The 124563-nt window shown below is 46.5% G+C and overlaps 2 protein-coding genes across 2 annotated transcripts; one reads left to right on the forward strand and one right to left on the reverse strand.

Annotated features, from left to right (window-relative positions):
- The first annotated feature begins 12586 nt into the window (after positions 1–12586).
- LOC124095573 (deleted in malignant brain tumors 1 protein-like) lies at positions 12587–101319 on the forward strand. Its single transcript, XM_058580777.1, has 35 exons — positions 12587–12830; positions 27058–27111; positions 28296–28361; positions 29835–29963; positions 30984–32322; positions 40419–40441; positions 40533–40736; positions 42031–42069; positions 43298–43445; positions 45393–45583; positions 48251–48568; positions 50017–50046; positions 50560–50877; positions 56593–56746; positions 58571–58788; positions 60413–60730; positions 63103–63131; positions 64054–64123; positions 64566–64719; positions 67057–67274; positions 67967–68278; positions 69596–69622; positions 70511–70664; positions 71464–71681; positions 72397–72708; positions 73843–73893; positions 75535–75850; positions 78108–78466; positions 79557–79568; positions 80306–80656; positions 91442–91753; positions 93286–93318; positions 94296–94471; positions 96813–97195; positions 99432–101319. The coding sequence occupies exons 1-35, from the start codon at positions 12587–12589 to the stop codon at positions 99721–99723; spliced, it is 7572 nt and encodes a 2523-aa protein (XP_058436760.1). The 3' UTR covers positions 99724–101319.
- A 3094-nt stretch (positions 101320–104413) lies between these two features.
- Cuzd1 (CUB and zona pellucida like domains 1) lies at positions 104414–114960 on the reverse strand. The gene is made up of 9 exons (XM_046448896.2): positions 114827–114960; positions 113575–113725; positions 111637–111851; positions 110119–110269; positions 109571–109788; positions 108945–109117; positions 107161–107552; positions 106133–106401; positions 104414–104695 (listed from the first exon to the last, which is right to left on the reverse strand). The coding sequence occupies exons 1-9, from the start codon at positions 114906–114908 to the stop codon at positions 104523–104525; spliced, it is 1824 nt and encodes a 607-aa protein (XP_046304852.1). The 5' UTR covers positions 114909–114960; the 3' UTR covers positions 104414–104522.
- Positions 114961–124563: the final 9603 nt, after the last annotated feature.

The raw sequence follows: 124563 nt of genomic DNA on the forward strand, positions 1-124563 counted from the left end.
TTTTGTTGTTGTTATTTTAAAAATGAGTTTTTTTGGTTTTGCTTTGTTTTTTAAGAGCAAGCCATCCAAGTTCATCTTTTTATCACCAGAGAATTAAAATTGCTAATTTGTTATTGAAAAAAAAGTAGGTATAGAGCCATCCTTTATACAGCTGGCCCAGAGACAGAGTTGACATCTCCCTCGTCATGCAGGCAGGCCTAGGACGTGGGCTAGCGGCTGGGTTGGCGGAGCCCTGTAACGAGACCCCACTCTGTCCTCTTCCTGACCTAACTTCCCAAATGACGAGCGAAATTTTGCAAGTTGGGCACAAACCTAGTGGGATCAATGGGGCTTTGGCCTGAAATAGGAACCCACGAAACTAATATTTTCTTTTGCACATTTATGAAGAACAGGAAATCTTGATTTCTATAAAATTAACATAATGCAACCAACTGCATTTTACTCCAATGAAAGAACTGATTGTTTCTGTATACGGTAAATCAGAAACTAGGGGTTTCCTGTTCATTCTTATCACTTTGCGGGAGGCTTCTCCTCCACTGACCCTTCCTCCACCCTTCATCAGCACGTAATGCAACCTCTTCCTGGAGCCACTGGCCCCAGCAGAGACTGGAGAAGGTAGAAGGAGAAGGAGATGAGCAGGAATCTGCAGTCCAGGGCCCGGGGCAGACAGAAGATGCCATGAGCAATTTGAAAACAATTTGCTGACAAACTCTTGTTTTAAATCGCATCTAATTTAGCCACCTGTTGGAAACAGGGATGACAGCCAACAAGAGGAGGAGAGGGGGACACCCTGATTTTCAGAATCAAATCATATAATTTTAAACTGGAAACTTGTGACATAACGAAAAGCTAAAAAAAAAAGCAGAAAGTGATATACACAACCACACCACCCTATGAAGTGTGCGAACTCAAAATTGGGGATGAGATAGTTAACAACAATGAAGGAAGCATGTGCATGCCTCAAAAAACAGCTGTAGAGGAGGTGCACTATTAACACATATCTTGGGAGTACTGGCTTTATTTTCTTCAGTATATTTTTTTTTCTGGTACTGGCGATTGAACCCCCAGGGGTGCTTAACCACTGAGCCACATCCCCAATCCTTTTTTATATTTTATTTATAGACAAGGTCTTTTTGAGTTGCTCGGGGCCTCACTAATTTGCTGAGGCTGGCTTTGAACCAGCAATCCTCCTCCCTCGACCTCCCTAGCTGCTTGGATTACAGACGTACACCACCGTGCCTGGCTGTTTGGTAAATTTTTATATACTTCAGACAGTTTTTCTTTAGCGAACATGTATTATTTTGATCCTGCTAACAAATAAAAGTTACGAAGTAAATTTTCACCTATTGATGGACTTCAACCCGCATTTCCTTTTTTTCTTTCTCTTAACCTGTGTCTCATTACAACATTTCACAGTGTCATGAAAAAGGACCCTGAAGAGGTCCCCTTCCTGAGGGTTCCCTTCCTGCCTCAGGAAGATACGATATTATTGTCCCCTTTTTTCAAAAGGGGCCATGAGCTGAGCAAGGTGAGGTCCTGTGCCGACGTCTGTGGGGAATCAGTCTCGGGGTGGTGCGGCCTCAGGCTCCCTTACTCTGGGAATGTGCCTGTTAAAGTCAGCCCTCCCCACAGCTTAGGCAATAAAGTGTTCTCCCTGAGTTAGCACAATATCTAAGATGACAACATTGTTAGTTCTTCAACATCCTATTAAAATCAGCATTTCATTTTCAGTATCAGAGAGAATGCTAGAACCTGCCGTGGCGATGGGCAAAGGTACAACTTATGCAGTCGACGGGAGAAATAAATAATGTCCACGCACTTCTGTCCTCATCAATGTTTCATTCACTAAAATCACTCAATACAATTAACTCAATAGGGTCTGAATCAAGAAAATGACAATCCTTAATGCTGGGCACTGCAATAGACATAATCAATTCAAAGCAAACAATTCTAAGTTAACTCTAAGCACTGCAAACACACTTAATCCTGACAGACTCATTACAGACATTCTCTCTGAAGGCTAAACTAGAGTCTCAAGCCTTAGGCCTTAAGTCCAGCAGATGCACACTCACTCAGACCAGGTCAGGAACTGATAGAGGCTTTTCCTGCTGTGGAGTTGACGGCCGGTTGAAGAGGCGGTTGTAAGGAGAAGTTGCTGTTCTCACCAGGGTCAAGAGGCTGCTGTAGAGTTTGAGAGTGGTGAGGATGATACAGAGGGTCAGGCAGATGATGAGAAAAGATGGGATGTCAGTCCAGGTCCTCATCAGGCTCTCCAGCATGTGGGCATCAGTGTCGGCTGGCTGAATGTGGATCCATTTGCTCCATCATTTATACTAAATTTTGGGGGCTTCTGACTGTCCTTTGGGTCCCTATGAGCTGTTACCAGGGTTCTCAGTGTTGTCTTACATTATAGAGTCAGGACATATGGTTTAGTGATTTCTGCCCTGATCTTACACCTCTGATTCTTATCAGGGTGAAGGCAAATGACATGTGACTTCACCCTAACTCTTATCAGGGTTGTGGAAAGTGGTTTGTCTTTATCAGGCTATGCCTGATTGACATAGTGGAGTGCTCTGTAGGCTGCTGCCTGGTGGGACTGCAGGTTTATATAAAATGGAGTTGCTGAGGCTAAGGTCATCCTTACACCTGCCCCTTCAGATCCCTGGAGGCCTGCTGGGGCCATTTCCAGATCCAGGAGCCCAGGCTGGTGCAGTGGCATCCCAGGTCCCAGCCAGACCTGGCCCCAGGTGTGATCAGAGCACTGGCACCCAGGTTCAGGCCAATTCTGTGGGATTCTGCCCCCTCCAGCCCAGAGGCACACCCATTCACCAGATCCAAATGTGTCTGCTCAAAAGTCGCCTGCTCAGGGAGGCCTCCCCTGGGGCCCTTGCTTCTGGCAGCTTCCTCCTGCCCACATTTCGTCCCCTCTCCCCTGGCTTATTGTGCTCCAGGGCCCTTCCCACCAATGAAATGCTGTGTGCCCATTTGTATTATCTGTCCCCAACCAGAAAGCATGTTCTGTTCACTGATGTGTCCCCAGGGCCTGGGACAGGGGTTGGCATGTGGCAGGTGACAGTAGGCATTTAGTGAAGAGAAGAAAGGAGGGAGGGAGCCTGAAGATCCTGCCTTCCCAGAGCTGCTGCCAGGGACTGTGGCGCCTTCCCAGATGGCCACACGTGTCCTTCCTGCACTCCCCTAAGCCCCTGCTTCTCTGTCCTTCCTGCAGTGTCCTCAGTCCCTGTGTGGCACACAACAAACAGCAGTGCCAGGTGAAGATGCAGACACCTAAATGCCACCTTGGGAGGCAGCTGCCTTCCTTCCATGGTGACCCAGGAGGAACCAGGTCTCAGTCAAATGCCCAGACGGTTCACGCAACGTGGCGTGAGAATGTTCAGGGGTGGGAATGGGTTGCCACAATAAGATTTTTGCTCTGACCCAATTTTCCCAAAACACTACTATTTATGGTAGGAATATCTAAGATGCTGAGCAGCTTATTTTGTGTAAAATTTAACTTCTCAACAATTATTGTAAGAAAAATATTATAACATTTTTATAACATTGAATAGCGAAGGAGCTGGAGACTCCAAAGTGTGTGTGTCTGGGTGGGGTAGTCAGGGCCAGAGCTGCTGAAGAAAGCATTGATAAGCTAGGACCGCACCAGGACACGGACACTGCAGCAAGCACAGTGTGAAGGACCACGGAGTCCGAGGACAGGACAGACTGGCCCTGAATCTCGTGGATGGCAGAGTGAACAACAGGATCTAGGTAGCAGGGTCACAAGGGCCACAGCCTGCCTCCTGCTCCCAGGGACTTATCAGAAGGGAGGGAAAACCTGGGTTTTGAAGTGGATGAGCTATTCAGACTTCTTTTGACTTAATTCCATGAATCTCTCTGCGGGGAGTGAGGTCTCCAAGGAGACCTCATAGGAACGTAGAGATTCATTTTCGGTCTGTAAAGTGTATTAGCTTTAGTTATTTTCGACTGTGTAATATTCCTTTCTCTTGATGTCTATTATTTTTCAGCTGTGGCCAAATTTGACTAACTTTATTCTATGACTTAATTGCATTGAAGACCGTCAGGAAAACTCAAAGTCTCTCTATAAGGCCATCTATGGAGGGATAGAAATCTTCCTGCTTAAATAATGCACACGTCTCATGTATGTCTAATTGACCCTCCCAGCAGCCCTCCAAACTAAGCAGGGCAGATGGTGTTCACTTTTTTAGACAAGGAAACTAAGTCTCAGTGAAGCTAAGTGAATTGCCCCAAATCACAGTGTAGGGAGCAAGTCCCAGCTCCCACCTGCTTCCACCCACAGCCTGATGTTTGTCGTCATGACCAGGTGTGGACCCGGCTGGTCTGGGGCACTCCACATACAATAGTAGCCCAGAAGCCATTCCTATTGGACATGGTGACCAACACACCACAGTGGTCTCAATAAGTAAGCATATTCAGATTGAAAAAGGCTTTCTTGCAACCCCTTCTCACAGCCCCTGACCTGGCGTCCACTAGGTCATCTCATCCTTTTCCCTGTTTCATCCTCAGGATATGGAGCTAGACATATGCTCTCGTAGGGGCATCCTCTCTCCAATTTCTGTTATACACAAGACTCAGAGCAGAGAGCAATTCCTTGAGATAATGGAATAATTTGTACTACAAGCCAATGATCCAGTAGAGAGAACGCTCCTGTTAGGGGAGCACTAATTTTACAAACATCAGCTATCCCTAGGTATGGCACAATGGGATTCACAAACATTTAAGTAGAAGGCAACATGCTGAGCACGTTATACGTAAGCATTATTTAAGTGAGATCATGAACTATCTAAAGAGAAATCAGGCCCTCAGGAACTTCATAAGCTAATGACGGACTCCTAACGATACTAGAGACGCAATCGAGGCAGGATGGATGGAGTGCTATGAAGAGGCATCCCAGGGCGAGTGTGGGAATTAGAAAATGGGGCAAATCTGCAGTTGAGGAATAAGGGGAAATTTTCAAAAAGAGGAGAGGCAGGGTGTGGGCATTGAAAGAGGAATAGAATCTCAGCAGCTTCTTCCCCCTGGGAGCAGCTACATGCTGAAGGAAATGATGCCCTCAGCGGGATTTAGGGATGCTGGTGGCCTCTCTCCCCGAGAGGGCTCGAGGGTCCCACCTGCCCAGCCGGCCACCAGCACACTGTCGACCTTTTCTTCTGCTTTCAACTCCCAACTGTTCCATGAAATGCCTCCAGCAGGCAGAATCCCCCTTTCTCCCCATAGCAAATACCCACGGAATGCCAAAGCTAGTAAGTTGGCCCCTGCTCTGAACACCTGCCAGTCCAAGACAGAAGAGCACCAAGTTGCCCAGCCAGCCCCACCCCCGCCAGGGAGTCTGGAGAGTATATAAAGCCAAAGCTTCAGGATTCCAGCAGCCGAAAGCCCTCCCACCATGGGCACTCTCACCTTCCTCCTTTGGCTGCTGCTCTTCCAAGCCGTTATTCTACCTGGAGCAGGTACTGCAGATAAGGCGCCAGGTACTTTTGTTCCTGCCTTGTTACAAGCGGGACGTCCAGACACAGGGAGCTTTTGCTCTGTTTAATGCCACCCAGCCACTGATAAGATGTTGCTGCAGCGATGACCCATTGTCATAATCAATTTTAGGGAGTTGGGTCAGATATTTTCTGTAAGTTTTGCTTTCTGTGAGCAAGTGTTTGCTGGCTTATGGCTCTTGTAAAATGGGCTTATTGCTCTTGTAAAAATGCCCTATTACAAGAGCAATAAGGATTCTGGGGGAAAGTATATAATGAAGGAATACTTGGCTGTGGGACAATCCAGCATGGGTTTTACAAGTGTCCTTTGGCTTCTGTATTGATATTTGACCCAAGGGGTATTGCAATCATGACTTCTTATTGTTGCTGAATGGAGATGGAAATGTAAAGTAAAAAAAAAAAAAAATCTTAGCTTGAAACACTGACATTTCGTAAAATTATTTGGAGTTGATTTATGCAGGCTTCTAATCTGAAAATCTGTACCTTCTCTTAAAACTAGATTAGTTAATTTAATATTCTTGACTTTAATGTATATTTCTCATCTAGTTCTCTAAAGGAAATATTAATTTAATTTGGAACTAATTTAAAATATCTGCACAATTCTGATTATTTCATTATTATTTTGTGGTTTCATGGGGGGACAAAAAAAAAAAGAAATATTCTTGACCAAAAAATAGCTTGAATATAATTCTTACTATTTGTAAAGAAGAAATATAACTCACCAGTCATAGAACAATGTTTGGGCCTAAAGTTTATATTAAAACCCTTTTTTTATTCTGCAAGTAATTGCGTGGATATATTTATGTTTAATATTCCAATATATTTATTAATTTATACCAGGGTGTTAAGAAGGATTTAAGTGATGTCTTAAACCTTTTGGGCCTCCTTTCTCATTTGGATGTTTTGGGAGTGCTGAACCCAGGGATATGGGCTGGGCCCTAATTGGGCCCCTTCTGGTCCCATGAACTTGGATAAGTTTGCAAGCTCTCTATGTTGAATATTCTCCCATGAAAAAAAGGTCTGATACCTGGGATTGTAAAAGGGACTTAATGAAATAATGTCTGTAAAATACTTGGAAGAGTGCTTCAGACATAGAAAACGCTCAGTCGACGTAACTGTTACTATAGACATTGTATATGACAAACTGAGTATCTTAAACCAAGACAAGATAAAAATAGGGACTCTCAGCTTCAGAGAATAACATTTAACCATAATGTCTCCATTCCCCCTTTGAAACCAAGAAATTTTCCCCTTTCAGTATTTCAGTAATAAGTTTCAAGCAATAGATTCGATTTTAAAAACAAAGAGCAGGAGGGAATTTTTTTTTTTCTCAGTGAATCTACACATGCAGGTAAGTACTCTGGGGACATCTGTCCTATACCAAGTGTGCCTAGAAACCAGTGGGGCTTGCTGGAGTATGACAGCTTGTGGAAATTTCTGAAAGAATTCAAAATTCACATTCATTGTATTTGTTAACTTGTGGCAAAGACGACGCTGAGTGCTCCAAGTGACCAAGTGTTGGCTGTAGGGGAGCTGCTCGGGGCGTGGTATATGTGTCTCGGTCCAATCCAGAAGGAGTCCCAGTGAACTCCGCCCCCACAGCTGCCCTGAGCTGCTCTTGCAAAGTGGAACTGGACAGTGGCTTAGTCTGTTTGGGATCAATGACCAGAGGGTTTAGGATAGATGTCACAGTAGGAAATGGAGAGAATTTCAAGTCTGGATGAGTTCAATGATTTCTGGAAGCTCTGAAAAAAGTGGCCCCAAATTCAGGGATTCTCCTGAGGCTGCCTCGGACAGCTACCTGATAATGTATCAGAAGTGGCAGAGAGTGGGCCCCTGGGACCAAGGATCAGCCTCAATGCCAGGCCCTCAGCCCCCACCTCCCATCACACCAAAATGCCAAGTTCCAATGGAAAAATCAGCCCCAGTGAAGGCTGCATGGCCTGAGCGGGCACTTGGCATCCAGTTACACTAATGTTCACTTCTTCTCATCCCTGCCTTATTCTGCTTTCCCTGAAACTCGCCAGCTTTCTGCCAGCAGCATGCGAGGGCACCACTGTTCTGCTGAGACCAGTCCTCCGGACCGTCCCCTGCACAGTAAAGGGCTCTGCACCCACAGCTGAAGTAAATGAATGGAAAAGCAATGAGCAAGCGTGTCACACCCTTGACTGGTCTCTGCCCATGAGACCCTTTCAAAGAACAGGAGCGGGGATTATGAGCTTGTGAGTTGGTTTCCAGAGCTGCTGCAGATCTTCGGATATTTGAGAGGCTCAGCTGATCTTGTAGACATCATTTGCAAGTCTCCGTTCTCAATGGGGCCATTTTCTCCCTGGTTCTTGGGTGCCTCCTTTATCTCGGCCCCTTTGCCACCTCCCATCCATGCCACACTCTCCCCACAGCTCTCCCCAGGAGGTGTCAGTCACCCTGTGGGTTTCTGGTGGGGGTAATCTTGAGTTTCCGGGAGTTCAGGATTAGTGACATGATATGGCCCAATAGGCTTTGTCAGGCTCCTGGTGCCAATTGCATAAGAGCCTCGCAGATAATGAGGCCAGTGTGACCTTCCAGGGACAGCCACCCCAGGGACACGCTGCAGGTCCCTGCAGGTCCCACAATACTGGAAGGGATTGGAGGAATTTGCAGCTTGGTTGATATTAGCACAATTCACATGAAAACTGGGGACAAAGGGCAACTTGTTGATCACTGTAGAAACAAAGGCTGTTTCTCAGAATGTGATTGCAGACTGGGGCAGCATTTATTGATCAACGAAATCCAAGTTAAATTGCTAAACAGTCTAAAACCCCATTAGCCAGCCACGCTCCATGGTGGGGCTGCCTCCTGCCCCCACGCCCACACCCACATACCTCTCTGCCCTGCCTGTGCTCCCTCAGACCCGCCTTCCAGCCCTGCCGCCAAGGTCAGACGGCTACTCCTGGGTGTGCTCAGCTGTGTCCCATGTATCTCTGTCACTCACTCAGTGGGAGTCCCACCGCCCTGCCCTGCTGACAGCACTGAGGACCAGCACTCACACATACGCATGTACTCACACACTCACACATACACTCACACATGCACTCACACACTCACACATATACTGACACACTCGCACAAACTCCCATATAAATCACACTCTCACCACACACACTTTTGCACTCACTCTCGCAAGCACACTCTCACTCTACACATTCATCACACTCACACTCACACACTCCCCAAACAGGTCCAACTTGTTTCATCCATTCTTTCCCCCTCCTTCAGGTCCCAAAAGAAGCACTGTTGTTATCCCCTGTCCCCAATGCCACCCTCCTCGTGGAGTTATCAGTTAGTCTTAAACCTTTCAGGGCTCTCACCTCACACTTACAATTAGCACCCCCAGGCCCACAAAACCAAACACGCAGGACAACGTATTCCCATCCCCAGGCCGCCTGGCCTTCCTGCGCAGGAGGGGCTGGGCAGCCCTGGGGGTGTGGGGGCTTCAGGCTGGGGTGCAGGGTGCTTGTGCCCTGCTGTGCCCTTCTTAAGATTGGGGGAATATTGACTTTCCACATCGGAGGCCGCACTCGGCTCTGAGCCCCTGGCCAGCCCTCCCCTGTCCACAGCCAGACGCTGGCCTGCTTTCCCTTCCTCTCCTCTTCATGCCATGCCTTATCCGCGTCCTTCAGATTTAGCCAACCCAGTTTTCAAGGCCTTCTGACATCCCGTGCCATTAATTCACTCTCTGACCATGAGAGAGTGTCCGATTCCATCCAGGTCCTGCGCTGGGAGGACAGTCCCCTCTGTCCATCCAAGGCCCTCCACCTGGGCTGCGGAGACAAGACACAAGCTCGCTGGTGGGTACCACGTCTTGATCTCCCAAGACGTGGATCATGTCTTGACTCTTGAGTTATCAAGACACCACCTAGCACTTGGCACCAATGTGCTCAGCCACGTTGGTTAAACAAACTGGACGTTACGATTTGGGGAGGTGGGGCTTTCACTAGGGAGAATTCTTGGAAAATGCTACAGAGGTTTCTGAGTTGAGATTCATCCTGTCTGGATGGCCAGGATGCCATGTCTGTGTGCAGGGTTATGACATTCCTGGGAATTTTAGTAGCTCTAGAGGGGTCCCGGAGCTGGGAAGGGCAAGCTTCCTTCTGAGGGAGAGAGAGCAGTCTGCCCATGAGAGCAGCTGGAAAGGAAGCAGGGAGCTGATTTTGGAGGGTTCTGGAATCCAGGATAAGAACTCTGGTCTTCTCCCACCACGATAGCAGCAAAATGACATTACGAAGGCTGTTTCAGATGAGTAGGCGGGTGGCCTGGAGGAGGTGGGGAGAGACTGCATTAGTGAAACTGGCCAAAAGAGTGGCAGGGGTAGTCCAGGCACAAAATTTTTAAAAATCCTAGCTCAGGGCGGCTAGGGTGGGTTTCGGCAAAGCAATACAGATTCAGATTTTTTTTTTTTTGAGTGACATTCTGCAATCTAAGTCACCTTGCTAGGCCTGAGCAGCACACGCCAGGTTTCTCTGATAATCTAATGAGACAAAGGGTTTGGAAGGGCTTTGAAAATGCTGAGGCTCAATGTAGACATGGGATCTAATGTTGTTCATGCAAAGGAATGGGTCAAAGCGACACTGGACAGAATCGCTCTGACATGCTGGCAGGATGTGAGAGGTGTGGAAGGAGAAGAATCAGAGACGCTGTCCTGAGGGGAATGGGGCAGGAGAGCACGTGAGAGTCAGACGGCTCAGTGGCCCAGTGTCTAGAGCCTGGAACCAAATCCCAGCCTGGTCTCTTGCCAGCTGCGTGTCTGGGAGAGCTACTGTCTGTCCCCTGCTTGCAGCCCAGACCAGGCATCTGGCCAGACAGACATGTGAGCTGAAGGGCAAATGGATTCGTGTTACAAACCCACCAAAGGGCCATTTTTGGAGGATAGTACTTACTTGTAGGTAATGACAATGTTATATGGCAGCTATCGCACCCTCCAGGAAGAGTCAGGAACCAGTTTAAAAAAAAAAAAAGACTGCTGTGTTTATGTGATGTTGAGTATAAATACCTCCTCTCTTACCAAGGATAACATAAAATTAATTAACTAAGGTTAAATAGCCTCTGAAAAGAAAAAAAAAGTGTGTAATGAAAATACAAAAATAATAGCCATAAAAATTGTTGTGCAAAGATAAACCCAGGGAGATATTAGAAAACATAGGAATTTAACTAAAAAGCATGGCTGAATTTCTGTGTAAATCCTAGCTTATTAAAGAAAATGCTTTAAGATTAACCATGGATCGCTGAAGCTGCATAATAAAGTGCACTACTGGCAAATAGTTGGCATAACTTACCTGATTAAAGCAAGAGATGTAGGACAAGAATCCTCCAAGGCGAGGGCTTAAGGTAAAGCAACAGCGGAACATGGGTTCCACACTTGGCCGTACAGAACAACCTCTTGGATTGTTGAAAATTCAGATTTCCGGGCCCCGGTCTGCTGAGCCTGAGTGTCCGTGGGTTTGCAGCTGGGCCCAGGAAGCTGCTTTTGGGGCAGGCTGCGGTCAGCATCCCTGCTGGGTCTTAATGAGGCTGGTACATCTCAGTTTGCTACAGGAGGGACACCAGAGGATCTGGAGGAAGGCTGGGGAAGGGACACCCTAAGGGAAACCCCATCAAAGGCACGTCTGTGGAGCAGCAAGGTGAGTCCCAGCCAGACAGCCCCCTAGGCCTGCAGGAGGACAGAATGAGGGTGGGCAGGATCTTTAGGACGGATACTATGAAAGCCTTTGGAGAGTGATGGTTCCTGCTGAGCAGAAGTAAGAACAGCTCAGTTTTATTTCTGCTTAATAAGACAGGATGCTATCAGATCTTTATCTACCTTCATGATTTTAATAGCTTAAGCCTGTCTTAAGGGTCTCTATTTTAGGCGTTCTTATATGAGGGGGGTGTGTGGACATCACCCCCAGGTCTTACTGAACGTGCAGAATCCTGGTCCCAGCTCTGAGATGTGGGCACCCTCCAGATTCTGCATGTTTACAAGCCTCCCCAAGATGTGCACGACAGGGGCCATGTGAGGGTCACACGTTGAAAGCACTGTCCTGTGGCCACAGGAAAGAGGAGAGACAGCAGGGACCCAACCAGGGCTCTGTAGCAGTGAGCCTTGGGAATTGGTAACTGTCCCTTGATGGATCTAATTACCAGTTTGTAAAATTGTCAGCTCCAAAGTGCTCCCTCAGTGCCAGGCACTTTACTGTATTTGCCTCACGAATCCCCTGTGAGGCAGGTGCCCTTCTTATTTACAGATGGGGGAAAGAGCTCAGGTGGCCCACAAATCACATAGTTACTGGCCGAGCTGAGAAGCAAACTTGGGTGCCTGTGACCACCACGTGGGAGCCCCACCCTTGGCACCTTGCTATCCACTAGCCCAGCAGGCCTTGCCTGCCCCTGAGGTCCCTGAGGGAACCAGGAAAATATGCCCAGCAAAGACCTCCGAGAGGTGAAATGTAGGTCCAGGCGGCAGGCGAGGGCAGCAGTGTCTTTGGGAATAATGCACGGCACCCTTGATGTGAGGCTGATGATAGCAAAGCCAGAGCGAGCCCAGATCCACGAGACAGGTCCCAGGCTAAACCATCAAGGGCCCAGAGCTGGTATTCTTGTCAGAGCAGGCGGGAGGTTCCAGCATGAAGTGCTTCTGAAAAGAACAGAGCAAGGTCCTGTGACATCTCACCATGCCGTGGTCTCAAATGGTCCATGGACAATGCCACCCAAACAGGGGGACCCTATGGAGCTCTCATGGGGTCCCTTGCTGCCCCTCACTAACAGTGAGACTCCAGGAGGCTGATGCCATTGTCACCTTGTTTCTTCCCATGGTAAAAACGGGGACAATAATGCCCACAGGCAGTTATGAAATTTAAGAAGATGTCCGTTGTCAAGGGCATAATCTAGCCAGAGCCAGCAGTGGCGGGGAAGGTGGTGGGGAAGATGACTTCATTCACAAACACTGAGGTGGGGGCGGGGACTGCCTTTCTCCCAAAGACTGGCTTGTTGTGCAGCTCGTGGAAGGTTCTGGAAGGTGCTCTGGCCGAGTGGAGGTGTACTTCGAAGGCATGTGGGGCACAGTGTGCGATGACCTGTGGGATGAGAAGGCAGCGCAGGTGGTGTGCCAGCAGCTGGGCTGTGGGATGGCCGTCTCCGCCCCTGGAGGGGCCTACTTCAGCCAGGGCTCTGGCCCCATTCTTCTGGACGATGTGCAGTGTTCTGGGACCGAAGCCCACCTGGGGCAGTGCTCCCATGCCGGCTGGTTTACCCACAACTGTGGGCACGGGGAGGACACTGGTGTCATCTGCTCCGGTAAATTGCTTTCCATCTTTCCTGAGAGTTGATTTTTTCTCTTTGTCCAATATCATTCCCTGAGTCTCCTCCTTTCTCCCCAACACAAGAGAAGGACTTTGTGACTCACCACGTCTGCTTGAGACCTCAGCTAGCTTCCCAAGAAAGCCGCTCCCAGGAAGCTTCCCTCTGTGGTGTTCAGGAAGCAGCTGGCCACCCTGTGTCACCCCAGTCCTTTTCTGTCTGCTTGAGAAGCCAATTGCAGTTACTTTCGAGAAAACGCTAGATTTGAAATGAGAAGTCCCAGGTCAGGCACACGACAGGCTACATAGTCTGTGGGTCCCAGTGCAAGACGAAAAAGAGGGTTCCCTTGTTCAAGAATTATGAAGAATCTCAGGACAGTGACAGGGGAGCATTAACGGCAGGGCCCTTCCAATCGCAGACTCGGTGGGGCCACCCCCATGGGTATCCCTCTGGGACCCTCCCCTAACCCCTCTTTTCCTTGCCTTAATGTGGCTCTTTGCAAATCACTCAGCCCTTTTCTAACCAAGAGGGAATGATTGTCACAACGATAATCACATTGCCTTCCCCAGGCTGCCATGAGGCCGAGTACAGCTAATTCTGGTCCATTAACCTGTCAGTCCACAGCCTGAGAGCAGGCTGCCAGTGACACTGTACCTGCACCTTCTGCTTTTTGAGGTAATCAACCTCCTAGAGACGGCACAGCTGTATCTCTGATTAGCTGACTTTGGATGAAGGCGCAGGGGCAGAGTCAGGAGGAAGAGGAGGGGGTAAAGGAGGAAGGCCCCTCTTTGCTCCCCAGCTGCTAACTCCTGTTGAGAGCCTTCTTCTTGAGCCTCTCAAATTCAGCATATAGGGAAGCAGGATCTGAGGCATCAGCCAGTGGCCAAGACCTAAATACTCAACCAGTATGTATTTCAGAAGGCTTTGAGATCCAGCAGTGAGCAAAATGACCCTGCTCTGGGCTTACAGCCCCTCCACGTGCCAGCTCCCATCCCAAGCAGCAGACTCCCATCTTGGTGACTTCGGGGTCAGGAGCCCTGCCTGGCTGGGCCCTTTCCTACTGAAGACAGCACAGTTGTAGGAGCAGGTCCAGGGGGTGGAGGAGCCCTGCGGTCCATGAACCCTGCCTTCCCAAGGCCTCTCACCGTCTTGCACCTTCAGCCCCTCCAGCCTCCTGGACCCCAGGCCCTGCCTTAGAGTTTGACTGTGCCAGATACTTCCCAAAGCCCCTCCTGTGAGTCCTCAGCCTTGCCTCACCTGGCTAAAGGTGCCCCAAGCAGCCTGGGCGGGCAGAAGGAGGATCTGCCACCCTCCCAGCATCTTCCTGGGCCAGGCTCCCTGGAAGGAAACAGTCCAGTTGGCAAATTATAAATACATGTCTGACTTCAGAGGATGTAAGAGTATGTTTTGAGTATATTCTTGCAGTTAATAGATTAATCAGTTCTGGTATTTCTCAAATAGATGCCCCAAACAGCAGAGCCCAAGTTTGCTTGCCCTAAGCAGAGACTGTCTTTGAAATCCTATTATCTATAAAAGTCCCTTCAGAGTTTCTCTTTCAAATTGTAATAAAACCACCTTTATTTTAATATGAAAACAATGCTTTAGGTACTCACATCAAGTAGCATTAGCCCTTTAGGAAAACACCTGCTTAGCCTGTGGGGCTTTCAGAATTATTATTCCTCATCGATTCAAGTTACATTCCACTTTTTTTTTTCTTTTTCGTAGAATATGAACATGAAACTTTGGAAGATTTTGGTAAGAGTCACACTTTAGTATGTCTTCAGCAGAGCATCCACACATGCCCCAGTGCTCTGTGTTAACCAATGTAACCCACTGCAGGAGGCAGGGGAGGGGCAGGAGACAAACAATTGGATGTGATCAAAGGGACATGACAAATGAAAGGAAGAGAAGGTGGATCCCCTGCCTTTAACCATGCAGTAAATATTTTCTCTCCCAACTTGTTTGTTCCTGTCCAACTGTATTTTAGAAAATTGCGAAGTGAGGATATGAATGTGGTTTAGTAAATTAACATTCAGAGATGTCATCGAACTTGGATTAGACTAAAGAAAATCCTGACTTCAGATAATGTGTTGGAAAGGCGGTGAGCGTGGCCTCAGGACACAACATTCCTGTCTGTCCCTTTGGCAGATTCAGAGATTAATGGAGCAAAGTGTGTCCTTTTGTCACCAGAGTCCCAGGCCAGAGGCTTGATTCTGAGAGTCCCAACAAATTAGGTCTGGCCATTGGCCCCCAAAACCAAAAGGAAGAAGTACGGTGAAGAGCAGGAAGGGAACTTTAATCAGTATGGCTGTCCTGGAAGGCAAATTCAGATCAAGCATCTCAGCCCTGACTTCATGGCACTGGTATGAGCTTCAGGTTTACATAGAGGAAGAATTGGGGTGGGGTGAGAGATCTGAAAAACTGAGCAGTCTTAGTCTGTGTCAATATCTCAGTTCAGGTTCTGCAAGGTGGCTCCAGAGAAGTCCTCATCTGCACCCCTGAGGATGTAATCTCCCTTTGCTGCTCAGTGTGTTGAGCTATGAGACCTGTGATCCTGAAGGGGACAGTTTAGTTCCTATGAGATGACTGCTCCTGCTTTGGAAGACAGTCTTATCCTGAGATGAACTGCCTGAAAGCCTGCGCTGTTCCTGGAAGGTGCAGGGCACTGACCAGGCACCACCCAGGAGTCTAGAAGAGAAGGCTAAAGAGCTGGCAGTTGAATGTCTCTACAAATCTTGAAAATGCCTCAGTTACTCTTATCTTGGTGTCCTCAGTCTTGAAGGGGCATGAGATAGGCTAGGTGAATTTAGGGCAATGGACCTTGTAACACCAGTGTTTACACGAACGCGCCTTAAATGAATAGCATGCCTGCGAGCAAAGTCAACAAGAATCCGGCTCCAGCACATGGCAAAGGGCCAGATACAGAACGCAGGCAGAGTTGCCAGGCCACCACCCTTCCTTGAGTTACCTACTGGCATCTGCAGGCCCCAACGAAGAGTCAGTACTTTAGGAGAAACAGCTTCCGATCCTCTCGTGTGCTTTCTTACTAACCTGAGTCCTCCAGTATACTCCAAAATTCTCCTTTCTTGAAGGCCCTCTGTGAGTGCCACAGGAGTACAATTCCATTAGCACTGGACCCTTTTGCCTTTCTGGCAGAAGGGACATTTGCACAAATAACCCAGTTCTAAAAAGCAAGCTGTAAATGACTCCAAGCTGCCTAAGCATAATAAGTTTCTCACCTGATGAAAACCTACTGAATATACTTCCCAAAGCACGTTGTTAGCACAACATCGATTCCACCACACACATGCTGATACTCGCCCAGCAAACTTGTGTGCACTATCCTGCCGGCCAACGATACCTTATTTATTTCTCTTTGCTCTTAGATGCTGAAATCTTAACACCGTTCCCTGGTGGTGAGTCAAGGTTTTCTGCCCCCATCCTTGTGTGATGTGGCTTGGTGGATCACATGCTTCTAAGTGGCGGTAGACTCCAATTGTGCAAATACTGCCAAACAGAATGATTTCACTGAGGGTCCCTGTGAATTCAGCTCTTCATACAACTCTGTGGGCTTTGATTTGTTTTGTTTAATGCACTGAGGAAGACTGTCCCCTTGGTGTCCTCAGTCTTGAAGGTGCATGAGATAGGCTAGGTAAATTTAGGGCAATGGAATTTGTCCCCTTAACTCTTTCCTATCCCTCTCAAGGCCCTGGACCCATGGTCACCTCTTAGTAAGATATCCCCCCACACCCCACTATGGACATCCTTAAAACACAATGGATATCCTCCCTCCTTTGCTTCCTGGAGCTTGATGTAGTTGCAAATCTCCACTTAATTTTAGATTAACGTGTCAATCACCTCCAGACTCTCAAACTAGATTTTGATCTCTTTGACAGCGAGGACCAGGCTTCTTCTCTTAAACACAGGGTCCACAGTGCTATGCACTGTGACTCAGCATAGGCACACTAAATGCACATGGGTTCATGCAGAATATGTTCCTTCTCCTAAAATGCAATATTTTTGCATCTTCAAAAGACTGGCCACAGTTGCAACTCATGAATGGATCAGGCAGATGCTCTGGGAGACTGGAAGTTTTCTACCATGGACAGTGGGGCAGGGTCTGCGATGACCGGTGGGACCTCAATGAAGCCCAAGTGGTGTGCCAGCAGCTGAGCTGCGGACCCGCCCTTGCAGCCCCCATTGAGGCACAATTTGGTGAAGGCAAAGGCGAGTTTCTGCTGGATGATGTGGACTGTACCGGAAAAGAGAGTTTTCTGGGACAGTGTCCACATGCTGGCTGGCATCTGCATAACTGTGGCCCTGGAGAAGACGCCAGTGTCATCTGCACAGGTAATGGCACCTTTGCCTCCAAAGTGCACATCTCATTATCTGGCTGCACCTTCACTACCCCAGTGGTAATCATGCACCCATGTGACCATGGACCAGCCAGGGACCAGCCTACTGTGTTGTGGGCCACCAGGAGATGTTGGTTATTTTGCACTTTGATGTGAGCTCAGAAAAATATTAGCCACAAGATGTTGAAATTGATTTTATGCAGAGAAAAATAATGAAAGCGATTGGGGATTCCGTTATAAGGACTAGATTTGATAACCTCTGGTGAAAAGACAGTCTACATCAAAAGGGAGGTAAATCACTAACCGAGTGTGTTCTCCCTTTTGCCAGGACACCACAGTGAGCAAGAGATAGGGGTTTTTGTTTGTTTGTTTGTTTGTTTTCTGGTTCTGGAGGTTGGACCCAGGACCCCACACATGCTGCCTAGGAGCTCTACCACTGAGCCCACATCCTGAGCCCTGAGATAAAGGCTTTTCCTCCTAAAGGTTTTCAGTCTAATAAAGGTGAAGCATATGTAAATTAGAATAGTTCTTAGTGTGTCCTATTGATTGTGAGCTTATACCAGTTATTGTCAGTCATGAGTCTTTGACCAAAGAATAATCATCAAGTCTGTCTTGACCAGGGTCTCAGCCTCAGCACTATGCACACTGGGGCCAGGGCATCCTCTGTGGTGGGTGGGCTTTCCTGTGCATTCCTCACCGCTGCCCACCAAATGACATAGTGCTCTCATTCCAGTGGGATACCCCAAAGTGTCTTCCTACATTTCCAAATGTTCCTTTGGGGAGCAATTGCCCCCAACCCAGAACTGCTGATCTAGAGATAACAAACACATCTCCATCAGCATGTGGCTGATTTTCAGCACAATACCATTGCTCAAGACGCACATCTGTGTGCCAACGCAGGAGAGGAAGGCGATTATTGTGTCTAGAGCAGTGAATGCAGTCACTTGCCACAATTTCCAATTTCCAATTGCATTCAACCAGAAAGACTGCTCCTATATTGATACTCAAGTAATAAATTAGCTTCTGAGTCAATACAAATACTGGTGTGTGTGTGTGTGTGTGTGTGTGTGCGTGTGTGTGTGCTGGTTTGTTTTTCATTTAGTTTTTGTCCCCTGCTTTGATTTTTAAAATTTTAGTTGGAGTATTATTTAGAATTCCATCAAGGCAGCATATTCTGCAAGGTCACTAGGTTCCACTGAACTGTTTTACAGGTGAATAGGGCATTTGCCTCTTTTGGGGGGCAATTGAGTTAGCCCAGTAGATATCGTGCAGCCACAATTGGTCCAACACACACCATTAGAAACACTGTGCTAATAACCATTTATACATTCAATGTTTAATTAAAGTCACCTGAATTAAGGCAGAGAGAGTCAACAATTTATTTTGGAGAGTTATATTTTTCATTTCAAAATTAATTTTTAATTGAAATATTTCTAAAAATAACTACCCTTTTCTAAAGTAGATCTGTTTTTTTTTTCCTATTCAACAGAGACTGACTATATAGAGCCTACCTCAGGTGAGTTCGTGTGATTGCTTTACGGGCCCACAGTTTCCATTACGTTAGTTGCCCAGGCAGGCAGGGAGAAGATAATAAAGGCATAAGTGGTGAGAAGGAGCAGATGGCCACACTAGGATGGTCATTGTTCACCATTTCTGATTTCCTGGGCCATTAAGATGATTCTACCATTAAGTCAAGAATGCTGTTGGGTCACCCTTTTCCTCCCAAGTAATTAGCTTCATTTTTATTTCAATCAGGAGAGTTCCAGCCATTCCCTAGTATTGCTATTACGCTGCTAAAAGCATAATTCCCACCACTATGTTAGGGGAAATCGTGGTAAATTGTTCACATTTAGCCACGTTCTTTCTCGCTCTGTGGAACTCGGGTGGCAGGGGGAGGGATGCCACCTGACTCCGGGTAGCTTGTTGCTGTCCTAACCATGACGGAATTCTCAATGCCTCTTTCTTCAGAGCATGCCGAGGAACCACTGCCAATGCCCCAAGGTAGGAAGTGTTTTATGATGAATCGCCTTTATACATCCTTCTTCTGTACAAAATTTCCCTTTGGTTTAAAACCAAAAGGGATGATGATGATGATGATGATGATGATGATGATGATCAAACCAAAATTGGAAGGGAGAATATATTATATACTTTGTACATAATGACTTCTGTTTCCTGGTGTATTAGAAAGCCAGTGAGTCCTGCAGTTAGCAGCCCAGTGGGGACATGTTCAAGACAGGCCTGAGTACCAGCCAAGGCCAAGCTTTGGGGTGAGGGAAAAATGAAAGACTTGGCAGTAAAAGGCCAGAATTTGAGTTTCATTTCTGCCACTTATTGAGTGTGACCACAGGCAAGTCATTACGCTCTTTTTTAAAGAGAGAGATAAAAACACCACTTCAAGGAGGCCCATCTGGGTTGAATGAGATCACAGATGTGGAAGGATGACAAGAGTCAGACTTATTGATGTCTTTATCTTCCAGGTATCAACCTGAGAACTTTACTGCACAGCTACTAGTTGTTTAATTCTCTAATTCAGGGTACAGAAAACCTCTTCCGTTAAAAGCCACATAATAAATAGTTTGGGCGCAGGGGTCAGCTGGTGCATGGCTTTGGGCAGAGCCTTTGGGCATGATAGTAGCCATAGCAATTCATAACTCATGGGCTTGTCTGTGTCCCGTAAGATTTCCCTACAAAGATGGGCACTGAGTTACCCTTGAACCACAGGCCTTAATGTCCTGAACTCAACCCTTGTGAATTAATTCTAAACACTTGGCATGCATGGCTTTTAAAATTTTCACAAGACCCTTGTGGAGTAGGCACTTTTATAATCCCCATTTCACGGATGACAAAATGGAATCTCACACACACAAAAAAATCCACCTGCTTGCCCCAAACCGTGCAGATAGCCTGGATGCAGCAGCTGGTCTGCTACATGCTCAGTACCCTCATGCTTACAGACCTGATTCTAAAGAAGAGCAGATTCCTCCTGTTCAGTCAGTGTCTCAAGCCAGAAGAAACTAGAGCCACCCTTGTTCCTCCTCCTCCCTCACTCCACACAAACAATGCGTCAGGAAATTCTCTGTCCCTACTTTCTCAATATATGCTAACCCCTTAGCATCTCCCCACCCCACGTCACTGCCATCACCCAAAGCCCTCTCATCCTTCATCTGGATGATGGCAACGATTTTCTAAATGGTCATTCTGTTCTAGACCTGGCTGGTGAACTGTAAATCAGATCATCCGCCCTCACTCAAACCCCTTCCTCTTCATTGTGTTTAGAGCGGTGTCCAGTCAGTTACCGTGGACCCTCTGTCCTCGTGTGACCTGACCCTGTGCACATCTCTGACCTCTGGGAAACGCCTCGTCTTGCACAGGGCCTTCCTCTGATCATTTTTGCAGCCTTTGAAAAAAAAGTACTTTGCCTTGGGCCCGTGTAGGGGCTCTTCCCTCTGTTCAAAATGTGTATCTTCTCTCCCAGATTTTTTCTGGGAGTGGGGGGGTGCTCCTCTTCATCAAGTCTCAGCTAAAATGCCCCTCCCTCAGAGAGGATTCCCTGAGGGTGCAGCCAGCCCTTTCCCGTCTGGTCACCCTGCTGGTTTGCTCTTCTGTCTGACCCTGGCTTTGAATTTTCCTTCGTTCCCTGGCTCATCCCGGATCCCCTTGGCCTTCTCTCCAGGGTGTGGGTTTAGTGAGAGCAGGAACCATGCAGAGCTTTTCACCTCAGAGCCAAGGGCAGTGCTTGGTATTTAATGTGTTTAAAGTACATATTTACTGAATTTAAAAGTAGACATTTGTACAGTGTGGCTGTTCGAAACAATGTACTAGTCATTGAAGACTCAGTGGTCCTCCTTCAACAAAGGCTAACGCTTCCTTCAGGAAGATGGTGCTCACCAGGCAAGGAGGGTTCATTATACTGTAGGGTGTGGGGGGGTTCCCTCCCTTCAAATTCTAGTAATTAGCAAAGGGTTTTGTTGGTCAGTTGGTCATTTTTCTGCTTATTTCCATTTCATTCATACACTCACTACTCTTATGTAACTATCATATGTTAAAATACATTATATGCAACATGATTATAATAATATACATACTTATGATGGTTCGACATGATCTTTTTACTTTGTATTGTACAAAAGTAATATGCATTGGATAGAGACTGCTTTGAATTTTGAATTTGATCTTTCCCTGGTGAGCTGCAGCTCCCAGTCACACTGGGATCACAAGGGGAAGCACCGGGCACTTTCAATAAATCTTTAATATGACACTCTACAGTGTACTGAGTGGCTAACTATGAAGTTCAATAGATTAGGTGTATTAGTGCATTATATTTTGAACTTGATGTTTTCCATATTTATTGCCATTGTGATTGTACACGATGGTGGGATCTGTCTTTACATATCCACACATGCACACCACAGAACCATATGATTTGGCCCATACTGTTCCCCGGTATTTCCCCTTTGCCTCCTCTTTTCCCTCCCTCTGGTCCCTTTTCTCCGCTGTACCATCATCCTTTGATTTTCATGAGATTCCCTCCCCATACACATCTTTCTTTTCCATTTTCCTCTCTAGCCTCCACATGACCCTTGACCTGAGTCTGGCAAATTTTGCTGAACATGATGGTCTCTAGTTCCATCCATTTTCCTGCAAATGACATGATTTCATTTTTCTTTATGGTTGACTAAGACTCCATGGGAATATATACCTCATTTTCTTTAGCCATTCTTTTGTTGGTGGACATCTAGGCCATTCCACAGTTTGGTCATTGTGTTCCTATGGTGCGTGGCTTGTTCTCAGCTGCCTGCATTAAAAGAGCTGGTATCATGTGTTCAGGTTTTATCCCTACAGTGTCTTCAAATCAATCAACTCGGCAAATATTTCTGAGAGCTTGTTAAGTTCAGAGCCATGTTTCACCAGGAATTGACTGTATTTTACATTTTGTACTTTAAACCTGACATATTAAAGATTTATTGAAAGCCATTATGTAGATAAAGTAAAAGTTATTCAACTCCATTAAATAACTTATGTTTCAATTAATTTGCACCAATAGGTGATGGAAATTCAGCAACTGTATTATCAGGTAAGAGAAATATTTTTTGTGCTGTTTTCCCTGTGAATGTGTCTGTTTCACCATCTAAATACAGAAAGGAGAAGAAAGAGTGGCTGTAGAACACTGTTACTGAATGACTCATCAGAACCTCCCTCTTATAATCAGGAATTATTTTCAGGGTATCATTCTGGTAGAGTCACTAATGTCCTTCAAAAACATAAAGATGATAGCTTTTAGGCGGGTGGATAGGTAAATCAGTAAAGCAATATGGGTTGAGTCCTTTCTTTCAATATAATTGCAGGAAAAATTTCCCATGACTCTTGGTTTAGGTTGTTCTTAAAATGTTTCCATTCCATTAATTATATCCATCAGGAAGACCGCAGGATTAGAAAGATGATGGAAATATTTGGTTTATCATTTATTTACCATTCTTAATATTTGTTCAAAGACATGATTTAAATTGTAGAATTAACTATCAACTGTAAAAAATAGAGATAATAATACTTGTTTTAAAATACTGGAAATTATTTGGAACATAAGTTTTATAATTATCTTTAAGCATGAATATGACCAACTGCTCTGAGAAACTCTCTCATTTTTTATAAATGACATGTTTTAATTTGTCTCCAAAGGAAGAATTATTTGATTGCATTTATGTTTGATTATTGGATGAGCTTTCCATTGCTGCTAGAACAAATTGCCCAAACTCGATGGTTAAACAACACATGCTTTATTGTCTTGTTTTAGATGTCAGAAATCCAAAATGGGTCTTAATTATCTAAGCAATGAGCAAGTTGTCGCAGACTGTGCTCATTATGGAATCTCTGGAAAGGAGGAGTACATTCCCTGACTTTTCCAGTTTTTACCAGCCCTTACATTCCTTGGCAAAATCTTTCATCATCAAAGCAAGAATCTTAGTGCCTTCCAATCTCTCTCTCCTGCCTCCCGCTTCTGAAGGGCCTTGTTACATTAAGCCCCCTGGGTAATCAGGATCATCTTCCCGATTTAAGGCACTGATGAGCAGCCTTATTCATCTGTAACCGAAATGCCCTTTGTCCTGTAACCTGGTGTATTCACAGCTTCTGGGATTAGGATGTGGACATGCTTGGGGGAGGGGTGACATTTTGCTTGCTACATTTTTATATGAAAAATAGTCTTGTAGTTGGTATGGCTCAGAAATGGACACATCACTAAAGTCACCCATTGAAATATGATGGCCCAAACAGCAAGTAGAGAGAAGAAATGTGTGGGACAATACCGCCAGCTAACCGAGCTGGTGACCTGAGCTGGGTTCACAAGAGCTGGCTGCACCAATAACTTAAGAAAATGGTGAAAGAAACACTCAACACACAGAAATACCTTTTGCTTATAGGAATCAGGGACGGCTCTCAACCTTGAGGGTCTGCTGGAAAGAAAGAGAAGCCACCTGAAAATCCTCTATTTATTGGGGAAAAAGTTCAACCCAAATAAGGCAAGGGATTGGGTTTCGGGGGGGTTGCTTGGCGATGTCCTGCAGTCAGCAGATTTGACCGGACATCTCAGAAAGCCACGCCCATCTTAGGTGCTGTGTGGGATCAAAGGCAGAGGGATCAAAAAGTCCAGTCAGATCAGCAACGTCAGTCCAGTCCCCTCGTGCGCTCCAGTGCTCACGGCTCACACACACAGCCCCTGGCTGGCTCGCGACAGTGCAAGAAAGGGAGCAGGTGCCCAAGTCAACACAAAGATAAGCAGAGAGCCATTGCTGTCATTTCTTTCCTCTGTCAAGGTTCCTTACAGGGAGTGTAAGTAACTCCCATGGCCAGATATGTCATGGGGACAGTCTGGAGCACAGGAGAGAAGGCAGAGCACCTGCCAACAGTGCACCACCTACAAACCCCGGGATGCCTGCACACAGTGCCCTACCTACCAACTGCACTCCTCCCACAACTGCACCCCATGTACAAAATAGTGCAACAACCATAATCAGTTCATCACCTACATCCATGAAAGAGTAAAACACCTACAACAATTCAACACTTAGAAACTGGTGCAACACCTACAAACTGGAACAGCAATTGCAAATAGTACTACACCTACAAACAGAGCAACACCTACTAATCAGAAACGTCAGTGATGCAACAGGCGCAGAAGTCAAATAAGCAGAACAAGCAGCTAGAAGGGTCAGGGGACCCTGAAGGCCGGGACCATCAGGCTGACAGTCAGGGAGAATATTAATACCCAAAGCACCTGATCTTTACCACAAAGCACTGAATACCTGCCCTTGGATTCCATGTCTGGCAGAGACGGGATGGAGAATACTGAGTCCAGTGGCTAAGAGGTGGCTTGGCATTTCCATTGCTTATGTGTGGTCACTTTGGAGTGGAGACCAACTACATCTAGTGAAGTCACCGGGAGCCCTGGGTGCCACACCTCCCTCCAGTGGCTGTAAGCAGTAACTTACTGTTAATAGGTGTTTCTTTCTTCCAGTTCTACCTGTTGCCCTCTCAACGCAGCTTCCTCCTATAACTGCTGCAAGTCCAACATCACCAGGTAGGACCCTCCCACCCTGCCATTTCCATTTCTACCATAGCTCCTCAGCTGCAGGTAGTGGTTTTGCCACTGTCACTCGGTACCTGTAATGCTTCATTCAAGATTGGGAGACTTGAGAAAAAAGGGATGAGATGATCTGCATTTCACTGTCCAGATTCACCTTATAATTGATTATCTATAATTTTACTGTCAGAGAACATGGTAACTCAAGGTTTCTCCTTTCACATGCTTTCACAAATGCAAAGGGTAAGAAGGAAAGAGGTTGGTGTATATGTAGAAAAAGGGAATTGACTTAGTTATTTTGAACTTAAGAAACAAAGTAGAGCCTCCGCCTAATGTCTGGGAAACGTCCAACATGGTAAGATTTAGTTATTTTCCCAAACTGGCGAGAGAAGTGGAGAAGGCACAGCCCTTCCTGGTCACGGTGAGCAGTGGTCACCATTACAGTCCATGTTCACTTTACCCTTGTGCTAGTTAATGCTGTCTCCACTCCTCCCCCATCTGTAACAGCTGACAGTTCAACTAAACCATTGTATAATCCACAGTCTGACCACGCCAATGACAATCTTCAGTAAGCCTGCTGCCTGCAGCATTCATGTGGCTTCTGAGCACAAGTGGGAACTGAGATGTGCTGCGTGGGTCAGATACACATGGGATCTTTCAAATACTGAGGGCAGTGGGCAGCTGCTGCTCAATGGCATGAAGCTTCAGCCATGCAAGATGAATAAGTGCTAGAGATCTGCAGTCAATAGTGCCCACAGCCTATCTATCTCCTGCACTTAGAGATTTGCTAAGGGGGTAGATCCCAGTGAGTGCTCTTACTACACACACAGAAGAAATACATGGAAACTTGGAAGAGAAGGGTATGTGTATTTCCTTGATTATGGTGACGGCACCACCTTTATATACCTATGTCCAGAGTCATCCAATTGTATACATTAAACATCTGTAGGGTTTTGTTATATCAATTACACCTCAGTAAGGTTGTTTTTTTTTTTTTTAAAAAAAAACTTAGTACTATAAAAAGAATGTGAAATTGTTCATTGACATTTTTATATTGATTACATATTGAAATGATAATTTTTTGGTATATTGAATTAAGATGTATTATTAAAACTAATTTCACTCGTTTCTTTTCCCTTTTTAAAAGGTAGTTACCAGAAAACTTTAAACTACATACAAAACTCTGGCTTAATTTCCATTAAAAACCTTTGCGTTATGCCACTATAATCACTGTGTTAAATGCAGCGTGTTGATTTGTTATCTAATTCTTCCAACAGCAGATGAGGGTAATCTCCATTTCTAAATAGAGAGAATCCTGCTCAACTAGGTTAGGTATTGTCCCTAAGGTTGATGGACAATAACACAAACCATGGGACTTGAGAGTCCTAGAGCCCAGTCGCTAAAGTTTCCTAAACTCCCTGAACCACGTTAAAATCCTGTTACCTACTGAGCAGGTGACGAGGCATGTTCCCTATTCAGAAACCAAGAGGACCCACGTGTGTCGAGGAAAGCTGAGTGGGCGGTTGTGTGGCCGGAGCCTGTGTTTCCCTTTCTCACTCTTGCACTTCCTTCTCCCAGACGCTTGTGTGGTTGCACAGAAGGTGGCACAGCTCTGAGCTGACCTCGCTTTTAACTCTTGTTCCTGTCTCAGACAGTCACATAGGATCTGTCGTTTCTGCAAAGACTGTTGTCAGCTTCTTGCGGCAGAATCCATCTTTCTCACCTTTGACTTTGTCCCCAGCCCCAGACACACACACACACACACACACACGCACACACGCACACACACCAGGCATCCGGAGTCCCAAGAACAGTGTGTGTCTGCTCCCTGAGGGGCATTCAATGCTTATTAAATGAATAATCACACAGATGCGAATCCACCTTATACACATGGCGGAGAGCCTGCAGCGCCGTCTGTGCTAAGCGGGGGAGTCTTCGGCCCCCTGGTGCGTCCTGTGCAATGGGCTTCTGCTCCCAGGCTGCAGAGCAGGTGAAGAGACATGGTGCTGCTGCTCCTCCCACTCGTCCCCCAGATGAGCAGTCACCAGCCTGCTTTCTCTCTCTGTGTTTTTACCTATTCTGAATATTTCATAAATCTGGAATCAATATGTGACGATGCTTTGACACCTGGCACGTTTTCACAGCTGCTGGTTCCTTTTAAAGTTCTCCATTTTGCTTGTAAAGAGGGAATCGAACTCTCCCGGGGACGTGAGGCCGATGAAGAGGGCCCTCGTCTTTCTCTTCAACCCTGAATTCCAGGAGCCACTTTCCCCGTGTTCTTTCTCAACAGCTGTGTCAGCCTCCTCTGTCCCAGAAGATGTGGACCACCCAGCCACGTCATCAGGTAGGTCAGTGAGCTACGAGTTCCCAAAAGCTGGTGTGATGTATTGTCAATGCCACATGCAGCAGGCCAAGCCCCTAAAAGGAAGAGCTGATTCTCACTGCCAAGGGATCAGGGAGAACGTGTGACACCCAGTGTCACCTGCAGCTCCAGACTTTGACCCAGGGGGCGAGCGTGCCACCTGTCCTGCTCATCACTGTATCTTTGGCACCTGCCACAGCACTGGGCACATTCTAGGCACTGAACAAATGATGTGTGTGCACTGGGCATGTGACTCCTCTCAGAGCAGCTTTGCTCTTGGCCAAAGGTATCGCAGATGCCTGCACTTGAGAGACACAGGCTTCGCTCTGAACAATGCCAGTAGCCCCATCTGTACGACTCTCTCTCCTCAGAGGAAAGTGTTGGTATTTCACACATGAGCAAACTCACAAAGCCAGATGCCTCTGACAAATATATATTTTTTATGTTTCCCTCTGAGCAGACAATGGAAAGCTGCCAATTGTCTTATCAGGTGAGAGCAGTGACCCCACGGTGGGTCTTGCTGTGGCTCAGCCACATCATCCAGGTGGATGTGCAGGCAAATGGATCACTGGGATGTACAACAGCCTCTGGGGGCTCATCAAGGACAATCAGCTTCCTTGTGAATATTATGAATTTTACAACTTCTGCCCAATTCCTTTTTTTTTTGGTACTGAGGATTGAACTCAGAGGCATTCAATCACTGAGCTGCATCCCCACCCTATTTTGTATTTTATTTTGAGACAGGGTCTCTCTGAGTTGCTTTGTGCCTCACCATTGCTGAGGCTGGCTTTGAAGTCATGATCCTCCTGCCTCACCCTCCTGAGCTGTTGGGATTACAGAAGTGTGCCACCATGCCCAGCTATTCTGCCAAATTCTTCAGTGACTTATCTTGCTACTGCCAAGCACCCTCTTGCAGAACCTATTGCTGATGCAGGGCTAATGGGGTGAAGGCACTGAGCAGCAGGTTCTGGCTTAGGAGCTCTCTGTCAGCTCCCTGACCTTAGCTCCAGCTCATCAGAAATCTGGCCAGTGCAGATATTTGAGTTAAGGTGTAGCCCAGCGGGCTCTTCCCCAGTTGCTAGTTGAGTCCTTTTCTGATGTATCCTGTGTCTGTCTCGGGAAAAGGACTTTGGTCCTCACTAACCGCCATTTCCACATAATTCCAGTTCTACCTGTGGCCGACCCAGCCCCTGCTGATCGCAGAGCCAATATACCAGCGCTAGGTCCCCCAGGTAAGCAGCCTTCCCCAGGGACCAGCCACTGCTCTTGTGAACTACAGAGAGGGGTCATAACCAGGAAGGAGCCTGGGGAGTGGTCAGCTGGAGGCCACTGAGGGTGCAGGGAGAGCTCTGTAGGGATGGGAGGAGGGCCACCAACCTCCAGACCTGGGCTGATGAGTTGGTCCTGCCCACAGCTTTGGCATCTGCTCATCTCCGCATTCCTGCTACACCAGGGAAACATCAAAAAACAAGGGCAGGTAACCATAGCGCCTTTACCTAGCAGGACCAAAGCTTACGTTTTGTCATGCTGGTTTTCCATTCGTATCAAGAAAGGAAACAATACAAACTCCCCCAGGTGCTTGTCCAGCATGTGCAAGGCCCAGGTTCTATTCCAGCACTGAAAAAGTAACAATTTTTAAAGATTAAAAAAGGTACTTTGGATTAGGCAGAGGGGAGTGAAGGGAGGGGAGAGGGTATGGGGGTAGACGGGGTTAGAGAATGAATCAGACATTATTACCCTATGTGCATATATGATTACACAACCAGTGTGATTCACATCATGTACAACCAGACGAATGAGAAGTTCTACTTCATTTATGTATGATGTGTCAAAATGCATTCTGTTGTCATGTATGACTAATTGGAACAAATAAAACAATTTAAAAAAATATGGAACTCTCAATATCTGCAATCTGCCTCTCCTCTCTCCTTCCTCATAGACAAATGCTGTCTTGCATTTTGCATAGATCCTTCTTTTTAAAATCTCACAAATATGAATTAATGCTTTCCATATATGTTATTTTGTGTTTTTTCTTTCACACAAATTATATTAGTCTCTCTATATCATGCATTATATTTTTTAGGTGAATCCTTTTGTTGTTTGTGGTGTGTGTGTGTGTGTGTGTGTGTGTGAGAGAGAGAGAGAGAGAGAGAGAGAGAGAGAGAGAGAGAGAGAGAGACTGCTCTTGACTGCTCCAGAATATTTCATTTTTTTGGAATATACCATTTAATTTAATTCATTGAAGAGAAAAAACATTTTCCTAAATTTTCCTGTCCCCCCCCGGCTGACGTCAAGTTGCGAAGCCCCATGCAGGAGAAGATGCTGTCTGCCACTTGATCTGCTTTGTTTAGTGACTGATAGCACCTTGTGTTGTGGCGTGATTGTCAAATCTTCTGTCCAGCCGTGGCCTGCACACCTAGGATGACTGAAGGGCTCGACTTGATTTGTAAGCCAAGCAAACAAGGTGAGTTCAAAAGGTAAGTTTCCAACACTTACTCTTATTTTCGTCTCCACAGAAGACTGGCCTAAGCTGAGGCTGGTTAACGGCACAGGAAGATGCTCTGGACGGGTAGAGGTTTCCTACCAGGGCACCTGGGGGACGGTCTGTGACGAAGGCTGGGGCTTGCCGGAAGCGCAGGTGGTGTGCAGACAGCTTGGGTGCGGCCAGGCCGTATCTGCCCCTCTCGGCTCCCATTTTGGCCCAGGCTTTGGAAAGATCCTGCTGGACAATGTGCGCTGCATTGGCACGGAGAGCCGCCTGGCCCTGTGTACCCACAACAGCTGGTTCACGCACGACTGTGGCCATGAGAAGGACGCCGGGGCCATCTGCTCTGGTGAGGACTTCTTCCTTCTAAATAGTTCGTGGGCAGAACAGGTTCGTGGCTTTTTCTGGGAAGACCCCTCCCCTCTCCCCACACTAACAGGTCTAGACCAAAGGGCAGGCCCCTCCCTCCAGGGCAGACTTTCCCCTGGGTCCCGTCCCACATCTGTTTAGCACTGAGTATCTGTGTGGTGGAAACGGGGGGAAATGAGCCCGTGGGGTGGAGCTTTAAGCGGTTGCAGAGATGATGGGTGGTCCACCCCCACCTGAAGCCTAGAGGTGACTCCCCAACAGGTAGACTCAGAACCCAGCTCAGCACGGAGCTTGCTGTCTGTGGGGCCTCCTTCTCAAGATACCTGCTAATCCTGGCCTGAATGCCCCTCCTGGGCAGCTGCCCCGGGTAGATCCTGGTCATAATTGGGGTGAGGCTCCTCAGAAAGCTCCACACTGAAGGGGACATCAGTGAAGAGGAAGTGGGGGACTCTAGCTCTCAGTGCCCAGTCCCCAGGCACAGAACCTTCCCCAAGCAGAATGTGGTCATCAGGCAGCTGCCAGCAAGACTGGCCTGTGGTCATTCAAGGACTGCGACTGAGAGTCCTCGCTCAGGGTACACTCTGTGGTGACTAAGCCCATCACCCGTCACTAAGCACCTACTTGAGGGAAGGTCGCCATCTATTTTCCGGAGTGGCTAGGTCAGAAAGCCATCCCTCTGGTGCCTGTAGAAGCTGACCCTTCCTAACTGACAAAGGAATGGCAGCAGTTGAAGAGTTCAGACGTGTGACTGCAGAGGAGCTCTGCCCCTCGGGAATACCATGGGTCCATTTCAGCCCTTCTTTCGTATCCTGCAGCAGTGTTTTGAACCTGTGTTTTGCACCAAAATTACCTACGGGTTTATTGAAACAGACTGCTGGGCCCACCCCTCAGGGGTTGGAGTCAGTCCTTCTAGGATGGGGTACGGGAATTTGCACTTCTGACAAGTCTAAGATGCTTATGGGGTGGTCCAGGGACCACTCTGAGAATCGCTGTCATAAAGCACGATTTAAGAGGAACATTTTTATCGTAATAAATAGATGCAGAATTAGCACAGTCGTCGTCTTCATCACCGCCCTCCTCCTCATCTTCACCATCACGGTCCTCACCACCACAGTCATCGTCCTCAGCTTCACCATCGCTGTCCTCACTGCTACGGTCATCGTCCTCGTCTGCACCATCACTGTCTTCACCACCACGGACATCATCCTCGTCTTCACCTTCATCCTCACCCTCCTCCTCATCTTCACCATCACTGTCCTCACTGCCACAGTCATCATCCTTGTCTTCACCTTCATCACCGCCCTCCTCCTCATCTTCACCATCGCTGTCCTCACCACCACAGTCATCGTCCTCAGCTTCACGATCATTGTCCTCACTGCCACGATCATCATCCTCAGCTTCCCCTTCATCCTCACCCTCCTCCTCATCTTCACCATCACTGTCCTCACCACCACAGTCATCATCCTCATCTTCACCTTCATCCTCGCCCTCCTCATCTTCACTACTGGTGTCCTCACCGCCACAGTCATCGTCCTGGTCTTCACCTTTATCGTTGCCCTCCTTGTCTTCATTATCATTGTCCTCATCGCCACGGTCATGGTCCTCAGCGTCACCATCGCTGTCCTCACTGCTACGGTCATCGTCCTCGTCTGCACCATCACTGTCCTCACCACCACGGACATCATCCTTGTCTTCACCTTCATCCTCGCCCTCCTCATCTTCACTACTGGTGTCCTCACTGCTACGGTCATCATCCTGGTCTTTACCTTCATCCTTACCCTCCTCCTCATCTTCACCATCACTGTCCTCACTGCTACGGTCATCATCCTGGTCTTTACCTTCATCACCGCCCTCCTCCTCATCTTCACCATCACGGTCCTCACCACCACAGTCATCGTCCTCAGCTTCACGATCATTGTCCTCACTGCCACGATCATCATCCTCAGCTTCCCCTTCATCCTCACCCTCCTCCTCATCTTCACCATCACTGTCCTCACCACCACGGACATCATCCTCATCTTCACCTTCATCCTCGCCCTCCTCATCTTCACTACTGGTGTCCTCACCGCCACGGTCATCGTCCTGGTCTTCACCTTTATCGTTGCCCTCCTTGTCTTCATTATCATTGTCCTCATCGCCACGGTCATTGTCCTGGTCTTCACCTTCATCATCACCTTCCTCCTCATCTTCACCATCATCGTCCTCAGCTTCACCATCGTTGTCCTCACCGCTGCGGTCACCAGCCTCGTCTTCACGTCCATCTTCGATGCCGTCGCTGTCCTCGTCACCATCACCAGCACCTTCACCAGCTCCGTTATCATCAAACTCCAGTCTCCAGAGTAAGTCACATTTTGTGAGTTGCTTCCCTAGTTGTCTTCAGTTTATGTGTTTTACATACATGAACTTATTATGTTTTAATTGTTTACATGTTTATTATTTATATACAGAGCTTCACGTCCAAGCAGGGATATTTAAGTAAATTATTAAAATATCTTCAGGGGCTGGGGTTGTGGCTCAGTGGCAGAATGCTTGCCTCACATGTGTGAAGCACTGGGTTCAATTCTCAGCACCACACATAAATAAATGAATAAAATAAAGGTCCATCAACACTAAAAAATATTTTTTAAAAATAAAATACCTTCAACCCTCTGGATATCTAGTCCTATTCAAATAGGTCTCTGTGGAGGAATTTATTCTCCATTTATAGCTGGGGACCCAGGGGCGCCTTCCTGGCCTCCTCTTCCCCTGACAGTCACCCACCTGACCCAGGCTTTCATCTCCCCTTTCTTTCTGAGTGACCACAGATGTCTACCTGGTTTCTGTGCCTGTGTGTCCCCAATGTTCTAAGCCTTTGTTTATGTGCAGAGTTAATTTTTAATTGAAAGTCAGGCTTATTGAAGTACAATTTACCTACAGTAAAAACTACCGTGTAGTTCAAAGCATCGTAACGGTTACAACTGTGAAGCTGTTGCCCCCATCAGGACACAGAGCCCTTCCACTGCCTTATAGAGTTCCCTTTGCTCCTTTGTAGTTAAATGTCGCCTAAGCCCCAACCCTGTCAACACCAGTATGGTGTCTGGCTCTCTAGGTTTGCCTTTCCTGGAATCGTGCCTAACACCCCCAGAGCATTCTGTGCGGGGACTTTTTTTTTCTTTCTTTCTTTTTTTTTAGTTGTCAATGGACCTTTAGTTTATTTATTTATATGTGGTGCTGAGAATCCAACTCAGTGCCTCACACATGCTAATGCTCTCCCACTGAGCCACAACCCCAGCCCTGCACTGGGATATTTTTATTTGGCCTAATGCTTATGAGAGTCATCCATGTAATTCCACCTATCAGACATTTGTTCTTTTCTTTTTTTATTGCTAACTATGGATATATCAAAATTTGTTTCTCCATGCTTTATCTGATGGACATTGAAATTATTTCTAATGTTTACTATTACAAATACAGCTATCATAAATATTGATGTACAGCCTGCAAGCTGTTTTCCAAAGTAGCAGTGCCATTTTGTACTTCCAATAGCAACATAAGAAAGTTACATTTTCTCTACATTCTTGTCAACATTTAGGATTATCTGTTTTTTAAGCTGGGCTATTATGGTATCTCTACTATAATGAGCTAATAGTGATACACTTTTGTGATTTTTGGTTGTATTTCTCTAAAGATTAGTGATATGGAGGATTTTTTCATTTGCCTATTCTTATCTCTTTGCTGAAGTGACCAAATCTTTTATCCTTAAAAAAAAAAAAAAGTTGCCAGGCATGATGGCACCCACCTGTAATCCCAGCTGTTGGGAGGTCGAGGCAGGAGGATCACAAGTTGGAGGGCAGCCTCAGCAATTTAGGGAGGCTCTAAGCAAGTTAGCAAGATCCTGTCTCAAAATAAAACATAAAAAGGGCTGGGAATGTGGCTCTGTGGTTAAGCTCCCCTGGGTTCAATCCCTGAAACCAAAAAAAAAAAAAAAAGGGGGGGGGAGGGATACTTTTTCCAAAAATATTTTTTCCAAAAGTATTTCTTGAATTAGGGATATTAATTTTTGATGTATGAACCTCTTTCCTATCCATTAGCTCATCTGATCCCCAGTTTTACAGATCAGGAAACTGAAGTCTGTCTATAGTATGAGATAGAATAGGACTTAGACCTCAGGTTGAAAGTCGTATCTTTGGACTTGAAGCTCGGTAGGCCCCTTAGAACCAGTTTCTCATGTTAGATTTCCACAAGGAAACCATGACGCTGGCCTGGGGCATCCAGCTGCCTTCCCTTTGCTTAGCCTCGGCCTGTCCCTGGGTGCTCTTCATTACTGATTGGTGTTCTCTGCTCTCGGTAGCTGTGGACATAACAATCGAATCCATCACTTCTGTGGAGGAGCCAACACCAACAGGTACATTAAAAATGCGTCTTTGGGGTTTACATTGAATCTTATATCCTGTGTATTTATTAAGAACTATAAGAGACTGTGTTTTTCTAGAAATATTCCTTGCCAAGTTCCTGAGATAGTGAAATAAAGGTGTTTCTGAGAAATGTGCTTCTAGTAACTCCAGCTCAGCAGGGAGTTCAGGTCAGTGGTGCACACACCCACACACACTCACCCTCACTCACACACATGGGTTCTCAGGTCCTTGTGAGTGTAGGAAACACTGCATTCACACAGGAAATGGGCTTCTTTCCTCCCAGATGTCAAGGAGTCTCTAACATACAATCAGCCCTGAGAAGTCCCCACTAACAGTCACTCACAGGATGCCATGCTTGTGAAGACAGGTGACCCAAAACTCCATTGTCTTCCTGGGTCATGTCTCTGGAAGTCTTCTGCATGATGTAAGAAAAAAAATGCTGGAATCCAGGTGTTTGGAGTTAATGCCTAGGCCACCAAGGTGTTCTAGTCATATTAAGTGCATACACCCTTAGTTTCTTAGTATCCAAAATTGGTGGCTGACCTGTGACTCCCAGCTGCCTGCAGGGAGGCCTTTCTTTCCCTTCCATGGCCTCCGTGCCCATTTATGCGTGTGGCTTCTTGCTCTGGTCTCCGTAAGGACACTCATCCTCTGCGTTTGGACCCTTCTCACTGACCCGCCTCGAAATCCACCTGACATTACAGGCCTTTGACGCCTGTTCTAGCTTCTGACGAGAGGAGTTATGGCCTCTTCAGTGAAGGCTCTCCGTCTTGCCTTCAGTCAATGATGGCCCACGGCATTACTGAGACCTCTTTGATTCTCTTGGGTTTTGTAAGTGTGAGATCTTTAGATTCATCTTGTATTTTTCAAAGCTGACCATGAACACATAATGGGTGAACAAAAAGTTAATCTTGTTTAGTGGGGGCGATAATGACTGACTTAGATGAGTCAAAAGAAGACAAAGCCACAAGTTGGAGACGGGATTGGGTCTTAGGTTGAGCCCTTTCTGCAGTGTTCACTTAATTCTCTGCATGCAACTGACAGTAGTTTACGTGAGCTGTGGCTTTTTCTTGACCTCCTCTCAGGGCCGTCAGTGACCACAGCCCCCCGAGGCTTCAACTCCTCCACCTGCCGGGCTGGGAAGTAGGTCCTGAGAAATGAAGGGCTGATGGATGGCGTTGAGAGAGGGGGACCCACAAGTGGAAAACAACCCGCTCATAAGCTGTGGGATTTAGGGCAAATTTCTTAGCCCTGTCAAGTCTCAGTTTCTTTGTCTGCAAAATGGAAAGCCCACGCCTGTTGTAAAAATTAAGAGAGAAACATGTAAGTTAGTGGTTCTTGGGAGCTCCTGCTTTTCACTCACAAACAACAAATGCCACAATATAGCCACACAAAAAGATTTTTATGAGACAAAGGGGCCTCTTTGCTCCAGGACAAAGTAGTTGTGGCTGAGGAGGTGTCTATGTGACCTGCTAGGTGATATTTCACTGGATATTTTGACATCTCTCATGTCTATTCCCGTCCACAGCTGGGGAATCATATAAGAATGACATATTCCTGTTAGGAGTTTTAGAAGTTCCTTAAAGAGGCGTTCATCTTTTGGAAGAGAGGAAGTAGCAAAGCCCAATTTTCACATGAAGTTGGAGATGATTCTGGCTATTGCTCGTGTGTGGGTGCATGAGAACTATGGGATCTTACATGTATGTGAAAGGAGGACATGGCCACCTGGGGATTTAAAGGGAAAAAAACCTTCTAGAGACTGGAGGCATGTCACACAGTGTCCCTCCTCTTTGTGCTCCCTGCTCCAGGAGCCTGGACAGAGGTGAGGCTCCGAGTGCCACAGGGAGGGGCTCAGGCTGCATGGAAGCCTCATTCAGGGCATGTGGGGGACAGTGTGTGGTGACCTCTAGGACCTGGTTGAGGCCACTGTCATGTGCCGCCAGCTGCAGTGTGGCCAGGTGGGGGCAGCTCCCACGGGGGCCCACTTTGGGGCAGACTCTGGGAAGACCCAGCAGGATGGCATGCAGGATGTGGCAGCAAGAGCCACCTGGGGCAGCATGGCACAGGGGCCAGGGTGGGCACAACTGTGGGCACCTGGAGGGTGCAGGTGAGGGGCTGGCTGTCAGCATTGGAGGGGACTCCTAGCTCCCCCTCCAGTCCTCCCCTCCTGCACCCCCCCACACACACATGCACACACACACTCACCCCGCAACACACACACACACACAGACACACACACGCCACAGTTCAGTCCAGGAACACAGCAGATCTAGGTAGGTCACCAAAGCTGCCTATGTTTCCTCCATGTTTGGCATCAGCCTAACCAGCCCCTTGACTGCCCAGAGGGCCAAGTATAGCTCGCAGACTGATCCAGGCCCAGTAGTGGGCTATCTAGTTTGAAAATTCAGGCTAAACTTGAATCTAAAAATCACAACATTCATCACAACAACAGTAAAAATTCTTAATCTAGTGAAAGAAATGAAAATAGCGAAGGTACAAAATAGCAAGTTCTTTTATTATACCAACTGGCCAGATCCGAGAGGCTGCCCCTCTGGACCCAGAACAACTCTCCATTCACCTGGTCCCTTTACTCGGACCTCATACTTACCTGTATGGGCCCACAGACTTTACAGTTTGTGACCTCTGGGTGACAGGCCAAATTTGTCAGCTGATGCCCAAGGCCCTCCCCATTCTGAGCCTACTGACCTTCCCAAGGCCATCTGTCCCTCTAGCTGGCTCTCTACCTCACTGCGCTTCCCAGTCTTTCCTGGTTCTCTCCCACTTGCTCCTGCAGTAGCTTCTCTGCAAACCACTGGCTCCACAGGTTGCACCCAATCAGTCCCAAGCTGCCTCTCTCCATGGGACACAGGGCTTCCTCACGGTGGATTGTGGTGATGGTGTGTGACCTCCATGGTAAAGACACTCAGTAAGATTTCCAGGTGCCATTTCAGAGCTGACCCCCTTCCCTGACAGATCTGCTGTGTGACTGACCATCCTTGCCTCCTTCAGGGGAGGTCAGAGGGCAGCAGACGTGGGCAGAGGGCAGCAAAGGGAGACGGTGGACAGATGATGGCCTCTCCTACCGCAGGTCACGTGGGAACAGTTCCCCATGAGTTTTGCTTTCTCCGCAGCCGTGTGGCCAACAAGCAGCAGTGCCCTGGCCTACTCTCAGGAGAGACCTTGGGGCTATGAGGTCCCTGGCCTTGGAACCCTGTGGCATCTTTTTTCCTACTGAGTCCTGGCAGGAGGCAGGCACCCCCTTGGAGAAACTGTCTCTTCTCCCATGATGCAACTCTGCTCTGACGACTGTCCTTCCTTCCCCATCCCTAGCCCATGAGAACCTGCTGCCCACGTCTTCAGTGATGCCAGCAACTCAGCACCCACCTTCCTCTGCACTGGCAGGTAGGGCTGTGTCATTCTGTGTTACAGCTTTTGGACAACTCTGCTCCTTTGACAATGAAGTGAACGCATGTCACTGGGGACCTGTAGAGCATTGAATGAAGGAGGCCCTGGTGTGGGCTGAGTGGGTGGGGTGGTACCGTGGAGTAGTGAACACTGTGATGGGGTGTTGGGGTGCCTGGAAGAGGGTCACCATCCAGACCTGAGGGTCAGGCAGGACACAGTACCTCATGCAGGGCCTGGAGGGTGAGAGGGCAGTGGGACTGTACCATACAGGAAAGTCCCAGACGGAGTCTCCATGGGCCATGGAGCAGGAGACGGCTACTTTCCAGAACAGGACTTAGAGCAGCCAATAACCACACAGTCACTGACAAGGGAGGAGGCTCAGGCCCTCTGAGATGTTTTTGTTTGTTTTTAATGTGGTCAGGGATAAGTAATATTTAGGGGAATTCAGATTAAGTTGGGCCTTGGATTTTTATAAGCTAGGTCCAGCCTGAGGCTAGATAAGACAGGAGTGAAATATTCAACCTGATTACTCCCTTGATCTGTTGGTACTGCCAAAAGATTTGGGAGGACTGAGAAGAGCCACCACCACTATCCTGGACTGAAAGTATTCTGGGTGAGATACTGCCCAGCAGGCCTACTGATCATGGCCTTGAGAAGATGGCAACGGCGCCATTGATGGTTTTGTGACTTTCAAGTCTTTGAATTCACATTCCATCTTCCCCCGCCCCATTCGTTTATTGACTTTCCACCCTGCGTGCCCACCATGCACTGAACCAGGTCCTGCATTGGATAATGTGTGAATGACTCCCACAGTCCCTGTTCTCAGGGACCATGTCGTTTAGTAAGGAGACAAGTCTTGTACACAGAAAACTATAGCTCAACTAGCATGTGGAGGGAGGTGGTCTGTGAGAGGCCCTGCCATGCTCCCCCTGCATCCTCAGAGCATGGCTGGTGCTGTTCTGTGACCCCTGGGGAGTGCTTTCTGCACACACTTCTACAACACTCATGACCACACCCACTGTTTTCACACCCATCTCACCCCAGACATGTGAGATCTGGACCCCTCTCGGCATCCCCAGCCACCTACCAAGCAAGAACACGCCTTGACAAGCCCTCTTCCAAGTGCGCTTCCTCTCTTCCGCCTCATGACAGCTTGTGATTCCCCTTCTCCTCAAGGCCACAGAGCTAGTCAGGGATGCTGGGCTTCAGACCCATTCACCCTGACCCGACATCCACGTCTCTGTCCACTCAACCTCCCGGTTATCACCTGCTCAGGGAGAGAACACGTGTGCATTGTTGGCTCTACACATGATGGTCCCAGGAGAACCACAGCAAGTGGCTGAGAATCAAAAATGTCAGTCCTGGTCTGGGTGATCACAGACCTCATCAAATGGAGCCACTGGGGATGGAATCTGAAGGACGGGGGGATTTCAGTGGGCAGGAATGGGTACCTTAAGCCCAGTAAATGGAAATAGGGGGGCATTTGCTAATGGATGAGCATTTGGTTTCATGGTACAAATCCCCATTCAGGAAAGATTAATTGAAGGGAGTATATGGTGGGACATAGATGGGTCTTGGAGAGCCCAGCCCAGGGGATACAAACCATAGAGTCATCCCCCCACTCTCGGGACCTCCCTTCTTCCTCTGTCCCCCTCGTGAGTCATTTTGAGCAGTTTATCTGTTCACTTATCTGCTCATGTATGACTATCATGGTTGCCCCCAACGGAAGCGTCATCCCCCCGAGTCCTCCAGCTCTCTTCCCAATTCCAGATACCCAGCAGAGAGACCCTGCACAGTCCAGCACCTGGACTGGTTTCCCTGGGGTCAGATGTGCACTCCACATCAGATCAGGTAGACTTCCCCTGGGGATTATGGCTTTGGCCCTATGTCTCATCCTGACTATGGAAGGAGCAGGTTATCTAAAAAGAGAATATGGACAAAGATGTATGTAAGTTATCTATTGCCACATGAAACCATCCCAGAACGCTGTGGCTTAAAACAACCTCCATTGATAACTACTCACAAGTAGTCAGCTGGGCAGTCTGTGGATTCAGGATAGGTTCAGATGAACTTGGCTGGATTTGCTCATGCATCTGTGGTCAAAGACTATCTGTCCCAGGATGGCCTCCCTCACATGTCTGGGAATTCTATAGTTGTCACCTGAAGTGACAGAGGTGACAAACTTGCATGTCCTTCATCACTCAGCTCAAGCTTATTCACATGATGCTCCCGAGTGCCCAGAGGGTGAGCTGCAGCCTGGGAGGCCTCTCATGCCCTCAAAGCACAATGCTCCCTTGGCCAAGGGGAGCCAAAGGCCCCCAGCCCAGTGTCAAGGAGTGAAGAAAGAGCCCAAATTCCAAATGGGAGAGGTCACGCGGCACATTGTAAAGAGTGAGGATATAGGGAAGAGAAGAACTGGACCCACTTCTAGAAATAATCCCCACAGGCAAGCGGTCCTAAAGTAGGGTGCAGATAAGGGATGTCACAGGCTGGAGCCCACATGTCTGGTGAGTGGCATGGACTCACTCAGAGCAGCCCAAAGAAGATTAGGACCGAGAGTCTGTCATGTAGACAATAGTCCTGTCACCAGTGAGCCGGGGGCAGCTCTCACTACTTGAGCCTTTGTCCTTCCCCAGGAGGCTGGGCACCTGTGTGGCTGGTAGGCACCCCTGAGAGGTGTGCCGGCCGTGTGGAGGTTTTCTATCAAGGAGTCTGGGGGACAGTGTGCGATGACCTCTGGGACCTTTCAGAAGCAAACATCGTCTGCAGGCAGCTCGAGTGTGGCCGGGCCATTTCAGCCCCGGGTGAGGCCCACTTTGGGGAAGGTTCTGGGAAGATCCTCCTTGACGATGTGCACTGCGGAGGACACGAGCGGCACCTTGGGGAATGTTCCCATGCCGGCTGGTTCTCCCACAACTGTGGTCACCAGGAAGATGCCAGCGTGATCTGTTCAGGTAACCCCTGTGCCCCTCCAGATGGGGCCCAGACTAGCTCTTTCCAAGAGTGTGCTTTATACAGTTGGACTTGAATCCGTGTCATTCACTCACGGCAGATGTCGTCCTCTCCCCTGCCTACAGGTGCTGAACAGTCAACTGTCTCACCACCAGGTAAGGAGGGTGCTGTTCAAGTGGGCAGCTCATCAGCACCTTGGAGAACAGGTTCTGCTGGAAATTGGATGTCTTGTCCTCTAAGCCTGTGGAGGGGGTTGAGAGATGTCCAGGGGAGAGGTGGATATACCTCAGCAGTCACCTAGCGGCGCCTCACTGGCTACCTCTCTATTTACTCACCATGAATTTCACATACAGGAGGTGGATTTCTCAATATCTCCGACTTCTGAAGAGCACTGTGGGTGCTTCTGTTCTGAGGTTTTACATAGGTGCAATGAGCTATGATTGGGTGGGAGGTGGTGAGGATACAGGTGATGGTGAGGGTGCTTCCTGCCCAGGGATGAATGGCCACTGGGACAGATCTGGAGAAAGCCAAGCTGAGCCAATCTCAGTTCCACCCCTCTTGCCTCTGCCTTGTTCCTGGTGCATCTCTGCCCCCCACCCCCAGAGCCCCTGCTGTTGGCTCCCCACACACTCTCGGCCTCGACACCTAGATTCCCATGCCCATTCTCTATTCCTCACCAGGGTTCTTCTACTGGCAGTCACCTCTCAGTCAGAGTTATGAATGAACATGGTTTGATAAGGTCTGGTAAGCATTCACACCCCTCCTGTGTAGTCAACTCTACCAGACGGAAATAAAGTGATCCAGGAAGAGAATCCAGGGAGGTGCTGAGCTGAGTGTTTCTGGTGGGGAGATATTGGGGACCTGGAGGAGAGCCCACACTTTCTTTGGGTCCTGACTCAGCACCTCTGAGAAGCACTGGGTCAAGGCATCTGCCTCTGTGCTCCTTCCTGTTCCCACAGCATAAGCTCATAACTCCCAGCCTTTGGGTCACCAGAAGAGGCCTAGGGGCCAGTATTTCAAGTCTTTAGTTTTCCTAAATCCTCTTATTATAAAACATCTCATTTTCACGTTTGAGGAAAGAATATGCATCAAAGTCTGGGAAGAATTCAGATCAGTGCCTCTTACCTCTTGCACATTAAAGGTGCACACTCAGGCCTCCCCCAGAGACTCGTTCAGTGGTTCTGGGAGGAGCGGAGACAGTAGGTGTGTTAAAAGCTCCTCAGGATTTTCATGTGCAGACAGTGTGTGGATATCAGTTCCAGATGCTGGTTCACGTGTCCTTTTTGTGTTTCACAGGTCACCAGTTGACTACGCTGGCAGAGACAGTGGCTACAGGTGAGAACGTGTGTCCCTGGAGCCCTGTTCAATGTCTTATAGCTCAATCTTTGAAATGATTCTTCAAGGAAAATGTGCCCAGATACTATCTTCCAAGAGAAGAACCTAATAACAATGGCCAGTGGAATGAGGGTTCACTCCATTTCTCGTCAGTCAAAGAAGGAAATCCAAACAACCAAGTGATGCCAGCCCTGATGGCCGGCCTTCCAGCAAGCCCGCCATGAATGGAGGGAAAACCTGCAGCTGTTACCATAGTGATGCCACCAGGGTGCTGCCCAGGGCCATGCTTTTAGAGCGTGTCCACCATAATGGGCAGTTTTCTCCTCCACGCTTTCCCTTTCTCTGAAAATTCTCTGTCCTCCTTTTCTACACTTTCTTTCTCATCTGCCATTTCCCCCCGCCCCGTTTTGCCTGTGCTTTGGGTTCCAGAAGCTCCACTGTACTTAGCACTACTTGGGGATAAAGAGTTAAAATACTAATGTTGGAGAAGTGGGTGGTCCTTCTAGAGAAGAGCCACAATTAGATGACCAGGGCCAACTGAGTGTAGGTCCAGATAATCTGAAGGAGAAAAGCCAGCTGTTTCCATTGTCACCGTGTCACCTTTAATTTTGAACTGAATGTTGGATGGCCAGATAAATAAGACAAGCAGACGAAGAACCAAACAGATGGGTGGACAGGGGGACAGAAAATGATATCGGCATTAGGGCTATTGCAGGGGTGGATAGCTCAGGGCAACTTCTTTTATTAAATAATAGATTTTAAGAATGTAATTTTAAGAAATTACGGCTGACAGTAATGGGGTCCTGCCATCATCGTATCCACCGAGAGTCTACATTGCCTTGGCCTTAACTGACCAAACTGAAGGAGAACTTTACTCATAACCACAGGTGGGCTGACAAAATTCAAAGTTATAGCCCATGACTAGGGAGTAACCAAGGGGAAGGGTTGGGCCAATGTAGGGCACCAGCTCTTTCCAGCAAGGCCATGTCCATGGTAGGATTCCCAAAAGAGAGAAAAGATGTTTCTAGCTTCAGACACATTCATGCTCTAGTTTCCCAAGTTTGCAATACCTTTTAGACTGGTTTATACCTCTACTCTATCCTAAGACACCACAAAATGATAACCCATGAAAGATTTTTGGGAAAGTGTGTGGGAGAGTGTGAATTAGAAAATTTCTTGACTGAACAATGAAATAAACTGAAATTCTAAAATCTCTCTCTTTATTTAGAAAATTCTCAGTGTGGTGGCATTGTTAGTCACTCATCTGGAAGCATTAGAAATCCTCCAAAGTATGAAATGCACGACAACATAACCTGCATGTGGGAGATCACGGCAAACACGTCTCACCGTATATGGCTGGCATTTCCGTGTCTCGAGTGAGTGCCAAGTGCATTACCTCAGTTCACTGTGCAGTTTAAAAATCCCAATTACTTTTTTTCCTTAATGGATATTTTAAGCAAAAGTGTCCTTTGTGCATTTTTTTTTTCTTTTGAAATAGCCACAGATGCATAGGAAAGTAATGCTGAGTCCGGCAGACCCCTCACCAAACTTCCACCAATGGTGGCGTCACGTGCACAACTGTAGAACAATGTTGAAGCCAGGAAGTTGGCGTTGGTTGTGATACTGTGTGCTGGACTACAGATCTCATTCAATTCCCACTAATCTTACATGTACTTGTGTGTGTGTGTGTGTGTCTGTGTGTGTGTGTAGTTGCATGCATTTTTATCCCATGTCACATAACTAGCACCATATTCCAGATATAAAACTGCTCTGTTACCACAAGGGAACCATCCTTTCACCCTTTGCATTCACAAACTGCCCCTCTTTCTGCCCCCTAAAAACAATCTGTTACCTCTACAGTAGGTCATGTTGAGGATGTTATATGATGGAAGCCTACAGTAGCACTGGGGTTGGCTTTTCCATTCAGCACAGTTCCCTGAAGAGTTCCTGAAGATGCATTCAGGTTTCTTTAATCCTCTCTTCCTTGGAGAACATCTTTGCTGTTTCCATCTTTAGGTATTACACAGAAAGCTTCTATGGACATTCACATGCAGGTTTTTGTGAAAACATTAGTTATTTTTCGAGGAAATAACTAATGCCCAAGAGTGTGATTGCTGGACTGTGTAGTGTGTACATGTTTAAATTCTGAGAACATATTAAACTGTTTTCTAGAGTAACTTCCATGTCACATGTCACCAGCAACACCTGAGAGCTTGTTTCTCCACATCCTAGGGAGCATCTGGTATTATTTTTTTAATGTTAGCTGGGGTTGTTTGTTTGTTTAGGCAGATCTTTTATGTGTCTTGTTAGATTATATTTAGGCATTTCTATCTTTCTTTCTTGTTGTTGTTGGAGCAATTGTAAACAACACCACTTTCAGTTTGGGTTTCCAGGCATTTGCTCATATGTAGAAATATGACTGATTTTTGTATATTTCCATGAATTTTTAATTAAAATAAAAATCATCTATGAGCTTTGGATAGATTGTGTGTGTGTGTGTGTATGTGTGTGTGTGTGTGAGAAAGGGATGTAGGGATAGACAGAAAGACAGAAGAAAGACAGAGTATGTGTCCTAACCAGCTGGCTAAAGAGGCAGTCTAAGAAAACCGTACACCTCTTAAGTCAGGAAATTTTAGGTTTTAAAATCATAAATATGCAAGATTGATGTCATTCATAGATGAATGCCCCATGGAAATGAAGCCCTAGGAACAATGTAAATTTCTTATTACGCCTGGATTTTGCCTAATGGAAGGATGGCTTGGAACAATGGCTCTCAGGTGGTGACCTGGAAATGGTCTCTGGTGGTAGTTGGACAGAAGTTCACAGAGAACAACTTTGGACAAGATCAGATGATCTCCAGAAAGCAAGCTGGGTAGAACTGTGGCCTGCTTCCCTCTAAGCAGGTTGGCTGCCAGAAGTTTGTAAATGGGTTGTTGGGAACTGGAGCTGCTCCCACTGCGGGCCCACATGGAGCCCAGCAGCCTGTGCACCTTGGGCCCTCCCTACCCAGGTGGCTGTGTGGTGGGATGACCTTGGATAGCCTTGGCCTGCCCTTCCCGGCTGGGAGGTCCCGCAGCCTCAGCTGTCCCAGCCCTGAGCAGGGTAATCTAGAGCCAGCTCCTCCTTCTCTCGCAGCTACAATTCCCTTCCCTACAGATAGTGGCACCAGGGAGAAGAAGCAGGCTGAAAAGACCCATTCCATCTCTACATGACTTTGAACTTGTCCCCGGCCTCTGTAGCCACACACAAGCTTGTCACATACCTCACCTTCCAGACCTTCTGAGGAGGAGACTGAGAGACCCCGTGGCTGTTTCTCTCCCCAGCCTCGACTGCGCCAATGAATATGTTGAGATCCTGGACGGTCCCCCAGCTTCAGCAAAGTCCCTGGGGAGGAGCTGCTCTGGCTCCCACCTCACCTACACGTCCTCCTCCAGCTCGGTGACCCTTGTGTACTTCCGAAGCTCCAACAACATAGGCAAACACTTCACTGCTTATTATTATTCTGCAAACAAAGGTAAGAATGGTGGCCTGGAGCCGCAATTCTGGACTGACTGCCTGGGGACCATCACTTGCTCTGTGACTTTGGGCAAATGGCTTGGCACTCCTGCTCTGTTGTGGGGAAAGCAGGAGGACCTTACTCCTGAGTGAGGGCTGTTGCCAGCTACGCATGTTGTGATGCGCAGTGCGCTCAGCAGAGCGACGTCACATCCCGGATGCAGCGGCTGGCTGCTCTGTCCTGGGTGCGTTTCCACCGTCAGCTCCTTGGGAAGTCATTTCCGACATTACTCTGAATCTGGTTTGAGGTGGGCATTTTAGGACCTGCAGAAGATGTGATCTTAGCCTAAGGAAAGCTGAACACAACCTCAAGGAAGTAAGACAAATACACATGATGTAGCTGGACAGATAGAATACCCTGGACCAAGGCAAACCCGTAGAACAGAGAGAACGTACTAGAACATACTAAATCGACACATGCATGCATCTTGGAGAAAGATATTGGGAACAAGAAAGAGCAGCACAGGCAGAGGCTATGCGTAGTGTTGAAAACCAGGGAACCAGCCTCCTTTGGATTTGGCTTTGAAACTGGCAAGGCTGCTAGCAGGGAAGTGGGGAGAGGCACGCGAGGAGAGAGAACAGTGAGCACCCAGGGACAGGGCTTTCAAGGTGTGCGGGAAGGCGGGCAGAAGCCAAGCCAAGGGTTTCTCCTGAAGCACAGCCCAGTCCAGTCAGCAAAACAAATCAGTAACAACAACAAAGATCCAAATAGTCAAAGTAATAGCTAGTGCTTATTGTCTATTATAATTACGCAGCACATTTCAAATTTGCTGCCACGTGTTACCCTTACATAAAACCATGGTTCATCCCCTTCTACATTTGGGGGAACCAAGGTTTCCAGGGTTCCATAATTATCTGAGGTCCTGCACTACTTACTGCCAAGAGGAAACAGGCAAAGCCAATAGAACTGCAAGTGCCTCACGTCTACCTTGTCCAAGATGGGGCTCAGAACAGTCTCCAGTGGCTCTCGCAAGTGCCAGGGTGACTCAGGAACCTCTTGGGGAAACACGCTGTAGAGCAGAGGAGATGTTCTGCAGCACAAAGTGGATCAGGGAAAATCACCATGATTGGCATCAAGCAGCCCTGATGATGTCTCTTGTATTTGCAGAGGCTGTGTTACAGACCCCACATCTAATCAGTGAGTCCTTCTTTGTTTTGTTACTAATCTACAGGCCTAGTTTGTGTTTCTTGCTTGTCCTCCCTCCCAGGGCTTTTACAAACATGTTTTCCAATTCCATGTATAAACCTACGGTGGTGGAGAGATTCTGTCTGCATGATGTCTGCCTATTCACAAGTTGTGCCTATCAGTAATCAGGTTCCTATATAAAGATAATTGTCTATTTGATTTCCTAGTCTCTTGTTTCTGTCAAAGACGTTGAAACCACCTAATTAGATACTCCATGTCGAGGGAAAGTTGACCAAGCAGAAGCAAGCAAGAAGGACAGCAGTTTTCCCCAGAAGGACACTGGGTGTGAATGTTGGTATTTTAGCACAGAATGGCCCACTCGAAGTATTGTACATTTTCAGCGACTGGGTAGAAGGGAATATTATTTCAATTGGCCCAAATGTACATTAGAAATAAGACCCATGAGAAACGAGTGATTTGGAAGGTCATTACCATACAGAAGGCAGAGAAAGAATCAGCCAGAAGCTGGGCACATAACTGCTCTCAGAATGTCACCTCTTGACTTGCCCCCGTCCTCCTTTTTGATTCAAGGGCGTCTCCTTGTATCCACAGCCATCCCCACATCAATACCCAAGTCTGGAACGGCAAGACCAGGTAAGCCCCGCACGCCCCCTCCCCTGACCGTGTCCCCTCCTCTCGGAGTCTGCGTTGGTCTGTGCTTCTGTGTCTGCTCCATGTAGGGAAACGAAGCCAACTGCACACAGTTCATCCACCTACAAATGAGCCAGCTGGCTCTGCGCAGGCTGCAGGGCCATTCCAGACTTTCAGATCTGCCTCTGGCACCCCACCATGAGCAGATTCCTTTTCTTTCTTTCTTTCTTTCTTTTTTGTCTTGTTTTGGGGGGCGGGGGCTCGGTGTCCTCAAAGCCTGAGCAGTTTGCAAATACCTCCCAGCAGGATGGTCTTTTTGTCCTGGTGCCAGTCATGATCAAGGTCAGCCTCGTGTTGGCACCACAAATGGGCTTTTCCGGAGTGAGTGGAGTGCCAGAGCCAATCCAGAGTCAGCAGATAGAGGGGCAGAGAAACCAAGGTGAACCCTGGAGGCGGGGACCTCAGTATAGGTCTGCTGCTTACGGATTCTCCAACGTCCAGCTTCCTCATTGTATACCTGAGGTGCATCAGTACTCTTGTAGTGTCACCTGGAGTTATTATAAAGGTGAACACGCACATGAAAGTGCTTCACAAAATCACAAATCCTCATGCAAACTATTTGTAATGTTTTTCTGCATTTACCCCAAACCGACTGGCACATACCTCTGGCAAAATAGATAGTTAATGGATTTTTTTTTTAAGCTAAAAGTTGTTGGCAGTCCCATGACTAATCAAACTCCAGTTGTGGGCTCCCAGGTTCTCTGTCTCTAACGCTGGTGTGAGGGGCGGAGCTCAATGGAAGGACACCCCACTCCCAGAGGACAGCAGTCAGTGGGTCTTCATCTGCAGGGAACTGGCCAGAGCTGCGGCTGGTGGGCGGCTCTGGACGCTGCTCAGGACGCGTGGAGGTCTTCCATCAGGGGGCCTGGGGCACCGTGTGCGATGACCTGTGGGACCTGAATGAAGCCGAGGTCGTGTGCCGCCAGCTGGCGTGTGGGCAGGCCATGTCTGCCCTGGGGAAGGCCCACTTTGGCCCAGGCTCAGGAGACATCTTCCTGGACAACCTCCAATGTGCCGGGGTGGAGCGTCACTTGGGCCAGTGTGCCCACTCGGGCTGGCTGGAGCACAACTGCGGCCACCATGAAGATGCCAGTGTCATCTGCTCAGGTAACCTCTCTCTCTCAGATGGGCACTGCCAGCACCAGAGTGTTCCAAGACCACGCCACCTGCCAGCACTCAGAGGTAGTCAGGGAGAAAGACAGGATCCTCAAAACTCACCGCATTTGATTTTTGCTCTTCCTCTTCCAACTTGGCTAATTATACAATGTTTTAACTACCAGGCTCCAGAATCAAACATTTTGATTTTCTCATTTGGTGGTGAGCATTAGCAAAGGAAAGTGTGCTTCGCTGAAAGTACACAGCATGTGCGCTGTGGGGATCCTTCCAGGGGCTTCTGTAAAAGAGCTCAATCAAAGAGGCCACAGGAGGCAGTGGAGCTGGGGAGGCCGAGCTGGCTCTCAGAGCTGGTGTGAACACCCAGACTGTATCTGGGTGGCCCTTAAACCCTCTGAGCCTCTGTTTCTTCATCTATAAAATTAGTTACTTTCGGGGCTGGGGTTGTGGCTCAGCGGTAGAGTACTCACCTGGTACGTGTGAGACCCTGGTTCGATCCTCAGCACCACATACAAAAATAAACAAGTAAATAAAAGTGTTGTGTCCAACTACAACTAAAAAAAATAAATATTAAAAAAAAATTAGTTGCTTTCTTGCAGGACTGCCAATAGGAACAGAGATGTCTTTGACAAAGCCCTGGCATAGCGGCTGGCAAAGAGGCTGCACATTTGACCCCTCTTCCTGCCATGTCCCCACTCAATTGTAACAGAGGAAATCTGTGTACTGAAGTAACCAATTTTAGTTTCTTTGTGACAATTTTTTTTTAAAACCTTGTATTTACTCATTGGGAACCTTTAGTAGGAAGCAAATTAGTCACCTCTGGAGTGACTATTAATAGCCCTCTCTGCAATGGGACAAAATACAGCCATAATCCCTGATGTGACTTGAAAGAATCAGCAATCACAACTCGAATCAATGCTCGCTCCATGGAGCGGCCCGTGTGAGCAGAAGCTCCACTGTATGCCCAGCCCACTCCCTGTGACTTTTAACCTAAGGCACACATTTAAAAGCATTGTCCTATGTGTTGTTTGTTCACCTGTTTGTGGCATCTAACTGTGTGGAGCACCCTCTAACTTAGTTATAGACTTGTGGGCTCCTGTTATCCCCAAATTTCAATGTTCTAGAAGATGATTATCTAATCTGAGGCGCCCCCAGAGACCCCAAAAGTGAAACTCATCTGCTACAAAAGCAACAGCTTGTCAGTTTATCCTAAATGTACCTTTCACACCTGGTCATTTTCCCATAGCACTAGCAAAGCCACACAGAAACTTACATTTGTCTATAGATGAATCTGTTTCTTCTAATACTATGTTATTTACTGGGTCTAACTTTCTCATGTTGCATTAATAAACATGTAGAAGGATATAATTAAAGCTTCATCCTCAGTTATTGAAGTCAGGATTCCCCCAAAATGCTGATGTATTTATCTTTCCTCTCTACAGATGCTGCAGAATCTCTGTTGAACAGTCCAGGTGAGTTGTCTTCAGAGCTGCAGAAGTGAAGCCATCTCTTGGTCTTTCTACACGTGCTAGTCCCACTGGCTCGGGGGACCTTCCCCAGCTCTTCCCCTGACTGGCGCCTTCTCACTTTTTAGGAGGTGCCTCCCAGCCACCACCTCTCTGTCACTCTTCATAGCACCCCATTCTTTCCCTTGATGCCTGTCACAGGGTAGAATAGTGCATCGTGCTGCGGTCTGTGCTTCACTAGTAAATGGACTGTGGGATCCTTGAGGGCAGAAACCCTACCTCAGGTTTATGGCTGCACCACACCACCTTGCAGGGAAGACAGTCAGGAAATACTGTTGAAATGAGATGAAATTTAATAAAGACCTCACGGCCTGCAGCTCAGGAAACCATGAGACGTGTGAGGAACAAGGCCCCAGGCTTGAGGCTAGGGGTGCCCCTCCCAGCCCATCTCTGGGCCTAGTGCTGCTGGACCCCAGGCAGAGCTTTGAGGGGACTCGCACACCACATTTCTGTCTGCAGGGGAATGGCCAGGGCTGCGGCTGGTGGGCGGCTCCGGACGGTGCTCAGGACGCGTGGAGATCCTCCACCAGGGGACCTGGGGCACTGTGTGTGATGACCTGTGGGACCTGAATGAAGCCAAGGTCGTGTGCCGTCAGCTGGAGTGTGGACAGGCCATTTCTGGCCCTGGCGGGGCCTACTTTGGCCCAGGCTCAGGAGACATCTTCTTGGACAACCTGCAGTGCTCTGGAGTGGAGCGCCACCTGGGCCAGTGCGCCCACTTGGGCTGGTCAGAGCACAACTGTGACCACCACGAGGATGCCAGTGTCATCTGCTCAGGTACACTCTCCCTCTCAAGAAAATGCTTCTGGTAGTGTGATTGAAGACGTTCTAAAGCTATCTTCCTGGATGGAATTTTCCATCCCTCCATCTGCCCATTCCTTGAGCACCACTTGAGGCCAGCACTGGGCTTGGACAATGCCCCTGTGTGGGTGGCTCCAGGGTCGCACAGAGGAGGTCTTAGGTGACAGTGGACAGCAGCCCCACCTGGGCAGTGCAGTGCAGGTTCCAGTGCCCTGTCCCCAAGACGGTGACCAAGTTAATCCAAGCCTGGCCGCCATGAGGCAGAGTTGACCCAGCTGCTGAGCCCCAGTCCTCCGGCCAAAGACCTTGCCACATGGGGGCTGAAGGTGCCCGGGGACCGCTCTAGTATTCAGGGCTCATATTCCTTGAAAGGCCGTGGTCCTTCCTCCTCCATCCACTAAGGACACCCTTGTCACCCCACCTCCTCCACACTGTGGACTCATTCAAGAGGGTGACCTATTACCTTTCTTTGTGCAGCAGATTCAGCAGACCTGCCTCCGCCCACACCTCCAGGTATGTCCATATTTTTTCCTGATTCAGGCAACTTTCCAATAATAATAATAACACCAATAATAATAAAAGCAGCAAATACTTAAGGGCCAGGCGTTGTTCTGAGCCCTTCACATACAGACAGACGCTCCTCCACTTACGATGCGGTTAGGTCCCGATAAACTCGTTGCAAGTTGGAAAACATCCTAAGTCGAAGGAGGCACTTCCTAGCCTAACCTGCCCAAGCTCAGAGCTTAGCTACAGGGCTGAGCACTCCCCTGATGCCTGGTGGACTAGGAGTGCAGCTTGCTGCAGAGGGCGGTACCCACTGGTGACTGCTAGCCTGGGGAAAGATCAAAATTCACAGTCTGAAGCACAGTCTCTACTGAGTGAGTACTGTTTTCACACTTCTGGAAAGTCTAAAAACTGTAAGTTGAAACTTCATAATTCAGGGATTATCTGTAACTCATATCATGCTCCAAGTAACCCCTTGAGGTAGGTACTTCAATTATTTACACTTTCAATATAAAAAATATAAACTGAGACATAGTAAATTAGCAAGGTTCACAGGGCAGGCCTGTGGGTAATCAGTGCCCTTGACCACCCATCTTAGTCTCCATACCATGCATTGGCCCTGGATACACAAAAACCAGGCAAAACTAGAGCCAAGATAGGGGATGTTTTGATCAGATTATTGCTAATCAGCAAAGCACTCCTGCAAAAAGGAACTATATGTTATTTTACAAATGAGAAATGTGAGACACAGAAAGGTTGAGTAACTTTCTCAAGATCACTCAGCAAGTTAATGGTAGAACCACATTTTGACACTGACCAATCTGACCCTAAAGTTGAAGCTCTTGGGGATCGCATGACTTTTTCCTGCTTGCACAGCTCTTATGACTTAATGATTGAATGATATCCATCTGTGATAAAACCAGAAATTAGAAAACAGCAGACCAACACACGCTCAGTGAATTCCGATGTGACACTGGTGTTTCCTTTCATTGTGACAATACTTCCAAGCACCTGTTCAACACAGGTGTGGTGCAAGGGTTTCCAGATAAATTACTTTATTTATTCTTAAAATGAAAGGATTAGGGAGATCCCAAAGCCTGCCCAAGATAACTTGATTGAAAAGAGGCAGCACTGGGTGTTTGTAGGCCGTCCCTTGCCCTTTGATGCACCTGGATGCACCTGGATGCACCCACCCAGCTGCAGAGAAGCCACAAGCCCTGGGAGAAGCTTCTCTCCTGCGTCTGCCTGGAGGGGCCCTGGATGTGCTCTGGGTGTTCTGGGGGAAGGCCAGCCCTACGTGGGGGGCTGTGAGTGAGAAGGAGGGCTGTCTAAAGCTCGAGGGCCACGGTTAGGGGCGAGAGCCCTGGGTATTCAAACTGTAGTTTTCTCAGTTCAGGTAAATTGCGGGGACAGTGGGGAAAGGAGAACAAGGCAAGTGAGAGGAGCCATCTGGTTGCCAGTTGCTGCCGGAAAGCTTAGAGGCTGAAGCAGCCACCATTTAGATACAGGTCATGGGTTTGTGGGCGGGGAATGTGGGCTGGGGTCAGTGGGGGATCCTGCTCCACTGGGCTCAAGCAGGGTCACTCCATGGTGTTCTCTGGTGGCTGACTCCCATGCTTGGTGTGCCTGGATGTGGGCTGCTGGAAGGATGGGCTCCTGTCCACGTGGTCTCAGGGGCTCCTAACAGGGTCCCTCCTGCAGGGCAGTCAGAGGTCTTAAAAGTTGGTGTCATGCTGGATCCAGTAGCACAGTGCTTGTAATCCCAGCAGCTCAGGAGGCTGAGGCAGGAGGATCTCGAGTTCAAAGCCAGCCTCAGCAACTTAGTGAGGCCTTGAGCAACTCAGAGACCCCATCTCTTAAAAAAAAAAAAAAAAAGTATACACACACACACACACACACACACGGGCTGGAAATGTGGCTCAGTAGTTAAGCACTCCTAGATTCAATCCCCAGTGCCAAAAACAAAAAGATGGTGTAGGGCCACAGGAGCAAGCCAGTGTTCTGAGACAGGAAATAGAAGCCGCCAGTCCCTTAAAGGCACATCACCACCCCTTCTGCCATGATCTGTTGGTCAAAGCAGTCCCAGAGCCCAGGCAGTTCGAGGAAGGGAAACTAGACCCCATCTCTTGACACGAAGCATGTGACCTGACCAAGAAAGTGTGACCTGCTCTCGCTGGCCACAGGCCCCCGAGGACATTCACTTGCACCACCAACTCTTCTTGATTTACACTAAAGTCCTTGACATTTCCAGGAAAAGCCTTTCTGCTTCTCTAACTTGTAGATGAGAATAAACATTTTCCCCCAGATGTCATTATTTTCTCCTCTTTTTCTCTTCCAGGTCCTTCTGTACCTTCTCAGGATCACATAGCAGGTAATCACTTCTTGTAAGTGGAAATGATTCCCTGTCAAGAGACCCTCAGAGCAGACTGGAGGCTGCTGCTCAGGATGTAGCTCAAAGAGACACTGGCAAGGGGGCCAGCTTCTCTGCTGCAACTCTAAAAGCTGAACTTTTAAAAATTCCTTTTGTTCTTTTTAGATATATATGACAATAGAATGTATTTTGACATGTTTATACATATATGGAGTACAGCTTATTCTAATTAGGCTCTCATTCTTTTGGTTGAACATGACGTGGAGTTACACCAGTCTTGTATTCATATATGAACATAGGAAAGTTATATCTAACTCATTCTACTATCTTTTCTATTCCCATCACTCCCTTCCCTTCATTCCCCTTTGTCTAATCCAAAGAACTTGTATTCCTCCCTCCACCTCTTATTGTGTGTTAGCATAAGCATATCAGAGACAACATTCACCCTTTGGTTTTGGGGGATTGAATTATTTCACTTAGCATGATAGTCTCGGGTTCCATCCATTTACCAGTAAATGTCATAATTTCATTCTTTTTTATGGCTGAGAAATATTTCATTGTGTATATACACCACATTTTCTTTATCAATTCATCTGTTGAAGGGCACCTAGGTTGGTTCCATAGCTTAGCTATTATGAATTGAGCTGCTATAAACATTGATGTGGCTGTGTCCCTGTGGAATGCCGATTTTAAGTTCTTTGGGTATAGACTGAGGAGTGGGACAGCTGGGTCAAATGGTTGTTCCCTTCCAAGTTTTCTGAGGAACCCCCTTAATACTTTCCAAAGTGATTGCACCAATTTGCAGTCCCACCAGCAATGTATGAGTATTCTTGATAATTGCCATTCTGACTGGAGGGAAATAGAATTGCAGTGTGGTTTTAATTTGCATTTCTCCACTTGCTAGAGATGTTGAACATTTTCTTATATATTTGCTGACCATTTGTATTTCTTCTTCTATGAAGTGATTGTTCAGTTCTTTTGCCCATTTATCAATCAGGTTATTTCATTTTTCAGGGTTAAGTTTTTTGAGTTCTTTATATATCCTGGAGATTAATGCTGTATCTGTGGTGCAGATGGTAAAGATTTTCTCCCATTCTGTGGGCTCTCTCTTTACATTCTTGATTGTCTCCTTTGCTGTGAAAAAGCTTTTTAGTTTGATATCATCCCATTTGATTCTTGATTTTACTTCTTGCACTTTAGGAATCTTATTGAGGAAGTTGGTTCCTAAGCCAACATGATGAAGATTTGGACCTACATTTTCTTCTAGTAGGTGCAAACTCCTCTGGTCTAAACCTAGGTCCTTGATCCACTTTGAGTTGGATTTTGTGCAGGATGAGAGATAGAGGTTCAATTTCATTCTGCTACATATAGATTCCCAGTATTCCCAGCATTATTTGATGAAAAGGCTATATTTTCTAAAATGTATGTTTATGATGCCTTTGTCTAGGAGACAAATGTACTTGTGTGTGTTTGTCTCTGTGTCTTCTGTCTTTTTCATTGGTCTTCATGTCTGTCTTGGTGTCAATACCATGTGGTTCTGTTATGATAGCTCTGTAGTATATTTAAGGCCAGGTATTGTGATGCCTGCTCCTTCACTTTTCTCACTAAGGATGGCTTTGGCTATTCTGGACCTCTTATTTTTCCAAATGAATTTCATGACTGCTTTTTCTATTTATATGAAGAACATCACTGGAATTTTAATACGAGTTGCATTACATCTGTATATAAATGCTGAACTTTTAATGATAGGAGCAGGTCAGAGTAGGCAGGAGGCTGACGAGAGATGTGAGAATGTGGCTCCTGAGCCCATCAGGCCCGGGCTCAGCCTGCCTTCTTTGGGAACAGTCCTGTAGAGAGGAGGCAGCAGCCCACCATCCCCTGCCACATGTGTGGAGAGAGTACAGGGAGTTCCGTTCTTGGGGGCTTCAGTGTCAGGCTGACCTGGCTCTGTCATTGTGACCTACAGATGTGATTAGTGATAAAACTCTAGGACAACCAGGAGCGCTACCTCTTCCCAACATCCATCTCAGGAAGGACGAGCAATCTGCAGGACTGTGATAGGACTGCAAATTGGCCAGAGGAGCAGAAAGAAGAAAACTTAAGCAACTTTACAATATGTAGGGACAAGGTCAATAAAGCTGGTTGTGTTTTCAAGCTTCCTCCAAGATCATTTGGTATTCTAAGTCTCTGCTTCCTTACGTGTCATGCTGCTTTAAATGTACCCATGTGTGTACACTGTTATCTTGTTTACCCTTATAAGTCCAAAAAACTACAAGTTCCAGTGTGAGTACAACTGAATTAAAGGAAACACAATCTACCAGGGAAAAGTTATGAAAAAGTACTTCGAGGGAGTCCCAGTCACAGCCTCCCTAAGCAGTGCTCCATGTCCCTTTCCCTTCATCTCGGACTCATCAGACCCCAGAGTTGTTCTAGTGCCTCTTGCTCCCCAGACCCCCCAGTCTCTCCCCTACATGGGTGCACAACCTCTTTGTCTCTCCTTCCCAACCTCTCAGTCAGTAGATCTGCTCAGCCTCTCTCCCAGCATGCAAAACCCCAGGGAAGGAGGCAGTAGGCAGAGAGGACAAAGGTCACACTTCTCTATCAGGTGGTAATGAGGAGGGAAAGACAAGGAACTTTCATGAATGGTTAACACTTTTGACCCATCAGAATCATATTGAATGCACTCTCCTTCCTAAGAGAAATGAAGGCTAAAGACGGCTCAGATGGCTCTGTGTGTCCAGCCAGACAAGGCTACTGGACTTCACTGGATCACTGGGTGACACCATCCTGACATCTTTTCTTTCCTGTTGTTTCAGGAGGAAGTAACTCTTGTGGAGGGGTCATTTCTAGTCTCTCTGGCTCATTTTCTAGTCCACGATATCCAGAAAACTACCCAACAGACATCCAATGTGTTTGGGAAATTCATGTGGATAAAAAATTCCGCATAGAGCTCACGATTCCAAGTTTGAAGTAAGAAAACTTTTAAATATTCACATAACAATATCAGTTGTAAAATTATGATGAAGATATCTCTTTTAGTGGGAAACAGTTAAGGGTGGACCCAGAAGAACACAAAACTCTACCATCTTTCCAAGTCAAATTTGGCTTACATTCATAATGTTATGCACTGAGTCACTTCTAGCTTAAAAAACTCAGTAAGTAGCTTATTAACCCACTTTGCTCATTTACCAGGTATGAAACACCTGTAAAAAATTAAAATGAGTACCTTATGGTAACTTTGAAATAATTATCATGTTTTATGGGTCTAATCCTTTGAGAAAAATAATAGGTGAATGATTAGAGGTACATATCCACCTCCCATATGCATATGAAAATATTTATGAGGGATACAAAGTCTATATTATGATTTTTTAACCCATTTTAATGTGTCTTTATCAATCTCATTGAAATATTTACAGAATTATAAGCTTGAGACTTTGTTGGTGAACATATTCACTTGACCTTCCCTGGATAGTTTCTCTTTTGATTTTTTTTCCCCTAAAATTATCACAAAATACTCAACACATTTTCCCTTGTAATACACTGAGTGCCAATAGTTTTCTTCTTAAAATTTATTTTTTAAATTTAAATTTTAAACAAACAGTAGGAGACTTTCCTTATGCACACATTGGCCCACTACTCCAGTCCAGGGACGTGTATCTTCTGAGTGTTCCACAAAGTGAAAGGAGACAGAAAAGACATGGTCTCATCCTGACATGAAGAGAACAGGTGTAGTCCTTAGTCACTGCCATATTTTTGTCTCAGTGACATAATAGCTGACTTTTTAAAGGATGACTGTGTGCCCACACTGTCCTGTACACCTTTATGCTTTGGGGGTTAATACAGCTCCCAAATAGATGTCGTTGTCATTCCCGTTAGAGGTGAGGAAACTGACTCCCAGGGGACAATACATTTCCCAAGGCCAACCCATGTATGTCTGTCAGACACGGAACTCAGCTCTTCACTGATCGGTGATCCCTCAAGCAGAGTCTGCACAGGACCTTTCTTGTACACGACACCTGCGATGCACACGCTGACAAGGCTGTGGATCCCTGATAACCCAGCCTCGGCCAGGCTCTGAACTGTTGATCAGTCATGACTACACCAAGCCATGGATGCAGACGGTCCAACAAAACAAACAAAATAATAAAGTCCTAAGCCACGTTACCTTTGTTGGCTGAAGCCACAGGGACGTAATTATCCCACAGTGAAGGGGGAGCCTGAATGTCCACCTCCCCGGCCTATCATGATGTGGGCTGTGTATTTCCTCAGCATCACTCTTCATCATATCCCCCATAAGTAAATGGCCAAAGTGCAAATACCCTTCTATATGCTGCTATTGCTTTCATTTTAAAATCAAGTTTTTTCCTCCTAAGAATTTGGATGTTATGGAAGATACTGTGAATCGTAGAGGTAGGGAGATCTGGTTGTGACACCCATTACATGCTGATCATCAGGTGATCTGACTGTTGATTTAGCTGCAGTATTATTACAGTAATAACAAATATTGTTTTTATTTGTTAATGTCTTATGCAGGTTGGGACTGGCCAATTAAGATTTTAAAACTTCTGTCATAAATATGTTGCACACATTCCTCAGGGAAAGAAAAAGGAGTTCTGAGAAAGCATCTGAAAAAATTAATCAATATTTCTATGTTAGTGTGAAACTTAAGCTCTGATCCACATATTCGAGCTCTATATTGTCACACTTGGAGCATTAACATCTAGGAAGCTTCTAACCTGCCACTACCTTCCACTTCTAACCTGCCACTACCTTCCACTTCTCTTCCCGCAGGCTGGAAGATATCCTAGGCTGTCCCTATGACTCGGTGGAGATCTTCGATGGCCCCAGGATTGCCTCGCTCTCCATGGGGAAGTTCTGTGCCCCAGCAGCTGTGCTATTTTTCTCCTCCTCAGACATCATGACGGTGGTGTTCCGCAGCGATTCGATGATAACCAACACCGGCTTTCATGCTCTGTTCAATGCGATTGCACAGGGTGAAAGGGAGTCAGGTGGGAAGCCTTTTGATGTAGCTTTTGATGTTGTGAATAACTGAGCAGTTTCTCACTTGAGAGGCTCCCCTATGACAGAGGTTTGGGATTCTGTTTTCAAAGATCCTCACTCTTCGCTCCATCCGCCCTGCTCAGTACCTGCTAGATTTTCCCACAGAGGGCCATGTGGCAAGCTACAGTAAAGTAGTGATGTGTATCCAGAGTGTAAATGGCCAGGCAGCAACCATCCTGGGGACAGCTGTAAGCTATGCAGTGTCTTCCGGCTGAATCTGCTATTGTCAGCACCTCGGGAACTGTCCAGAGTGCTGAAACATGGGAGCCTTAGAGGTGGCGCTTTTCTCTACCACCTGTCCATTTCATACTTCCACACACGGTGCCTGGTCTCATCCAAGGAGAGGCTTAGGACCACTGTTATCCATGGCCCTATAAGCAGCCATTCCAGCATTAGCCCAATTTTCAATCTGAAAGCACGCTGCCTTCCAGTTAGGGACTTGGGTGCTCAGAGAGTCCAGGGGGAGTCTTGGTAATTCTTTTAGGCCTTCAGAAAGCCAAGTAATAAGTCCCCAGCTGCAGTTTGAGTTTGTGTGATTTTTGTGAAGGGAATTTCTCTTATCTGACCTTCAAAGGCGGGTTTGAGACCCTGCCCTGGGGTAAGGAACCCCCAGCATTTGCAATCAAGACCACTCTTTGACTCATGACCACAATTCACTCATTAAATAATAGCCAGGCAGGTTCTTCATGCTCAAGGCTTGTTGGAAGTGTGTGGCACAGAACTGGCTCCCTGCCCTGTGTTCCAGTGTGGGTGCCAGAAAGAGGAGAGGCTCAAGACAAGAGAAGCAAGTAAATAGACAGGAGGAGTTGGGGATAGGGATGACAAAAGGTGCAGATAAGGGCTGGGAAGAAAGGGCAGGTGGCCTAGTAGAGAGTGCCTGAGGGAAGGGGTACCCCTGAGGAGGTGACATGTGAGGAATGATAGGCAGAGAGAGCAGCAGATGCAAAGGCCTCCAGGGGAGAGCTGGACATATTGGAGCAGAGTGGAGGAGCCTTATTGTGGGCACAGTAAGAAGAGGCTGTCCTTAGGGTAGCGCCAGGAGGCAGCAGGTAATTCCAACTGGCCACCGCCCTTTGACCCAGAAATTGCCATTGCCATTTGATTCAATGAAGTCACAGCCAGACTAAACCTATACTTATCCAAGTAACACCAAAGAAGAGCAGCTGGGAATCTGCTTCCCCAGTAGCTAGGCATTTTGATACAGAGAACCACATGGAAAGATCTGCTGTGACCATGTTGCCGGGGCTGAGCTGTGTCCTTCATGTGGACATCCTGGTTGATTTATCCCTGCAGCCCTCTGAGGTAGGTGCTGCTGGACCTCCCATGTTACAGATGAGGAAACCGAAGCTCAGAGAGACAAAACAATTTGTCAAAGTTACGCAACTAGAGAGCAGTAGAACTGGGATTCAAACCCGATTTCTGTCTCACTCTAAGCCCTTCTGCCTATTATGAAACCAAGACAGCTTTAAGGTTTGGCTCTTGTGTTGTCTGCCTTGGCCATGGCATGGGAGTTAGAAGCCACTTCCTACATTAAACTTTCAAAATTCAAAAATAAAATCCTCCTCTGTTTAGAAGATGGACCAGTGCTGCGGCTGGTGGGCGGCTCCGGAAGGTGCTCAGGACGCGTGGAGGTCCTCCACCAGGGGTCCTGGGGCACCGTGTGTGATGACCTGTGGGACCTGAAGGAAGCTGAGGTTGTGTGCAGACAGCTGGAGTGCGGACAGGCCATTGCTGCTCCTGGAAAGGCCCACTTTGGCCCAGGCTCTGGAGACATCCTCCTGGACAACATCCAGTGTTCAGGAAGTGAGAGCCACCTTGGCCAATGCCCCAGCTCTGGCTGGTCAGACCACAACTGTGGCCATCATGAGGATGCTGGTGTTGTCTGCTCAGGTACCCTCCCCTCTCACAGTGGGTTCTTTTTATGAGGGGTCTTAGTGATAGATGGAGACCATGCATAGATAGAGTAGGGCCAGGGAATCTTAGGACAGTGGCCATCAGATGAACATCCCTTCAGCCAGGTAGCCAGAGATTGCTGAGGGGCTCACTGTTCTGAGGATAAGCACACCAGACCACTCAACTGGCTGGTCCTCTTCTCTGCACATTTCCTAGGTGTCTTTCCTAAGAAAGCCGCATCCTTGTGCTTACTTAGGTAACATGAGGCCTGCCTGCTTCAGACCTGCCCACCCTAGAAAGCCATTTCTTTGTCTTCATAGAATTTAAGTTAGATCACTAAATTTGCTTATTTTCCATACATGCAGGTGCTGGGAACTGGGCTACAGATGTGACTCCTACACCCAGAGGTAGGTCCAACACTGGGAATTTCCATTTCTGCAAAATTAAAGAGGAATCTGACCGGTGTCCTGACCAAGACCCTGGTGAACAGTGACCAGATCACTGAATTCCAATTACAGTTGCACACTGCCGCCATCCAAGGAGCTTCTGAAATTCCCTGTGTCCTGACTGTACCCAGGACCAGTCAAATCCAGAACCTCTGGGGTGACTCCCACTCATCACTAATACTTAAATCTCCCCATGTGATGCAATGTGCGGCTCAGGTTGAGAGCCAGTAGCTCAGACGAGGGACTAAGAGTCATGTTTCCCAAATGGAATTACTTTCAAAACTCGCCCTGTCTAGTGGCAGGGCAAGGAGGCACAGGAGGAGAGAGAAGAAGAATGGTTCAATCACTGTGACTGAGGAGAGGGTCAGCCTGGAGAGGAGAGAAGGTAGAAAGGTTTGCATCTCAGGGACGTGGGTTAGAAAATGAAAGTGTGCAGAGAAACAAACAGAAACAAAGGTGCATTCAATGGCAAACTCTGTTCCCGATGCTCAGTAACAGACCTCTGGTAAATAAACCATTTGGGCAGGTGCAGTGGTTCATACCTGTGATCCTAACTTGGGAGGTTGAGGCAAGAGGATCACAAGTTCAAAGTCAGGCTCAGCAACTTACTAAGACCCTGTCTCAAAATAAAAAATAAAAAGGACTGGGGATATAGCTCAGTGGTAGGGCATCCCTGAATTCAATATCCAGCACCAAAGAGAGAGAGGGGGCGGGGGGAGAGAGAGAAGGAAACAAACCATCTGGGGGCTCTGCCTTGGATTCCTTGGCTTATCCAACACAACAGAGTAGAACTTCTCGTAACCTACTCAAAGTCACGAGCTGCAATGACCTTCTCCCAAACTCACAATTCCATATAGACTCAGCTCACGTGTGGCCCTGCCTCTTCCCTCTGCTTCTAAGACAGGTTCTCAGCTGCCTTCTTCCCTGACCCCAGCTCCCAGGGCTTGGCCTAGGTCCTCTCTGTCTCTGCCATTGACTGTTGCCACTGGGGGCTGGGCACTGGATGGTGCCAGGATTGAGGGTGCATCCTATGGTGTTTCAGGGCCCCCAGGATGGCTGGAAGTTGTCCCTACCCGGCTGACAGCACCATGGCACATCTGTGGAAACTTAGTGGAGGTCTCTTACCCACTTCAATCCAGGGCCTGTGTGCACCACAGGACAGACATCACCATCCCTTGAGGGCTTCACATTCACTGTGGATGGAGCAGTGGTCCTGTGGAAAGAGGAGAGTGATCTCTCCATCCCTGACTGAGGCCCCACATTTTCATTTCACAAGGGGACCCACAATTTTATAGCAGCCCTGGAGGGAAGACAGAGCATACAGGATCCCTTCTCAGGGTCTTACGAATAGCTGAGCCCCTTTGATTCCTCCTGGCTTTCCTCTTCTTCCCTGGTAAGGAATCTGTTGTAGCCTGGGTCAGGGAGGAGGAGGCCTGGATAGGAGAAGGGAGGGTGAGGCTTTCAGTGCTTCTGCTGATTCTGCACCCGAGTCCTCCTGGAGCCCAGGGTTTCAAACCTCAGGGGCCTTTCTTTTTTCCCTGTACTCCAAGATCCCTTTTTATGAAGCATAGAGGCCTCGATGACTGGAGAAGAGAATGGGCCATGGGAATAAAGAAACTGGGGGTGGGGGGTGGGAACAGGACCATTTGTGCGTAAATAGTGTCCATCTGTGAGCATTGATCCAGCAAACCACTTACTGATAGAGTATGAGACCTCTATCTAGGCACAAAAATATAATACTTTTGCCATTTAATTTGCTGAGAGAAATACTGTATATCAAGCATTTAACAAAAGAAAATTGCTTCTGAGACGCTGAAGGTTGGAACAAAAATCATTCTGTTGATCCCCAAACCTGTCCTGGGCAAAGGACAAAGGACAGGAAAGTGGACAGCATCCCTCACTTCACTGTTCTGCCCCTTGCAGCAGAGCTGGCTGCAGAGCAAGATGACAGGGTAAAGGAATTCTCAACCCTCTGCCTGAGTGCTTCAGACTCCCTCCCACCAAGCCTTCCTGTAAACTCAGGCAGGTGGCACATCCCAAAGGACATGCTTTCAAAAATCCCTTGCCCTCAGCCAGCCTTGTGGGGAGAGGACCGAGAATACGGGATATTGAGTGTTGAAATACGTGCTACATAGAAATCAAAGCCAACAGGATGCATGAAAGGAGAAAGAAGGGACCTTAAACAGCCCTGAAGCCCACCTTCCTTCACAGGACCCTCCAGCCTACCCCTCCCGCCCCTGGCTCTAGGATTCTGGTTTTTCTCCTCTTGGATTCTGGCACTTGATCAATTTTTACAGACACAGTGGCATGGTCAACAAGCCCAGTGATGTTACTGTGGGTCATTCACAGTGACCAATCAGTCTCAGGACAGCCCTTGGGTTTGGTGGACCAAGCACAGAAGAGAAAAGATGTCACGCCGCTGGACACTGTCTGTGATTATCTGGTGAATCCATCAAAAGAAATGGACCAGCTCCACCCTAGATCAGGGAGAAAAGAGAGAGGGTCCACACTACTTAGTAAAACCCAAGAGTAGTAACATGTTCATTCATTTGCTCTTAATTAAGTGTGATTTTTAAAAAATCTTTTATTTTTTAAGTTTTTAGTTGCACATGACAGTAGAATGTATTTTGGCAGGATATACATACACACAGTATAACTTATTCTATGAGGTTCCCACTCTGTGGTCAAACACAATGAGGAGTTACCTTGGTCATGTGGACAAATACAAGGCTAGGAAAGTTATTTCTACTGTCTTTCCTAGTCCCCTCCCCACTAGTCCAATCTATTTCCATTATTCCCTCCCCAGCCTCCTTTGTTTTGCAAGTGTGATTTTATGATGCTCAGCTCTCTCCTGGTTTTCTCTGTATTTTGCAGCTGCTGTTGCTCAAGTGCCTATACCAAAAGGTAACCCTCTTCATTGAAATCATGGCCTATAAAGCATCAAGTGAGATCATTTGGATAATTCATAAAAGCAGAATGGACTTCTAACTGTCCAGTCTGCCATGAGGGGGAGGAATGGGTGGGATCGAGCCCTCACAGAGGGGTGGGCTGTCCACACCTGAGTTGAGCTGGATTGTGTGACAGGAACCTGGGGAGAGCATTAAAGAAGTACAGCCTGGACACACCCACATGTCACCTGCATGTGTCCAGTCCTTTTCCAGTCTCACCCACAGTTGATTGTAAGGTCCCACTTTCATCCTCCCACATGCCCCCTGAGAGGTGTACCACCCACACCAGCCAAGCCACAGCCATGCCCAGACCAGCATAGTCCCTCCCCTTTTTGTGATTCTGCTTTTGAGCTTGATGGAATTCTGGTTCCTGCATCTGAGAAAATGCAGGGTGCATGCCTATAGAGGCCAACCACGGTCTCCCTTCTGCTCTCACAGAGGGAAGTAACTCTTGCGGGGGAGTCCTTTCGAGCCTCTCAGGCTCCTTCTCCAGTCCTTGGTATCCTACAAACTACCCCACCGACGTGGAGTGCATCTGGGTGATACATGTGGCTGAGAAGTTCCACATACAGCTGACCATCCCAAGCCTTAGGTGAGTGGCCTCGCCTCTCTCTACTTCAAAAGCCAGGTGGAATATGACCCGGGGTCTCATCAGAGAGGCAGCCTTTCTGTGGCTCAAATCCTTTCACATTTAGGTGAGAACTGGTCTGATCACCTGGGCTGTGAGGGTCTTTCAGTCATTTAGCTCAACTTCCTTTGCAATGAGAGAATAACCCATGAACAGCGGGCCCTGGAGCCCCTGCGGGGTGGCCACCCCCAAACACCTCACCCCTCCACCTCAGCCAGATCACCAAAGACACAGGCTGCTTCCCCCTGCTGAATCCAGATCTGCTTTGCTCTTCCCCGCTGCCCCATCTTTGTTCCCTTTGATGCACCCAAGGCAAATCTGGTTTCTCTTCCCTCCATGAATTTCTACCACATCTCTTCTACAAATTGAGCAGCTCATTTATTCCTCCATTTATGAACCTCACACTTCCTACTTCTTTCTCCAATCACTACCCATTTTAAAGGAATTTATCCTATTTTGATGTATTTTTATATGTCCCTGTATACATTTGACCATCAGTATCCACAGGGGATTGGTTTTGGGTCCCCCACCTACCCTTAGCTACCAGGCCCACAGATGCTCAAATCCTCTAATAAATCAGAACCCACACATCCTCCTGTGTACCCCAAATCACCTTGGATGACTGACCAACCTGATTCAAAGTCAATGCTATGCAAGCAGCTGGGACTCTGTAATGTTAGGGAATCAAGATAAGAAAAAAGTCTGGAGTTTTAGGACTGATTTAGTACAGAGGCGTTTTTTTTTTTTTCAAGTATTTGTGATCCACGTTGATTTGCATCCTCAGGTGCAGAACCCACAGGTGTGCAGGGCCAGTTGGAGATATATATATATATATATATATATATTCACTCATACACCATACACATGAGTAACTTTCTAAAAAAAAATCACCTTCCCACCTGTCTACACTGGTTGTATCTGGGTTATTCTCTCTTCTTGACTTTGTCCTGCAGTGTGTCTCAGATCTCTGCTGCTTCTTCCTGCCTGCGATCATCAGCCACAGCAGCACAGGGTCTGAACGGCTAACTGCTGTCTTCAGAAGCATAAAAAGGGCAGGCAGTAGAACAAAGGGTGGAGTCCACTGGTGTCTCCTGGCTGATAAATTCATTTTGGTTAGAGAGGACATAAATGAACATCAGGGGTTACACATGATGAGCAATCTATGTTCATCATCCATTCATTCAATATGCATTTATTTGTAGAAAACCATGTGAGGAGATTTGGTATCACATATTTCAAATATATGAAATTTGAAGTTCTAATGGTTTATTAAGACACAGCATCTCATTTTATCACTTCTGGAAAATAGTTATTCCAAACAACTGTAATGGCTCACATCCCCTCTAATGAAAAGGTCGCTGTTACGACGTAAAGTTCCTACTACAGTTCTGAAGCACACAATCAAGAAAGCATTTAATGTGTTGCCTAGAATCAGAGCACAGTTGCTAATTTGGGAGGGTTTCTATGTTTTTAAGTCTAGATTTATCAATATTTGCTTTTTGTTTCTCAAGACATAAAATTAGTTATGATTCACAATGAGGTTCTGAACTTGAAGAGATTTTACCACTTATAGGACTTATGTGTATTGAGCCCCACTCTGTGGGGGCCTGGTCTAGGAGTGGGCTTATCACACCAAACAAGACAGACAAGCCCTCTTCCATCCTGTTTGCATCCTAGAGGGAAAGACAGTGCTCAAATAAACCAAAAACTAAGTGGACAATCTCAGCAATAAGTTGACAAGTGCTGTGAAGAAAAATGCACACGTCTACAGTTGTGGGCGAGAGGGTGAGGAGGGGGAAGCAGTGGAGGGGACGGTCAAGAAGCCTCTGGTCATCCAGGTGGGATGGAACCTGGGTGAAAGCGTTTGGTTTGGACTAGGCAGTTTGGGGCACTGGGGGGAAGAGTCCACCCAACGAGGCCTGGAGCTCTCTACAGCTCTCATTATTTCTCCACCCTCAGGAGTCTTCCTGATTATGACTCAGGAGCCCCTGATGAACATTGACCACCACCCAGGGAGTGGCAGGATTTAAATGAAAGAGTCAGGGGACATTAAGGAGACACTCAAGGTAGAGAGAAAAGGGGTGGGGGAAGCTGAGAGCCAGGATTCCAGGTGGGAGATCACTAAAATGGACCAGGTGAGAGATGGGAGTCGGATAACTGGGTGGTCCCAGGAGGGAAGGATGGGAGGCAGATTCAGGCTGCTCCTTCAAAGGTCATGTGGTTAGCAGGGGCCGGTTAGGAGAAGATGGCAGGATGCCTGCCCAGATCTCCTGGGAGTCTAACGTTGCCTTCCTGTCCTAGACTAGAGGACATCTATGGATGTCCCTATGACTTTGTGGAAGTGTTTGATGGACGGCAAGCTGCCTCGCTCTCCATGGGCAGATTTTGTGCTGGGGAAGAGCTCACATTCCTCTCGTCTTCGAATATCATGACCGTAGAGTTCAGAAGTGATGCCATGATCACCAGCACGGGGTTTTATGCTCTGTACAACACCATTCCGCAAGATGAAAGGGAGAGTGGTGAGTATCTTGACGTGAACCTCACAGGAATTATGTCTAACTCGCATCCTGTCCCTTTAAGAGAGGAGGCACTTTCTGAATCTAATCTGAGGAATCACCCCCACTGCTGACAACCTTAGTGACATCCACACAAGCCCCAGACACCGTCCTTACCCCTGCTCTGCCACCCAGTGTCACCCGCACTGAAGAAACAGATGGCCGGGGTCTCCTATCTTGTACTGGCTATGTGTGTTGGTAAAGGACCCAAATGAGAGCCTCCTTCTCCAAGGGAAGGAAAATCAATCTGGACCAAAACTGTGGGAAACTGCAACTAGCAGCCCACCTGCTCCCAGCTGAATTCAGTACAAAACCATTCAGATCATTTCCAGTTCTTTGAGGTCCTCCCACAAGGCATAGGGAACACGCCACTGCACTCGGGTGGCTCACACCTGGGGGCTGTGTAAGTTGTCCAGCTGGGATACTTTTATGAGTTTAAAAGAGGTTCTAAAATAATTAGCAGGCATTGATTGATCTTCCCCCTTCATGGCCAAGACTATTCCAGGTAAATCAGGACACAGGGACACACTTCCTAGGGGCTCAGAGCCCAGCAGGGGAACCCGTGCCCACGTGCCAGAAAACGCTTTCTACCTGCAGAAGGTCCTAGGGTTGTGGACAGCACCACAGCTCAGAAGCCCCCGTTTTCCTGTCCCCAGAGATGTCCCTGCGACTGGTGAATGGCAGCCACAGGTGTGAGGGCCGGGTGGAGGTCTTCTACAACGGCACCTGGGGCACGGTGTGCGATGACAGCTGGGACCTGAACGACGCCAGGGTGGTGTGCCAGCAGCTCGGCTGTGGCGAGGCCCTGTCAGCCCCAGCTCAGAGCTACTTTGACGGGGGCACTGGTCACATCATGCTGGATGACGTGCGGTGCACAGGGAACGAGGCCAAGGTGTGGCAGTGCACACACAACGGGTGGCTCTCCCACAACTGTGGGCACCACGAGGACGCCAGCGCCATCTGCTCCGGTGAGCACCTGTGAGCACACTGCACACCTCAGAGGGGATGTCACCCATGGTAGCCTCTGGGAAGGGACATGTCAACAGCAGCAGGCAATGAGTCCAGGCAAGCGCTGGGCGTCAGGCCAGCTCCTTAAGTCAATTTGCTTAAGAGTTAGTTCCTTCTTCGACTGCGGCACCTGTAAAATGTTAACGGCTCCCCGTAGAAAGTTGAGGTGACTCAATAGAGGGTTAGTCTCAGCAGATGTCCTATTCCTGGAGGGACCTCCAGGGCATCAGTGATTACTGCTCTCCCGAGTAGGAAGAGGAGTCAGTGCCCATCGAGTGCTTAGCCATGCCAACCTCTTGTGGCAACCTGTGCCCTCACACTCCCATTCAATCTTCCCAGCCTCTAATGGAGACTACAGGCATCTGCCCTTGACAAGGCAGCACAGGCCTGTCCAAGATCACACGCGGGTCTTATGTCTCGCCAAGGCCCTGTGCTCAGGACAGATCACCCCGTCAGGAAAGCCCAGTCAACCCAGAAACTTGTCAAAAGCAAACATGTAGCATCTGAGTCCCCAAGAGCAAAGTGTGCTCCCTCACCAGGAGGCACTGATCTTTTAACCAACTCTAATGAGTTTCGACACCATGTCACCAACTGCCCAGAATAGAATATGCTTGATCCTGAACAAAGTGCTCGATTTTTTTCATGAATTGTGTGAACACCTTACTCAATCCTCTCTCATTCTCTCACCTACTTCTGAATAGGTATTGGTGGCAATCCAAAGGGAGGACCAACAGGTACTGTTTTTCCATATGGTTCGACCAGTTGCCAGGTCCCTGGTGTATGTGAATCCTGGCTACTGTTTAATCCTGAGGTTGGGGCACAGTCCAGTGGAGTGCTCCGTGGCTAATTAACAAGAGCAGTGCAGTCCATTAGGACTGACAAAATGGTGGGGCCGAGGGGCTGCAGAAGGTGGGAAGAAAGGCAAGAGGGAGGGAAGGAGCAGATTCACCAGAGATACGACCTGTCAGCCACCGGGACTCTGAGCCAGTACCTGCTGCGAAGAGAAGGCTGACTGCTTGCAGCCATGGCCGTGTGTGAGATGCTGGAGGGAGCGAGACTATGAGAACCCCAGGCCAGCCCTGGACAAGCTGTATGGGTGACACCCATCCGCACACTTGGTGTTCGAAGGTCCAAGCTCTTGAGAAGCCAGAGTCATCTCTGTCCACTGGGGGACAGAGAAATCCTAGTATTGGAGGCCAGTGCTCTGAGTATTTTAAAGGAGTGTTCTGGACAGAGACCCTCACTCATGGTGTTACTCTTGTTCTGTATTTTCACAGGTGTCACTGATGACAGTCCCTTTACAGGTACTTCAGCTCATGCAAGCTCCCCATGTGGTCCCGTGTGTGTTTCACTTCAGTGTCAACTCTTCCTGTAACTGGACAAATGTCCTTTCTTCCTTTTGTATTTGAGAAGTAGCTGGACAGAGCCCTTTAACCACTTCCATACCAAGGCCAATATTGCAGCCATACACTGGATGCTTTATGTAACCTTGATCTTCATGTCAACTAGGATTTGTATATAATTATCAAAAGATAATTTTGATATCTTAAAATTTTATAAGAATTTATTTGAACAGAGAGCCATTTTGAATTGAACATCTCCTAACCGGAGTGGTTCAGGGGCTCCACTGAGGGGCAGACTTTGATAGGGTGAACCCAGAAGCAAAGCAAAGAAAATATTGGATTGGGAATTGGGCAGTGGCCTTCTTTAGATCATTTCAGCGGGAAGTGCCTAGTTAGGGTTCAGTGAATAGTCTCTGATCGACAAAGACCATTCATAATGAGCTGAGTTTTGGTGTGCTTGTAGGAATCCAGGGCACTTGATCAGTTTCGTGTCCTCCCAATTCATTACTTTAACAAATACCACAAGGGATTGTCTCATACAAGCTGTTGTATAACATGCTATACTGAGAAAGGCTACTCTGGTTTGCCCCATCTGTGCACAAGGTCCGTAAAGCCCGTCCAACCCTGTGTACAATCATCCTCTCCTCACAAGAACACCGGAATGGTCTTCCTCGGCCCAGGAGGACAGTGTTGGGAGCTTAGGGAGGGTCTGCAAAGCTGACTTTTCTGCAGAAGCAGCCCTAGACCGTGTTTTCCTGCTTCTGTTCTCATCACGTCCCCCTGGAGTGGCTCAAAACTCCAGCAAAAGTCAGTGCCCTCCTAATGGGGCTTCTTCACTGTTTCTCACAGATGACAACTCCCACTGTGGTGGTTTGCTCACAAATAACTCAGGCTCCTTCTCCAGTCCTTGGTATCCTAAAAAATACCCCACTAATGTGGTATGTGCCTGGGACATACAGGTGGACACCAGGGCGCACATCAAACTGACATTTGAAGTAGTCAAGTAAGTAAATGTTCTCTACTTTCACTAATGTTGTCACGCAGTTATGTACAGCAGTTTATCTTTTCTCTTCCATCCATTCCTCCCCAAAATAAACAAACAAAAACTCCCATATTTAATCCTCAAAGGTGAACTCCACCTGAATTTTTAAAGTCAAAATTTTAAATGTACAGATCTTTTAACCCAGAAATTCCAGCCCCAGGAATTAGGTCTACAGAGAGTCTCATGTGCACTGAAAATAATCATGGCAACTTGCACATAGTAGTAACAGATTGGAAACAGTCTACCGTCCATCAGTAGGGGATCATTAAGTAGATTTCCATGTATCCACATGTTGCTGTCATGCACATAGTGGGTCTTGATATAAAATGGGCTGCAAGAAACCACAGACCATTAAATAGTCTGTGCATGGGCAGTCTCTGGAAGGAAATAAAAAGAAGCCATTCACTGGAACTGCTTCTGGGAAGGAGAAAGAAGTGAGGGGGGGGGGGCTAGTCAGGGGCAGCAGGAGATTTTCACTTTTCACCATAAGTCATCAGCACCACTTAAATTCTGTTCCCTGTGCTTGTGATGTATAAGGAACAAACGCTATTGAGTTATAACTTTAAAAATTTAAAGATATTTGAAGCAGGAAGGTCCCTCTTGCCCATGTCAGTAGGGTCAGTAGGGAAGGTTCCAACCTATGTGAAGAGCGGTCGGTTTCAGGTAGCTTTCCCAACCCCTCCTGAGCTGACCTGGGTCACTGCCGACTGGGTGAAAAGTCCCTATGGATGGAATTTGAATGCCACTTTTCACTTCACAGAATGGAAAATTTCTACGGCTGTCCCTACGACTTCATCGAAGTCTTCGATGGCCCACAAAGTGAATCTTTTTCCCTGGGGAGGTTCTGTTCAGGGACAACCCCAGTATTTACCTCCTCCTCCAATCGCTTGACCGTGGTGTTCCACAGCGACGCAATCGTCACCGACATGGGCTTCTACGCATCTTATGAGTCCCTAGTTTACAACGAGAATGACACGGGTAAGTCCTTCTGTCATTTCAGCACCTGGCCCTGCTTGACAATGACAGTGAAGTTGGATGCCCTCCTCGGGGGACTGGGCACCAGGGATTTAAAAGAGTTTCCCAAGGCCTCTGGGAGTCACATCTCCCAAGAAGTGGCTTGAGAAACTGGCCGAGCACCCACAGTCCCCTGCACTAAGGCACCGCATGTGTCTTCTGATGTCAGGGTCAGGCTGCTCAGCCCTGCTTGGAGTCTCCTTAGTCAAAACTGTGTCTGAGAACACGATTCTCCCTGGGAGCAGCCACAGTGCTGGTGGACCTGATGATTTTCACTTTACAGAAGGACTTCAGGGCCCTTTGTGACCTCTGTGAAGTAGGCAATCCAATCTGGGGAATAAAGCTTTTAAAAATACGCATCCCACCCCTTGGGCTGGGGCTGTAGCTCAGTGGTAGAGCACTTGCCTCACATGTGGGAGGCACTAGGTTGTATCCTCAGCCCCACATAAAAATAAACTAATAAAGATATTGTATCCATCTACAAATAAAAAAAAAAATATTCCCCCTGGAAAAAAAAGTCGACATGAGAGATCAAACCTAAAGTGCTTTTGCAGCCAGCTTTAACCCACAAGTGTCTCCTCTCCATGCACGAGGACTAGAGGAAGTGTCCTCATTACCCTCTGGCCCAACATCCAAGGGCAGCCCCAGGGTGGTGACCGAGCACATCTCCCTTTCTCAGATGTGGTCCTGAGGCTGACCGATGGCAGCCACCCGTGCGAGGGCCGGGTGGAGCTGCACTACAACGGCAGCTGGGGCACCGTGTGTGACGACAGCTGGGACCTACTTGACGTCCAGGTGGTGTGCAAGCAGCTGGGCTGTGGCGAGGCCCTTGCAGCCCCTGGGCGGGCACATTTCAAGCGAGGTGTGGGCCCCATCGCCCTGGATGATGTGGAGTGCGTGGGGACAGAAGCCAGGCTGTGGCAGTGCCTGCACAGTGGCTGGTTCACCCACAACTGTGGCCACCATGAGGATGCTGGTGCCATCTGCTCAGGTGGGTTTTGGACTTGTGTGCATGGAGTGGAGAGAGTGGCATTCCTGCTCCAAGCCTTGTGCCAACCACGCACAGAGCAGCCAGGAATCCCGGACTGTCCCCAGGCCACTGTTCCCTGTGGCAGCCACTTGGATCTCCAGTGTACCCACTTGCTACCCACTCTGTAGTTTTTAAAACCCTTTCCTTTCAACTGACTCTTCAATTTTTACTTACATGAATTCCTTGTATACAGAAACTTCACATCACCACCGTAAATTGAAGAGCTAAGATCTTTCCTGGCAGCCAGCAGCCCAGGTCCTAATCCAGGGCTCTGATTCCTTTTCCAACCATTCAAATTTCTGCAGATTAATCCAGCAGTTGGAGTCAAAAGTCCCCACCCATCTCTTCATCCTTCTGGGTTTGGCTGGGGAGAGGCAAACTGGCCAATCAGCTACAGAGGGTAGGAGGAAGGGGGTGGCGTGCTGGACGGTGCTGTGGGGAGAGGAGAGAAGCCAAGGAATAGAATCAGTGTTCTGAGGGGAGCAGAAGCTGAAGCCACACACTGAGTGGGACATCAGAGGACAGGGCTGGGGGCTTGAAGAGCCGGGAGGTTTGGAGCCGGGCTTTTAGCTGCCTGGGGTGAGTCAGAGGTGCCTGAAGGAGCATCTTTCTCCTCTGTCCCTACCCTGGAGCTCCTGGCCAGCTCCATGGTCCACAAGCCTTTCCTGTCCCGCCCTGCACAGAGGGTGCCAGTGTGCGTCCTGGAGACAAATGTGACGTCACTCTTTACAGCTGACATTTACTCTGGGAGGCAAGACAGCCCCCCCATCCCCACCACACACACACACACACACACACACACACACAGGAAAAATCACAACACCAAAGCAGCTGGAGAGGTGCTCCACACATGGCAACCATCACTGTGGCCAACTTACCAAAAGAAAGAAAAGAAAATGACAGTGCAGGGTCTAGCCGCAGGGCAGAAATGGACCCAGAGATCCAGGACACCTGGAGTTTGTAACCATGGTAACTCAGGGCCATTCTCAGAGGCCTGGGTGGGGTGCATCTGGTCTGGGTTCTCCCCAGGTCTACTCTGGGGTTTAAGGAGGGTGACGGAGGATGACCAGCTTGCACTTCCTATGTCTTTCGTAGCCTCTCGGCCTAGCCCAACACCAGCAGCTGCTGTGCACTACACAACTTCAGGTAATTTCAGTTGTTTTTAATGAATTGGCTGCCACTTGCCTTAGTATAGTCGCCCTGGGTAGAATGGTAGTGGTTTAGGGGTCAAACGCCCTTTCTTCATCATTAGCCAGCTGTGAGGCCTCTAGCCAATCTCCAAACTGCTTCCTGCCTCCGTTTCCTCCCCTGGATGAGGTTGAGAAGGACGGTAGCATTTGTCCGTGGGCTCTGCTGGAATTCACTGGCTTTCTCAGCACAGTGGTGAGGACAGTGCTTGCCAAGAGGCAGGGCCAACATAAGTCATCAGTCATGGTCTGCTCAGCACTTCCAAGGCCAGGGCACTGCAAGGATTCATCTTTGTACACTCCCTTCTGCTTAAGAGAAGTGTTAATAATTAAGAAGCTGAAAGCATCACTTTTTAGTTTGCTCCTAGCTGTTTACACATTTCAAATTTATTCAGCTATTCTTCCCAGGCTGATCTTTAAGTGCAAAGTCCAATATAGGGAAGAGTTGGGGAAAAGCAGTGACCTCAAACCCTCAGAGGAAGCTCTGGGGAGGTCATTTCTGGACACACACACACCTGCTGGAGTACTGTCTGCAGAGAAAGGCCCAGCTGGGGAGTCTCATTTAGAATCAGAAATTGCCCACAGATAAGGCAGAAGGTGGAGAGCCCGCTGGCAGCTGACTAAGTTAAATGTTAGACATTGGACTAAGATGTTATATATTTTTTTCCTTTTGTTTTCTCTCTGTCCTTAGCATCTTTTCCAAAGCCAACAGAGATGCCCATATCAACAGGTAATCAATCCTTTCTCCTCTCTTCAGTTGCTTTCCCTTCATAGAGTTTCAGCTCAGAAAGACTCCAGCAGTACTGTGGGAAGAAGGATCCCCGGTGGACACACTGTCCACTTCCAACTTCCTCCCTGGCCTCAGGCTGGCCCTATAAATGGCAGCTGCTGGAGGGTGGGCTGATAATCTCTGGGTTCACTAGAAAATCTGTGATTAGAAGGGAGAGGGAGGAAACAGATGTGAGATGCAACAAACACCGGCTTGTGAGATGGTTTGGAAGTTGCCAACTAGAAAGGCTCAGAGCATCTTGCTGACCCCAAATCTCCTCCCAGCCCCCACCCAGGAACTCACCTTGGCTGTGTTCTGAACACACCCAGTTTTTTAATCCCTTTCATAACACTGCCCTTTGAAAATGGGTGGCACCTGCAGTGGCTGCCCTTCAAAATCCCTTTACATACTGGTCACGCTTGATCCTGGGGACAACATAGATGACAGCTATTGTCATTGTCACTTGGTCAACATGTGCAAGGGTGCACACACACGCATGCACACACACACACACATACACACACACAAGTTAGTGTGTGTTTGGTTACTTCTTGTGAAAAATCCAACAAACTCTTTGTCAGGAACCACAACTCCACAACCCACAGTGAAAGGAGGGCTACAGAGTGGGGCAGCTCACAGTCCAGTTGGCCAGGGAGCAGCATGGAAGGCACACGGTGTGGTCCCCAAGACAAAAGTAAAGGAGATGAAGTGAAGGGGAGAAGGGACTCGTTATCCTTTACTGTCAGCGCACACCCCAGGAAATGGCTGGTTTTTCTGGTGGCCCTTCTGGATGGGCCCTTATGAAGGGTGTTCTTTGGATTGTCCACCTAGATCTGGGCCTACGGCTGGCAAATGGGTCAAGCAGGTGCGAGGGCCGCGTCGAGGTCTTCCACAGCAACACCTGGGGCACTGTGTGTGATGACAGCTGGTCCATCGAGGATGCCCATGTGGTTTGCAGACAGCTTGGCTGTGGCCTGGCTTTATCTGCCCTCCCAGGGGCCAGCTTCAGCCCTGGGTCAGGCCGCATCCTCCTTGATGATGTCCACTGCACAGGAAGTGAGGCCTCCCTGGAACAGTGCCCCCACGGCAGCTGGTTCGCCCACAACTGTGGGCACCATGAAGATGCTGGCGTCATCTGCTCAGGTGAGTGGTGGCTCAGAGTACCTTGCTGACCCCAAATCTCCTCCCAGTGACGCCTCTTGGCCAGTGTCACAGGTGCCCAGGCCAGGTAGAATATGCAAACGACTTCATGCCTTCAGCCTACCCCATATCCTTGACAAGGAATTTCTGTTCCAACTCTGAAAAATATATCAGCTGTTTAGCACATGGGGTGGCCTGGTCCACTTGAGCGTCTATGAAGGTGACTCGGTTGTAAAATAAAGACAACAATAGTACTCATGTCATAGATTTGTTGGAAGGATTAAATGAGACAATACACATAGAACATTTACTTGAGCATCTGACAAACCACTGATAATACAAAAGTATTGCTACGTTGCAGATGCGTCATTTTAGTTACTGAGGGAAATTCTATCAGAATCACTGCTGCAGAGATTTTAGCCAGGTGAGAACTCACACCGGAGGGGACAGCCCTGATGCTCAAGGATTGGTTACGCTCCACTTCCTCCAGTCATGTTAAACAGAGAAAATGACCTTCAAACCTCCGCACCATCTGGTTTCTAATGTCACACTGCTCGGTGTCTCCTTTATCTCTGCAGGTTCTGAAGCTGCTGAGCATCCAGGTATATGTGACTTGGTGTCTGTTATTTGCTGACTGGTGACTCTTGTCTAATGCAGGGTTCTACAATGGGTTTCCCTTTCAAGCTTTAAAGGGCCTTGACAGTGCCCTGAGCACAGACTCTTCTGTAAGGACCCAGGGTTGTTTCCCATTCTCCTGGGACCCTGCTCTGTGCCTAGAGGAAAAGGTGTTCTGGATCTTAACAGCCCAGTGTGTTGTCTGTTCTGCATTTGAAAGCTGCTTTTAACCCAAAAGCTCTTGACCTAAAATGGTAGTTCATGCAAAGGCCTTGGCAGACCAGAGAAGTCGGGAGGGCCTGGGGATGTGGGGGGGGGGAGGGCTGGGAATAGGGAGGTTTGGGGAAGGAGGGCCTAAGGACAGGAGCTGTTTCTCCACCTGCAGCCCTACCTGGGACCTGGGATGCAGCGGCTGAACTCTGGTTCTGCTGAGGCAGCCCTGGGTATGGGGTCGTAGCTTCAAAATCCCAACATGAGTTTTAGTTTTTATTTTCTTTTTTTTAATATTTACTTTTTAGTTTTAGTGGACACAATATCTTTATTTTACATTTATGTAGTGCTGAAGATGGAACCCAGTGCCTCATGCATGCCAGGAGAGCACTCTACCACTGAGCCACAACCCCAGCCCCATAGTTTTTATTTTCTTAATAAAAATAATGTGCATATTCATTCATGAGCTGCCATTACATTTTAAATAGTAACTATGTGATCAGAGACTCAATGGGGTTCTTTAAAGGTGAAATGCCTATGACTTAGACGGTATTTGAAATGAATATGAAATTTCATTGTTTTTTTTTCTTAAATGTACTTACGGAGGCTACTTTTCTTTTGTACCTGTACAGTTTCTTCAGCTCATCAGGATCATCCACACATTTTCCATCAAATAGGTACTGTTTCTATTCTTGCATTTGATAACAGTTTTTCTGAAGCTGGAGTCCCACCATTTGACCAGCAGAGAGTTAGTGAATACTATTCCCACCTCTGTATGGGAAAGGAGCTGTGCTCCCTGGAGGACTCTCCTAGTATAGGATTCTCTTCCCGGAGAGAGCCAGCTCCCCCACCCACCTCAGCAGCAGCATCCAAAGGCCTGCACAGAGGCCCACTCCACACTCTGCTTAAGGGATTCCAGGAACCAGTCCTGCTCACAAAGGTCTAGACTTTGAGAATCAATTTCACTTGCTTTGGGTTCAAAGGGTCTGTTTTACTTAGTCAATAATTCGCTTTCTTGCAGCTGGGACTCCACATCTTCCTCTGATTTTCCAACCTCTGTCCACCTGTGTCATCCCAAATAAGTACTTTACAGCTCTCTAAATTCAAGTAAAGCAAAACTAATTTTGCTCTGATAATCTCATCATGTTTGGGGAAATCTGGCTTAGAAATGCAAAACCTGGGCTCCAAGCATGCAGCTGCCTTGTTTTTAATGTTTAGGAACACAACACAGTAAACAAGGGTGAAAGCAGAATGTCTTCCACAAAGCCCGGCAGAGCCACTGTGGAGTCTGCTAAATTGTAGGTAGACAGCAGGCATCTCTGCTCCTCTGTTTTCTAAGGCTCCGCATTAGCACAGCCCCACCTGCATGATAGATGCTCTCCCCCAGCAGGCTGCACCCCAGGGCCAGAGTCTCCAGCCAGATGTGCTGTCCCGTCGAGCACTGAAGGAGGCTCCTCAAGCCCACTAGCTCTTGCTCCTGCAGATCTGCCGGGGGTGAGGCTGGCCGACGGGAAGCACCCGTGCGAGGGCCGAGTGGAGATCTACCACAACGGCACCTGGGGGACCGTGTGCGACGACCTCTGGAGCCTGCCCGCTGCCCAGGTGGTGTGCCAGCAGTTGGGCTGTGGGGCAGCCCTGGCAGCTCCCAGGAGCAGTCTGTTTGGCGACGGTTCCGGCCCCATCTTCCTAGACAACGTGAGGTGTACAGGCAACGAGACCAACCTGGGACAGTGCCACCACCTCGGACTGTCTGTGCATAACTGTGGGCACCATGAGGACGCCGGGGCTGTCTGCTCAGGTACCTGAACTCTGCTGAGCCCGGTTTCCCTCCCAAGCAGGACAGTCATCTCTGACAGGCAGATACCCGAGTGGCCTGGGGTCCCAGGTGGGTCAAGAACTTGCCCTGCTTTGCCTGGAATGTCCTGGCTTTAGCACTGAGAAGTCACATGTCCTCTTTGAACTCCAACAAGCCAGGACCTTGGTCACTCTAATGTCAGGAGAGTAGTATCCCCTGCCATGCACCACAGCCAGTCCCCCTGGCCCTGAGAAGAAATCCCATGAGCCAAAACATACACAGAAACAGAAGTCGAGCCTCGCCCTGGAGTGATTCTTAACTTCTGGGAATGGTTCTCCCAGGTGTGTCCAACTTGTGGGTTTCTCTGGAAGATATTTCTCAGAGAGAGCCATGCTCTCTGAATACTCTCCTGATTGCTGACTGCCTAAGTTGGGACTTTCTTGCCATGAGGGGTAATTTTAGGCAACTTTTCAAAACAGCTGAATGAACATGCTAAATCCCTGTTTTTTGGCTTTTGTTACTAATTAATTGCATGCGACAGATATCTGTGACTCCCCACTCCATTGTGGGGTCTCACCATAGCCCAGCATCACCCCAGTCTCCTCAGGGCTGGGCAGAGATGAGGTCCCCAGATGGGCTGAAGATGAGGCAGAGGAGACGGCATTTCTACTCCCCTCTGTTGGCTGGTGGTATTTTAATCTGAAGACTTAGTGTTTCATGGGGTCTAGGGATAAGCACTCTGAGTTAAATCGGCATCAAATGTCCACCATCCTGTTCTCTAGCCTCACATCTCCAGAGCCACTATAGGTGACTCCTCCCCGGTGGAGTTCAGAGAGATGCTTCCAGGTTCCCGCCCAGGCCAGGCCGAGATGGTTCACAGCGGCTGTCCCGATGAGCCAGACCTCTGGACACTGGCCTCCCCTCAGCACTGCTGCATTTGCTGGGAAGCTCTGACCGCACCCCCCACACACACACTGGCACCCATGGGACTCACGTGCCCGCTTAGCTGGTGGCGTTTTGTCAGACTTCACCTCCCCTGATGTGAATGCCTCTTCTCTTTCAGCTGAAGTGGCCCCAGCTCTGGCAAGCCCAGCTCCTGCAGTTGGTAATCCTCTCATTGTTTCTCCTGCAACTTCCTGGTTATTGGGTTTTTCTGGGGGTCGATGGGGTCACAGCCAGTGATGTCAGTGCCCTCCTGGATCCATGCCTCCCTGGGACTGGGGAAAATACAGACCTGAAACAGAGGCACAGGCTACAAGCAAAGCCTCATTGCATCTACTCTCTGGTTCTACTGAGATGTTTTTAACTTTGAACCTGAGCCAATGGGAAAGTTTGGCTTAAAGAAAACCAGAAGTTGGGTGTGATATCTATCAATGTCAATGACAATGACAATGAGTTTGCCTATCAATCTGATGGCCTGGTTCCAAAATAGATTTTTTTTTTCTTGTGGTGGGGGGTGGTACTGTGGACTGAACTCAGGGGCACTCAACCTCTGAGCCACATCCCCAGCCCTATTTTGTATTTTATTTAGAGACAGGGTCTCACTAGGTTGCTTAACACATACTTCTGCTGAGGCTGGCTTTGAACTCACCATCCTCCTGTCTCAACCTCCCCAGCCACTGGGATTACAGATGTGTACCACTGTCTCCAGCTCCAAAATAGATATTTATTTTTATCCTTTTGTAAACCTTTTGCCCAACCCAAAGATAAGAATGATAGAGTAAAACAGTGGAAATCAGAAATAGCCCAGGAAAGCAGGCTCTGCATTTGTAAGCACTACTCTTAGTCCTGTGAGGCTCTAGAATCCAAGGTGTTTGATATAGAACTAAGGAAAAGTCCTAGTAGAAGTCCCAGTAATAACCTCTGAGTCTTCCCCAGACCTGTCCATCATCAGGTTGGTGGGTGGGAGGAGCCGGTGTGAAGGCCGTGTTGAAGTCCACCACAATGGCACCTGGGGCACCGTGTGTGACGACCTGTGGAGCATCGATGCCGCCCACGTGGTGTGCTGGCAGCTGGGCTGCGGAGAGGGCATCAGCGCCCTGGGGAGCGGCTACTTCGGGAAGGGTGTGGGGAGCATCCTTCTGGATGACGTGCAGTGCCAGGGCACTGAGACCTCGCTAGGCCGATGCCAGCATCTGGGTTTGTCCGTCCACAACTGTGGCCATCACGAGGACGCCGGCGTCATCTGCTCAGGTACTCACTCTCAACTGTCTCCTGAAACCGGCAGAGCTGTGACTCTTGGCAGGGATCTGGGAACTGACATGGGAATGTCTGGGTCCCCTTGGGAAGCTCCAAACACAATCGGAGGTCCATTCTCAGCACTGGGCAGCCAATAAATAATGGGGCATCATTTAACCTGGATCATCCCAAGTCCCTCAGTCCCACAGCCTACCTGGCCTTGGTTCCGGGTGGCCTCTCCGTCGTTTATAACCTTCTTTCTAAGCTGCTTCAGCGTAGAGCCCTCCGTCTCTGCAGTCTTCAGGGACCCCCCCAGACTGCCTGTCAGCCACCATGGGGTCAGGCACTTCCTAGTCTTTGTCCTCAAATTGTCTGTTTTGAGCTTTGAAGATGACACTGTGGCACTGCTGATGAGAATTCCATGACCCAAACCCGAGTTCTCAACAGTATTTCAACACTTCAACACTATTTCCTTCTCCCTCTGTGGTTGGAGTGGTCCCCTCTTGTTTGTTCTGCTTTGTTTAATTCAGCAGTTTGTGCATTATTTTTTTTTCTTCTTTCTCTTGCCAAAAATCGTATAATAGAAAAGGAAATCAGATTAAATGAAAATACCTACTGCCCAGCTTATCTTAATTCTATAGCCCACAGGTTAGAATAATAATTTGAGTATCAACTAAGAAACTTTTCTTATTCTTGGTTTCACACTTCAGAAGTTGTTTTGTTCCTAACTTAATGTATCTGAGGTATCAATTTTTTAAACAAAAATGTATCTTCTAAGTTCCTGATTGTTTTGCCATTTCAGCATCAGCCACAGAATTGACCGCTTTACCGGGTAATTTTATTTTCTCTCTTGCTTTCTATAAATCAGAGAAGTAGATTGTCTTACATATGATGAGGGTCGCAGTTTTTATCTCATATGAAACTAAATATCAAGCTCATATCAAACTAATGTAAGCTGCTTACATATTCATTAATCAGAACAATAAAAGGAACAGATTGGGTGCCTTTGTACCAAGGTACAGGATTCCAGTGTGTTCCTTCCCTCTTTGGTGCCACAATTGGTCTCTGAGATCAAATTCTAGTGACCCTGCTTCACTCCCATGTTCATTAGTGTCAGCACATGGGGTAATCCGTGAGTGTTTTTTCTGTAATTTTTGAACTTACAAGACTTCAGACATCTCAGGCAAAACCTGAATCCATATTTTCAGAAAATAATGGAGCAATTTGTCTCCTGAGCATGTTTCAGAGTACAGTCCCTTCATCCAGTGTTATGCAAATTTCTGAGAATGATTTGCATAGCTACATAATTTGGGGAAATACCATATCTTCTCTTGATGATTCAGTCTATTAGCACTTTCAAGTCTCTAATGAGTCCTGCAGGGAGAGATCTCTTTTTAATTTGGTGTAACCCAATGTTTTCCAAACTTCTCATCACTTTCAGATGGTGATGCAGCGTGGCCCTATTTGGCACCAGAGCATAACCTTGGGTTCTCTGGCTCCAGTGTTAACCAGTGGGAAATGGTGGGCAAGTCCCCAGACCTCTTAGGCTTCTGTTTCTTTACCTGTAGAACAGAAGGATGGACACAATTCTGAAAGCCTTGTCCTGGGGACTGAGTGGTCTACACTTGTGTAGGGCACCATGGTGGGAGCTTCCAGTCACCCTTCTAGGGACATACATGCTGCTGCAGGCCAAGACTTAGCTTGACTCTCCAAAGCAAGCGACTTAAGTGTCCTTTTGTAAAAGTCCTTCTACACACCAGGGATTGTCCTAGGGCTTGAGTTGGTCATTGTGCAGCTCAATAAGTTGGAGAAATACCACCTCAACACAAAGCAGCTCAACTCACATTTTCTTTGAACTGTAAACAGTTATGAGAGTGGCCCATAGTCTGTATTTCCAAAATCTCAAAAGCCTTCTGCCAGGCTTGGTAGACTAACCTCTAAGGGAAATTATGATGAAACACAATTCGCTTTTGTGACTACAGCTATGAGAATTGCCCACAAAGTCTTTTAGGCAAGGACAAGTTAAATATGGGACCATCACAATGTAACAATTCCTGAGAGTTGGAAGAACCCTTAGAGATTGCTCAGATCAGAAGTCACAAATGGGCAGCCCTGGACAAGTTTTGACCCACAAATGAATTTAGATTCAGACAACCCAGCATTGCCAATGCATGTTTAAATTATTTTTAATCCCACATTTTGAAAACAAAAGTTGTTGGTGGTGGTAATGTTGTTGCTGTTGTTGTTGTTTTAAGAATCTATATTTCAGACTTTCTTCCTTTTCTTTTTTCTTTTTATGATGTTAGGGATTTAATCCAGGATCTCACGCATGCCGGGCAAGTGCCCTATCACTGAGCTGCATTTCCAGCCCAAGATTTCCAGCTTTGATTGGAAAATCTGAGAGTGGGAACTAGTATTACACACCTCACGAGCAATAATTGCCTGGGACTGAGCAGGGCAGGGTGGCCCCTTCACATGGCACCTGACCTCTCATATTCTCCTGGCCTGCAGCATCTCCATTTGCAAGCTCAGTGCTTCTTAGAGTTGAATATGCACATAACTCACTTGGGAATTTCTTAAAATGCACATTTGGATTCAATGCAGCCCAAGAGTCTGCATTTCCAACAATAGGATACTGATGCTACTAGTCCTTGGATTGGTCCTTCAGATGCTGCAGGACCTGAAGTTTAGAGATGCAAAAGGACTTATACAAGGTCAATTGCTCCATTACACAAACACTAGAGACCACAACCAGTCACTCAGGTCCAAGACTCATACACCACCACCCTCGTTATTTGTTTCCTTTATCTTGATTACACAGGCTAGGAGAATCAAATAGGAACAAAGCATAATCAACTGTGCTGAGACACATTTATAAATAGGGTCATTCTTGTGAAAATTTTTTACCAATGAACTTGATCAACAAAGATGTTATTTAAATACAATTTATCTTTTGCTTGTTTTGACAGTTCCTACTTCAACTTCAGTCACAGATTTGATCCTCATGACTGGTAACAAGTTTCCTGTGACTTGTCCCCCTTCTGCCTATCTCAGGGATAGTTATTTGTTGAAATTCTACCAAGATAATGCAATTATCCCTCTATTTGTTGGGGAGTCGCTTGGCTAAATTAATCCCTTAGAAAATAGTCTAGAATCCAGAAGCAGACAAAGAGGGCCTCTAGGCAGCCACAGTGAGATCCCAACATTCAATCCTAAATAAAGTACTTGGGTACTCATGGAAGGATATGTATGGTGTATGAGCTGCTCTCTCAGAGCCAGTCATTCCTCCTTTCTACACACTCCAGTAGCTGGCTACCAGGCCTCCCTACTGGCTGCATGTTAGGAAAGAAAAATGTTTGGAGGTAGAGTACACAGGATGGGAGGGGTAACCCTCATAGAAGAGCCACATTGACAATCCAGGAAATGCTAGCAGGTGCTCCAACAGCTACAGAAATGCTCAGAAAAGCCATTTAATGTCACCAGACTTTCTAACTGCAACAATATGGAACCAAAACGTCATTTACTTACCTTGATGTCCCTTTGAGATGCTTCTGTGTTCCCTCCCTAAACAACAATGGCATTCTTCCCAAGGACTCTGAATCAGGCAGATGGGAACACCATCAGTGTCTTTTGTTCAAAAGGACTAAAATCTTATAAAGGGAATCAAATAATATGTATGTTCTTGTGCCCGACACAAATATAAACTTTCATCATATCAGGATTTAATTTATACTATCACAGTGCATGTGTTTTAACTTGGATACTTAAATTCTTATTTGGGAAGACAGGAAATAATTAGTCCCTGTTTTTCCAAGAACTCAGATTAGTACATGAGACCCCAGTAAAGGCAGACTTGGGCCTTTCTGCAAAACTTCCTGATGGAATGACGCACATCTCTATGTTTCACATCCAGGCACAACTCTCACTCCAGAGGAAGAGACTCCTTCGCCTGGTAATGCCTCTGCCCCTACACTGCACATGTTGGCAGCACGAGGGTCTGCCACTCCAGGCCTGGGAGTGGGCTAGTGTCAGGTTGTCACTGTCTTTGAGCAGAGCACCTCATCCAGGACGGACCTGTGCCAGGCAGAAGGGCATGGGAGGGGAGCTCCCTGGCCAGGTCAGCTCACCTGTTAGAACCTGTTAGAGGTTCTTGGGCCATCTGTGTTTCTCATTTCATGGCAAAAGTCATCCATTTGCTTGTGTGTCTTTTCATCTTCTCTGTCTATCCATGAGTTGGTCCTCTTTTTGAGGGCAGCAACTATATGTAGTTTTATTGACTCTTTTGCTCCAGAACCAGCCCAGTGCCTGACACGGGGGAATGGGCAATCAAGATGTGTGAATCAATTAAATGAAAGTTAGGTGTTTTAGTCAGCTTTTTCGCTGCTGTGACTAAAGGATCTGACCAGCACAATCATAGAGGAGGAAATGTTTATTTGAGGGCTCAGAGTCCATAGAAGGCCAGCTCCATTCCTTGGGCCTCGAGGTGATGCTGAACATCATGAGGGAGAGGGCGGCAGAGGGAAGCAGCTCACATCACGGTGATCAGAAAGCAGAGAGAGACTCGACTCTACAGATACAAAATATATATACTCCAAAGCCACGCCCCAATTCCCACCTCCAGCCACACCCCACACTTCAGTTACCTCTCAGTTAATCCCACCAGGGATTAATTCACTGATTGGGTTAAGACTCTCACAACCCAATCAATTCTCCTCTGAACCTTCTTGCATTGTCTCACATGTTAGCTTTTGGGGGACACCTTGCATCCAAACCATAATATCAGGTTTCTGTGCTCCAGGGACAAAGAGAAGAAAACAAGTTAACTATAAAGCAGTATTTGCTTACCCTTTGGTAGATTTTAACCAATTATCGTTTCTTATTTCCAGGATCTTTGGATATTGCTATAACCACTCCAACAGGTAATTTAAATGTTATTTTGGATTTCATCTTGTTTGCTACAATTTTTTTTTAATTTCCAGCGAATTCATTAAATAACCATTTATGTCTTGACCAAATTCTTGGATTCTTTAGTAATCTTTTGAGTTTTTTAACATGCTTATATTGACCTGGCTCATAAAAACCATCTCCCCTGATGGGTGAAGGAATTTTCTTTTTCACAGGGAAAAATTCATTCAGCTAGTTAGCCAGGTCAAGTCCGTGAAAATGTACACTGGCACAAGTGGTCTAACACAATCGCTCACTCGAGTTCATGGAGGGAGTTTCTCCTGGAGCCCAGCCACCAAGTGGTGTTGCTGGAACAGGGAGATGTCCAGCCATTAATCCTCCTTGACACTCCCCCGGCGTTCAGTGAGGATGGCCACGTGCTGGCTCTGCCCAGGCAGCGGGGAGGCAGAGTGCAATCGATTTTGAGTGAATCTGGTTGGATTGTGTGGGAAGTTCCTAATGCGACTTTAGGATCAAGAACCACAAATAGTGTAGAGCGCTTCAGGGGACGCAATAAAGAGGAGACTTTCCCTATCGTAGGTGCTGAAGCAATTGAGAAATAAAATATCAGTGTCAGCACCAAAATCTGGCCTTTACTACTGATAACACGGGTGGGAGGGCAGCACTAGTACAAAGGACAAGTGGACCTACTGCCCTCCCCCTGCCCCTCGCCCCGTGTCTTGGGACAGTGCACCTAGAAAAAGTTCAGATCTTCAGAGCTGACCCTCTCCTGGGTCACTGCCTCCCTGCTCCATGGGAAAGGAGGGGAAGGCTGGGTGGGAAAGCAAGTCCCCACACAGAATCTTTGTTAGACTAACCTCCTGGAGTTGAGAAACTTAGCCAATGGCTGTTGCCCTCCAAACGGGTCATCTCCAGCTCCACGGGAAGAAGGGAAGAGTGGGCCTCAGGAATGGAGACCCTAGGCTTGGGGACATGGCTTGCAAGCAGTGGATGGCCTGCTGCACACTGTCTGGAAAATCAGGAGGACAGGCCTGGCCAGTAATGCAGATCTAAGGCACCACCGCGATGTTCCTGTATCTTCTGGAACCACGGCCCCTGGCATGACTAATCACCTCCTTGCTGTTTCTGTTTGTCTGCAGCTTCCATCCCAACTGCTGTGACCTCTTCACCAGGTACAATCTGCCTGTCATCCCTTCAAGTGCCTCTTCTTAGAGGTCTGTTTATCACACTAGTTGGCTTCATGAAAACTTTGCCCCAATGCAACCTCAGTAAGAACAGAAGCCTGGTGTGCCCCCAAAGGTACTTAAGTCCCTTCTCCCCTTTATCTACAGATGTTTCTTCAACCCCAGAAGATGCAACCTCTCTAACTGGTAAAGTCTCCCACTATGCTTTTCAAATCCATGAGCTTTGCTTCTTATTTGTTGCACCCTGTTTAGAAAATGAAGCAACCACAGGTGCACTAAGCTTAGGTGGAAATGGCTGTAACCACACAAATGAATAGTTCATAGGGTGGGGGGATCCCAAGCAGATCTTGAGAACCCACAACACAGAAGTCACAGCACTGGCTGGGGCTGGGGCTGGGGCTCAGTGGTAGAGCACTTGCCTAGCATGCATGAGGCACTGGGTTTGATCCTCAGCACCACATATAAATAAATAAAATAAAGACATTGTGGAAAAAATCTAAAAAAGAAGTCATGAGGCCACCTCCTGCTTGGGACAGCCCACTCCACATCCTCTGGAGTACTTGCATTTCTCTAAATAAACCCTTCATGTTTATTCGAAAAAAAGAAAAGAGAGAGAGGGAGATTAAGGAGGGAGGGAGGAAAAGAGGGAGGGGCAGGGAGGGAGGGTTGGAGAAAAAAGAAAAGGAAAGGAGCCTACTAATGACCACGTGGACCACAACGTGAAGCGCAAGGAAATGACACCCAGCACTGCCACACTCAGTTCCCAGTGTCCTGTTCTCTTGGTTTATACACAGATGCAACTTCAGCCTCAACAGAAGTGGACGCTTTCTCTGGTAATGTTCCTCCCTGTCACATTTCCTGAGTTAAACATGATCAACTTTTTCTCTGGCAATGAACACATGCATCGATGCTCACTCCGTGGCCCAAGACCCGTGCACAGAGAGCCCAGCATCCTCCTCAGAGAGGGAGCGCCACGCCCCTTGGCTCAGCCATAGACACAGAAGAGGCGCCTCCAGCAGGAACACTCTCTGCCTGCTGCCCTGGTCTTGATCAGACACGCCCGGGGGAGGACAGGACTGGGGTCCACACCTTGCCCGCTCGGCCGCGTGTGCTATGGTGGAGGCCATGCTGCCAGCCAGCCAGCACACCCCAGCACCCGCACAGAGAGCCGGGTTGTGAGGGTGTTGATTCTGCTCATTTGCTCTTCAATTTTCAGACTCTGTGGGTCAAATCAAAACATTCTTCTCCATTCACAGACACAATTCCCACTCCCCCGCCTTCAGGAGAAGCTCCTTCTTCACCAGGTATGCTCTCTGCTCTTTGCAGTCCCTGTGAGTGACTTCCTGAGCATCCTCAGCCCAGCAAGAATTATTACACCTAGAATAGACACTTCCTGTTTCCTTAGGCAAGGTCAGGGGAGGCTAGTCAAGTCCAGAGGGTTCCAGACCATTCCCCATCACTGGTTATGAAACTGAACATTGAAGGCAGGTGCTGGGCAGATTGAACAGGACAAAAGAACCTCAAATGTCGAGCCCAGAGGAGCCCTTAGAGCTGACCTAGACCAGCGATTCTCCAACGAGATTCTCATGTGCATGTGAACCTCCTGCAGAACTTGTTCAAGCGCAGATCCAGTGGCTCCTGATAGAGCCTGGACTCCGCATTTCTAACAGGTTCCCCTGTGAAGCAAGTGCTGCTGGTTATGGACCCCGTTGGAGGTGTAAAGAACTGAACCACCACCTTCATTTTGAAGGAAAATGTGCCTGAGGTCACAGAGTTGGGTCAGGCAAATCCAGATCCCAACTCCCATCCAATGTCCTTTCAGCTCCCAGGCTTTGCTAATGAATCCATTTGTGGGACCCCCCCTGTCCCCGCAAAGCGACATCTTCAGTGATGAGGCTCTGCTGAGCTTCTGTTTCCTTTCTTTTTTCCTTTGTCAAGCCCTGGTTCCTTTGGCCATACAGGGGGTAAAGCTCAGTGAAGCCGAGGGTTAGTCCTTCCTTTTCCCTTGCGGATGACATGGCTTCCTTCACTCCTCCCCTCCCGCCCTCCATTTCGCATTTCCTCACCACCTTCCTTTCTGGCCTTCACCAGGTCTCCATTTACATCAGACAATCCCCTCCCTGGTGGTCCCCACTGGCTCTCGACAGGACAAGAGGCAGGCTTTCTTTGTGGCTGTCAACTGGGTGCAGATCAGGTGGCACTTCTGGAAAGCTTGACAGCCCAAATCTCTTCCTGTTGCTACAGGAGACCTTCCTCAGAGTGAGGACCGGAGTGGTGGCCGCAGACCCTCCTCCTCCCTGAGTCACCTGAGCCCGGTGTGAACAACTCCCAGATCCTAAGCTCAGGAAAAGCAGAGTGCTGAGAATCTGTGCTCTGTGGCCCTACAGGTTTGAACTGTGCATGACCTTGTCATGTTATACAGTCCCTCTGAGCCTCCTTTCTAAAATCAGAAAACACACTCCTGGGTTGGTCATCATGAGCTTTAGAGACATAGATTACCTGACAGGTTGTGGATGCTGCAAATGAGAATCATTCTTGCTCCATCTTACAAAATGCCAACTTCTCATACACGATCATTTCATCCTGAATGGGTAAATCCACAAAATAAGTGCATACCCCTCAGGAGAACAGGCTTGTTTTCATAAACTTGTAGTCTACAGTGTAAAATCACAATGAGGCTAAATTTTAATGCTTCCTTTTCAACTGTAATTTTTTTTTTGGCAGCTACAGATTCAATTTCAGCAAAAGTGACTCCATCACCTGGTAATGATCAAAATTCAGTATATTTATATATCTTTTATGACCATTGAATAAATTATTTTTTTCTGAAGACTAAACAGCATGTAAGACCACTTATTATATTTTGACGCCAAGAAAATAAAACTTACTGGACAGTATTTCTACATTTAAACAAAAGTAGAAGCTTAAACAAAAGTATGGCTGTCCAGAATTAGAGAATACATTTGATTCCTCTTCCACTTTGACTATAAATATGTGACTTTGAGGGGACTCATTTTAAGGATTTCATTTTTTTACAGTTACAATTTCAGTTGAAGAAGAAATGGTCCCTTTACCTGGTAAGTTTTGTTTGTTTCAGAGCGCTAATAATACTGTTTGGATCTTCTTTCTTTTGCACTTAATTTTGTTATGAGCTAGTTCTTTGTATATGTACAGACACACACACTGTGGGTCATGGGTCCACCCAAAACTCACCTCCCAAGACCTCACTCAAGATGTGTACTCACACTCATACCTCTGACCCCATGCTGGGAATCAAACCCAGGTCCCTAGCATGCCCAGCAAGTGCTCTACCACTGAGCTACACCCCGGCCCCCATAGTCCCAGTTAAAACAAGCCTGGGTATCATTTTTCCAATATTGCAGCAGCCAGGTAAGCCAGGGGAGAGCAGTCATCCTGGACTGGCATACTGCCACCAGAAAAACTGATGAGTGGGATTTATTAATACTCCTTAAGCTTCTTCCATATGGCAAACAGTGCAGAAAATTAAAAATACAGCCACTACAAGCCAATTCATGCAAAAAAAAATTTAGACATCGGTGGGTATGGCACATGAACATAATACAGTCATGTGCCCCATAACAATATCTCAGTCAATGGTGATCCTATATGTGACTGTGGTCCCATATGATTATATGGCCTTGAGATACCATAGCTATCTTCCTCTGTAAGTACACTCTATGATGTTATTCAACAAAGTTACCTAACAACATGTTTCTCAGAAGGTATCCTCATTGTTAAGCAATACACAACTACAAGTTTTTCTTTTGATTGTTTTTACTCTTTAAATCACTTATATACAATTACACACATCTGCAAGTTTTGTCTAATGTAACTGCCACCATGAGCAAAACATAGAATATTAAAAAAGACACAGAATATTTCCATCACCCCGGGGAAATTCCCTCATGCCCCTGGGCATTAAGACTCTCACTCCTTCACTAGGTAACATCTGGTCTGCTTTCTAGCTTTGTAATTTGGGTTTTTTCCCTAGAATCTTATGGAATGAAACCAAATAATATGAAACCCTGTTGTGTCTTAATTTATTTAAATTTTTTCTGAGATTCATCCCATGTGTTGTAATGGATCCTTTTCTTTATTTAGTAATATTCCATAATGTGCATCCACAATCTATTCATTCTCCTATGCCTGGGTACTTGGGTTGTTTCCAGTTTGAGGCTAATATGCATGGAAAATTCTACTATGTATAAATCTTTTTGTGGACACATGTTTTCATGCATCTTAAGTAAACATGGAGGAGTGGAATAGCTAGGTTATATGATATTGTTTTTATAGTTAAAATATAAGCTCTTACTCATCAACAGTAAAAGTAATTTCATAGGACATATTTTGTTGGATGAGTTAGGACAGAGCTTTAATTTAGAATAACCTTTTTGTAAAGACTGGGAGGAGAGTTGTTTGATTTTTACCTGATAGTACTATTATTTTTCTTTTTGCGTTTTGTGTTTTTGTTACAAGATTAAATTCTAAGTGTCTGGGAAACTAGGCTTGCCCATAAAGGACACTCCTTGAGGGTAATTTAACTTGACTTTGAAGGAGAGAGAGAACTAGGAACAGCAAAACCGTAAATAGAACTGTTCCTGCGTCATATCTCCTGCTGCAAGTGACAAACCTGAGAGGTGTGCAGGGTGGACGCCCAGGTGCAGCTTCTGACCTTGTCTCTTGCCCGCAGACCGTGCGCTGCGCCTGGCGGGCGGACGGGGTCGCTGCGAGGGCCGGCTGGAGGTGCGGCACGAGGGCGTGTGGGGCACGGTGTGCGACGACCACTGGAACATCAGGAACGCCCGCGTCGTGTGCCGCCTTCTGGGCTGCGGCCGAGCGCTGGGCGCCCCGGGCCGCGGCCGATTCGGCCCTGGCATCGGGCCCATTCTGATGGACGACGTGCGCTGCACGGGCCACGAGGACGCACTGGAGCGCTGTGCCCACGCGGGCTGGGCGCGACACAACTGCAGGCACAGCGAGGACGCAAGCGTGCTCTGCGCAGGTACCGGCTCCTCGGCGTCCTGGGCCTGGGAGTGTCCCAAGGCTCTGCCCAGCACCACCCCTGAGCACGCCCAGGTCCAAACTCAGCATCCCAGGAACGGCAGGATACCTAGGTGGTCAGTGTTTTAACCATCAGGCTTAGGAGTTGACTTCTCAGTTTTATTTAATTCCAACTCAGTGCCATATTTGTTCTGAAATATAGCTAAAAGTTTGAGTTAAAGTCATAAAATGATGAAGGGCGTAGATCCTGCTTCTGTCCGACTGCAGTTGGTCCCCTTCCTTTTTCAGTCTCTGAGGAGGCCTCCAAGGGCGCAATTTTGGGGCAACTTGGCATCCTGACCTAACCCTCAGAAGTCGAAAAGGCACCCACAGTGTCCCAGATTCCCTTGTGTCCTTTTTATCTGAGATTTGGCTGAGATTTGGCTGCTGGAATATACATTTATGTTGTATTTGGACACAATACCTTTATTTTATTTATTTATTTTTATGTGGTGCTGACTATTCAATGCAGCGCCTCACAGGTGCTGGGCGAGGGCTCTACTGCTGAGCCATAACGCCTGCTCCTGGAATATATTTTATTGTCACTCAGCATCGTCCTTGGCATCTGACTTCCACAGGATGACTTCCTTCTGCATAGAGTAGGAGTCACTTGCATTTGTCCTCAGTTCGCCCTAAGTTGACCTGTACATCTCATGCAGTTACGGAATTCTAAGATTTGCATGAGTCTGATCTCATGTTGTCTGTTCCATTCTTAGTTTTTTACAGGTGATCAAAAGAATTGCTGCCATTGCCTTTACCCTTATGTAGGTGCTATCTGGTTTTGCATACAGGTGGAGCCCAAGTAGGAAAGCTATTGGAGCCCCTTGGTGACAACACTAATTCTGCAGAGAACCAAGCAATTTGAGTCTGCACTGGGGTCATGGGGTCCTCATCTTTTAGATCATTTTTATTGTGCCTGTTTGCAGTTCCATCCATTCCTAGTGCTGTCAGGAGACCCACTCTCAATGACAATCCCTTTTTCCTTCTTGTGTTATATACCCAGTGGGTTTCCTTTCATAGACTACAGTGTCCAAAGGACCAGTGGTCTGGGGCCCAGAATGTCTGAAGGGGTTGAGTGAATCAGGCCAGCCATGCTTCCTGGGCTGAGTGGGGCCCAGGGTACTGTCCTGTTTTGCTTCTCAGCCTGAAGTCCCAAGTGTGCCATATTCATGAAATGGAACATCAGCCAGAGTTCCTGCCTATGATGGTATTTATCAGCTTGGAAGTCCTGTGCTTACTGTCTCTTGCTCCAACAAGTCCTGCTGTTGATGAGACCCATAGTCTCAACTCTAGTCCACACGTGCCAGGATCCAGCTCCATCAGGAATGCCTGGGCCATCCTCTCCCTTGCAGGCCCTGGACTATTCTCATGCCATTGTATTCCAGCTTTAGTAGCAAATCAGACGAGACCACTTAGCTACACTTCTGGTCTACGGCATCCTCTGCCCGTGTTTCAGCTCTGTTGACATTTGCCCTCATCATCTCTCCTTGCCAGGTCCAGCGGACTCTGCTGTGCCCAAGGACAATGGTAAAGTCATCTTCCTTCAAAGATCTGAGGCTACTAAAAGGGGGAGCTAAGAGGGAGATGAATGGGGAGGAAAACGCTGCTGTGAGGGGGACCCACCTGTGTTTCCACTGAGACCTCTGAGGTTTCTGTCCACTGTGGGCTGGAGGAGGTTGGCAGAGAAGCCCCTTAGCACCCAGGCTCTCACTGGTTGCCTCCAGCTTATCTCCACGCCAACACCCAGATAGACAGGTCCGGGCTCAGCTTTTCTCTTATAGAAAACAAGCTGTCCTTTAAATTCTTAGATAAAGCTCCATCTCATGGCCCATGGGAAATGTGCTATGGGCAGGATTCCCTGTGGATGTGATTTGACCTTAAAGCCTTTTTGGACAAGGGGGAATGTATTGGTCAGTTTTCATTGTTATGACAAATAGCCTGAAAAAAAAAAAAGGAGGAAACATTTATTTTGGCTCATGGTTTCAGAAGTTTCAGTCTGTGGTCAGCAGGCTCCATTGCTCTGGGCCTGAGGTAAGGCAGAACATCATGGCAGAAAGGTGTGATAGAGGAAGGCTGCTCAGCTCATGGCAGCCAGGAGGCAGAGAAGGAGAGAGATGGGGGTCGGGGGACTGAGGATGAGAAATAACTCTTCCAGGGCACTCCCAGTGACTTACTTCCTCCAACCATGCCCTGCTGCCTGGTGTGCCCACCACCTCTCAGTAGTTCATCCAGCTATCAATGGACCAATCCACTGATAAGGATCCCATCACTTCCCCAAAGCCCCAGACAACTTTAAGCCTCTGAGGGGCATTCCAGATGCAAGCCATCACAGGGGATATAAATAAAGTCAATGAAAGTCAAGTCCTGGCTGGTGATAAAGAGAACTGAGCCAGCCCCTGCCCAGAGCACCGCCCATGGTATTTTTAGAAATAAACACACCCACACATCTGACCTACAAGTCCGTTGCACCAGGTCCTCTTTGTCAAGATCTCCCCATTCTGCAGCCCAGCTCTTCTGCTTGCCCCACCTCTTCCGAGCTGTCATAGACCGAGGCTATCTCCGGAGACTGGGCTACTCCTCCTGGGACATCCACTTAAATGATAATCTGTGTCGCCCACAAGTCAGTGGGCGCTTCCTGATCTTCAACATTCCATATGGCCACTGCGGCACTGTCCGGCAGGTAAGAAATCCATAAAGAGGTGGTACCCTTCTAAGGATGGAGACCAAGGAGAGGACCTTGGAAACCTGAACTACTTGTTGAACACTTGTGTCAGGACAGAGGAAAAACTCAGCCATGACTTCATTTCTCAGTTTTTGGAGACCTAGGGAAGCTCAATAATTTGTCTGAAACTTTCCGTCCTCTGGGGAATTTAGGACACTGAACTTGGGATACGCTGCAACAGGTGTTGAGTGCTGATGTGTGACAGATATGTGAATGGATGGACGAGTGGATCAATGTATTCTCTTAGCTCTGAAGCCAAAGCATTTTCCACAGCAGACTTCTAGCCTGGGCATTAGGGCACACCTGCCATGTGCAGCTGTTGTGCAGATGAGGGAGGACAGATTGTTTGTCTGTTGTATTTCAAACCAAGTACCTGGCTATGTTCCACAAACTGGAAAGCAGACATCTAGAATATTTGTGAATAGCAAGTTTATATGCCTATTTAATTTTCCTTAACTACCTGTTTATTTCACAAAACCATGACATTGAAATTAGGAAACTAGCATACTAATGCTGTAGGAAAAATGTACAACTGTGTCATCCTTTTTTCTCAGTATAATTAACGATATAATATGTTCCAAAGCAAGATCCTTAATCCCCATTTAGACACCTACAAAAAGCCCACCTGACGTTGTTGGAGGTCAGATTCATTCAAACGATTTACATGACCCAAAAGAACCATGAATTCCATACTTCACATTTGATCTGATATGACAGATCAATGGTGATTCAATGACAGACCATGGTCATTCTTATCCTTTCATTTCTGTGGTCCACTTCAGAGGTCCCTGCCCCCAGGGCCATGCTGGAAGCCCCCACATGTCTGGAAGGTGGGCAGCCCCAGGCATTGCTGGTCTATGGGGAGGATCCTACAGATGTCCTGCCTGGCCCTGGCTGGTCCAGCTGGCCTAGAAAAGCCCATGTTCTGACCTCAGAGCACAGCAGTCAGCAACCACAGAGGATGGAGGCCAGTCCAAGGGCACCCTGAGGAAAACATTGTCACAGGAAGGTTCTGAGTCTGATTTCAAAGTCAGTGGCTGAGCAGTCACCTAGGTGCTAAGGACATGGCAGCCGCAGAACTGACGGTTCCTGCCCTATGGCTTTTCTGTTCAAGGAAACAGAGCTGAGCCCTGAACGAGTCTTTTGAGTAGTGAAGAGGGGAAAGAGGTCATCAAACAAGAACTGTCATTGGGACATGGCATGGGGCGGAAGGGATACCACTTTAAACAGTGGTGGCTGAGGAGCCGAGGCTGAGTGGCGAGGTGGAGCGGCCGGGTAGGCACAGGAGAGGCGCGCCAGGCCTCCGCTAGAGCAGGGTGGGGCAGCCACAAGCTGGTTGTGGGTGGGTGAGGAAGAAACTCAGGGCCAGAGTCCAGGGGCAGATTAGAAGGGCACAGGGCCTCGTGGCATGGAGTTTGGCTTCTGTTTTAAGCTGTACATTCTCAAGGAGGGCAGTTCTACCCCTTGTGAGGGAGGAGAGCTAGATGTTGGTTCTTAGGAGCAAAAGCAATAAAATCTTCCTTTGTGGATAAAATGCGAGTATTACACAAATGATATATTTGTCATATTATGGGGGCCGGAAAGAGGACAGGATGAGTAGGAAAGAAAGGGTCTAGAAAACTCCTTCCCGAAGACCATAATGGAGAAAAGGTTGAGAAGCACTGGCCTCAGCTGGCAGAGAGGGCAGAGAGGGAAGGGCCCCGAGGCAGGGAGTCCAGGATCGGAGTCCTGATGCTATAGCTTCCTCAGCCAAAGGCCCTACACAAGCTGAGCCTCTAGACCTCCACGCAGGGAACAGGAAGGAGGCAGCGAGAGGCAGGGACCGCTGTCAGCATCCCCTCATCCTCTGCAAGTCACATTGGAGTTGAAGGAGCAAGGCTGGGGCCAACGGCCGCAGGGTCAGGCCTGAAGCTCACCTGAAGCCAGACTGGTCTGGGGCTCAAGGGTAGGCAGGAAACACAAGCCACAGCATGGGGTGGCCTGGGGGTGGCTGAGAGAGTGGAGCATGTTCAGGGACTCAAGAGAGAGCAAGCTCTAGGCTGCCATCATGGGCTTGACACCCAGCTCATAGGGGCACAGCTTGGCCCTCAGAGAGAGGGGGTTCCCGCCCACCAGGAGCTCCCACAGCACCCACACACTGTGTTATCCCTTCCTGGCATTAAGCTCCCCAGAGGTCCAGGAGTGCCCTCCAGCACATCAATGAGCTGGTGCCCATCAGGAGAGGGAGGCGAGGTCTCGGGGCAGGTGCTTGTCAGGGAGCCAGGAGCACTGGCCACCAGCTCCCCTCTTGTCCTCACAGGAACACCTCGGCTCCCTCAGCTACTCCAACTCCATCAGAGGCCGGATACGGGGCCACTCGGGCCGAGTGGTTGTACGGCACAAGGTGCCCCAGGTGAAATTCACCTGCAAGGTGAACAATCCGCCCACAGTTGAAGTCGTTCATGGAGCTGATGACCAGACAGAGGGTGCCGGCTACGATGTGTCCATTTCATTTATCCAGTCTCCCGGGTCCCAGCCTGTGGGGGGCATGGTACCATACTCCGACAGCCAGAGGAAAGAGGTCTTCCTCCAGGCCACCCTCCATAGCGCCGATCCCAGCCTGAGGGTCTTCGTGGATACTTGTGTGGCTTCTCCGGATCCCCATGATTTCACAACCATCAAGTATGATTTGATCCAGAAGGGGTAAGGAAAATGGAAGTCCTTCCTTGTTGACTGCAATATCCACACGGCATTCCTTTAGGAACCTGTGGCCTCTGATCTGGAGATCCTAACCTGGAGCATTGTGCAAGGGTCCTCACCAGAGGCTGAGTGGGGGGGTCCTCCTAGCCCGGATCCCAGTGGGGGATATAGTAATAGGCAGCCTGAACAACCTCCCTTGACATGCCAAGCACTCCTGAACAGACCCCTGCTGCTCTGTTCTACCCTTTCAGGCCTAAGCCTCCCTTTCTTTCTAGTTTTATGGTTAAGACTCCCACTCATGATCCCCTTTGACCAATACTGATGGGCTGATGGGTTTCCCAAACTAAGCTTAGTTATTCTAGTGAGATTTCTCTGGCTCCTTTGGCTAACCAAGTGACTTTCCAAATTAGTACTTAGGCAAGTGGTTTGTCTTTCTAGCTCCCTTGTCCCCTAACAGGGACAAAATGTTAATGGATAGGCAGTTGCCACCAAAACCTTATCGCTTTTCAACAGCACCATTAGCAGGGTGAAAGCTGCAGCGGTCTAAAGCCCATGAGAAGCACTGTATCACTCCTCCAAAGGCCAAGGGAGGAGCAAGACAGCACCTGCCACGGTGGTGTGAGCACAGGCCCAGGAGGTGCACGCAGTGGCACTAACCTGCCCTGAGTCCCAGAGTGAAGAATCCCTATGAATGTATTAGGGCAAGAGGTTCCGTTTGGTTCCAGAATCTAACAACCAACACATTTTCTTTCTTCTTTATGTTTAATTTGCTCTTCTTTCTCTAGTTTTTTGAAACTGAGATGATTGATTTCTTCTTTTCTAATCTATGTATTTTGAATGTTGTGAACTGCCCTCTCAAGCACCATCTTAGCTATCTCCCACAAATTTTGATGTGGGGTATTCATTTTCACTTAGTTCAAAATATTTTTAAACATCGCTTGAGACCGCCCCATGGGTTGTTTAAAAGTGTGTGGTCTACTTTCTCTATATTGGGGAATTTTTTTCCAGCAATATTTCTGTCATTGATTTCTAGTGTAATTTTATTATAATCTGAGAATGTATCTTGTGTGATCTCTATTCTTTTCAATTTGTTAAGATGCTTCTTATGGCCCAGAATGTGGTCTTTCTGGATGAAATTCCACTTGGGCTTGAGGAGAATGTGTATTCTGCTTTTTTTGGATGGAGTGTTCTAGAAACGCCAGTTAGCTCTGGTGCATTAATAAGGTGCCCTAGGCCATCTACATCCCTTCTGGTTTTGTGCCTGCTGGGCCTGCCAATCATTGATAGAAGGATATTGGAGTGTCCAGCTGTGGTGGCGAGTCTGTCAGTTTCTCTTTGCGGTTCTGTCAGTTTGCCTGTGTGTTTTGATGTTCCACTGTAGGGAGGGTGTACGTTGAGGTTTGTGAATTGGATTAAGGACTAATCCTTATCTTGGTTATCTTGGTTAAAGATTATCTTCTTGGAGGGTTGATTATGTTATATAATGTCCCTCTTTGTCCCTGATAATTATCCTGTCTCAGAAGCTTGTTCTATTGAAAATTGACCCAGCTGCCCCAGCTTTCGTTTGATTAGTGTTCACATGAAGTATCGTTCTCCAGCCCTGTACTTTTGTCTGTGTCTTTGATTTTAAAGTGGGTTTCTTGGAGACAATGTGTAACTCTAGCTCAATCTTTGTTGTTGTTGTTTTTTAAATCTACACTTTTTTATCTACTCTGTCTCTAAATTGGCATATCTGGACCATTCATGTTGCTGAGAGAGTTAAATTAAAATCAAACATCTATGCATTGTATTTGTTCTTTGTTTCTCCTCCCACCCTCCCTTTTGGTGCCTTCTCTGGTTTTAATTGAACATTTTCTGTGATTCCATTTTAGCTCCTTTTGATGTGTTGTCTATACTTCTTTCCTTCACTTTTTCAGTGGCTGCCCTAAGATTTAAAAATAAAATTAAATAATCTTCAAATAATACAACCCACTTATAATCTTCCTTTTGGACAAAATAGACTAATCCTTCTGAAGGCAAGAGTTGTAGCTGGTATGTAATTACCTTGTTCTCACTGTGTTTATTTTGTGGCTAGGAATAGTGACTTTCCATTCATAGTAGTGTTAAAACACAGTTTAGTCATTTCTTTGGAGTGGGTAGTAGAAAGACTCCATCTGGATTTCAGAGGTCTGTGGTTTAGAGCAATTTCACACTATACTTAAGATTAATCTCTTGGGCTTGGGGTTTTTCTTCCCACCAGGTGCATCAAAGACAAAAGCTATGCCAACCTCCAATCCCACCAGAAGAATGTGGCCCAGTTCAAATTCAACGCCTTCGGCTTTCTTGACCGCTACGATGTGATCTATCTGAAGTGTGAGATTGCTGTGTGTAGAGAAGGGGACTCTTCCTCTCGCTGCTCCCAGAGCTGTGCAGGGCGGAGTAGGAGAGGTACAGGCCTCGCTGAGGCCAAGGAAAAGCAGACTGAGCATTTCCCAGTGGTCGGGCCACTGGAGATCCACAGAGCAGCTGCTCAGAGCAAGACCCTGGTGTGATGTCTGCAGCTTTCATGTAAATCTGTTAGAAAGTAGGAAGGAAGGTCCATTTCCTTCAGTGAAGCAGTGTTTGACAAATCAGAAATTATCTACGTAGAGACAGGTGAAAGAAACAGAAGAGATTGCTTCTCTGAGGTGTGTCACTAAATAAACCTTCTCTGGTTACCGAACTTCTAAGGCAGTTACTCTTTGTAGGCTCAAAATGCTGATTTTCTAATTCTTCACTATCGAGAACTGTTGTCTTAAAGTGTACAAACTATTATCAAAAGCAGGGTTCTCTCCTACCCTATGGCCAATTTAAAGATTATGTCTTCAGTTTGGTTCCTTATTATTCAGATGCTAATAAGTGGATGGATCCCTGCTTCTATCCCACTTGTGGTGTGAGAATTATTTTCAAATCTCACCAAGAGTCTTATGAAAAAGAAACCAAGCACCTGTCAGGAAGCCACTGCTCATTTTTCTCTACACTCTAATACAGGACAGTTGAATCACACATGCCATTGATTCACCAAACAAGCTTTAATTGTCCTGTTTCAAAGGGAACTAGGTGGAGCTTTGTGGGGTTTAGGTTGCAGCTTACAAAGATAGGCCAATGCATAAATCAAGAACTACAGCGTCCGCTCTCTGAGCTGCCAAGAACCCACATGCTCATGTTCTCAGTCTGGTTCTCAGATTGCAAAAGCATCTGGAAAATTTGAAAAGTACACAAGAAATTTAAAAGCAAACAAGGAAAGACAAGCATATCCCAGCATCCCCTGTTAAAGGAGACAGCACCCACTTTAATCTATTTCTCTTGACTGGAAGAGACCTGCCTAGACTCACTACCTTCAAAGTTGTATTGAAAGACACAGTCAGATGATTTATTTTTTTCTTTCACTTCTCAAGAAATATTCAATTGTAATATTTAAAGTATGAGCCAGGTGCAGTGGTGCATGCCTATAATCCCAGCAGCTCAGGAGGCTGAGACAGGAGAATCACAAGTTCAAAGCCAGCCTCAGCAATAGCAAGGTGCTAAGCAACTCAGTGAGACCCTGTCTCTAAATAAAATATAAAATAGGGCTGGGGATGTGGCTCAGTGATTGAGTGCCCCTGAATTCACTCCCCCATACCAAACAAAAAAAAAGAAAATATGAGTCCCCACCTCCAAGAAATTATTTTGGCCTTTGTGGATAAACAGCATGCCTGAGCTGAGACTACAGACATCCAGTCCCTCAGGGAGGAGGGCAGTTCCCAGTGGGATCTGGGAACTAACCCTTAGGTCCTGAGAAGTGAAAATCTGATAAGTGACCCAAAGAGGTGTTGCCTCTAAGGGGAGCATCTCAGTTTTATTACAGACGTGTCCTCAGTCAGGAACTGCCTCAGAAAAATATGATGCCAATATACATTTTGATGATGTTCTCACACATAGAAATTGATGAAATATAACTAGTGGCCAATTTGGTGAAAATGACATTTTTAAATCAAATTCATTATTTGTCCCTGAGGAACTTCATCTTCAGTCATATAAAACAGTAATTTTCACACCTGTTTCATTCAAGAACTTTAAAAGAATCAAGGGGTTTTCCTGGGTAATTGGGGGCTGCTAGAGTTTCTACTCTCCACAGTTCATCTGCCCATTGACTGCCTATCCACAGTGTGTGGAGGAAGTAAAGGCTAATAGCTAGGAATATCCAGCATTTTACGACTTTTAACAAATTCCTAGTGTGGAAAGTACTGACAATGAAAGAACTAACTTTTTTTTAAAGTAACTAAGTAAAAGTCCAAACAAAGCTGAATATGAATTCCTCTGGGAAGCGGCTCTATCGAAAACACTTGAAATGGTTCTTAAGACTATTAAGGCTTGAAAGCCAAGGTCACTATGCAACATTCCTGCCCCATGGATCAAAAGGCACAAAACAGGGGTAGGCCTATGATCAGGAGCACCAAGGGTACAGACCAAGAGAAGCTCAAGGGAAGGCTGTTTTTTCCATCCAAAGAACCAGCAAAGGGGCCACCTAGCAAGACAGCAAACTGTTAGGCAGAAAGTGTCCTCCAGCCAATCATCATGGGAACACAGGGCCCAACTCCTCCCCAGCCTGCAAAGGTGGAATGAGGATCCTTGTGTCTCACCCTCCGCCAGCACTCCTGCCCTCCTTCCTCACCTCACCAGGAGCATGTCAGAGAGGACAGGTGGGCACTGGGATGCTCATCAGCTCTGGACCACAGTGAGGCCTTCACCTGCACACCCATGTCAGGTGCAGACCAGGTGGAGAGCCTGGACTTCCATTTCTACCGCTATGTGGAAAAGACAAGCAGAAACTTTCATTCTGCGCTGGTCAGAGCAGGGCCCAGTGGCAAGCCAAGGCTCTCACCCGTGCCCAGCAGTGACAAGGTGACTCTACCCCCTTGGACAGCAGAGGCCATGCAGGTGGCCTGGATTCTACTCCCTGGCCCTTCTGTTTGTCTGTGCCTGGTATTCCACTGCCAGTCCCTTTGTTTTTAGTCTTTCTGAAACACTTTAAGCAAGTCTCTTGGATACAGCTTAGAGGTGGCTTTGCCTAGCGAGACATTCTGAAAATCCTGCTGTTTGAGGAAGTAGGTGTAGTAGCTGCTCAGAGGTGACACCTAGATGCTCCTCAACCAGCCACTCCTTCTCCAGGCTGCTGGGAGTGTTGGTGGCTGATTTCCCTCAGCTCAAGACAACTGTCTTGTCTAAGTTCACAGCCCTGACTAGAGCAGCCCTCATCCAGACTGGCTAGGGTGGCACGCAAAGCTCTGAGCACCGTGCCTTGATGGGACCTCTGAGGGGCCAGGCCAGCTCCAGGGCTGCGCAGGATTGCCTGGGCCCTTGACTGCAGCTGTGTCCCACCCTGTCAGCTCCCGGGTCCTGCTTCCCTCTCCCCTGCTGGTTCTGAGTACACATTCCAGGAAGCCTCCCATCAGAGCCTGTTTTCCAATCTGACCCTCACCTATGACAGTGCTAGTGTGGCCCTAGGAAGCAGATTCCGAGTAGGATTCCGGGGTGGGAGTGAGGACTCCTCTGGTGATGAGTGGGGCATGGAGGCCCCCAAGTGCTGGCACGTTCTCTCCTGTAATCCTCATCACACCCCAAAGTGGGGAGGGCAGCTGCTACCAACCCCTATTTTAAGTTGTGGTGACCAAGGCTGAAGGTGACCTGAGCAGCATCCCTGACCAGAACTCAGGTCACCAACTTCACATCCAGGGCCTTTTATCACTCCCTAGAGTGCTTATTAAAGAAAAAAAATTCTAAACAGTAGCATACATACTGAAAATGCACGAGTACAGCTCGAGGACTTTTCAGACTCGTGGTGACATGATCTCACCCTCTAGTGAGACATAGTACTTGATAATTCTGATAAATCTGACAATTTTCTTAGAATTACACATCTGGGCCTGATATGCCTCTGCCTACCTGCCGTGTTGGCCATCAGAGAACCTCTGGTCAGTCCCTGATGAAGAGGTGGCTGAAGGGCAGCAGCTGCCAGACAGGTGTGCTGTTTTAAGTACTGAATGTGATTTTCCCATTCTAATTAAATATCTAAATATTCAAAAGTTTGCAGTAGTTGGATTTAGGTTCTGTGATGAACATAAGAGAGTCACTACATGGCTGCTTAAAAGAACTACATGAAGATATTAAAAAGAAAAGGAGGAGGATCTGGAATGGATCTGGAAAATTATCAGGCCCCTAAAGACTGGCCCTGTGAGAGCAGACTGTCCCTCATATCCATTGTGTATTCCCTCCAGTGTCCTGTGGGTACAATGCATGCGTTGGGCACTCAGGAACATGGCTGGATTTACATTAGAAGCCAGAACTCTGAGTGTCGTGTTCTGGCAACCATCTAGAGTCTATGACTATATAGAAGCTAGAGTTAGGCTCCCTCCCTGAGACTTCTAGCCCACTGTGTTTTAGCATATAGTCAAAGTCATAAGCACCCTGATTCAGCATGTGGGCTCAAGGTCATGAATATCTGCTTGTGAGAATGTGCTCATTTATGTAACCTATTGGCACTGTGCCTTCTTTGTTTGCCTGCACATTAAAAAAAAAAAAAAAAAAAAAAAAGGCCTATGGAGAAGATTGGGGGCTGCTGCCATCTTCGAATAAAAAATGTCTACAATCCCAACTGCACCTTGGTACATCTTCTTTCAAATTCCAGAATCCCAAACCTTTTTTCCAAATCTGAGCCCCTGCAGGACAGTAGCATATTGGCTGCTCCTTGTTTGCATTTTATATTTACATTTTTTATTTAGCATCTAAAAAATGAAAGTACCTAACTTTAAAGACTCCTTTTCTTGAGTAAAAGTAAACTTTTTCTTTTCATTTAGTATTTGTTTAAAATGTTTTATGTTGCCATGTGCAGTGGCGCACACCTGTAATCCCAGCAGCTCCGGAGGCTGAGACCGGAGCCTCGTGAGTTCAAAGGCAGCCTCAGCAAAACGCAAGGTGCTAAGCAACTCAGTAAGACTCTGTCTCTAAATAAAGTACAAAATAGGGCTGGGGATGTGGCTCAGTGGCCAAGTGCCCCTGAGTTTAATCCCATGAACTTAAAAAAAAATGTTTTCTATTTATGAGAAGAGATGATTTTCATTCATTAATGCCTTTCATTCCTAAGATGAGAGCTTACAGATGTGATATTTGGTGATTTCAGTCATCCTGCAACAAGACACACTGGCACAATGACATGAAGCCCTGTGCATTTTTAAGGGACCCTCCTGATTTATTCATAACCTATGTAGCCATGAGGTACCATTTCTTTCAGCATCAGGGAGAAATGTGTTTCATTTAGGGCTGAACCAGTTAGTCAATGGTGCTGCAACCTCTGGTATTTGTATTCCGTCCGTTGATTTACAAAACGCTTTGCTGCAATTGTAGCCACAATCACTGCGTTCAGCGCAAGAACCACGAATGAAAACAGATGCAGACGGTCAAAAGGCTGGCTCTGAGTTTTGTCTGCATGTGTTTGATGCAGAAGTTCTGTAATTGGAAACAAATTTGTTTAAAAACTATTAGCATTACAAAAATTTGGTAACATTTATATCTCAACATAATGACTCTTATGCATGAATGGGTAACATTAATGTGTAACACATAATTCCAACACAATCTAGAGGGAACATTATCAAATATTTAAATTAATTATGTTTATGTTTAAATATATTCATTTCAAATGATTGACATAGTTTGATTCCTTGATGTAACATGAACACCATGTGGAATTCAAGCATAAATAGTCCAATGAAAATTCAGATTTGTTTATTAATAGTCACTCTGTCCCATGGTTGTCAAATATCTATTTGATGGACAGAAAACAGTCTTGTTTATTCCTTCATAACAGAATACTTTTCTAATATGCAGGGTATTTCTATAATGGCTTCCATTCACAAACTTTCAAATAGTTTCAAACTATTGCCGAAGGGACACCATACAAGCCTTTTAGTTAATGTATTTATAAAAGTTATTAAATTTAACTTGATTGTTCTCTTTTGTTTTTGCACAGAAATATTTTACTACAAACCAGAATTGCTCCTATATTATCCAAACTAATAATAACAAATAAATACGCAAGTCACAGGATTTGTTGCCAGCATCACTTTCACGGGAGATAAAATCACAGAGAGTTTTTATTTCTTGTGGTTTCTCTTGTGCCATTTAATTTTGGACCATCCTCAAGTATTTTCCCCTGTCTCTTTCCCATGCAATCTGGCAGATCTCAGTCTCAGTCCTTTCGAAGGAAGCTGGCTTGTTGTATATTAATATAATAGATTTTGTTTTCAAAAAATAACTACTAGGACTGGGGATGTGGCTCGAGTGGTAACGCGCTCGCCTGGCTTGCGCGGGGCACTGGATTCGATCCTTAGCACCACATAAAATAAAATAAAGATGTTGTGTCCACCGAAAACTGAAAAATAAATATTAAAAAATTCTCTCTCTCTCTCTCTCTCTCTCTCTCTCTCTCTCTCTCTCTCTCTCTCCCCCTCTCCTCTCCTCCCTCTCTCTCTTTAAAAAATAAATAAATTAATTAATTAAATAACTACTTTTTTCAATAGGCTATTATGTGGGATGCTTGTTGATTTGTTTTACTCATTTAGGAGTTCACATACATTCTTTCTGATTCTTTATCTGCTGTGGCATCTATAATATGGAGTTGGTAAGCTAACTTATTTTTAGAATTGAGTCCAAAAGGCATATAAATGATGGTGAATCATCAGTATCAGGAGCTTATCCCATTGTGGCATCCATATTACCAACAGATAGAAATAAGTACTAATTCCATGTGCTTAAAACTCATCACTTATTTGCTAAAATCTCTATTATAAATCTGTAATCTGCATATTTTAAGAACAACTAGATTTGAGAAGCATTTGATGAGCCATGAGTTGTTCTTAGATCATGAATCAGCTTTGTTCTTACCTGAATTTCCACTCGAACTGCGATCCCTTTTCAGACGAATTGGTCCCAAGATGGAGTCGGCCTTCCACTTGTATGAAGAAGTATCCCGCTTCCTTCTAGAGACACAGCCTTGACTGCAGCGAGACTGATGATCACTACTATCACATATCAAAACCTTACACTGCAGATACACAGAGCTCAGACTTCTCAAGAATTTAAAGGCACTAAACTGGAATCTTCCATAGTGTCTCAGTAAGGGATACACCTTGCAAGTCTCATCTCGACTACATCTGGAACAGAGTTCATGAACACAGTCAGAGGACACCCAGCAGCTCAGTCTGTTCCATATTAAAAAGAGATGACACAAAGTTTTCTCTCGACTGTCTAATTTGTAAATCTAGAAATCACTATGAAAGACAGCATCTGTGGCTCAGACCACAGATCTGATTCCTGGGTAAGACAGAAAGATTCCTCCTGACGCTACAATTCCTGTACATGTGAATTAACCAGAAAATCAATCCCTATGTACTGGGACTCAAGCACCCTTCCTAATATGCTTGTTGTTAATATAGATAAATGGCTGGTGTAGTTAAAATCCATCCACTTTTAGGGAAAACCTTTCTTTTCAAAGAACTTTATACTTTTTCTCTTAAGAATGCTACATATATTTTCCTGATGACATTATATTCTAAAGGCAACATACGTTATCTTCTGGGTTTTTGAGGAAAAGAATCAAAATGTACAAAAAAGCAAAAATGTAAATGCAGTCTTCTTAATGAAAAACAAATTTGTTCTCCACCAGCAAATATTTCATAAATACATCTAAAATTCTAGAGGATACCGGTGCCTACATAAATATTTTAATTAAATTATTTGAGATTAGTAAGCAGTTACTGTGTTTTATAAATTGATTAAGATAAATTTAATAAAATTCCATGGTAGTAGCACTAGGAAAAATTTATATGTATCCACGTACAAAAATATTACTTCATTAAAACAATTATTACTCCTGGGAAGGAATATCATGCATCAATTACATTAATACCTACCCACTCTTGATTAAGTCATAGATTGGAGATGCAAAGTCGTATGTGGGAGATGCTCTACAGGTATCCAGAAACACCACCAAGTTTGGGTCTGAGGTGTGCAGACTGACTTGAACGAAAAGTGTTTGGTTCAGATCCACGTAATACGGTGACTCAAGTATGGGATTTTCGAATAAATCAGACTCAAAAAGAGCCATGCTTGTGTTGTATTTGCCCAGTGCAATTTGATTTTGTATAACGTCATCTTCTGTTATGTACATCATCTCCACGGTGGAATTATGTTCCATTTCACACTTCACAACAATCTGGAGGTGTTTCTGGCGGGTGATCACTGCCGAAGTCGGAGATGCAGTGAAAGTGATTATATTGGTGTAAGTAATTGAATGGTCTTCTACCTGCCAAAGAAGATGGAATTCAAATTTTATATTTTAAGCCCAGTAATAATTTACAGCATTGATGTGAATAACACTTGCAGGTAGAAAAATAATGGTTTTTTGTTGTTGTTTTTGTGGTGCTGGGGATTGAACCCAGGGCCTTGAGCATTTGAGGCAAGCACTCTACCAACTGAGCCATATCCCCAGCCCTAACATAATGTTCTTAAACCGTGAGATAACAGCTTTCATGACAAAAATACTATAGCCCTTAAATGTAAATTTTATTGAAGAAATGTCCTGGGAAATGACGACACTGTGGAATGAAGGACATAGCTTATCTTAGAACGACTTGAAGATAGAATTGGATGGAGCTGCTTTCAGCTACATTAAAATCTATTTTGAATGCAAATTTGCAGCCCTATGAGACTTCAACCCCTACAACATACTGTCCTTAACTTAGTGCATAAAGAGCACTTAGTTAGTGTGGTTACCTGGGCAGTTTTCCAAATGTACACAGACAGAAGCTCTGAATAGGGGCTCCCTAGTCTGCCTTCCTCAGTTGAATACAGCCTGTGTGTTCAGTTTTGGAAAAAAGAAAAATAAATAAATACGTACACACACACACACACACATATATATATACACGTATGTATGTGTATGCATGTGCATATATATGATATATAAATATATGTACTATATATATAAATCTCTCTCTATATATGCATATATGTATGTGCGTATGTGTGTATGATTTTTAACATCCCAAGTGAAAAGCTCATAGTATGTATTTAAAAGGACTTACTGGTTGAAAATCTTTGAGATCTTGAATGGGAGTTCTAGAATATATAAAATAAATCACAGATGTACAGTAAATTTCTTTTTTTTTTTTTTTTAAGGATGTCTCTACCTTCTGTCTTTACAAGGGAAGGGAAAAGACCTTAAAAATCCAGCCCAGTTTTTGTTAAGTGTAAGATGTAAGCATTTTTAAAAATACTTTTTTAGTTGTCAGTGGACCTTTACTTTTTATTTATTTTTATGTGGTGCCTAGAATTGAACCCATGGCCTCACACATGCTCGGCAAGTGCTCTACCACTGAGCCACAACCCCAGCCCAGATGTAAGCATTTTATGCACAAGTGTTCCCAGTAGACTGTTAAAGCCACAGCACATAGATGTTCAAACTCTCCCTAGTGAGTTTTCAGTTTTTCACCTTCTGAGCAAGACAACCACCCTGCAACCCCCTTGAAGATGAAGGCAGTGATTTGACATGTGTGTGAATGAGTGTGCACCTTGTATATCCACACATGCCCATCATGGCTGTGCTCTGTGACAAAAGCTTCCAGGCATTATCCAAGCCCACCAGCAGCCGCCTTCAGCATTTGACAGAACCCAGGTGTCAAGAGTTTCACTTTACCCTTTTGATTGTACCACATTCATCCAGAGGAATAGCAAATTCCACAACGTTTGATACTTTGGGTCTGCAAGTTGGGTCATTTAGTTGTAAGTTATTCTCATTATAGCCAAATGACTCCAGGTAGAATTTGTTTATGATGACTCTCATCTTGTCAGAGGCACAAGTTAAAGATGCTATTGGGAAGAAAAGGAAGGAAGAGAGAGGATGATCACATTGGGGCCAGGTAGGAATTTTAGAAATTGGGACTTTCATGTGCAGTTGAAGCCATAAAAAGCCAAAACCCATATTGCCCTAATGGGTAGTTAAAAGCCTGAGATACTGGAGCAGTTATATGTACACTTTTTATAATGTTCACTGTCTTTGGGGCTAGAATCTAATATTTTTAGTTGTCTTTGCAGAAAGCATTGAGGAAACCAGTCCGTGTTTCTAAGGAAGCCTTCCTTCTAAGGAAGTTAATAAAGTTATGTATTTCCCCTTGGATCAAGTAATGCACAGAACTGTCTCAGGTTACAGCTACCCCCCAGTAGGTATGACAGTCCCACATAGGAGCAGCCAGAGGAAGGCTGAGAATTTAGGAGAAGTTTCTATGTATGCAATATATCCAAGAAACATAAAACATGACTTACTAGTGTTGACATTTTCTGCATAAATTGAAGTGTAGGAAGCAGAAAAGCCCCGATAGGAGTTGGCATAATCTGTAGATAGCACAACCGTCAAAGAGTCTGAGGAAGACTCAAAAGTGGGTGTCCCGCGACCACAGACTTGTTCAATTAGGCCAGAGTTGGTGGAGGAGCCATCATAGACAGCGATGAAATCAAACCTGCAGTGCTGATCGACTTCCAGGCTAAGAATAAGGCCTCCCATGAAAAGGCTTTTCAAACAACAATCCAGTGCTATTTTCTATCATCCCATTCTTAAGCGATTAGAGATTCGTCTTTACAGTGGCATCATGGGCTTACGATGATAACCCTGGGTCTATGTCAGTCCCTAGCCTCGAAAATAGTTCACTTAGTTCAACACAATAGTATTGCTAAGTATTTTCCCTTCTAGGTCAATTCTTTGAAAAAGTGCCCACAGCGGGGAGGATGCCTGTGATCATTTCCCTTCCCCAGGTCCCCCAGTAGCCAGGTGGATTCACTGCTTTGCTCCAGTGGAAGTCGACAGAAGTACTTACAAAATCTCTTTGAAGCTTAGTTTTATCTTATAACCTTTCTCTACGTGTATGTGCCACACACAATAAGCCAGCTCTGGGTGCGGCTTTGGGTAATTGGGGCTGGTGAAGGATCCTTCCATAGCATCCAGGTAACCACCACAGTTGGGAATAGCTGTAAGGAATAGGAAGGTTATCAAGAATGTTAATCAAATGCAGACTTCTTTTAATTTCTGTTTGGGGCATGAAGTTAACCTGCTTCCCCTTAGTGTCATTCCATTTTTGTCTTTCCTGTGGAATGCATACTGAGGTTTTCATTCTTCTTTATCACTGGACTTTCTGCCCCTGAGTACAGTGGAGAGAAGGAATTTTTATACTGTTGCCAAATGGATCATACTAAAGCGATCTATTGTCCCTCCTGGAGAGGCCCTCCATTACCCGGCCTGAGCCATAGACAATACAGACACACTCCCAGGGCCAGCATCAGAGGTTCTTCCTCACTGGGCTCCAGCCCAGCTGTCCAGTCTCACTGGCCACTTGCACACGACCTGCTATTCCAGCCTGCCCTGTCCTCCCAGCTCTGCTCAACGCTGGTCAGCCACAGCCCTCTGCCTCTGCCCTTCCCTATTCCTGCTTTATTAAGCTCAGCTCAGACATAGCCTTCATGAAAACTCCCTTGTCTCTCCCTGTCCTGCTAAGTACACAGGCAAGAAGGGGGATGAACCAAACAAAGAGGCAACATGGAAGACTCCTTTGGGGGAGATATAAAATGGCTTCGATGGTCTGAATCGGATAGGGGCTGGACATCTCAGTTACCTGGGCCTGGGTCCAGCTTGGGAAAAGCCTGACTACTCCATTCCAGATATTTGATGACACTGAGAAATCAGTGGAGTAAGCAAAAGAGTGTCACATTTAGTTCTGGGCTTTTCAAAGAAAACCAGAGTGGAGCCTTCCCCTGTGAATCCACTTGCTCAAGTTCTCAGCATTCTACTCTGGGTAAAATGGAATTAAGGTGCTATGACTGTGGAACCACCTAACATCTGACATCTAAAACTTAGGCCAGCTTTTCTCAACACCTGCTTCCCAGTCTTTGTTGGCAGACTTACCTGAGGGACTTGATAAACATCGAAGCCATATCTAACAAATCAGACCAAGGGAGGCACCACAGACTCGGCCGATGGCCTCAGGGTCCTGATTAAACAGGCTGAACGTAGAATCTCTGCTTTGAGCTTTAACACAGCACCTCTCAGGCTGGAGCCATCTGGTCAGCCACAGCCCTCTGCCTCCCATGGGAGCTAGTTAGAAGGAAGAGTTCACAGGCTCCCCTAGAACCAAGGATTAAGAATCTTGGAGGTGGAGCCCGAGTCTGTGGCTCAACAAGTTCTCCAGTTAACACCCCACACACTTAAGAAAGAACTGCTGCTCTCCCAAGTGGAGAGATCTCCAGGGAACACACTCAGACTCAGCATTACAACTCAGGCGGGCAGGGGTGAAACCTGTTTGTGGGAGGGCTGGGGAAAGGATGTGGAGATGTCGACTTACAGGTGCCAGAAGAAAAGAAGTAGTAGAAAATAAAGACAGATCTTTGGATTCTTGTGGAGTCTGTGAGTATTTGAAATGTCAGTGTATTGTATGATGATTCAAAGACAGGAACAAAGTCGTTTTTACTGCAGATTTTCCCTAGCAGAGGCCCATTGGTGGAGTTTCCATCAAAGACTTGAATGTTTTCACTTTCGCACATTCCATCTGGATCCAGCCTGTGGGCAGAATGTACTTGTGGCTAGTGAAGAGACACTTCAAAAGGGGTTTCACAGAGCAGTCAACTGCTCAGACTGGCACGATGATTTATGAAGCAGGGGCACATCTACTTTCATTCAAACCTCTCCAAGACCAATCACCATCCTCACCATCTTCAAAACCAAACCACACACCATCAACCTCGATGGGCTCAGAAGGCGAACTGATTTATCTATACCTTACATCAACTAACATTAAATATGGGCCTAGAAGCCAGGACTTTGCTCCCTCTCCCATCTCCATCACTCCTGTCACCCATGTGATTATTTTGGTGTAGAACCTTCTTAGTTAGAGCTGGTCCCCATGGACGCTTGATAGCCAAGGCTGTTGAGAAGCAAATATTCTTCCATAGCCGGCACTCAAGGTAAAGGGAATCTTAGCATCTCCCAACTGCCCCTTCCTCCCCTCATATCACCACTTCCTCCTTCACACAGAGTCCCATGTTCTGCATTGGACAGGGCAGTCCAGATTTCAGTTTTCCATCCATTCTGATAGGGTCTCCTCAAATGTCCATAAGGGCATATGTCCAAGACGGCTTAGAGCAAACAATCCTAGGGTAGAGAAACCAAGTTCCCTTTGCACTTTAGTCACCCATGGGTGGTGTAACTTTGAACAAGTGATGTAAACTTTTTTTTGTGTGTGTGTGTGTGTAGTGCTGGGGATTGAACCCAGAGGCTTGTGCGTGTGAGGGAAGTACTCTAACAACTGAGCTATATCCCCCGCTCAATTTAAACTTTCTTGACCTCAGTTTTATCTTCTGTAAAATAGGAATATCATAACACTGTTTACTCTTGCAGGAGATTTAGTCTATTGTGAACATGAAGCATCTTCCATAGGCTTGGCACACAAGTGATCGATAAATGCTAAATATTTATTTCTGCCTTCCCTTTCTTCTCATGCTTTTGTTCTCTTTCTCTCTCTTTACAAATCAGGAATAACATCTATGTTTCTTAATAATTTTATCATCCCAGGAAGTAAAGTTTCTTCTTTCCCCTTTCCTCCGGGGCAGTCAACTCTGACTTCAGTGGTACATGGCCACAGTTCTCAGTGTGGTACCTGGACCAGGAGCATCGGCGTCTCTTGGGAAATTGGTTCCTATGCAAATTCTCAGGCCCCACAACCCCACAGTAGAGGCCCTGGGGGAGGGGTTAGCAAATGTGCCTCAATGAGCCCTTCAGGTGCTTCTTATGTATATCAATGTTTGGAATCACAGGTTTAGTGCTTTAAGGCCTAGAATCTGGAATTGGTCTAGCAAGGTCATTTCATTCACTATTTGTGTGATCTTGATAAGTTTTTTTTTAATATTTATTTATTTATTTTTAGTTTTTGGCAGACACAACATCTTTGTTTGTATGTGGTGCTGAGGATCGAACCCGGGCCGCACGCATGCCAGGCGAGCGTGCTACCACTTGAGCCACATCTCCAGCCCCTTGATAAGTTTTTAACCTCCCTATGTTTGTAATCCTAGTATTGACTTTGAAGGACCTCTGTAAGCCAGTGCCAGCATGTGGTCTCCATGGGTAACTATAAGCCATCATCACCATCATCATCATCATCACCATCATCATTAGAATTACTACCACCTCCAGTGATGGCTGAACTCTTTCCACAGAGTGACTTCCCCCATACTCCACTGAGCCAAAGGTCAAGCACACTTGATAGGAAACTGAAGGCTCTACTTACTGGACATGGGAAAAGATGATTCTGATGCTCTTGTTTTCTGGTCTCTCTATGGTCCAAGTGCAGTTCTCATCAGCATTGAGTTTCAGGATTAGGGCTTTGTGGGTCTCTGCCAGATTGGCTCCTCCCAGACTGGCAGTGCAGGTTGATCTGCCTGGTAGAGACCACACCTAGTGTTGAGGAAGGTCCTCAAGCCCTGACCCTCTAGTAGCGACTAGAACCTACCTCCTACATTAAATATTCATACAAGCATGCAGCTAACTGTAAAGGGCTTTTTGCTCCCTCCAGACTAAGCTGTAAGCAATTGATTTTGCCCCCTTGGAGGACTAGGGAGAAATTGTAATTTTCCTTCAAATGGTCCATAAAAGCAACTATAGTAACATTTGAAGAAAGACAGTTTTAAATGGAATCTTTATATCCAGAATGTGTAAAGGATTCTTACAATTCAATAAGAATCTAATTAAAAAGACAAAGGACCAGAATAGACATTTTTCCAAAGATCAAAACCTCCACTTATAAAACAACAAACTTCTTTTTTTTTCTTTTCCATCTCAGATGAGTTGAAATGTCCTCATAACAATAGTCTTTATTTTGTTTTACCTAACAGTAACTATTAATAGTATGTTCATTAGGAAAAATCAAAAAGAAAAGGCAATCAAGAAAGAAAAGTCTGATCCCACAATCCCATCCACCAGAACCAATCATCATTAAATCCTTTCTGGAAACATGTCTGGACTCTTTCCTCTTCTCTTCCAAATTTCTGAAGTGCTTGAATGCATGTGTAACACAACATCATATTGTACAAATTTAAAATAATTCCTTTCCCTCTTATAATAAATGCTTTCTTGTAGATCCTTTTCTCATAGATTTTTAAAAATTTGCCGGTGTTCTTTGTTGGATTCTCCATAACAAAATAAATGTTGGAAATTTATATTGTTTTTTAATTATATAAATACACATACACTCCATATATATATATATATATATCATGTACTCTGATTCTTTTCTGAAGATAAACTCTCTTACTAGCAAACTTGCCCAGTGTAATTCTATGTGTTTTATATCTTTCCATGTACATTGTCATATAAGCCTGAGTAAAATTAGTACTAACTCTGAATCCCACCTACAATATTAGATTAGATTTTTTTTTCTGCATTGGAGCCAATGGCAGATATGAAAACTTGACATTCTGGAAGAAGCCTGGTAATAGAAGTTCTTCCCGCTTGTACTGAGAAATCTGGTTCAATTTTCTTACCTTGAGCCTCAGTTGAATTCAACTCTGCCAAACTGGAGGCAATTAAAAGAGCTGAAACGATGAGCCTTCCTGCAACCTCCATGTTTATAAGGGGCCAGGCAGCCCCTGAGGCTAGCAGGCTTTTATATCTCTCTGTTTCGTAACCGTCTGGTTTCATAAGCTATCAGGCCACCTCTAGGGAAACGTGTCAGTTTGGCAGCACAAGTGGCGATATAGGTGAGAACACAGCAGCTGTGTGACTGCATTATTGCCAGCAGTCCCAGCAGGCAGTGCCTACCCTGAGCTCTTTATAGGCCTCAGCATCTGGCAGGGTTGGCACTGGAGTAATTCCTCAGGGAAATGACCTGGTCTTGAGCCTTGGCCTGTTTGTAAGGATCACCAGTGGGGTGGCACAGGTGACAGTTTAGGCCTCTGCTGCTCTTCCCCAGTAATGAAAGTCTTAGGGGGTCCAAAACTCAGTGGGACCAAGGGGTTATATGGCACCTGAGAGGACTCTGGGCCACTCAATACCTACTAGGGTAGGTGAGAGGAGAGGACAGAAGACAGGGAGGAAAAGAAAGTGCAGAAGCTTCTAAATGGTTTTGCCTGCAGGAGATGAAGCAGGTGGGTCAGAGCCCCTCTGGCACTGGTCCTTTGCTGCTCAAAGAAAGGAATCCTGGTGTCTAGATTGAATCTAGGAAGAGCAAGTGTCTGTGTGAAGAGGGCTGTCCTCTTTCTACCCATTCATTCTGCAAATGTCCATTGCCTGCTGTTCTAGGGCTTGGGAACACACAATTGAACACAAGAGATACAGTGCCTGCCTTCCTGAAACTTGCACTCTAAATGGGGAGACAGACAACACACACACACACAAATATAAATTAAAATTCAGAGAGGGAGAGGTGTTTTGGATACAGTTTTAGAAGGAATGGATTCTTACAATTCAATAATTTAAAGATAAAGGATCCAATTAAAAATGCAAAGGACCAGAATAGACATCTTTCCAAAGATCAAAACCTCCACTTATATAGCAACAAATTTTCATTTTCTTTTCCATCTTTTCCACAAGGTGATTGGATAGAGTGGCTGCCGTAAGTGGGGAGGGCACAATGTCTGGTGGGCAGAAGGCATCGTGAGAAGATGAGATCTGAGCACAGAGACAGGAGGGAGGCGTTCCCGTTCGATCTGGCTTGAAGGTTGCATTGTAGGCAAGGGGCAGGAGCAAAGGCCCTGCACAGGAACCAGCTGGGCAATTCTGTAGCACTCGGGAAGGAAGGAGACAGCGTGGCTGGACCTGAGTGATGGGGAAGGAACTCAGAGGGGAGGGAGGGAGAGCAGGGGATGGTCCAGGGGAAAGACCTGTGTGGCAGGGGAGCTGTTTGGATTTTGTTCTAAATTGCATGGAACTTTTTGGTGGAGTGAGACTAATTCTTAAGGAATCTCCTGAGACTAAATCTTAAGGAATCTCTGTGGAGCTTTGAGACGGGTGGAGCCTGGGTTTCCTAAGTGGGAACCTTCCTAGCCACCCTGCACCCTTCTGTGTTGCTCTTATGGCTCTGCAGCCCAGGAACCCTCACTAGGACCCAGGACAGGGGCTTTCTGGGGGAAGGCAGGTCCTAGACAGTGCCCCAGGCATCCACTCCTTGTTGGGTCCTAGGTCAGATGTCGGCCCATACCTGGTGCTGAAGCACCAAGGCAGCCCCCTGTGAGGCTGGATAGTGATGCCCACAAGGAGCTGGGCATCCCTCAAGATCTTTGCACAGATTTGCTGGGTTCCTGTCTTCTCAGGGTGGGTGGCCACAGAAGAGACAGGGATTGTGTGTCCTAATGTGAGAGTGAGTAGGGGACAGGCCTTTAGGGAGGGGACCATTCAAATTACTAATAAGGGCTCCCCCTCTCCTATGGTCAGGATCTCCTCACTTCCTACTTACCACTGAGGGAGTGGCCTGTGATCTTTCACAGATCCTCCTGGTCCCCACTTCACATCAAGGAAAGCGAGAGATCAAGGGACTGGGAGACATCAAAGGAATGCCCCAAGTGAAGGCAGAGGTGGGATAGAAAATATCCATGGCCCTCTAAAGACACTGTATGCATGCTCTGTCCTCCTGCCCACATGATGGCGTTCTAAAGACCACTTGTTTCACTGCCTCGTGGTGCCTAGAATGCCTGGAACAGGCCTAGTACCTCCATAGGGACATACCACCACCAGACTCCAGGTCCAGAGACGTGGCTGTCACAGGGTAGTTCAGAGGAGACTCAGATGTTCTCCATCTGCTAAGAGGTTATTGGGGACAAAATTGAAGCGAGGTGAGAGATGAGCTGGTGCTCTTGAAATTTAAGAGGGACAGGTCATTTTCAGATGGAGGATCTCAGGGTACCATCCAGGAGAGACGCAGCCTGGACTCAGCCTCTTCAAAGAACCCAGAGGCTGGGGAGCAGAGAGAGCTGCTTGACCACCTAAGGGCAGCTTCGGCAGAGTGGAGAAACGCCCACCCACCTCTCACCTGTTTCTCCAACACAAATGTCCTGAGTGTTCCTGAGGCAGCCAGACCCCCCGCCAAGGACTAAAGCCCTGGCAGCAGGTGGCCCTCGTCTGGCACCTTGTTCCAGTTCTAGCCCCTCATGACCTAGAGGGAGCAACTGCTTCCTTCACTTTCTAGTCAGCTCCTCCCTTCAGCCCATTCCAGGAGGCAGTCTCTGCCACTAGTGAATGGTTCTTTATCTTACGTATAGCTGTAACACCCACAGAGTTTTCTTAACGAGGGAGCACATCATGGTTACAGATGGATGTCCATGCTCAGGAAGAGATTCCAGAGGCTCAGTAGAAGCAGCAAAAGCAGTGAGAGGGTGTATCCTGCTGCCCGTACTGTGGTCAAGGAAATCTGGACTTTGGCCTTGGCTGGAGGTTCCAGTTAGAGTTGAAGATGCTGATGGCTGAATGGGCACCGATGGGTCTGAAAAGTGGTCTGAAAAGGAGGACCCTGCTTCTGAAAGTGTCAGGTCAGCAGGATGAACCCCGGGCTTTCTACATGCCCTTTTGAGGCCACTGGGTCACCCCATCATTATAGTTCAGACAATTTAAACCCAGATCTGTCCAGTATGACTCTTCTCACTCTTTCTCAATGAATGGCATCCCCTTCAGGACTTGTGACACAACTATCCCTGGTGGAAGAGCTGGGAACAAGCAAGCCCTTGGAAGGAGAACTGAAAACATTGCTCTGGCTTGGCATGTTTAGTTTTGGCTCAAACTGGAAATACCCTGAGGTTGGTGTGCACTTTCCTTTTGGGGTTGTAAAAGTATGGGCCACTTTTATTTTCTACTCTCTCTCTCCCTCTCCTTTTACCATATAATATTTTCATGCTTGTTTACCCAAGTCTCACAGTAAGTAATGAATATATCTAAATAAGAGGCAGGTGTAGGAGAAGATGGCCGCTGCGCACGGGGGTTGCTGAAGTCCTGAGCGTGGTGCTCAGAGCAGCGGCTTTAATCGAGTTTTCGTGCAGCGTGTAAGAGCTCCTTTCACCGTTAATCTGTAGCGGACCACTTTGCCAAGCAGCAGGAAGAAGAAAGAGATTGAAAAAGAGATGCTTGGCTCCCGGACACTTTGCCGCCCAGAGCCACGGGCGCTTTGCTCCCATCTGCTTCCTCTTTCGCTTCGCTCTGGGCAGAGAAGGTGAATGTGTAATCAGCAGTGGATTGTAAGTACCCTAGGCAAAGAAAGCTCAGTGCGCCCCGCTTTTTTTTTTTTTTTAATATTTTTTATACAGGAAGAGTTTGTGGATTGGGATTGTTGGCTGGGCTGCGGTTTCTGTGCTGAAAATCCACTCCGCGGGAGCCTCCATATGCTCTCTGCTTGCTGTCTTGATGGCTATGTCTACAGTATCCGGCAGCCGCACCTAGAGGTTGGAGCTGGGCTGTGTGCCGAGCCCTGTCCTCCGAAGGCTGGACCGCAGCCTTGAGCGCCTGGGTCGCCTGTTCGCCGCTGCACCCTCGGGCAGAGCCTGCTCTGGGGTCGTTCTGCATCCCCCTGCGAGGGGACCCGTGCTCCAGAAGAGGGGGCCGGAGAGCCGCGGAGGTCGCAGATGAGCGCAGCGCCCCTGAGCGTGGCCCCGGGGAAGAGGCGACGGCGGCAGGGTTTAATTTCTAGAAATCTGGACTGGAAACAGAAGCAGCAGTTTGTATAATCCCAAGAACTTGCTTATGCCAGGAAGCTGTAAGGGCAACATGAATATCATTGAGGAGATCTAACATGGCAGTGGGTGGGGAGAGATCAAGTCTCTGACCTCTTCAACTGCGCGGGCATAGGGAGCTGTAAATTGTATGAATGCTGTTTGCTCAGGATCACTAGGCAATTCTGAGCTGACGTGGATCTGGGGCGTACAGTCTGGGCCCCTCAGAACACACACACCAAGCCCGGATCGGCTGCATTCAAGCTCCGGTTCGCCTGCTTCTCGTGACTCAGCACTAACGATCCCGCTGAAATAACTGGTTGGCCCTTATGAACTTTCAGAGGTAAAAACCAACCAAGCCTTCATAGGCAGTGGCCACAGGATTGAAATGGGGATTGGGAGAGACAATCAGGACCCACCCGTTGCATTGGTCACCCGGCAAAGGGAACGAACGGTCACCATTTGCATGGGATACCACCTTGGCAGAGAACTGACGTCACGGGCGGAGGAGATAACTGCATTGAAACCAGTGCAACAGGGCTCCCAGGAGCAGCAGACATGGCGTGTAGCCAGTATTGTGGTGAGCGTCACAGGTGAGCGCGGCCTGGCTTGAGGAAACACAAGAGAAGGCCCTAGGCACTCAGGATTGGAGACCCGCCCAGTCTGTGAGGAAGAGCTGCTGCACAGTGATTGGTTCCCACCTAGTGAGAGGAGAAGCTTGACCCAGTGGGCACAGCTCCACCTACTGGAAGAGAAATTAATCGAACTCTATGACTGCATTTATTATTATTATTATTATTATTATTATTATTATCATTTTTTTTCTTTTTCTTTTTTTTCTTTCACTTTCAATTTTTTTGTTGTTGTTGTTCTTTAGCTTTTTTTAATGTTTTTAATTTTTTTATTTTATTATTATTATTTTTTAATTTTAATTTTCATTATTTTTATTATCATTATTATTTTTGTAAAAAAATTTTTTTCTTTTCTTTCTTTCTTTATTTTCTAACTTTTTTGTGTGTGTTTTGTTTTTGTTTCTTTTGTCTTTTCATTTCTTTTCAATTTTCTTATTCCCCCTTCCTTGAATTCTACCTACTTACTCTCACTCTCTTTAGTGACTTCTTCCCTTCCCTTCTAATATCTTTCCTCCCAAGCATCAAATAAATTTATAAGAGTAAACAGTAACTCAGCAGTCAAACAGAACAAGAAGTAACATGAGCTGCATAAAAAAGCAAGGAAGAAAAGGGGTACAAACAATGAAGGACAGCCTAAATATTCGGGAGGACCTAGAGTCAGCAGAAAAATGGTCATATAAAGAACTCAAGGAATACCTTAGACAGATGGAATGGAACCTTAAAGAGGAGACAGCAAATCCAAACAGTGAAAGAACACTTTGAAAATGAATTACATAAACAGATAAAAGAAGAAGTTAAGCATCTTTATCAGGAGATAGAGATTATAAAAAAAATCAAACAATAATTCTAGAAATGAAGGAAACGATAAACCAAATTAAAAACTTAATTGAGAGTATCACTAACAGAGTGGAGCAAGTAGAAGCCAGAACGTCAGATAATGAAGACAAAATATATCATCTTGAAAAGAGCCTAGCCAACTCAGAAAGGCTGGTTAAAAATCACGAGAGAAACATCCAAGAGATATGGGATAACATAAAAAAACCAAACCTACGAGTCATCGGGATAGAAGAAGGTACAGAGATTCAAACCAAGAGAATGAGTAGCCTGCTGAATGAAATAATTACAGAGAACTTTCCAGAAATAAAAAAGGAAACGGATATACAAATTTTAGATGCATACAGGACACCGAGCACACAAAATCACAGTAGACCAACGCCATGAAGATATGTTGAAGATATCCAATATACAGAACAAAGAGAAAATTTTAAAAGCTACAAGAGAAAGGAGGCAGATTACATTCAGGAGTAAACCAATAAGGTTAACAACGGATTTTTCATCACAGACACTGAAAGCGAGAAGATCCTGGAACAACGTATTTCAAACACTGAAAGACAATGGATGCCAAGCAAGAATTCTGTATCCAGCAAAATTAAGCTTCAGGTACGACAACGAAATAAAAATCTTTCATGATAAACAAAAGCTAAAAGAATTTGCAGCCAGAAAACCAGCACTGCAAAGCATCTTGAGCAAAACACTACATGAGGAAGAAATGAAAAACAATAACCAAAACCATCAGTGGGAAGTGCCCCTATAAAAGCAGAAGGCAGGGGGAAAGCTAACCATGGAGAAACAAACTAAATTAAATTAAAAAAAAAAAAGAAGATAAATAATCAAACATGGCTGGAAGTACAAACCATATATCAATAGTAACTCTAAACGTTAATGGCTTAAACTCTCCAATAAAGCGACATAGGCTGGTAACATGGATTAAAAAAACAAATCCAACAATATGCTGTCTCCAGGAGACACATCTGATTGCAAAAGACATACACAGGCTGAAGGTGAAAGGTTGGGGAAAAAATATATCATGCACACAGTCCTCATAAGCAAGCAGGGGTGGCCATCCTCATATCAAATAAAATCGACTTCAAGACTAACTTAATCAAAAGGGATAAGGAAGGACATTATATACTGTTAAAAGGAACCATTCACCAACAAGACATAACAATTATCAATATTTATGCACCAAATAATGGTGCTGCGACGTTCATAAAACAAATTCTCAAGTTCAAGAATCAAATAGACCACAACACAATAATTATGGGTGACTTCAACACACCTCTCTCACCATTTGACAGATCCTCCAAACAAAAGTTGAATAAAGAAACTATAGAACTCAATATCACAATCAACAACCTAGACTTAACTGACATATATAGAATATATCAACCATCATCAAGTGGATATACTTTTTTATCAGCAGCACATGGATCCTTCTCAAAAATAGACCATATATTATGCCATAGGGCAACCCTCAGTAAATATACAGGGGTGGAGATAATCCCATGCATTTTATCTGATCATAATGGAATGAAACTGGAAATCAATGATAAAAGAAGGAAGGAAAAATCCTACATCACATGGAAAATGAACAATATGTTACTGAATGATCAATGGGTTACAGAAGACATAAAGGAGGAAATCAAAAAATTCTTAGAGATAAACGAAAATACAGACACAACATATCGGAATCTATGGGACACAATGAAAGCAGTTTTAAGAGGGAAATTCATCGCCTGGAGGTCATTCCTCAAAAAAAGGAAAAACCAACAAATAAATGAGCTCACACTTCATCTCAAAGCCCTAGAAAAGGAAGAGCAAAACAACAGCAAATGTAGCAGAAGGCAAGAAATAATTAAAATCAGAGCGGAAATCAACAAAATTGAAACAAAAGAAACTATTGAAAAAATTAACAAAACTAAAACTTGGTTCTTTGAAAAAATAAACAAGATCGACAGACCCTTAGCCATGCTAACAAAGAGAAGAAGAGAGAGAACTCAAATTACTAACATACGGGATGAAAAAGGCAATATCACAACAGACGCTACAGAAATACAGAAGACAATTAGAAATTATTTTGAAAACCTATATTCCAATAAAATAGAAGATAGTGAAGACATCGATAAATTCCTTAAGTCATATGATTTGCCCAGACTGAGTCAGGAGGATACTCACAACTTAAACAGACCAATATCAATAGATGAAATAGAAGAAGCAATCAAAAGACTTCCAACCAAGAAAAGCCCAGGACCGGATGGGTATACAGCGGAGTTTTACAAAACCTTTAAGGAAGAATTAATACCAATACTTTTCAAGCTATTTCAGGAAATAGAAAAAGAGGGAGCTCTGCCAAATTCATTCTATGAGGCCAACATCACCCTGATTCCGAAACCAGACGAAGACACCTCAAAGAAAGAAAACTACAGACCAATATCTCTGATGAACCTAGATGCAAAAATCCTCAATAAAATTCTGGCGAATTGGATACAAAGGCACATCAAAAAAATTGTGCACCATGATCAAGTAGGATTCATCCCTGGGATGCAAGGATGGTTCAATATACGGAAATCAATAAATGTTATTCACCACATCAATAGACTTAAAGATAAGAACCATATGATCATCTCAATAGACGCAGAAAAAGCATTCGACAAAGTACAGCATCCCTTTATGTTCAAAACATTAGAAAAACTAGGGATAACAGGAACTTACCTCAACATTGTAAAAGCTATCTATGCTAAGCCTCAGGCTAGCATCATTCTGAATGGAGAAAAATTGAAGGCATTCCCCCTAAAATCTGGAACAAGACAGGGATGCCCTCTATCACCACTTCTATTCAATATAGTTCTCGAAACACTGGCCAGAGCAATTAGACAGACGAAAGAAATTGAAGGCATAAAAATAGGAAAGGAAGAACTTAAATTATCACTATTTGCGGATGACATGATTCTATACCTAGAAGACCCAAAAGGGTCTACAAAAAAACTACTAGAACTAATAAATGAATTCAGCAAAGTGGAAGGATATAAAATCAACACGCATAAATCAAAGGCATTTCTGTATATCAGCGACAAAACTTCTGAAACGGAAATGAGGAAAAACACTCCATTCACAATATCCTCAAAAAAAAAAAAAATACTTGGGAATCAACCTAACAAAAGAGGTGAAGGATTTATACAATGAAAACTACAAAACCCTAAAAAGAGAAGTAGAAGAAGATCTTAGAAGATGGAAAAATATACCCTGTTCATGGATAGGCAGAACAAACATCATCAAAATGGCGATATTACCAAAAGTTCTCTATAGGTTTAATGCAATGCCAATCAAAATCCCAATGGCATTTCTTGTAGAAATAGATAAAGCAATCATGAAATTCATATGGAAAAATAAAAGACCCAGAATAGCAAAAGCAATTCTAAGCAGGAAGTGTGAATCAGGCGGTATAGCGATACCAGACTTCAAACTATACTACACAGCAATAGTAACAAAAACAGCATGGTACTGGTACCAAAACAGGCGAGTGGACCAATGGTACAGAATAGAGGACACAGAGACTAATCCACAAAGCTACAACTATCTTATATTTGATAAAGGAGCTAAAAGCATGCAATGGAGGAAGGATAGCATCTTCAACAAATGGTGTTGGGAAAACTGGAAATCCATATGCAACAAAATGAAACTGAATCCCCTCCTCTCGCCATGCACAAAAGTTAACTCAAAGTGGATCAAGGACCTAGATATCAAATCAGAGACTCTGCGTCTGATAGAAGAAAAAGTTGGCTCCGATCTACATATTGTGGGGTCGGGCTCCAAATTCCTTCATAGGACACCCATAGCACAAAAGTTAATAACAAGAATCAACAAATGGGACTTACTTAAACTGAAAAGTTTTTTCTCAGCAAGAGAAACAATAAGAGAGGTAAATAGGGAGCCTACATCATGGGAACAAATTTTTACTCCTCACACTTCAGATAGAGCCCTAATATCCAGAGTATACAAAGAACTCAAAAAATTAAACAATAAGAAAACAAATAACCCAATCAACAAATGGGCCAAAGACCTGAACAGACACTTCTCAGAGGAGGACATACAATCAATCAACAAGTACATGAAAAA

The sequence above is a fragment of the Marmota monax genome, unplaced genomic scaffold (genome assembly GCF_021218885.2).
Source record: "Marmota monax isolate L192 unplaced genomic scaffold, Marmota_monax_Labrador192_F-V1.1 WCK01_AAM20220418_F8-fsc00076, whole genome shotgun sequence".
NCBI classification, from domain to species: Eukaryota; Metazoa; Chordata; class Mammalia; order Rodentia; family Sciuridae; genus Marmota; species Marmota monax.

What these genes read in the sequence shown, in the direction of transcription:
- LOC124095573 (XM_058580777.1), top strand. Translation starts at nt 12,587, where the DNA reads ATGTGGGGCACAGTGTGCGATGACCTGTGGGATGAGAAGGCAGCGCAG. An exon ending in CCACCCAGCCACGTCATCAG is followed by an intron (nt 27,112 to 28,295) that starts GTAGGTCAGTGA and finishes ACATAATTCCAG; the next exon opens with TTCTACCTGTGGCCGACCCA. An exon ending in CTGACCATCCCAAGCCTTAG is followed by an intron (nt 64,720 to 67,056) that starts GTGAGTGGCCTC and finishes TTCCTGTCCTAG; the next exon opens with ACTAGAGGACATCTATGGAT.
- Cuzd1 (XM_046448896.2), bottom strand. Translation starts at nt 114,908, where the DNA reads ATGGAGGTTGCAGGAAGGCTCATCGTTTCAGCTCTTTTAATTGCCTCC. An exon ending in GAATTCAACTGAGGCTCAAG is followed by an intron (nt 113,726 to 114,826) that starts GTAAGAAAATTG and finishes GGTCTCTACCAG; the next exon opens with GCAGATCAACCTGCACTGCC. An exon ending in TATGACTTAATCAAGAGTGG is followed by an intron (nt 106,402 to 107,160) that starts GTAGGTATTAAT and finishes ACTCTGTTCCAG; the next exon opens with ATGTAGTCGAGATGAGACTT.